Genomic DNA, 144,179 nt, shown 5'->3' with positions numbered 1-144,179 from the left:
TTGTGAAAGAAAAGCAATAAATTTTGCTTACAACCCAATAGAAATTATCATCATTGTAGAATATAGTTGAAATACTGTGCATCATTTTAATTTGTATAAATAAGGGGTGTTTTCTTTACAGCAAGGAATAAAAAAGGTGGTTTTAAGCAGAATCGACATATTTCTGACTTAATAAAGTATGCATTTGCAGACGATCATTTCAAGAAGAACTTCCCTCTATCGCATACTTTTAAAGTTAAATAAATTGTACAAGTTCCAGTTGGTTTAATGATTTGATGCTTAGGCTACTCTATATTAAATACACGTCATGTATGTCATAAAATAAAGTGCATTTGTGACAAACAGGAATCATTAGAATGATATTAGGCAACTTGCATTGCCGAAACTGTTTTAGAGTATGATTAAATATAGCATATATGCCTGTAAGTAGCCTACTTAACATATATTATAAGCATTAATGTTATGCAACTAATACACATATCATTTTCAAACGGTAAATCAATCATCGAAGACATACAAGGCTCTAAAAATAGCCAGACGTTGATTATTATCTTTGACTATTAAAGATGTGTTTTCAGTGCGTAAGTTAGGATAATTAGTCAAGATAATTCAGGGAATTAACACTTCTTGTGGACAAACATTTTGTGATTATGTTAGAAAAGTAACAAGCACTTGGCTGGTGATTTGTATTGCTTGGCTGTTGTCCAACATAATTTTCAGAGTGGTGAAATCAAAACTTCTTCCAACTAAACACTCAAAATTCATGCCATTTGATTTCAAATTAAAATTTCCAAATTTTTTCCAAACAAAAGACGTTGCGTAGCTTTCTGTGGGCTGATGTATGAAAATCTGTTTGTAAAACGAATGTTGAAGTCTGTTTTTTGAGTAATTATGAGTAATTTTTAAAATAGTTTTTTTTTTTGCAAAATGGCTGTTTGTAGGCCTATTTACCGCAAGCTAGGCCTCCGCTTTGTTGTCTTGCTGCTCAGCCGTCCCGGTGGAAGTTTCATATTGGAAAATATTTGCTTTTGTATTTTTTATCTTGTACCATTGCGGGTGCTACCCATGACATCACACACGGATCGCTTGGGCACGAGTCCTCCGCTAGCTTTCAATCCCCGTGGAAAGTTGAAAAGTAAAAGCCAAACTTATTGCCAGAAATTAAAACTGATTGCGTAACCTGTCTATTTTCAACTTAATAACGCTGTCGAATCTCATGCTGTTTTTCATATTTTTTATTGGTCAGCTTTATCTTTCAACACGACCTTTGGCTGTTCCACTGTATACTGTAGTATATTATCTACATATCAAAAACACACAATATATGTGTGGTCAGGCTTTGAGTTTTTGACAACATTAGGAGCAGAACAGGGCTCATCAAGAAGGAAAAACCCAACATGGCGATCTGTAGCATTCTTTTCAGCATCGCTTAGTACAGGATACAACGTTCATTGAATGTTGAGGGCCCCGTCGTGCCATTGTACACCTTTTGTGCACCACACCAGGAAGACGACTGGGGCATTGCTATGTGTTCCGTAGGTAAACATTTCATAATAAATAAACACGTGAAAGTGTCATATTAAGAGTGTTTTGTAGATTTAGAGTCTACTTGTTTGTATAACTGCTTCCCCTCCTTTGTTGTAAGGCTATATGATGTCATCCCTAGAAAGGCACGCTCAGTCTACGAATCTGGTTATATAGATAGAAGTATGTGCATGAAATATAAACTGTTTCTTTAAAAGTCTAAACGAAGACTTGCTTAAAAAATTGCACTTAATTTTTTTGAATTTTCTTATCTTTCGAGTTTACGCTAAAACTGCATAGATAGATAAACAAAACATGTCCCATTAATACTGTGAAAGCTTATTTAATAAACAAATTGATTTTACTTCACCGCTCCCAGTATGATTGTTTTATATTTGTCATTTGGTTTGATTTATTTTTTGTACAAGCGATAACCTAATTTTTTAAAGCCTTGTCCTAATTCCTGTTGCTGCCATATCACAAAACACTTGATCATCATAAATGATACAAACAATTTCCTGCCAAAGAAAACTTTTCAACATGCACCAAGTTGTAAACTGTCTTCATTGCATTTCATGCGGTTACAATTCTTTAGGAAATAAAAACAAGAAGAAAATTAGTTTATTCTGTAGCTTAACTGTATTTCGTTATTAACTCTTCAAATAATTATGCAAACAGTAGAAAAAGGAACCTTTCCATTTTGAAATGTTATTGCTTGATTGTTTTAGTTACCAGTTGTTGAGTTAGCATTGAGAAAAAAATAATTAGTTCTATCTTGGATTCATAGCCGCCCATTGACCTCTGCCGCTCACTGTTGATAGTTCAGAAGTTAAACTGAAAAGTGATTGCCATTATGACGCATTTGGAAACGTTTCAAAGCGGCAAAACTGACACAAGGGAAGTAATCACCGGGACATGGGTCAAAGGTCAAGCATTTCATTGTTTCTTTTTGTGACAACCTTTAATCCATCCAGCCACATATTTATGAAATGCTCATTCGGTACAATTTAGATAAAAAAATATCTCCAATTTAGGATAATAATCCTTCAAATAGGCCTAGCCCTAGATTGAATATAATATTCTAGCTTAAAATCTAAATTCTAAACATTTATACTGTTTCAAACAAACACTACTGCTGCTTTAAATTGGGAAAACATTTCAGTTTTCAATATTTTAGAAGTGTAACTCATTAAATAACTCAACAACAGAGACTTTGTTGTCGCATCCTAGAAAATGCCTCTGGTCGATGATTGATTGATTGTAGGAAGCTTTATCCTAGGACTGAAAAAACTTTTTATTCAGAGTTTCATCCTGGTAGTTTCGCATACTTGTATAAGCTTTTGACGCATACTCAGTCACTGAGTTTGACAGAGTAAACTTTCTGATTGTTGTAGAAGTGTTGTTTGTGCTTAAATATAATATGTTTTTGAGCGTAAATTAAACATTTGCTGAAATAATAACCTGTGCTTGTTGTAGAAGTGTTGTTTGTGCCTAAATTATTTCATCCACTAGGTGCCGTTAAACGAAGGACTGTCATCAAAGTGTTCTATTGCACACCCTAAGAGTCGAACCAGCGCCGCTTGATCTTCAGCTTTCTTCAATCATAAAGCAGAGCGCTTACCAATTCCTGTAGAAAACCAATTTAAGTGCTTAGTCCTACCACCAAAGTATCTCATTAAGTGTCCTGTCCATCCATCCGTGCGCTCTTGATAAGTGTGGAACAGACGTTTTTTTGTGTATGTGATACCAGCGTCTTTCTCTCCGCCTACACAGTCAAGATCAACAAAAAACAGAATACGTATTAATAACATTAGAAAATGATATACTGTAACTTATGTCACTAGTTTTAAATGCTGTGTGAGATGATTACTGCTGTAGTATGCTTTAGTTCTGCTTAAGCTGGATGAAAAGAAAAAGAAAAGAATTTCTTATCCAACGAATAGACTAAGGGTCTCAAACACGCAGCCCACTAGGACGTTTTGGTGCGACCCGAGGTGCCTAACAATAAATAATTAAATAATTAACAATTAAAATTCACTCTTATTCACTATTCACTTTATGCATGATACGCTTCATTCTGAAATTATTCAAAAAAACTTGAAACGCTCATCAATCTTCATACAACTTCTAAGGACAAGCCAATTGTCTCGCCATTTTATTGCATACGAGAAACCCATACTGTTGCATCACAATCACATTGCCTAGCCACTTCTTGTGCCTTTATCGCATAATAGCAACCTTGGTAGCCTATTTAGGGCAGTCAGTTCTTGAAGGATTTGTTTTTTCCTCGCTTTTTGAGAGTCGGTTGTAAGATTTTTGCTTACAGGTCCAAGTCGTTCCGTTTTTTTATTGCAATGTTTTTTTTTTTATTTCTATATTCTTTTTATATATATTTTTTTTGGGATCTTACGTACTTTTTTATTGTATCTTTGCTGTGTTATTTTGTTTTGGTGATAAACTGTTGTATCAGCATCAACAACGCACGAGTACAAAAGAATTGACACTGCGCGAAGAACACACTAAGATAACAAGGTCAGAGACTTCAATGAACCGGCATGCTACACCCGCGGAGGCGGAAGTGGCGTGATTTTGGAGTGGCAATGCACCCCGAAAAAGGTCCATCAGCTTATGTCGCGGGGGCCAGGCTGTGGAGTCAAGATGCTTGTAAAAGAAGAGTGTAGAGTGAAAATTCGTGGAATCTAGGACCCATCTGAAAAATTTAGAATGGCGAAACGGGCCAGAAAGTCAGTCTTAACTTTCCCCAATGCAAAAGGTAGTGCAGACCTCGAGTTAATTCACAAGTAATCATTTGGCCCTCAAAGCAATTTTAGTTTGAGACCCTTGAAATAGACGATAGCTGGAATATAGTAGATGACATCAACCTCAGAAAACTACTAGGCTATATTTCGTACACATTGCAAAAAGCAACTCATTAGAAATGTAATGTTGACTGATGGGATGTTTCACGGCAAACAAACCAGAGGATGACGAAAAATGTAATACTTTGACAGTGTGAAGTAAATTACGAGAATGAAAAGAATGCCGGAACTACTAATGAAAACAAAAAACAGAACAAAACTGAAAGAGTTCTTAAGGGAGGTCACAGCTGATCAAACATGATTAATCTGTTGAAGAAAAAGAAGTCATTCTAGATCAGTGTTTCCCAAACTAGACAACAAACAGAGTATCAACAGCCTCTTCTATAAAACAAGCAAAACCAAACTTATTTTCCATTCATCACAACTTAAACTCCAACTTTGATAAGACGGATGAGGCTGGTGCAATGTCATCAGCCTCTTGATATCAGACATCAGTTTGGATAGGAACAATTTTAAGTTTCTCCATCTAACTATGTCATGACGGTATTTTTTATCCAGAAGCGTGGTCATACAGCACTGAAAGCACGGTCTACCAAGTATGAGCTGAAAAGGGCCATGAAGAAGTTTTTGACCCGATTCCACGCGTTAGGGGCTTTCTCTTCGATTTGGTTCTGCAGCCAGAACAATTTATGCAAGATACTGAACCAGTTTGAGTTCACAATCGTTTTGCAATGTGATCAGTTCCTCTTTAAAGGTTTCGTGTTTGGAAATCTTGACAGTGCGTTGCCAGTGCTCGTTGACGACGACGTTGCCAGTGCTACCAGATTTCGAAAATCTGGTGAAATTTAAAATGGTTTGGTATCGAAGTGTAAAAGCTTGGAACTATATAAAAATTTGATGAAATCTGATGTATTTTTAAATGGTTTGATACCAAGACAAAAAACTTTGGAAGCAGATATAAATTTTGTTTAATTCTACTGTTCATGACAGAGGATTTTGTTGGTATGTGTGTAATTGCCCGAATTTACTCTCGGTGCCACCTAATTCCCCAGTTTATAGTCAGCGCCCCCTCATGGTCTCAAACGTCTCCAGGGAGACGCTGGCATCCACTTTGGGAGCCAGTGTTCTAGAATCTAGATCATTCTTTCTTATTTGCAACTTATGGTTGAAAGAGCATCTGCATTGCTCTGCATCTGCATACTCTGAAAATTTAGACGATTTAAAAACACAAAACATTGTTCTTAATTGTATCACAATTTTACTATTAAAAAGGTGTTATTTATTCCACAGATACGAACCGCGCTTTCTGGATTTTTAATTTTTCTCTTATTTTTATATCTAAAACCTTAGAAACCCATAAAAACATGTGAACAGGGGCCTCTTGATATGCTACGTCAGAGACCTTAACGCTACATACATCAACTTAGGTGAATAGAATACACTTTTGAAGTTTGCTTTGTGAAAAAAAAAAAATGCCGTATGTCAGGAGTAGGGCTGTTCAAAACAAACTTTTTCAAGTGGAAACAAACTTTTTCAATTCGACACAAACTTTTTCAAGTCGAAACGAAGTGAAACGAAATCTTTCTTGATGATTTTCACTCCGAAACGAAACAATATCAAGATGAATAATTTTAGGTCGAAAGGAAACGAAACAAAATATTTTACAGCTCGCAGGCCTTGCTTTAGAAGTCGATAAAAAATCTTAAACATCTCTTTTTGTAAACTAAAGTGTGGCACTAAGACATAAAGGTCGACGGGCAACATTCTTTCTCCGCCAAGCAAAACAAAACACTGGATCGCATAAACGTAAACAACCAAATTTGGCAAAAGACCTGGATGTTTGAAACGACTCTGGTAATGATGACCGGGTAAGTCGGTGTCAGGTTTTGAGAAGTTTTCTAAATTAAACAAAACGTTTACGCAATACAAAAACGATGTAGTAGCCAACAAACAAGAAAAAAAATGGCAGAGTCAACGGAGGTTATAAAATGGTGGGAAGAAGACACGTGTCCAATAGAGTTCCTGATCTTTGCTCTGAAAAAGAGCTTGTCACAAGTCCTTGATGTGTTAAAGGGTGCTCGATTTGGTACCACAATGTTACCAGCAGCAGACCACAAACGCTCGCTTGTAGTGGAAGTGATTAGCAGAGGTGGGCAGTAACTAGTTAAAAAAGTAACTAGTTACATAACTAGTTACTTTTTGAGTAACTGTAACTGTAACTTTGTTACTTTTTTGAAAAAGTAACGATAAGCGGTAACTAGCTACTATTTTATCGTTTTTCAACAGTTACTAGTTACAGTTACTTGATTTCCCAAACAAAAATTGGTCGTTTGTTTTTCAGTTTATGGCAGTTTTTTTGTAGTGGTCAAATTATTTGTTTGGAAGAGATTATAGGCATTTGGCGACAAGAAGCGAGGTTGTGTACAGAAAGGAGCTGTGTAAACTGCGAGATAGGATTTTGCGGTGTACCAGCGACAGAAAGGAGGCCGCGTAAACTGCGAGGTAGGATTTTGCAGTGTTCTATACGGATTGATGTCTGTGACGCCACAATCCGTTGTTTGTTCCCCCACTAAGCTGTCTGTTTTTAGAAATTTCAGCTTCTCCTTTTTTGTAAAGCGATTCTTTTTTTGTAGATTTTGGTTATATAGCTTTGAACACAGGTAGACGCCGGTAGTCAGTAGTGGAAAGTCAATATGGATTAGTTTTTGTCTAAAGTATCAGAGACTGAAACAAACCCCACTGGTAATGCCACCAATATGCCAATATCTGGACATTCTGCAATCAGAAGAGAAGGCATATATGGGCATGACGAGGAAAAGACTACAAGAACTTCGAAACAGCGACAAGGTGGCTGTCTGCCTGCCAATACAACCCGATTGTTGAAATCTTTGGAAAACAGATTTGGCCATGTTTTTGATGATAGTGACTGCCAGTTAGCTGCTGCTTTTCACCCACAATTCCGACTTTCTTGGCTTTACAAGGGTGAAGAAATTAAGACGCCTCTACATCCCTAAATTGTTAACCTATTACAGAACCACAGCAATTTCAACATCGACGATGCAGCAAGCAACAGCGACACTGATGTTGACAGGCATGCAACAGATGACTTTTTTGCTCTGTTATTTGAAAACACAAAATAAAAGGAAGTTAGTGCCGCAAAAATTTTAAATGAATTTTTTGAACGCAACCCAACAAAGGCAGTTGCGTCTGATGCATTCCCCAATGAAGCCATGAGGCGTTTGTTCTTGCGTCCGCCCCGTTAGCTCAGTGGTTACGCGTCGGGCTCAAGATCACGCGGCGCTGGTTCGACTCTCGGGGTGTGCGCTTGAGCAACGCATTTCAGGACTGCTCTCCATTCAGCGGCACCTAGTGAATAGAATAATTTCTCCGCAACAACACTTCAACAATCGGAAAACTTCACTCTGCCAATCTCGGTAACCGGCCCTGCGTCAAGAGCCTCTACAAGTATGCGAACAAGTACCAGGAATAACCTATCAAGGCTTTGTCAGTCCGAGGATAAAGATTCAAAAACCAAACCATACAATACCCCTATCCCCTCCAGTGCTGCTGTTGCAAGACTGCTCTCCCTTGGAAAGGATATTTTGGAGCCAAAGCAAGCTGGACTTAGCGATCAACATTAATTTTGAAAAAGATCTTTCTGAAAAGAAATTGATGTTGTGACTCTTCGTTCATTTTAGATACCCGTATAAAAATATTGACACGCTCTATTGCTTATCACGGAGTGTCCTGTGCATGTCGTTTTTTTCAATTTTTTATTGTTTTCAATTCGGTTGACGGACGTTTTGGTTTTGGGGTTAGATTATGGATTCTTAGAAGCATTATAGTATGTGGACAGCTAGCAGAGTGGTCGCTGTTTTGCAGTTAGGCAACAGCTACGAACAAAGTATCATCTTGCCCTTTATCATGTATTTTTTATCTTGTACTTCATAGAAAGAAGAATAGTTCTAGATCAGTACTCATATACATCCATTTTCTTTGAAAAGTAACTGTAACTAGTAACTGTAACTAGTTACTTTTTAAAAAACGGTAACTGTAACTGAAACTAGTTACTTTTTGAGCGAAGTAACTGTAACTGTAACTCAGTTACTTTCAAAGTAACTAGTGCCCACCACTGGTGATTAGTATAACAAACAAAATCTGTGCCAATTTGGCAACCATTGGAAAATGAGTTTGATACACTTTCCACCATTGTAATGGACACTCGTTTGTTGGTATCCACTAGCGTTTTCCAAAGCGTTGCAATCTGCTTCAAAATAAATCACATGCTGGCACTTTTTTTTAACAAGATTTTTCTTTCTTTTTCTTTTCTAAATCCACCTTGCCCTGCAGCAATTTTTTTATTCGTCTCCATTTTATGAACTTTGCTATATTCGTCCAATAGATGTCTTTCCACTTTGTGATGAAGTTCTAAACGTGTTTTTTGGACACGTCGGTAAATCTCTTTATTTAACAAAATCAGCTTATGATTGGGTTGACAGCGGTGGCAGCTTAAGACCATTTTTCTGTGCTTATATTTTGATTGGCATATCGGTAAAAGTGTAAGTTTCACTGCAATGTAACTTCAAATTCAGTAGCAATTTCATGAAACGACCCACTTCTAAGAACGTTATTAATCGCTCGCTTTGCTTTCTGTATTGGTGACGTACAACACTACAGTACTAGGATTTTCGAGCTTTTTAATTGATTTATTTAAATATTTATTGAATAAATTTTTTCAGATTTGGAAATTTTTTCAATTCAATATTTTTTCCAATGACCTCAAAGTTTTTCGAATTTTGCTATATTGGGAATAACATTCCTTATTTGGAAAGAAAATGGTACCCTCGCTGAGGCGAATATAATAAAGAGAAAAAGTGAGCACCTCGGAAGCTTAGCTTAGTATTAAATATAAGAAATAAATTCAAACTCACCAATTATTTTTGTAGTAAGTTATTTGTGCATACGACATAGAGATGTTACAAAAAGAATAATATGCTTTGCATGCATCGATCAAAAATGGGAGAGTCACTCAAAACACTGTCAGAAAATTTTTATTTAACTTTTCTTTACTGATTTTTTTATGAGCATGTAAGTGACGAAACCAAAAATGTGCTGCTAACCAGCACAACCGTACAGCCTAAACAAAAACAAGCAAAGAAAAGTAAAAAGCTGGCTCACAAATTAAACTAAAAATTATAGCATAAATGTCTTCTTCCTTACTCGACCTGTGTACGAAAATATTTAGCAAAATTCAGCCAGGCAGAGAAAAGTTTAATAAAACGATCTACAGAAAGTTTGTATCAAAGAAAAATATATCAAACCTGCAAAAGGTGAAGAGGTATCCAACAAACTTTAAGCTTCGCACACAGGACTGTGTTTACCACCCTCCCCCTTGCCGGGGAGCCCACAGCTGTTTAGGAGCACACTCATTTTATTTATTTTTTAATGTTTTTTGACAATTTGAAAAATAAAAAAATGCCACAGAAGCTTTATAATCAATGCTAAATAATAATAATCAATATTATGTTAATGTGAAGGGGCGTATAGCCAGAACCAGACCAGTGTGAAACTGACCAGGGACGTAGCCAGCACAAAAGTTTGGGCAAAAAAGTATTTTGCACATGTGAGTGAGCCTGATGGTAACGAGTCACCGATGGCGGAGCACACACTGGGGAAGAATAACTTAAATTGCGCATTCTGAGAGTAATCCTACTTTCAGCTTAAGTCATTAGTACAATATTGTCAAATGATGCTGTAACAGAGTGTGAAATTTTATTTAAAATACTTCCGGAGATCAATTGCCTCCTTTCTCCCCCTGACTACGCCCCTGAAACTGAAGTCTTGATTTCTGTACCCAGGTCAAGTCTGGTTCGAGGTTAGTGGTAGACAAAAGTGAAATATCACGTAGAATGGGAGTCGCTTAGCTTTGACTTCAAATGATTCTTGTTCAAGTTCATAACCGAGAACATCTGCGCACACATTCATCACTACACTTTCGGGCAATAATAGTTGCCTTCGCAATTATGACACAATAATGATTTAACTTTTCTTGCCGCTTTTCTCTTGTCTGTGAGAAAATATTGTCTTTACTGTAAAATATTGCAATTTTTTAGTTGAATTTGTATGATTTATGTTTGTCTGCGTGCCACAAATAACACATTGTGCAACAGACGCGGGCCATATAAAATGTCTCGCGGGCCAGTCTTTGAACATCCCTTTCTTAAATGATGCATGGCCCTATTAACTGCTTCACAAATCCCCGGCTGGGGGCTCATCTTAGTTCAGGGGCTCACACATATTTAGTTCGTGCAGCGTTTCTAGGGTTATTTTTTCCATTTTTACAACATTTTGTATCGCTTTGCTCGCTCAACCACAATTTTTTTCACCTAACCGGCAATATTGGACATGCATAGTTTCAGCGGTGGATTAAGGCAGAGCTATAAAAACTTTTTGTGTCAAACAAAAAAACAAACAAAATAATGTAATATTCAAATAATCTAGGTAATTAGCAATTTAAATTGATAAATTTCAGTGTTAACGGGATGGGCTTTAAAGTGTGTTGTGAAAATACAATAGGTGAAGCAAAGGTGAGGAAATCTCTGATAAATTTTCTAAGTTCTAGCCCACTGAAAAGCTACACCATACCAGGCTTATGCAAATGTTCAAGAAATAAATTATTGAAATCCTTCTGTTGTCACAAATCAAGTTTTTTTTTTTTTGGAACAATAGAGCTTCGGTAGAGAGTTTGTATTGTTGAACCATAGGCATACGAAGCCGAGCAACGTGATCAAGTTTAACATATTAAAATTTATTACATTTCCAGAAATTATTTGAATTGATAGACTAACTTAAATTTTAAACGAAACCTTCTACCCAAATGTAATTTTATTTTGATAAATTTGGTTGCTGTACATAGACAGCGACTTCTAGTTACAGCTACGGCTACACACAAAGTGTGCATCTTGGTGAAAGAAAAAAAGATTATTGCGCCAAAAAATCCTAAAAAGTGACCAAAAACAAAATTATATCTGTCAAAAATTTCCAGAGGCAAGCCTTCCATACATCTTATTCAACTTTATTTTTTCAGACATTAAGTTTTGAATTGTCCAGTTATCTTGCAACTTTTGATGGAGCTTCGGTAGAGAGTTTGTCTTGTTGTTACAACTTTTGCTTTGTTAAAATTCTGGTTCTTTCCAACTCTTTTCTAAATCCGCTATTGCATTGTCGGCGTATTTAGCCTACTATTTTGCGTCTAAAAAATCCTGCAATTGTTTACTCTTTGTTGTTATAAGAAATGTGAATTTTATCCTACATGTGAATTTTTTACTACGTGAATTTTTTCCTACGTTTTTTCCTACGCTCTAAATTTTGCTAACATTTTACATTAATCGAAACTGCCTGACTTTGTGTATTGCATACATGGACAGAGTTGGAATTTCAACACCTCCACATCCGATGATACTTGTTGTAAAACTAAAGTCTAAGTACGCATATCAACAGAAATCTTCAAATATTATGAAATTCGACTTAGTAACCAGGATAGCCTAAGTTTGAAGCGCCCAATCAAAACAATTATGTCCAAACTTTCCAATATTTTTCTTTTTAAATAGTCCATTTTGTCATCCTTGTGCAATTACGCAATTTTTAAAACAACACATTTTATCAATTACTTCCAGTTTCACAATCCAAATTACTGCCAATAATGAGGTAGCAATGATGTCTCATACTTTCATATAATCGACGAAAGCAAAGTCTTTAGTACAAATGCAATAATGCTCCTTGGCGTGCGAGCCAATCAAAAATTAATCAAGAAATATGCGGAAAAGAAATGCTTGACTTTAGTTTGAACTGAAGCTGCGTCCTCGAAAAGCAATTTGTATGCGCTCGGAAGAGTTTCAAAAGCAATTAGTTGGCCATGTTTTTTGCAAATTAAAAAAACATCATAATCCAGCTTATTCTGCATTTGCTTTGCAACTCTGTTTCATTCAAATAACTTGTCCTATAACTTGTTCTGTCCTACATTTTATCTCAAATAACAACTGCAATCCAGTACAGTATTAACTTCACAATAAAACAATTGACGATTCGGCCAACACGTCTTCTATGACTTCAATGAAAGTTTTTTTTTTTACTTTACATGTAGATAAAGTAAAACATTGCTAGTGTGTAGTAAGAAATATTGTGAGTCTTTCGCATGAAGAAACAATAATAGTTCTTGTGGCTTCTAGTGCCATCAAGATTTTATCTTTGTACATTTAAAAATATTGCAACAATAGTTTTTACTAACAACTTGCATCAGCTGACTTAAAATTCGACACATAACTTCATACATTCCTTTAAATACCATCAGAATAAAATTCCTCAGCAACCTTTTTACTGCCTACTATGCAGCACAATGTATACAAAATATATTGTTTTTCGCAATTAAAGTGCTATTTATTCTGGACTGGACTTCAAAAAAGCTTGCTAACATACAAACTTCTTCAAATGAAACCTATCGATCGACACTTGCACAAAGCGGATTACATTGGCTACAACTTCCAAATATAATAGGACTTTTATCTTACACATATAGAATATAAACCGAGAAATACTATTTATTGAATTAGTTGGAGCTACAAAACAATCAGGCTGGAAGTCAACTTTTTGTCAGAATAAATGTAGTCTTTGTTGTTGTTTGTAGGTTGTGAATTTAACGCTTTTAAGAATCAATGCTAAAAATTTTAATTTACAATTTTCATCATAATTTGTCTAGAGAAAAAAAGTTGTTGTTAAAGAAACGTCATTTACAGTAGGCCTTTAACTTGCAGCTCATCTGACGCAGTTGACTGATATCAGGCAGCCTAAATAATCTTTCCCATACAAAACATTTTCAGAATATTATCTGTGTAATGGAGTAAACTCAAAAAGCTACACACCGGAAAATAATTTGTAAATCGATACACACAAAAACTTCCACATTAAGATGTCAGTCAAAATTTTCAATATCAAAACATCACCTATGTTTTCAATTTAAATTTTTTGATAGCCTACTTAAAAACGTAGCGATAAAAGGCTATCTTCATTTCCTTCTGGTTGCATGTGTAAATCTAATAAAAGTAAAAAATATAGGCCTAGTAACGTCGATAACCAGCCACATATTAAAAAAATGATTTATTTTAGTTCGAATATTCATTGTTGCAACAGCGCTAAAATCTAGTCATGTCCTTAGAACTTCAAAATATTGTGCGTTGCTAGCTTATTAGTTATTCCAATGCAAGTATACTGTGAGTTTTGCTACGTGTCTGCTTCCGGATGCAAACATCCGTCATTGATACGTCATAATGTTGCAGATTAAATTGTGTTTCAAATGTCTACAGCTGGATAACCAGGGCCGCCACGTGTTGTGATATGGAAAGCTAAGTTTAAAAACGGCAACACTGGATGACTGAATCAAGCTTTTTTTCGATATGGAAGTATGTAAGGTAACATTAAGCAGCAAAAAAATGGATTGCTCTTTCCATTTAATTTGCTGTTGCAGTGATATGTATAGTTTTTAGGTTTAATTCTATTTTGATTTACCGAAACGAAGCAAAAATGAAGTGAAAATGTCAAAACAACATGCTAGGCCTACTACAAAAATTCTTATCAGTTTGCCAAATGTCAAACGTGTTAGCCACAATTGCCAGATCTGACACCGCAATTGTTTACTCTTACCTGTTTGTCAGAGAAAAAAGCTCAACAAAAAGTAGAACAAAGATAAAAGAAAGTTTTTGTTTAAAAAAGTAAAAGTTGATCTCAACTGTTTTCATGCAGATTGTAAAATATCTCTTTATAAAACAGGATTAAATTTTGGGGAAATCTGGTGGTTTTAAATCTCGCCTGCAAATCGTCATGAAAAGAAAGCATGTCCTTTACGACACTTGAGCAAACCCTAAAACAAACAAATCAATTTGTAGAAAACGAGAAGGAATTATTCGTTGAAAGTGCAACGCCTGAGATCCCAGTCAGCTTGAAAATGATATTTGCCGTGCAATCGAGAGAATATTCGTACAGTGAATTGCACAATCAATGGAATCGATGTGGATTCGGCACGAACTTTGGTTTTGAATTAGCATAGCAAAAGTAGAAAAAAAGGAGAAAAAAACTACTAAGTTAAAAACGCATAATGTGAAGTTGCTTTTGTAGTTGAATGCAAAGCCATATTCTATGAAAGTTAAGAAAGATTTTAGATTTAGAGCATAATAGAGGCATTTTTGACCTTGTGAACTGAGACAGACATTGTGCAATGAATTAATTGTACTGCTGAACACATTTCGATTTTCTAAGAATTACGAAAGTGATTACCCTATGTATTTAATGAGGTTGGTATCAGTCTAAGATAAGTGAAATGTTGTAATGTTGTTGTAATAATTTTACGGAATTTTCTGATGTATCTTTTGAATATCGTAGCATTTTTCAGAGTAGGTTAGATCACATAATTGTTATAGATATTAACTTTTACAAAGCAAAAACTTTTATTTAGCTGCTACCTTGCAATAACGAGGTGCAATGAAACGAACAGTAACTTGCAAGGCAAACGTTACTTCTCGTAGGCAGAGTAGCCCATAGTCATTTCACGTTTTTTAAATGTCTGATTTCCGACGGGGTCTTTCAGACTGGATGATGATATATAGTTTTGTTTTTGCAAGAATTGCCCTGCTTGCATGGCATTGCCTGTTAGTGTTAAGTACGGCTTTGCTTTTCGATAAGTCAATGTTACCTGTTTATTTTTGGACTGTAAAAAGAAGGCATACACCAGGCTACTTTTGTACTTTTTGATATCTGTTTTCAATAATATCTTGTATTGGTAAAATCATCACACAAAGAATATGAAAGTATTTTACTGCGGCTTACTGCAATCCATTAACTTTAAATCCAAAAAAAGATTAGTAGAACTAAACAATGCCAAGGGTATCCTTGACATTATTATTTATATAGCTGATGCAAATTAAATATATATCTCATATCTTCTAATACAAGTGGTCTTTCGGCTGAAGGCCAAAAAAAAAACATTTCGAATCTGCAACAACATGAATGACAAATGAAAGTTGAAAATTGTGTTTTGGTATTTCCCCTGCAGTCAGTTGCAAACATTATTCATTCCTGCAATTCTTATATTTTGTATTCAAGAACTAACCACAAAATAGACAACCTTTCTTCGCTTATTGCACTTGATCCATTGTTTCTAATGTATCAAGTTCACTATACAGTAGAAAGGGCCAATTGTTTTGCCCTATTAACAGGCCATCATAGGAATAATTTATGGAAAGGGTCCGCTTTTCTAATTAATACTACTTAGTATGATGACATGAATTGCAGGTTCTTCCTGGAAGACGCCATTAATTGGAATAGCCTACTTCCACTCCAGAAGATGATTTTTATTTAGATGAGAGCTTGGAACACAATGATGTGAGGATGTGATTTGTTTTTGCCAAAAAACTACAAACGACTTGAAAGCATTCAAGTTATGTAAGCTTGTGAAGTATCAAAACGTTCCTCATCTTAAAAACTATAGGCCTATTACTTGCACTTCAAACACTAAGTGTTGCTTCATCAAAGTAAAGCAAAGACAATAATTTCACAGCTGCGAGTAAAGTTGTTATTTTATTCTCTTTCAAATCTCTATTAGAGAAATGTTCTTTCAACACTGATTTCAATGTGACTTGTAGCACTGGTGATAAAAGTAGTACAATTTTCAAAGATTTTGCATCAGTTCAGTTTCTGAACTTTGTAATATATATTTCATGTTCTGATCGATCAACCATTTCAGACATTTTACTACAAACATATATGCTGTGAAATAATCGATTAAATTTTAGTAAAAACACGAATGTAGAGTCGTCCCAGAAATACCCCGAAAAAAATGTCCAAGCCCTGTTCATTTGAAAATGAAACAAATGAAGGGTCTAACTTCAAATTTTTATGATTTACTTCAATATCACATTCTGACTCTACTGATAAAATCATTATTGTTCAAGTTAGCTATCTTTTTTTTTTTTTTAGGTGTTACCTTTACATTACAGAACACTAAGAATGTAACGAGTCAGAACACGTTGTTGTGTTTAAAGTTGAAGGCTGGGTTTCTGAGAAAGTATAAAGATTATTGAAAGTCAGGTTTGCATAATCTATTCTTCATTTGAACATGGCACACTTTTTTTCTGCTGATAGATGTCTAAAAGCTGCCATTAGTTTAAAAAGTTAATTTGCAGATAGAAATGCTATATTTGGGCAACTTTGACAGGAAGATACTTTTAAATCCAGACCCAGAATGATTTCAAGACCTATAATTATTTAGACCTAGAGGTGACAGGAACTCTGAGAAAAATGCCACAATGCCGCATTTTTAAGGGAATATCTTATGATAAAAGAGATCTATATTGCGCTTGTACCAACTCTAACGTTTCGTTTGTTTATATATTTTTTGCTTATATAAACAACTTCTTCATCATAATACAGCCGCATTTCTTCTGTGATTTCACTCACTCCACTCACTCTTTTCTGAGAGGTGTCTTGTTCTGTGTTTGGTGGTGTCTTGCAATTGTGAGTTTGTGAGCCTGGTTTCTTATTGGTACAGGATCCCAACTACTGTCTCAATGGCTCTTTCTGCATTGACAGATAACAATTCGTCTCTGCCACATTATTTTTTTTTGTTTATCAAAGTTTAAAACTATGACAAAGTTTCCCTATTTCCTTTTAAGATTGCTGAGAGCAATTCCTGGAGTTGCCCTAAGAACTTTATAAAAATTTACCACCGCTTCTGAAACTTGCTATTGAGTTCTCCCACCAATGCAGTACTGTAGTTATAAAAATATTGAACTTGCAGTTGTGGAAATGGCGCTTTTCGTTTTAATTTATGAGTTAAATAACCGAAACAAAACATTCATATACATAAAACAAGCAAAGCATAAAATTGCAATGAAGACTTAGATTATCATGAAAAGAGCTATTTTTAATCTAATCCACGTTCCAAAAACGTACTTAAATTGCACTTTGGAATGTCGTGAGAAGCATGTTTCCGATCTTATTGCGTGACTGCTTTGTTTACGAATCCAAATAAATACGAAGACAATACACGTAATCTGCTGCCGGATTTCTGAATTTCAAATCGCATCAATTGTTTATCACACGAAGTTAAATCACATTGAAATATCAATCATATTTAAACGTCATATCATTTAAAAAGTTATTTTTCTAAATATCTACATGTGATTGTTTATGAACTTTTCACACTCGAAGTAAGACTGGAGGCTGCAATAGTGATTCTGAGTCGGTTATCGTCTCGAAGAATAACCTCACATTTTAAAAATGGCAAGAGCGACGGTTTTGGTAACACAAAAGTCTTGCCCTCATTTTGACATATTAGTCGCCATATTCTAAGTCATATGTATATTGGGCAACAGAATTTTTTTTTTTAAATTGAATTGTTTTTTTGGAAGCAATGCAATAATAATATGTTTTAACAAAGAAAATGGTGTTAATTTTTTGGCTGAGCAATGATCAAGATGGATGGGTTTGTTTCACTATTAAAAAACGACTTTAGAGGACTCGTGTTTTCATTACTCACCCAAGCATGTTGTATCGTGCAAGTTAAAAAAACTCGATGTAAAAATTTCTCTTTCAGGAAAGATATCGAGGTTTCAACAAAGCAATAATGTGATTTAAAAAGAATGGTTAGAACAATACTATTCGAAGGTTTTCAAATCTAGACAGCTCATCCTTAGATTTGAAGCAATAACACGTCACATAGTTGTAACTGTTGTAATTTTTTTTACAAAAAAAATTATTCATAAAAAAAGAATTTCTTCAAAGGTTTAAAGCAAATTTTAATGTGAAAGATTTTCATTTTTTCAAATTCGACCAACATTTAATTTGCATGCTAAATAGCCATATGCAATTCATGGGCCTAATTTGAATATGAGACTTATGGAAGATAACTTAAATAGTTGTATTTATTACAAAAAAAAAAAAAAATTAAATTACAATTATCACCTCTAGCCACTATTGTAAATGAAATAAGAGTCAGAAAAACTGACCCTTTATATTATGACGTCAACATGACGTGTTGTTTGTGCAGAGCCTTGTCCGCCATGTTGTGATAAACTTCCCAATATGGCAACCACTTGTCTGTGCTGATTGTTAATTGCGATCTTCGACGCATATTGCATTCAAAGAAAGGTCACAGCTATCATGGAAGGATTTAGTGAGTGAGCACTGAGGATTGCACTCATCTAAAATGAAGCCATGATTTATTGTATGTGATACGTTTTGTCACAGTTCCAGACGTGTATGTTTTGCTTTTTTGAAACAAGAACAATGTTTGTGGATGTTTTGCGTCATCTAACATAAAGCCTACAAGTTGTCTTTGTTTGCTTATAAATTTTTTGAACATAATTTTAGGCCAAGGTTAGTCAAACTTTTGAATATAGCAAAAATTTGCAAAAACATGTGTCATCAAAATCTTCTTTTAAAAGCGCTAATTTGTTGTTTATTTGTGCAATTTTTAAATAGATGAATCTTTGGTAAATATTTTTATGCATTTTATAAAAGTGATGCATCAGTGCAACAAAAAAGGAGAAATGATTAGTTGATTGAAGGAATCTTTATAGGCTACTTGTAGAAGCTTTGATCCACGGACGCAGGCCCCGGTCACCGAGTTTGACAGAGTGAAGTTTCCTATTGTTTAAGAGTTGTTGTTAGTAAATAATTTCATCCACTAGTAGCTGCTGAATAGAGAGCTGTCCTTGAAATGCGTTGCTCAAACGCATCCTTCGAGATTTGAACCAGCGTCACTTGATCTTGCAGCTTGCAATGAATGAGCTGGCGTGTTTGTTACAAACGTTACGTTGCAATCTTCTTTATGATGCACACACTTTTTGCTGCATCACAATTGATATTCTTGATCAAGGTGACTGAACAAAAACTTTGTCAATGATTGTGCAAATTTCCGAAAATTCTGTACCTTTTTTTTGCAACACATGAACTAAAAAATCTGCACAATACAGTACATCAAAATCTTAAATCATTCGGTCAAAATAAGGTTAAATTTAATAAAAATAAAGCAATTTCTGCATACAAAAAATTTACAATGTTTTATTGAGTTAATGAACACAGGCTGTTGGAATGATAGCACACCATCAAATGGCTTAACAAGATAACAAACGTTTGTGCCAGCACACAAATCGATATTCTGGTTTGCAGGTCTAGACGAGCTGTCAATCACTTAAAACATTTCTTTAGCTCACGTGGCCAAGCCAAAAAGTTTGTCTCAAACTTTGGGCTGTATGTTAGCCACGCGTGGAAAAAATCTTTGTACAAATTCAGCCTTTCAAGTTAAACGTAATTACAAAAGGAAAAGATCTTATCAAAATAGATATCAAATGTGGCTTATTTGTAATTAGTTGTTGTGGCTTAACAGTGCAACTTATGTTTTTTGTGCCAGAGTCAGCGGCATGGAATAAAAAAGAAAATTTCTTTGCTCAGCTCTCGCTGTTTTTAGATTTTTCTTGCACGATTTTCTATCTGCCCTGTTACCTCAACAATCAAACCGATGTGGAGCGGCTGATGCTTGAGTTTCGAAGGGTTTCACTGGCGTGCCAAGTGGTAGCGTCGACTTTGCAATAATGATTTGGCATCAATTATTGTTTAGCACTGACAGCTTAAGAAATGTATTTTAGATAATGAAAAGAAGAAGCGCGCAAGAATTTCTAGTTTTCAGTTTAAACCAGCAGAAGAAATGACAAGGTGGTCACCAAATCGTCCACATCAAGTATTAGGCCTAGTACACTAGATTCAGGTCCCTGGTCAGTATCGGTTAACCAAATAATCATAGTACTATCGGTTAATCGGTTAACCATATAGCCTGCCTTGTCAAAAAGTTAGTTTAACCAAAATGTAATGTACATTTTGGGATCTTTATTTTTAGAATAAATTTTATTTACTTGCTAAAACAAACTTGAACAAGTCATGTACGGATTGTTTCGACCGAGCTTAGTCTTTTCAGCATAGCTTGGTTAATCCAGAAAAAAACAAAGCATAAAAGGCTCTCCAAAAGCAAGTCGATTCTTATACAGCTGTGCGTTTTCCACAAAGTCGTTCGTCGAAAGCTCCAATCAAAACAATACAAGTCACAAGAAACAATCGAGTGTGAAGCTTTATAGGATAAATCAATTTAAAACAGCCGGAAAGCAGTGGAGAGGTGGCCAAGTTGCCACATTAAATATAAGTACAAAACCACAAGTGTACAGCAGAGGAACGTGTGTGATGGAGCGATATGCTGTGGACATGGTGCTTGTGCAGATCATACAGAATTTATTTGTTATGCGTTTATCAACGTTTTGTAATTTCTGCAGCAACGTGAAAAGCGGCAGCCATCTAATATCAAAGATTATAGCAATTCTGACAAAGTGCTGGTGAGGTACGATGTCTGAAGTAACAATGAATATTGTGAAACATAATAAACAAATGATGCTGTGAGTCTACTTAAAATACATTTTAGTTTGCACTGCTTGCAAAGTTTTAATTTAAATCAAATTGACTTCATATTAGGAAAATTCTATAATTTTAAAAATTAAGTTCAATTAGTTCTTGTTTCTGTCCGTCCCAGCAAATAAATTTCGCAATAAATCAGCCGATTCTTTCAAAACATTGACTTACTGGATGGGTTATCGCTCTTAGCACACACAAAATAACTAACTTAAAAAAGTCATTGCAAGCAATGTGAAATTAAATGTCTTAAAATAAGTTTTTATTAAAATTTATGTTTGGTGTCATTTATTTGTTTCAAAAAGATATCAATAAGTCAACTAATTTTTAATTTCAATAATTCAAAGACGTCACTTCTACAAGTCACCCCATCTAACAAATCAGTTGCTTTTCTTTATTTAAAATCTTCTTACTTTTTATTATGTTGTATTTATTGCTAGCATTTTTTGCAAACGTTTTTGATTATTTTTTTGGTTTTCGACAAATGGTACAGTGCAGCGTCTTGAGCATGTTCTTCTTTGTTTTTGTTTCGTTGTAGTTTTAATAATGTTGTTTATCAACATTATTAAAACCTTGTTACTCTGTTGTCGGACCAGCCTAGTAGCCGTGGGTTTTCGCCCTTCGGCTCTTAGTGCTGGTAGGTCTGAGATTGATCACAGGTCGGATCATACCAAAGCCTTTAAAAAAGCCACCGATTGTATTTTTTCTTGAGGTAAAGTCGGGTAAAAATGCGGTGGCGTCGTAAATGTGGTGGCATCGTAAATGTGGTGGCATCGTAAATGTGGTGGCATCGTAAATGTGGTGGCATCGTAAATGTAGTGGCATCGTAAATGTGATACAAAATTAAACCTGAAGCCTGTCTCTAAAAGAACTTTGCAGTTGCAATGCAACAGTAAATAAACCATAAAATTATTATTATTGCAATAGATTGAGTTTCGCTTTTAGAAACATGATCGTTGCTTACTTTACAATGTAGATATTAACGACCTGTTTTAGCCTGATGCTGCGATTTCGCTGTGGTAAAGCGATTTGCACTAGCTTTCGGAACACGGTTCCCTAGTCATGCGCTATGACGAACATTTGTTTGTGAAATTTGTGAAATTATTACCATTGCACTGCTTTGTTGTGGATCAACTCTTTTCCAACCATTTTGATGCGGATCCTCTCTTTGCTCACTGTAAAGCCTCTCAAATTCAGATTGCACATACTGTGTTGAATTACCATCCTGGTCGCGTTATTACGTCTAGATTTTAGCCACTGTGTTTCAAATGCACCCAATTAAGCCTCGCATAAACAAAAATTTTGTCAAAAAAAATGCATAACTCGAAAAAAATCTCTGTAGCCTACTGTATGCTTTTTAAAAATATGCTTCAATAGCTGCAAGTCGATCGATCATTGTGCAAGCAGAAAAATAGCAGAGTCAACTACATTTACAGCCACCCAATGAAGTTGGACTTCAAGATTGCTTTCCCATATTAGCAGAGGTGAGCATCCGCTACTTTAAAAGTAGCCCACTCCCGCTTCGACTGAAACAAATGTCTCGCCTCTCCGCCACCTTAGGAAAAAAGTAACATCACTACTGCATCTGCAACTGTAACAAAACTTTGGCGGCGTTATTTCTACCAAAAAAGTAGCGCACAAGCAGTGGCGCTACAAAAATAGCCGGTTACTGCCCACTGCCCACCTCTGCATATCATTACTCTAATATCTTCAATCCCCCAATATAATCCTGCATGAGACAAAACACAGTTGAAGATTTTCCAAGATGCCTTTGAATTTTCATTTACAAGACAGTCTGTCAGATGTGTAAGCATGCCAAATACCAATATAAAACGATTGAATTAGTTGAAATATCCAATGCTAACTAAAAATGAATTGTTGCACTGATTCAATTAATGAACAACTCCATTAAAACTTACAGTGAAAATTTCTCTCTTAAAATGTTGGTAAAAATACTCCTCTATTCACTTTTCCGATTGCTTTTTTATATTGCCTGATATCATTCCCGATAAGGCGTGGTTTTCCAATTATGCAAACTTGGTTCGACACACGGCTTGAGCTGGTTATTGAAAAAACACCGCTCACCTCTTCCAAGTGTGTAATAAATTGGGTGGCCGAACCTGCTGAGAGAAAGGAACTGGCCACCCCACTCTCATTAATGCCTAAGTTTTGGTACAATGAAAACCTTATCGAGCAAGTTTTTGAAAAGCTTTTGTTTTATATCGAAAATGCGATATGTTACATGCAAGTTAGCAATAGCCAGATGCAAGTTTGCTCTAGATTATGCCCACATGTGTTTTGTTGTCGAAACGAAGTTTTTGGCAAGCTAGTTGACCGATGCAGTGATCTTAAAATAGCTTATATGTGATTATGTTTTCATGCAGGTTGTCTTAGCTGCATTTTGCAGACTGAAACTTTACCACATCATCAGAATGCTATACGAGCATAAATCAAATTCCACCAGCATATGTCAGCCGTGATAAACTATTTGTTTCAGTCATTTCTTACATCAAAACAAGACTGAAAATAATGCAGGCAAATAAATTCTTTGAGATAAAAAAAAAGGGTTAAAACTACTTGGGTTGGCCGAGAATGCCGAAAAGTGAAAGAGCCTGAGACCGTCTGCTCAACACTTGAATGGACATTGATTCAATAGTTGCTGCAAACACCCAGCTTAACTTAACACGATATTTCACTTCCAATATGCACAAGTGGGACTTGGCTTCCTCATCGGCCTGCAAATGCGGCACGGGGGCACAAACTGCTGACCATGTCATCCTTAACGTCCCACTTACAAGGAACCAAATGGAATGTATGATATAGCAGCACTGGACGAAGCTTCACTCACCTGGCTTTCCATGACCTGCCAGGAAATCTGAACAATTCTGTCTCATGCGAAAGAGGAAGAAGTAAGATACTAAATCACAAGTATGAACGTGGACACGACTCTTTGTCTTATTCGACAGAACTATTATTCAACTCCTTAACTACAGGGCATAAGTCAGAATATCACAACAATTACGCAATTAGAAATTGCTGTGCTTGGGGGCCGCATGCTATGGTTGGCATTCTTGGATGAGACAAGCAGTTTTAAATTTTTTATTTTTAAAACAAGTAAGATCACAAATAAAAGACTTAGTGTAATTGTTTTAACGTGTTTTAACGTACTTTCTACTAATCCATATATACTTTTTGCTTGTACAACTTTATATTAGTATTGTGAATACTTGTCCTCGAAGTGACATGTCACGACTAAACTATTAAATGAAACCAAGCGTCAAGACAGAGGATTTAAAAAGTTTAATGTTATCAAAAGTGCTGCTGTTGAAAGCTATATTCATACGTAATTGGTAAAACTGGCTACAAGTTTTATTGCTGCAAACTCGTTTCAAAGACTGTTTCCATGTAATGGTCTTTATCTTGAAACTCTGCATTTCAGGTACGAAAGTTAAAGATCGGTACGAAGTGGACATAAACACAAACATGGTTTCTTTGGTTTTCTGTTACCTATCCTTGCGAGAAGAAAGTGGTTATAAGGTTAAATATCAGAAAAAAGCCGTTTTGTTTTGCATTTCTATGTTGCTATTCCAAAAAGAACACCTGCACGACACTTCTAAAGACTTTCGTTCAACAACTATAGAGAGCACGGGTCTGCTGTGTCTTTGGCGAATAAAACACAATGACATACCTGAGGATTGAATCGAAGATTGACTTCCTACACTCAACCATCGGACATAAGCCTGGATAGCCTACAATAAAGTGCTAACGGTAGGTTTACATTTTTACTTTCTGTACATCTTGAACGTTTCTTTCTCAATGTCTGACCGACGTACCGAAGAATGCTCACACAAAAAACGCTGTAGTTTAGCAAACCATTTGCAGACAACTTTGAGTTATGGATATAAAGATCGGTTCCATTAGATACGACCAAAGCATCTTGGCTGAGTTGGCAAAATTCGTTCCTACTCTTACGATGTAAACCTTTCGTTCTCTTTTGTGATTCATCGTTTTAGATTTTTATTTTAGTTGTTTTATTTCCAATGTCATAGTTTTTTGAGGAAGAAGACTTGTAATCAGGCGCTATCTACGAGTGTAAGTTAATATACCACCCAGGTATCTATAAGGAACTGTTTTCCAATCAGTGATGCTTTGGCATAAACTGCCTGTTACAGCCTGCAGAATGTAGATGCTATTTTAGTTTTCGTCCCGGATAAAGTGAAACCACAATGTTACATGGGTCTGCATACTGCACTGAACTTTAATGTATAAATCTATAGCATAGATTTGTTGACAAGTAGGTTACTGTGATTAAAGAATGTAAGTCAAAGTCAAAAAGTGTAAGTCAATGAATGTAGTTTTTTTTTTTAAATAAGGTCTTCTTACTTCAGATCGTTTATTAAATGCGCATGTCTTTGGTGGATTTAGGCAATTTTTTCGAACTGAAAACTTTCATTTACGATTACTTTGCTATAAAAGCCTTTTTTCCACTGTTGATTCAAAGTATGACTTCTGCAACTTTGAAAATACACTTTGCAATTGTCAGCCATACAGCATCAAATAAATACTCGTAGATATTTTTGAAAGCCAAAAGCTATAAAAAATGTTTTTGTTTCAAATGACACTTCTCATTATGATTTAGATAAACATCCGTTGTAGCCTATCCGTGACCGGAAAGTTCATCGAAATACTTTGTGTTTCAAAAATTCACCGAAACAAGTTTCATCCACAACGAATCTACTGCTAAACGAAGAAGAAAATTTTATGTAGTTTCAAATGTACAAGTTCCATGAAATGCAACATTGATTGACGTCCTTGTTCTTATGATAAACTGTAGTGTTCGATGAAGCGCAATTTGATAAACTATCATTTGCTAAATTGTCGTAGCACCAGTTTACCTTCATTCTTATTTTTGTCAAGTGTTATCAATAGGGTCAAGCACCACACGTATGCTCGTACTGTAGGTCTGCCTTAGTGCCGCCTTCTAATAGAAATTAGAATGCTAAAGAAAAATGACACGTAGGCTATTGTACATAAACTGGAACTTCAGTTGAATTAGTTGGTCATTCTTTCAATTTTGAAAACATGTCTTATTTCTCTCGACATTTTGTTGACAAAGCTTCAATTGTCTCATTTAATTACTTCAGGTAATCGCTGCGTTACTTGCAACGTAATGACTGTATATTCAAGCAATTTACTTCTGGTGTATGAGAATGCTTTTGCATGCAATAGAAATCGATGGGGGCACAATGTATGATAAAAACTGAGGGTTGCTGTCAAAAATATTAAATTTTTTGAGCCTAGTGTTCTTTTTGTTTATATATAATTATAATACAATAGACGCAACAGTAAAGAAAGACAACCCTTCCCTCGTCCTCCTCGCTTACCCTACATGTTAAGTTTAAGAGAAGAGTCTTATTTAAGATCGACATACAGTATTAAAACTAAACACAACATTGAAAAAAATTAAGTTTCTACTGGCAGAAGCTGCAGTAAAGGCTAGTTTGGCAGTCTGCTGTTGCATGGGTCAAGTAATGAGAGCCCTGGTCGATGTTCAAAAGGATCCCGGTTCGACACCGCTCAAGAATATGTGGTTGTGTCTTTTGCAAGACACAAAAAGACGCGTTTAGTAATTGCTAAGCAGAAGAATGTCATTTTAAAATGAGAGTGTCTTGATTCTATGCGACACAAGTACATTTCCAGACAGCAAACTAACTGGTTTTTACATTGATTCAACGTCTGCAGATGTTAAACCACGCAACTGACTGGAGATTTCTACGCGATATCGAGTATTCAAGCCAGATTGAGCCTGATTCACAGAGCAACCAACGCAAACAAGACCACAGTTGCATGATTTGCGTTTTTTGGTGACTGACAGTTTGGCAATAACCCAAATCTAGTGTGAGAACGCGCAATTCGGAAATATTGTTAGAAAACTAACTGACAATTATGAAACAGTTTTTACGAGTTCTTTGTATCACTTCAGACCGCTGAATTTCGTTTTCTGTTCGTTTGTTACGAGCAAAACGTAACTTTCAACAAAAGATAAACTGAATCAATTACTGTGAAGTTTCTGCCAAATGATCTCAACGGAAATACAGCAGCAGCGTGGGGATCCGTTAACAGTGATAACTGTGAATATTTACGAGCTACAGAGCTTTTTCTCATATAACTGCAGCAGTTTTTTTTTTAAAACTTATTTGAAATTATTGTTTGCAGGCTTCTAATATTGCATAACCACGTCTGTAAACTTTGATTATCGCTAACAGCCCGTACATTATGTGAAATATCGTTTGTTATCGTTATGCTAATAGTCATTTTTACACCTCAAGGACTTTCTTCAGGCAAGAAAACATTTTCTAATCTGTCTAATATGCTGAGACATTCATTGCAATATTCATTCAATAATTTGTGTTAGCTTATTATTGAACACTGGCTATGAAATAGATCAAAACAACGAGGCAGTGAAACATGTAACAACAATAGTTGCAGTGAAACATGTAAGCACAGTGGCGATAAGAAAAATTAAAAAAGCAACACTTTCTTGTGTCAATATTGCCAATCCATTTACTGCAACTTAAGGACAAAACGACTGTTTTGTACCTAAAGAATAACAAGTTTTCATGTGATAGTTTTGTTATTGCGAAATCTAAAACAGACCGAATTCGATCACGTTATTATCAAGAATTGGAAAGATTCAATTAATTTATTGAAGGTCTAATTAAATCGTAAATTAAATTAATTTCTGTAGCAAAGTCTTAATGGGGTCTTCAACTGTCCGCTCCAAACAAGTTGGCATAAAAACTGCGATGTCCATTAAAAAAATAAAAAAACAACAAAAAGGCCATAAAAGTTACAAAAAACACACGAATAAATAACATAATAAATAATTATAAAATATCGATTAAAAGATTAATACACTAACTCTCATTAGAGTTGAGGTAAAGTATATTGCAAACTCAGTTGTACCGTACAAATTGCATTACAACAACAGTAATTTCAATAGACGAATCTTTTCAATTAAGTCTTAACCTACTATTTTTAAATCCCAAGATGTGGCCAGGTCAGGGCGATCGGTTAAAACAAGTTCTCGAAATTCTAAATCAGAAGGTTCTGATCTAACATAAAGTCCTGATTTGACATGCTTGAGCACCGAGTGGTTATTGTGTGGTAAAATTTGCAACTCAAAGTATCTCGTATCATTCAAAGTTGCATCTATCTCGTGTTCTTCTAGTTCTCTCGACAATCTAATGTGGTCAGTTCTAAACTTTGCTGCGTAGTGGTATGTGTTTGGTCTTTCCCCTTCAACCGCAAACATAAATCTCTTGTGTTTCCTGAACAGAATCCAAGGTCGCTGTTCGGTTTCGTGTATGGCGTACACTTTAGATCCGTGATATTTTCCTGCCGGTCCCCACTTCATTCCGTTGAATTCATCTCTAATTTCAATTTGGACGTCATCGCCAGATCGAACAGAGCGTTTGAAGAGTCTTTGCAGCGCCAGTAAGCCTGGAGATAAACTGCTTTGAGAACTTTGAGATTCTGCGAAAGCTTTTTTGTTCGAACTCATAGATTCTTTCCTTTTTAATGAAAATGACTCTGTTGTTCTGCTGTTGATCATGATAAGGAAAAGCGCAGTATAAAATACACTTCTTATGCAAAAGTGCGACGATATCGTATTCTGACAATTTGATAAGATCATTCTTCGTTGTCGGGTATTAGATATTCCCAAATTCTTTGCTTACAAGCTGTATCGATTTCGACTGAAGCTTACTACTGTTGTAAATCAACTTGCAAGCTCTTAAATAGTCCTAAAGTTGGCATTTAGTCAAAAAGAAAAAAATCGTTTCCTGTCAGTAAGTGTCGCTCATGCGTAAAATTCTAGAGTTTAGAATCATACCAAATGAAAATGCCGTTTCTTTGCAACGACCATTTTTACATGAGCTCATTAACTTTATAAAATGAATAAAAAAAGCACGTTACAAACGGCTCCTCCGCCTTTAGACAGAACAAGCAGCCGTGAAAGATCATAAAGATGTCAGATGCGTTACAAAAACACTTAGACAACCTAGTAAAACAATATAATCTCAAAAGTTAGTTTACAGCTAAATTGCGATGTGTGTGTCACCAAATTGTACCTCATTGCCTATATAAGATTAGCGTAAATTTAACACGACACTAAAAATAAACAATACAATCTGCCATAAAATTCTCTACAAAAATAATTCCATTGCATTGCATCATCTTTTGAGTTACCCACAAGTATTCGAACTTGCAATGCAGTTAATCAATTTAAAACTGTTTAGTAGCATGAACAATAACGTATGTTATACAATTTAGATTTACAATAGTTGCAAAGTTTTTGAAAAATTGCTACACTATCTTGATAGAAGCAAAACATTAGCAGACAAACGGTCATGTTGCAGGCTCGTCCAATTTCGAAACACTTAAACACAATAATTTATTTCAATGCTGAGTTTTGCAACACTCACAACCCAGCTGGTTCACTTGATCACGCATCAATAAACATTCACATAAAACTTTGTTTCAGAACAACTATAAAACAGACGAGTGCACATCGAGGTATGAAACAGGGTTTCTGGTTTGTTACTGTTTGTTAGTTTTTACTAAATATATTTTTAAAAGTTAAACCTTGCTCTCAATACTCAGTCCAACTTTTTTTTAATAATTACGTTACGCAACATCAATTATTCGTCTTCATCTGACTTCAGATAACCCTGAATGGAGATGGATGTAAAAAACAAAAGCGATCTTAAATTAAAATAACAATAACATTGGTATGGGAGCATATATTTTTATCTGGTGACACAGCAATTGAAAGTCTTTTGCACTCATCACTGCAGGGTTGCTACAGAAATTTAACAATGCCTATTTGGAATAAAATTAGGCTAAATAAAGAAACGGATGTATTTCGTTTTTGCTCATTACGTCATTTCCAAACAGAATACCACAAGACTTCCTTCTTCTTCATGGAAATCTAAACCTATCTTAACTTATCGTTACAGTATCACTAATGCGATAAAATGACTAACTTCCACAATAGTGCCGATACTGCTTGCAGGCGGAAGAAGTCGAACAAGATAAAATTGTCTCACTTCAACATGTAATTTGCTTTGTTACAATATTTTTGTTCAGTTTACAGAAACTTTACTAAAGCAGCAGACTTTTGAAGTGTGTGCTGACGTTCGAAAGGACGTGGGTTCGACACCGCTCCAGAAACGCGGCTGTGTTTTGGTAAAGGCACTACGCATGCAAAACAAGGGGACCAAAGTAGCTGACCCGAAAGCTATATGTCCCTTCGCTGCTTCCTGTTGTCTATTGTATCGCATCTGCGATCGCAGTGTACTGTATGTTATCGCAATGGACGCAAAGTAAAACAAAATTATTATTATTACAGCATATTATCCAAGCAAGGGAAATCAAGAAATGTTTCAATTTGAGTTCATATTTTGGAATTTTAAAATTGATATATAACGGTTTAAGAGACATTTTATTGAAAAATTAATTAAAAAAATAGCGTTAGCCTATGTATTTTTTGTATCCATTGGCGAATTGTTCTGATTAGGAGGAAAATGTTCATCACCAGTCTATACTCTTGTGAACATGATGAAAACAAACTTGCAATACGCCAGTAATGTGCCACAGGACAATTTACGTTTTGGTTACTTTAAAAAACGTAGTTGTCATTGTTATTGACAAAAGGAACAATGACTTCGTTTTGGGGAGAGACTTCATTCAATGTGTCTCTTTTGTTCACTTTGTGTGAAAAACTTGAAATCTGAAATGGCAGGTTTGAAATGCTTTTTTGTAAAACCGTATTTTTACCTAAGGAAGGAATAGTTTTCTTGGAGTAAAATAGTGCTGATCAAAGCACAAAATTGAATTTGAAGGCTGCTCCATAAGGTCACGATGCTTGTTTCCTTATTGTTCAGTGTATTCTCATTCATCACAATAAAATTAAAAATAAACCCTGCAATAACATTAATAATCCATTTTTGTAGGGGAAAAATAAAACTTGGGTAGTGCGGGCTTGGGTGCGATTTTTCCCCAATCCCCCTTCACCAGTGGCTACACCCCTGGATTACACATATCGCATTTACATGTTGCAGGAGAATTAGTGGTCTGGAATCTTCTAACTAATAGACCTAGTTATCTTTCTAAGAGAGTGAAAAGGTAGGCTATAACAACATTGGCATTTGGTGTACCGTACCTTCGTTGACGTGAACTTCTATGCATTATTAAAGATGGATTCAAGATAATGTTTACATGTCTAAATCATTGATTTATCGACCCAATATATGTAAGCTATGAATCGTTGATTGCTAGGTTGATATTTATGTTTGTACACTGCTGATAAAAATCGCCTTGAGGGAAAAATAATGGCAATATTCATAGACGGTTTCATTCTAACTTTCAAAGGTTAAATAAAATAAAATGCAATGCATAAAGTGCGAGATAGCTAAGCGAACCACCATACAAATTACTTATTCAATCTGTTTGTTTTTTTGCGATTGCATACGAAATAGGAACTTAATGTGTTATAGAATCCAACGTCGCTATGTGTTGTTTTCAATTTGATTTGTCATTTTCTAGGCTTTGACTTTGGAACCGTGAGAATGCATTTGGGTGTTGCCATAGCTATTTCAAAAATTTGATTGAAAACTGTGATTCATCTTGGTGCAATTTTAATTGCGATAAAGTTACTTTTATTTATGGAACAAATTCAGTAGATTTGTGTTCTGTAGTTTAAATTTAGTTTTGAGATTCCATTTTAGATAAATTAAAACGTTTAAGTGGACTATGGACCAAACACATTGGTTGCACCGAAGCAGAGTAACAAAAGAACAAAACATTCAGACCTAGTTTTCGATTCGAAGCTAGTTTCGATCTCGTGTCAGAAAGCCAAGCAAGCAGAATTGCTGTTTTTACATCATTTTAACATATAGAGACGTTAAAAGACAAAAAATCGCAACGTAACATTAGGTGTACTTCAGTGACCAAACAGAAACCAAAAAATTCAAAATGGTTGTTTTCTCATTGAGCCTATTGAAACGCGTTGCCGCATAATATTATGCAAATAATTAAAACGCCATTTTCAGAAGGCTTGGCAACCAAAGGAAAATTTGGGCAGCAATAATCCACACGGCAAAATCCGTAATTTTTTCGCTAAAGATTTGTTAAGGCTACTAAGTAGTAGAATCAATGTTATTCATCTCGTTATAGTTTTGGTAGTCAACAAGACCGTGACAAATAAAAATTGCAACACTATGGTAACACACCGATGTATAGGGAGGGCGTCACAACCTTGTAGAGATTAATTGCGTGTATTAAAGGTGCGTGTACGGCCGTAACAAAAAAAATCAAAATTGTAAAAGAGAGGCACACTAGCGCTCAAGGCGTGCCCGAACACAATTCACGTAGTTCTTCTAAACATTCCTGACCCTCATCAAATTCGACGGTTTGTGTTGTTTGTGTTTCTGCGCTCATGTCTTGCTTTAATTGGTAGAGCAATGTCTTTTTTTCTGCCCACCAATTTTCTAGATTGGTTCCCAAAGAAGAATATTCCTAATTTCTTGTTGATTTTCAAGGCAGTGCAGCCAAACTTTGTTTCTTGAAAACAATAAAAACAACCTATATATTATAGTGTACCGTACTTTACAGAGCGCAAGTTAAGTAGCGACGTATGTAGCAAGTGTTGTATTTATATTTAATGCTTTAAATGTCTTCCGCAACCACAATTGTTTTGATCTTTCATAACGTGACATTGGATGAGAACTGAAAGATTACGAAAAATTCTATTTTCAGGGTTTTTATGGGATCTCACAGGATCAACTTTGGCAGCTATCTTACCACTGCTCAAGTCTTGTTTTGCCGCTTCAACTAAAAAAAAACATCTTTTTTAGTATTGATTCAATGTTTGCTGACGTTTTCTAACGTTAAATCAGTGCGAAGCTTTGTAAGGGAAACAGCTATGCGTAAGGGGTGTCATATTTCAGACCATATACAAAGCCAATACGTGTCATGCGGCTCGTCTGATTGGCAAGAAACTGAAAAAAGTTTTTTTGTCGTTGTAGCAACTAAATAAGTTACACAAACTGACAAAAGCAAAGAAAAAAATATATTTATTGGATGCTGTTGAGTTGGTTTAGCATCGACATATAAACATTATTTCTTGTTGAAGAAGAAAAATTGGTTGATTATAATTTATATCCCTTTTCAGTAAAAGAAAAATAGGTAAGATTAGCATTGCTTATAGCATTCTAGATATAGCCTACATTAAGGACACCTTTGTAATGTCTTGGTACTATTCATTACAAATTTCCATAGAAACGTTATAGTTACGAATGTGACGCAATATTCCGAACCGACTGTTTTTAGGGAATTTTCCACGACCTCACAATAGCGACGCTACGCAACAAAATTACCTAACGTTGTGGGTTTCAAGAACAAGAAATATTAAGTTTCACGTTTTTTACGGTTGATGTGCTTTTTTTTCAGGACAAAAATAAGTGGCCTCATGGTATGGAAATGATTCTTTTACTCATCTCTTTACTTGCTTGGTTTATGAAGCTTATATTTAGTCTGGACAAGGAATTTTAAAGAACTTTTTCCCAGTTTTAAATAAAATGTTTTCATGCCACTGATGGAAGATTGCTTTGGACTTACCTCTTTTTCATCGTGTGACATCATTTTGAAATCTAAAAAAAATATTTGACGTTTTATAATTAGATTAACTCCTATTTCAAGTGCTTTTTTCTAATTCGTGATAGCTTGTAGAAGCAAGTTTTACTGTAAGCTATGAAAAGAATGCAGGGTGATTACGTGGGTTTAATGTAGCTACAAATGTGAATTACGGATACAATACAAAATATATAGGGTGCGGCTTCACCCTTTTGTATTCGTTTACCTAGGTATGTTTTGAGCATTAACATTCACACAAATGAAGCTCGTCGTCTTTAAGCCAGTTTTTAAATTAATTTCCGCATTGATAGACGCAAGATTGGCCCAACCCTGGCATCACGCAAAAGCTTGTATAAAATAACATCAATTAATACTGATGTAACAATTTCTGCTACGTTGCTAACAGAGTAAAGTTCAAATAAAGTTTGTTAGATTAAAGTATTAATTTGATCATGCAAACATCAACAAATCTGAAGTGGCAATGGGCGAGACATGTAGCACGAATGACAGACAGCAGATGGGCCAAAATAACCACAGAATGGATACCATAAAATACGCAAAACAAACTAAAGGGAGATCAAAAAGAAGATGGCGGGATGACATTGAAGAAAAAATTGGCATTACCTGGAGGAGAATAGCGAAAGACAGAATGGTGTGGAAACATATGTGGAGGCCATCTGCCAGCAGTGGCATGACTGGCTGATGATGATGATGACAATGATGATAAATAATTGCTAATAAATCTTGCTAAAATAGTTTTTATAACTTTAATGATTTTGGTTGACTGATGTTAAATCATAAAGAAAAGTTTTTACATGAAGAAATTATTTTCCTAATGCAAATTTTCCCTTCAAATGCTTTAACCAAGAATGAGACATGCTGTATACAGATAGAACAATTCGTACCATTTACACCAGGGGTCACCAACTGGCGGCCCGCGGGCTGCATGCGGCCCGCCACGCTTTTATGTGCGGCCCGCAGAAGGTATCAGCGGACAAGTATAACTAAAAATACTTTTCTTAGGCAGCATGAAGTTTCGCAAAGCAGAGGAGTTAAGCAGCATGAAGGCAAAAAATACATTCCGGGAAGCATAATTTTGCTTTGCATACGATTCCACCGACCGACCAATCAGATTGTAGTTTTAGGTAGGGGTCGTTTAGAATTATTCCAATGCGATGTCCAGTCACACTGTCCCAATGGTTGATTAAAACGTCTGTTTTCGAATTTCGAAAATGTCTGTGAGCATAGTGTTGCTTACTGTTTGTAAATGTCCTGTGAACACTGGTGTGCGTTCATCATTATTGGGTTTCACGAGCAGTGTTCCTTTATGCAAGTTTTTGTTGGCAAAATAGGTCGGTGTGCCAACTCAATTTATAATAAATTGGAAAAATATTATATGTAAATTTAAAGACTTTTTCTGGTATTATGAAAATGTTTAGCTTAGTACTGCAAAATGTTGATAATCAACAATTCTTGCCATGCTAATAAGCACCTCAAGTGACATTTGTCTAATTATCAAAGAATGACGGTTTTATAGACTCTCACAAAAAAAGATGAAAAACTAACTCATTGCTTTTTTAGAGGGAGCACAGTTTATGAGCTACCATAGAAACATTTTTTCGGTGATTTCCACAAGCGTTTGTTTCATGAAGCCTGGTTTGTTTCTCCCTGTTGTTGGAGCCTACACTGTTAAAAAATTTTACTGTCCTTTGGACAGGCAGCAAAATAACTTCCTAAGTAGTAATTTTATTTACTGTAATGGAAGTATTTTTACTTCCGTTGACAGTCATATTTTTAATGTTTCTGATCAGTAAAAATACTGCTCTAGATAGTCATTTTTTAAATGTTTCTGATCAGTAAAATTACTGCTCTGGATAGTCATTTTTTAAATGTTTCTGATCAGTAAAATTACTGGTCTGGATAGTCATTTTTTAAATGTTTCTGATCAGTAGAATTACTGCTCCGGATAGTCATTTTTTAAATGTTTCTGATCAGTAACATTACTGCTCTGGACAGGCAGCAAAATAACTTTCCGAATAGTTTTTGTGACAAACGGCATTATGAGAGTAAAATGACTTTCTCTACAAGTAAATATTACACACGTGCATTTGCAGATATAAATTTATTGTGTACAGCAGACCTCACTGGCGACAATGTTTTACAATATATTTCTCAAGATGTTACAAGTATAGCTATTTGTTTGATGTTTCACGAACACGTGAATTCGCTTTTTTAACTGCAGAGTTCAGCCGAGGCTATATTTCGGCGAAGCATGAAGCAGCAGCGACTGAACAGTGAATTTCTTGACTTGCTTCAATCTTCATAACAAACATCCCTGCCGAAGCATGACCTCGTTGCACAGTCGGAGTACTTTAGGGTGCACATCCCACTTTTTCTTGTCATGACGGATGACCCCAATGCGAGCAAAGTATCTGAGGAAACAACACAAGTTATATCAGTGGATCTTTTCAAATTTGACTGTGATATTTAGCAATGTTTGTAACTACACCACAATACCATCGTGTAGTGAAACCTTCAAATTGATCAGAATGCGTTGTCACTTCCACAAACCTTAGAATAATCGTCATCCTCTGGAGTTGTGGCTTGGAACTTGCGTACATAACTAGTATTAACAGTTTAACACCTCTAATAATCAGTCTGGATGGCCGAGTGGTCTAAGACGCAATCCCTCCGGTAATGGGTGCAGTTCTTACTAGCTGCAGTAGAGAGACACTGTCAAGAACTTCGTGGATTTGAATCCCACTCCAGACCAGCTTGTCACTGGTATGAATGACTTTGTGAAGGAGGGAGTTCCATTATTGTTATTCCTTAGCTCATACATAAACAATTAAACACATTACAGGTTTACATACCTCTGTATAAACTCCAGACTTGCAGCTGCACTATCTGGATATGACATTGCAAAGACGTAATATGAGCAGAAGAAGTAAGCCAGCGCTACAAAAAAACGACTTGGTTTCCATTGCAAGGTTGCCTTCGATGAATACGAGAAACTTCACTGCACTGGCAAGAGTGGGCCCTGCAGATGCAATGAGGCACAAATGAAACTACGAAGACTGAAATTAGTGCATATTTACATTTACCAACTTCATATTTAGGTGAGCAATTCAAAAGTTCACTTGTACATCAGTCAAAATTGTACAAACGCTCATTCACAACTTACCAAAACACACAATTATTGGATGCTGGTACACGAGTTTCTTCAAACTGGGAGATGGCTGAATCCTACAAATTGAATTCAACATTTTTAAGATATTGAAAATAATACAAACATTGTCAAACACTCATATAGCCGCACTCTTATCGCTAAGAAGGCAATGAAATACAATTTATTAGCAGTAGTAGCATGGTGTTCATATCACACAAGTTATATATAAGCTATATATAAATTTGCAAAGTATGTGTCGGATGTTCTTCCGGGAATGGGAAGGTTGGGTATTAAAAAATCTGTGTTTGCAAGTAAATAATAATAGATGTACGTTACCTCAAAGCATTGATAAATCGCTGAGCAATCTTCTTTAAAATATGTTGTAATCAGTTCCACTAATCCCACTGAGATGGGCAAGTTGTCTCCCAGCCGCCAGTTGTCTCCCGGCACATCATAAATGCACAAGGATAATATCCAAGTATCAAGTTATTCAATGAAATGAAATACAACACATGCTCAGGAAAGCATGAAAAAACCTAAATTGGTTTAAAACATGTATTATGAGACATTGTCACGAATAATACCAGTAATAAGTACTGGTCCTCTTCCTGTAGCCTAATGGGGATTTTTCCTTCTTGATCTTTGGCCAGGGCTGAGGGTCTATCGTTTACCACCCTGGACCTGCTGCTCAAATTATTCACGCTGGTCACACACGAAAGATCAGCCTACCACAAGTTTTATCACCACAGCTGGATAAACCACTCAATTATTTAGTTCTCACTTTTTAACAGTCCTGGGCATTGACTAGGCCTATAAACTGCAACTGACGGCAGAGGTTTCACTCTGAGGTAAAATGGAGTTGCATCTCAAATGTCGTTACTCCCTGGCTACTCATGGGCAAGGCGTAGCACCAGATATGGCAGATATACTCTCTAGTTAGGGTCACAGCTTGTTTTTTTAAAACTGTGTAGGCTACCTAATATTTTCTCATTTTGAAGACAGTTGCAGCAGCCATGCCTAGTAATCTTTTGGCAGTGGCTATTTGACCGGCGCCGGTCTTTGAATCTGAAACACTATTTGACCGGTCATGACATCACTATACAGGCACCTTTTTTTTTTCTCTTACAAAGCACGTATATAAGTTCTAAATTTGACAATTTTATTCAACTTGATCCGTGGCGCGTGCGATACTTCGCCGACTCCTATTCTAGAGGGAATGAGTTCGGTACTACCCGGAAGCATTCTTTTTTTTTTTTAACTAAATTTTGACCCAAAGTGCATTTTGTAGTCAATTTTTAATTTGAGTTGCATTACATTTACATACTATTACCATTTTTTTAAAAGAAGCATTGTATATATCTAACTTGTTGAGAGCAAAAGTGTAATGCTTCGTTCGGCACACACGGTCACATCAATCAATCATTTTATTTTTGTCATTAACGCGTCCGGGACAAAAAAGATACTAACTACAAAAATCGATATAGACCTACCAGCACGTTAATGAACGGGAAAAGGTGGCAAACCCTTGAAAGGTTTAAAACGTGCCTGAATGAAAAATTATGTAGTAGGCTATACGGTATATCAGTAGTTAGCACGGCCACAAACGGAAAATTACCCAGAGAAATTCTCAAATTCCCGCCAATTTAAAAAATTCTAACTTTATTACTCACATTTGAAAAGACATAAGAAATTGGGCTGTAGGCAACTGAAATTAAAAATTGACTACAAAAATGCACTTCGGGTCAAAATTTAGTTAAAGAAAAAAGAACGCTTCCGGGTAGTATCAAACTCATTCCCTCTAGAATAGAAGCCGGCGAAGTACCGTATCGCACGCACCACGTATCGAGTTGAATAAACTTGTCGAATTTAGAACTTATATACGCGCTTCTCGTCTTTTGCTTTGAAAGAGAAAAAGGTGCCTGTATACTATAGTGATGTTATGACCGGTCAAATAGTGTTTCAGATTCAAAGACCGGCGCCGGTCAAATAGCCACTGCCTAATCTTTTTATAGTACGATTCCAACACTGGATCTTCCAATCCAGAGTCCGAATGCTAGAAGCTACTACAACAGAGCTCGACTACTTCAACATTGTGTGTTCAGTAGGCTAAAATACTGGTATACCGGGAAGATGTGTTAGGTAGTTCTTCACATTGACTCAGGGGTGCAGTGGTTAGAAAATTGTAGGGAGGGGCAGAGCCTCACTGCATTGACTGACAGACCGACCTGCCTGATCTAAGTCATTGTTGTTCAGTGCATATTGCTTAAAGTGCCCCTGACAGGTTGGATCCAAGTATAGTAACTTTTTAAAGCATTTCCTAGCGCAGAATTATACTTAGCGAATTTTTTAATCTTAACCTCGTAGCTCGACTGGTTAGGGCGTAATTTATATCAAACGACTGTTCCGCAGCGCCACCACAGGCGAAACTCATATTTCACTGCTCTGGGACGACTTTGGTGGTATTACGTCATCCTAAGTGGGCGTCGTTAACGACGGATGAAACAAACGCTTCCTAGATGTAATTGGTGGATCACAGTTTGGTCGGAGTTGGTACAAACGGTTGCTTTTTTCAAAGATTTATTGTTTTTTGCAGTTTAATAAAACTGTACTGGATACGTTCCTACAAAACCTAAAATATACTTGAAGTGAAAAATGAAGAAATTTACGAATCATCATTCATATTTAATTCATCATCACTATTCAAAAATAAATAAAAGTTCTCTCTCTCTCATCATGTGCCTTCAGTTGGCCATTGAAATCCGGTGTAACGGCCATCTGGATCTAGAAAATTGTTTCGGATTCACCAAACAATGCATGACGGCAGCACAATCCGATTGTTGCTTCCGAGAGCATCAAACTGCAAGCAGTGAGCTTTGCGCAATGCAAGTTGTCAGTGCCAGTGTTAACAAAATCTTAATTATACAGTTACGTACATAGCAGAGTCTATACATGTAAAAGCCTACTTTACCTGTGCAAGGGTACGTTTTTGTAAACGTTGTTGTTTAGAAGTGCTGGAATCATCATCAGCAACTGGTTGCATCTTTACTTTTATAGATGGTATGGCAGATTTTTTCAAAATGTATAAAGTTCGCTCAAGCCCATTTTTACTTGAGTGGTATTAACAAAATCATCTTCATTGAAGTGAAGAGAACATAATGCGACTAGTTTTGTATGGCCCATCCCACTTTCGAACACTTGAAGAAAACTTTGACCATTTTCTTCTCAGCACCTTGTTTTGTGGGAAAGCGTGAAAAGAAAGCACAGCACGGTCTTTGTCACTGACACTGTCACATAAACAGCAATTTGTAGGCATTGCCTCAACCATAAATTAAAGGTAGGCTACTGTTTGGGAGATACTATTGTTACACTGCAATGGCTATAGCCAGATTAGGACAAATAAAAAAGTATCAAAATTGTAGCCCTATGAAACTGCAATTTCAATTGAACTGAGATGCTGTTTGATAAAAATAAACTCAACCTATTTGATCGAAACCTGATAGTAATAATAAGTTCACTTTTTCATTTCGGTAATTCTTAATTTGCACATGTTTTAGACCAACAGAGCCCCACACATTCACGTTTTGCAGTAGCCGTACTATACTTTACCAAGTCACCACAGAGAAAGAATGTATCCTTCCCGCTTACTGTGACGTCACAGCGGTGTTGCCGTTTTTATTTTCGTAATTGACTGATTGCCAGATTCGCCGAAAGTAAACGAAAGTTTGCAAGCGTGTAACTTAGTAACCTGTTGATATTTTTTACGATTTCCTGGTCAGTAAAGTTTGTTAGTGTCATTATTTTTGTATCTTAGGTAAATTTACCGAATTTATTTACCTGTCAGAGGCACTTTAACTATGTAATTTCGTAGCAGTTTAATGCAGTTAACTTACTAAAAGCATCGAAATAAATTAATTTCAATGGTACGCTAATATTGTTCTCATTTGTCCATGGTAAACATAAAAAAAATCAGCAAAGATACCATTTGTAGGATTAAACTTGTTACCTGTTCAGTGATACAGGTTTAACGATGCTACTTTTGCTATTGACACGCTTCCTCTGTCTATCTGAAACTTATGACTGCAACAAAACCAGCTGTAACTAAGTTACTGCACTATTCCTGCAACCATGCTTGATGCTTGCATCCTTGCACATGCTCAGTTGTCAGACTCAGTGTTGCCAGATGCTTAGCACCAAAAAGTAAATAAAATTTCACCAGATTGCATACAACTTCACCAAATATGTAAAACACCCTAAATAAAACAATTTCGCCTAAAAATACAAATAGTTTTTAAGACATAAAACACTGCCGTCACGCATGCGCAAACCTCTTGCAAAACGTTTTCTATACGAGCGGGGATTTTTCGCTTAAAAGTTTAAAAAAACTTTCTTGAAAAAAATAGATTGGGGGAAAATTTCATTAGATTTTACCAAAAAGTTTTCTGGTCCCAAAGTCAAAAAATTTGGCATCAAAGGCCTCACCAGAATTTTTTTAAATTTGTTATCCTATTTCCCCATCTGGCAACGCTAATCAGACTCTGCAAATTCTGAGCGGGAAGGCGGGAAATTGAGCGCGGACCAGGATAACATTCGCCAGCCCGTTGGCTGACGACTGATAAGTGATAATAATTCTCGGGTTTTAGTCAGAGAGTCGAACCGTTTGACTATAAAACTCGGGTTCGGTTCGACTCTCTAGTACTTTCAGTGCATTTTTAAGGAACCAATATTACAAACAATTAAAACATTTTTGTTGGAAGCCCGTGAGTTCGGATCTCTAGCAAACTTTCCTTCCAGTCATGATTGTTTCAATTAACCCACGAACTCTATATTGCTGGCCAAGGTAGCCTATATCAGATATCAAAACAGAAAGGCATGACATAACGTAGCATCCCACTGTTTCGAGAATGTGCTGGTGTGACCGTAAAAAGGTTGACGTTTCGTAGAAGTGCTAAATATATTGCTGCACAGGAGTATAGTAGCCTAATCGGACTAAAATAACGGTGTTAATAAAATGTTACTGCCCATGTAGCCTACCGTACCTATAGTACAATTACTGCCAATGCAAGTTAAAAAAAAACTATAAAAGTCAGTGAAATTTTTTACTATTTTTGTCAGTAAAATTGCAAAACACTTTTACAGACCAGTAAATTCACTTCCAAAAAAGAAGTGAAATCATCTACTACGAAAAGAAGTAAAATTTAAAACTGCTCAATCAGTGATTCTACTATATTTGGAGTAAAAAAACGTCTTTGTCTAGTAAATATACCACAAAATGGCCAGTAATTTCAAGTACTGTAACAAGATAGTAATATTCTACTGCTCTTTTGACAGTAAAATTACGAAAATTTTTAACAGTGTATTTTTCACTGATATGTTTGCAGGTCACTATTGCTGCCTGTATTGCTATGTGTCAAACATTTCCTTGTTTACTGATACTGTTAATGGCAAGATATCTTTTCTGAAGCGAAGTGACAACACCACTCTTGCTTGGCGATGAATATTCTGATGAAACCGCTCCCCTCGCTATAAGTGCGCAAAACAAGTGGCCTCGTTTATTAGGCATTGTTAAAAAAGTCAAAAGTGTTGTTAAAGGAGCTTGGCCTGGCAGTAGCGTTGTTCGACTAATTTTGTTGCTGCGGTATTCTAAGATAAATATTAACAACATGTAACGCTGGATACTGGGTACGAAATGCGTTCTTTTCTAGCATAAGAGTCAACTTACCTAAAATTTTATTAATGCGGCCCGCCACAGCTCTCCTAAGTGCCAAAGTGGCCCGCATGCAAAAAAGGCTGGTGACCCCTGATTTACACAATCTATTCTACTATTTTACTGTAAGCTATGAGAAAAATGCAGGGTGAGTATACGTAGGTTTAATGTAGCCACAAATGTGAATTACGGATACAGTACAAAATATATAGGGTGCGGCTTCACCCTTTCGTATTCGTTTACCTAGGTATGTTTTGAGCATTAACATTCACACACTTGAAGCTCGTTGTCTTTAAGCCAGTTTTTAAATTAATTTCCGCATTGATAGACGCAAGATTGGCCCAACCCTGGCATCACGCAAAAGCTTGTATAAAATAACATCAACTAATACTGATGTAACAATTTCTGCTACGTTGCTAACAGAGTAAAGTTTCAAATAAAGTTTGTTAGGTTATTGGTTGAATGATGTAAACAGCAACAAATCTGAAGTGGCAATGGGCGGGACATGTAGCACAAATGACAGACAGCAGATGGGCCAAAATAACCACTGAATGGATGCCAAGATAAGAAACAGAAGGAGACCAAAAAGAAGATGGCGGGAGGACATTGAAGAAAAAATTGACATCGCCTTGAGGAGAATAGCGAAAGACGGAATGGTGTGGAAGCATAGTGGAGGCCATTTGCCAGCAGTGGCATGACTGGCTGATGATGATGATGACAATGATGATGTGGCACATTTGCATTCAAATTCCATCGCATAAATTGTAACCATGTAACAACTGAATCTAACAACTTAAAGTTTTTAAACCGATTAGATGGCCTTAGTATTGAAGCTTAAAGACCAATAGAAATTAATTTGATTAAAATTCTGTGATGTTTCCATGTGAAATAATTTTTTACAACAATATTTTACAAATTTTTTGCTATCCGTAAAAGTTTCTGGAAAATCAATTTTTAAAGAAATATTGCTAAAATAGTCTTTATAACTTTAATGATTTTGGTTAACTTATGTTAAATCATAAAGAAAAGATTTTACTCAAATGATTTTCCTAATGCAAATTTTCCCTTCAAACAAGAATGAGACATGCTGTGTATTGTATACAGATAGAACAATTTGTACCATTTACACACTCTATTTCAATGATCTTCAAGGCTGGTTTGATTGGTCGTTACGTCTAGGTTACCTCAGCATAAGTGACATCGATCGCTTGAAAGCATTAAAAGTTTTCCTGTCAATTAAAGTATCGAGAGGAAGAAGTATTTGAAAACTATTTTGTACAAGCAACATATTAAAACCATAAAGAGTTCAGTAACGAAACCTATTAAATGTACGAAACAAGGTGGCGATACCCGATGTTTCATTACAGATTAACAAACGAATCCATCAACGTACGGTGCAGTTCCAAATACAAAATTATTGGACTGAAAGAAATTAGCAACAAATCAAATCAGTTTGGAAATGTCAGGCAAGTGAGCAAGACCTCAAAAGGTGTTAACGACTTTTGACTAATATTTCTTCGGGATGGCAATTGAATAACAACGCCTTGCTTGATTGCTTTTAATTAAGAAGAGTTGGTATTCAGTGATGGAACAAAGCATTAAGAGGTGATTTTTTTTTAAATATCTTTCAAATACCAACATTGTTATTACATCACGAATGAGCTTTTCTGTTTTGTAATGAATGATTCCACTGTCATCAATTTACTTGATGTACTTCGCTTCTCGGTGAATAAATGACTTTGTATTAATTCAAGTTTTTTTTGCCATGAGAACTGACCTTTGAAGGCCATTCCATGTAAAACTGAAATCAATCAATTCTTGTAAAAAACAACTTACATCATGCATTAAAGTTATTAAATAGCAACAGGTTTCGTTGTTCATTTCCAGCGTTATATTTTCACATCGCCATGCAACCATTGTTCCAAGAAGCTATATTTTAAAGCAATGGACCTTTAAGCCATTCAGTTTCAATACAAAAACTGATTTCCTTTTATCTGTGCTAAAAAAAAGTTTATTACTAATCAGTATTAGAAAATGCGATGATTTTTAACTGGTTTCATTCTTTTGGTCTTGAGTATGAACACTGAACAGGAACACCCCTAAAATCTAATTTTCATTTTTTGGGAGATCTAGTGGTAAACCTGCAAATACTCTCCTGTAAACTTAACAATACTGTACTACGCTATAGAAATTATTAATAACAAAGAATTGTTGAACATTGAAAACTGTTTCAAAATCTTGTCATTTTGTTGAAAACGAAATCGAACATTCAAAAAATAAAGAGCCCAAAATACAAATACTAAACTTATCTTCAGCAAACATTTCGAAACCTATGTTGTCATCATTTTCAGTGCCAAAAATGTTTATAGCATTTATAGCACTGAAGACAGTATAGTTTTGGAAATGTTTGTTGAACATAAGTTTAGTATCTCCATTTTAGACTCCTTAAACTTTTTTATTAGATTAACCAGGCGTCCCGACCATCTGGCTCCAAAATCAAAGTTCTTTTGAATTTTTGCTATAACTAATTTAAAAAAGAAAACACTTGGAAGCAAAACATTGCAAGAGATTAAACATAAAGTGTTTGTTGTGCCCTTGTAATAAACTAAATAAGTAGAGATGCTGAAAGCATGCCCAGGGAACCACCGACTTCAGTCCAGTGGGCCATAGCCCTAAAAAGGGCCCTAGACGTTTCTCCCTAGAGCAGCACATTGTTCAATGTTCATAATATTGAGAAGAATCAAGGTTTTTTTTTGTGAAAGGGGAAAGGGGCACCACTTCAGCTTTAAATTATACAGTTTTACTGTAAAACTGTTTATGCACAGAATTGTGAGTGAAAAAGACATTCATTCGAGAATGACACCATTACACACTATTATGTTTAATTTCAATTTTCAAATGCGTAACGACAGTTCAGCCTCTTCCATTATAAAATGTGTGTGTCATTTAATGAAAGTGATGTCAAAAAATAGCTTTTATAAACAAAACACTGTTGCTTTTTGTGGAGCAAGGAAATGTGACATCCACACTCCACGCTATCAATTTCCTAATATGAGTGATCAAAACTGGTTTCATACTAATTAGAAGAATAGGCACAAAAGTTTTGATTTAAAATAAACAATGAAAAAATAATGACGTGGATCAAGGAAATGAAAAAGTTTCCATCAATAAAATAAGCTAAATGTGACATCACTAGCTGGTTCCGTTCTTTTATTTCGGTCTAAAAATGTCATGTATCCTCAGTAGTTTTAAGAAATTGCAATATTGGTTCCCGTAACTTTTAATCATTATTTTTACAAAAATACTTTTGTTGCATTTGATAGGGATAGATTTACGTAGCACAAAGAAGTCGCATTACAATCAGCTGCTTGGCTTTATCGGGCGATGTTACATTTAAGAAAATTTGATCCGATTAAGCGGATGGTCTCATTAAACAAATTAAGTGAAATTAACCCTTTTTACAAGCACTTAAACTCAAGCTTTTGAATATGTGTGCACTTAATAATCTATTTATAGATGAATCGTTAATGAAAACTAGTGTTATGTGAAAGCTTTTCTTGTAAAATCATTGCCTAAAAATGGATATCAATAGGTAAAACATATCTTGCAAAGTATGTTAGGGAATCGAACTACAAACCTTTGGATTTTCAACTCAATATGCTATCACTGCGGCAGACTTGTCAAAACTGATCAACTGTGCAGAATCAAAAATTGAGTTTTCTAAATTTATGTGAGGGCACGTCTTGGAATTTGGTTTATCTACTGGCAATTCAGTCACTTTTACATTAAGCTAAAGTTCGTAAACGTTGAATCAACGCAAAAAATGATTTGAAGGCGACCTAACTTGTTACTTGAGTGCAAAGTGGTAACAAAGAATTTCTTTCTCTAAACTCAGCATGTCAACAATGTAATGATGCAATTAGTTCTGTGGAATCATAATACCTACTACTTCAAGGTTCTTTTGTTTATTGGTTTATTAGGATTGCATCAAGATAGTTTAGACTGCAGTGTTTCTCAAACTTTTTTAGTCCATCGCCCCCTTTTCGTTATTAAAATGATAACAGAGTGATAGACAAATTTAGTCTTGTGAATTTAATCAACGAAATTGACAGCAACATAATAATGTTCAATATTCAATGGGATTGATGAGCTTGGCGACTTTTACAAAGTTTTGAAATGTTTGGCGACATCTTCGTAAGATAGAGTCGAAGATCATCCCGTTTATGAACTAGCAAGCGATTTCTTTGCTTTGAAAGCATCAATGTCACAGCCGAAAACTCCTTTTCAACCATAGCCTATATGAAGTAGGAAACGACAAAATCCACATTCTAGCTTCTTTCCAGAGAAGCTCATATATGCCAGCAACCTGGCACCAAAACAAATCGTATCAATTATTTTTGAATTTCACTCTTCTCATCATAAGTTTGCAATCAATGAACTGCTTTTAAAGTTCCACTTTTACGTCTGTGGGTTCGATAGAAAATAGTTGTACCACCTAGTTTGGAACATGGAGGTCCACGAGATCTGCAAAGCGAAGTTTCATGTCTTTATGAAGCATGTCTGAATGTGAGCAGTATTTTTGCCGTTGTTCTTCTTTAATAACATTTTTGTTCAAATTGGAAAACTTAGTTAAGACATTTTGACCTAAATGTTGTTTGAATAAAGATAGCTTTGCAATGAATGAGGTAATCACGCTTTTGCACTTGATGAGAGTTATCATTTCTCCCCGAAGCTTTTTGTTTACTTTGTTTATGGCATTGAAAATGTCCGCCAAATATGCAATGTCATTTTTTAAGGGTATAACATCTTCAGTTAATGTCGCGTCAGTGCTTGATAGGAATTCGATATGAAAGAAAAAGGGCATAAAAGCGGCTCAAACAAGCACCTTTTGAAAGCCATCTTACCGCGGTATGCAATAAAAGGCATTCAAATTGTTCATCATTTTGGCAACAAACTGAACGAAATAATGTGTTGTTGAAAGCATACAAAAAGCCGCCCCTGGGGGGCAATTTTGCAGACTTTGAGAAACGCTGGTTTAGAGCTTTTATTGCTGTCGAACTATTTTTGTCTTCTCGTTTTTTTGTGACAAATTTTTTCGAAAGTCACGGAGGTCTATGACTGAAATTTGATTAAATTTGTTTTGCTGATATGACTGCAACTTGTTTTTGTTTTTTTTCATAAACCACAATATTTAGTTAACTTGAATTTTACACGGAATAATTATTTACTGTGTATTTTTTGAATTGTTTACGAAACCAGAAACAAATTCTAGCAAAATAGGCTGATTGTTTCTTCAAAACAGATTTGACACATAACCAAGTAGCCTAATTATACTGCACAGCATTTATCAAGTAAATTTATAATTTTTTGCTACGGGGTTCCACCAAGCCTAGAGTGAGGAAAGTTTCCAAAACTGTGATTAAAATTTGACGACATCAAGATTGTATGGAGATCTCTTGGATTAGCAGGACTCAACGAAAGTAGTGTCCAGAAGAAGTTGCATAGGTTTAAGGATGTTTTGAGGAAGAAGACATCCTGAAAAAGGAACATTCAGTTTGTATGCAGGAGGCAGGGGCGATCCAACAAGTAAGCTAGAGGGGGGCAATTTCAACAAAAAACAATAATGTGTAGGTCCAAATTAATCCGACCTTGCAAATACATCATGAATAAAGTAAGTTTTCTGTGTTATAGGGGGGTGATCGCCCTAGTCACCCTCCACCATGGATCTTTCATTAGCAGGAGGTGTGGATGGCCAAAAAAATGTGACGAGACATAATCGTCAACGACATGGCAATTTTCGATATCACCAGTGAATTAACCCAAGACTGGAATTTTGGCGGTCGAAAAATGCTTGCTGCGATCCTCAAAGGACTAGCTTGCAGACAAAAAAGGAAAAATGTCATGATGAGTGCCGTGTTGTTGCTTGATTTCGTTTGCATAACCTTTTCTTTCATTTCATTAACAAAATTCATTTTAATATTAAATTTTGTAACAAAACCTTTCATCCTGTGTCCGTGATGACGTTCGACGTAAAGGGCGGAAGCATTGAAGGTGTTGACGCAAAATTGGCGTAAACTTACAATTATGGAAGTGGCCGTGTTGCACAAAAGCTACAAAATCTTCAAGAAAGTGCAAGAAAAGCATAATTATTTGTCAAGTCATTTCACTTTTCCCTGCCAATTCAATAAATACTTAAGTTCTAAATTAAGCACAATGCTGGCGCAAGTGATGACCTTAAAGTCGGGCCTTGATCCAAAGTATTTAGCAAAAGCATTTGCAAAGTTGATGAATGCAGATTTTTTCACACCGTGACATATGGTTCCTTAGTGCTTTTAATTTAGCCTATCCTTTTTAAAAACTTTGTCAACCTTATAGTTTAAACTGTATTTGAATTTAAAAAAATTTCAACGTCACAGGTCAGGTAAAAAGATCTGAGGTTTGATGAAAACGTCTCCAACCAGTTCACATCGTGCGTGTGTTTCAGCAAAAAGAATTGCGTGGCGTAGACGCAAAAACGTTGCCACGTTTGTGCGTGATCGCTTTACGTTATCTTCAAGTGCTATGGTATGAAAGAGATTTGGTTATGCAGCATCAGACGTAAAACGTGCTTTAGATGAGCTGGGTTCTTGAAATCTTGCAGGAAGCACTGTGCACTGTACAGTATAATTGTGTGGAAGCGGAAACTAAAAGTTCCCCCAAATTCATCATGTTGAAGTTTATTGCATGAGCAGCATTATTTAATGCACGTTCATCAATGGAAATTTACACTAAATTTTGGAGAAAAAATAATAACCTTTAAGATTTTTGTCGCTTCCTGTCCATTTTAAGCCAGCGAGCCAAGCAACACCGGATTATTAAAATTAATTTTACTTTTTTCATGATATTTCGGTTGCGTAACTTATAGCGAATGGAAGGGAAGTGGATGAGTATAACGGTTATTGCAGGACGAATATGAAGCAATAACCGAGCCTATAATTTGTTTTTTTGAATCTTTATCTTCAAACTGAAAAAGCCTGCGATATGTTATTCCTGGTAGTTTCGCATTCTTGTAAAGGCTTTTGACGTAGGGCCGGTTATCGAGATTAACAGGGTTCAGTTTTTCAATTGTTGTTGCCGGGAAATTATTGCAACAACTAGGTGTCGCTGAATGGAGAGCCGTCTATAGAATCCGTTGCTCAAGCGCACGCCCCGAGAGTCGAATCAGCGCAGCTTGATCTTGAAGCTTCTTCGTTCACGATGTCATGCGCTAACCAACTGAGCTATCGGGCCGGACAAATTTCAGTTTCTTTTATTTGTTGCTTGCAAGCAATCTTTATAAAACAAAATTTCATCAGACTGTGTTGGGGGGGGGGGGCGGTGTATTAACAAAGGGTCGCAAACACATTATTTCACCAAGAAATTGGCTGGGCAACAAAGTTTTTCAACATCTCGGGTTTCTAAAAAAAACTTGATTTGCTAACAAAACGCATGTTGCAAAAAAAAAAAAATACATCGAGTTAAAACTGTTTGCGAGAGGCATAGAATGGCTAAGGGAGCCGGTAAACCACTCCACTGATATAGCTTAAAACAATTTCTAAACTAATACTGTAGAGGTCCTTAGGTTAATTCACAATCATGTATTCGTGTTGAGCCAAGACAAACGCTTCAATTTGAGAGTTCGCAACAAGCCCAAGCTGCCTCCAGTCGGATCTCAGCCGTGGATAAGGTCACAAACGCAAACCTGCTTTATGTAGAGATCATCCTTGTTCCGGGAAGCAGTTAACTCGATGACTAATATAGTCTTTCGCTGCTTCCTGTCTTTTGTTAAATATATTTGTATCGGTTTATATTTTGCACCGTAGGCTATACTATTTTCGCAACAGACGAAATAAAAAGTTTCTCTCTCTCTCTCTGTCAATCTGTTGGCCTAATGGTCTTAAATTTTGACGAAGAACGGAATGCAATTTACAGAAAGCCTTGTTTTGCATTGAAATTTAAGTGGGACCTTTCGTGTGCAACTCCATTGAGGACGATTGTATTAATCTGTGGACAATCAATTAAACTGAAAAATCTCTTTAATGCAAAGACTTTCCAATTTCTTTTTTATTCCAAGGAAGGACCAAAGATGTAGTTTACATTTTCAGGAACAAAGAAAGTAACAATCTTCAAAAAAACTTCCTTTTTATGTCGATTTCATTGAAATCAATAAACTCGTTCCTAATGAACTTGAACTATCCGCATTGCAACACACATCTTCGATGAATGCAGCAATGCATAAAAACACACACTATCATATCAATAAGGCAACTTGGTGGATGTTTTCTAAACTTATCAAAATCAGCTAATGGATTGTGTGGGTAAGAGTCTGAGGGATGCAGGAGGAGCTCACGAATAAAGGATCACTTTGAAGAAAGAAGAATTAAACTACTCAAACTTAATAAAGCAGCTGACGCCAAAAAGTCATGGAAAGATGTTTTTAGTCATTAGACTTTCTATCTTTAGATGTAAATTGTTTTACGAAAACGTAAGGATTCCATGCTCTAAAACATCCTTCTATTGAATTCTCGGATTGCGGTGAAGTCTAGATTTCCCCTTGGAGCAAAACTTTCCATTGAGATCACGAGATGCGTGTGGACGTGCACTAGTTATTTTATCAAGAACAAAAATAAGAATCCGACCTTGATTGAGCTAGACATTACCATCAGGCAGACGTGACGAAATCTCAAAGAACAGATTTTTCATAAAACCAAAATTGAAAGTTTTGTATTTTTTGGCCAAAAATTTCCCAATCTCAGCAGTTTTATAATGCGACGTGACTTTTAGACTGTAATCGAAAGTCTGGCTTACCCTTTCATGGGCAAAGTAAACATCTTTCTTTATACATCATATAACCAGCCTGCAACTGAAAAAGCGTCGGGGGTAATTTGGGCTGAAAATATTTCACTTTTTTTGGTCTTCGTCATCTACATTTGACCTAACAGTTTCGCAGAGAAGTGAGTCATTCTAAACATGTTTTATTACTACGTGAATTGGCTAGAGACTTAGTGCAAACACAACATGATGATCGATTGGTTGGAATTATAACAGTGAATAGCATTGACGCACTGCAGAACGTGATGCAATAGAGCTGCTAAAAATATTACAAACTTATGTCTGACGTGGCGGTGAGCGTGAAAATGAAGGCATGCGCACGTGAACACATCACGATCATCGTGAACATGATCGAAGTGAAAATAGAAAATTTATCACTAGTATTAGAAAAATAGAAAATGTTTTATACTTGACGATAGAAATAAAGCACAAGTGATGTACACAGTATATAAGAAGCTTCAATTGCACAAGACACAGATTTAATGCCATGAATACGATTTAAAGGTCATGGTGATAAAAACTGACTACACATCTGCGTTAGAAAATAGGTCTCTTAGCACTTCGTATCACAATGAAAAAGAATACTTGATGGAAGAAGATTTTGTCAAAAGCGATTCAAAATGATCACGCGATAGAGATATGAGAAGTACGTTCGATTAAAACTGCAGGGAATGGTAATTAGAAAGTGTATGTAAGCTACTGCAGAAGCCAATACTACATCTGTTTAAAAGTCATCAGCAAACAATGAAATTGCCTATCGCGGTGTCACAACAATCATGGCTCAGTGCTAAAGTTCCCTACAATGGCTAGCACAGTTACAATATACAGTGAAGAACCAGGTTTTGAAGTCAACGCTTGTTTACATAAAATTTACACCACCTTTACGTTGTTTTACTGAAATCGCGACACAAGCTGAATATGGTTGAAAAGTTTTCTTTTTTTATGTAACGAAGTTAAAAAAGATTTACTGCTGTAATATCGCTACGTTGAATGAACACCGAACAAATGTTAAGTATAAACTACAAGCTTAAAAGCTATTCACGAATTGTATAAAAACTGCACCATGACTTTTACAAATGTCTACGAAAGAAGATGGGTCTTTTTATTGATAGCCTGACTCGTGGTCTTCAACAGCGTCAAAAGATGGTCTTTTCGTTGGCTCAAAGTTTCAATCTGACTCCGGGATGTCTCAATACTCCCACCATCTGCAGATACACAACATTAGCACTGCTGGTTAATGGTTTGACACAATTGTCATCACGAAAAAGTCAAAGATGAAGAAAGCACCGGATACAGCAAGCAATACACAAGCCGATTAATAAGCGGGAAAAACAGACAAGATCTTGTAAAATCTAATATATGAATGTATTGTATAGCTTAGGTCTGTAGCTAGCGACGAAGTCCAATGTTTTACTTTTTCACGATTTGTTCCATTGTTTTGCTACATAAAAGCTTCATGCCAGAACGAAGTGTGTTAGTGGAAAAAAAATTGAAGAAAACATGAAAACAAACCGTGAAGTCTGGACAACTACATTAGGTAATTAAAGCCACACAAATACTTTTATAACACACAAGCAGATGCCAGATGCCAAAACCAATAACAAGAGCATTTGCAGATGATGATACAAAAAGTATCTCATCAATAGGTATCTTATAGTAGACGATGTGACTTTCTCCACTTTAGTAACAGGCGTAAATCTGATGCTGCAAATCCATGGTCGACAAGAAGAAATATCAATACATCCCAATGAGCAGAAGCAAATGTGTGCTGCTTCATTGTAGCACTAGTCGGCTTCAATGCACTGGCGTGATAGTGGACATGATTTCAATTAACAAGTCCCTGTAAAAATATTTTATTGAAAGGGTCTGTTGAATACACATCAACCCTCACCTCCAGCGCCACGGTGAAAAGCTTCAGAAAGGTCCGACTGTGCTTTGACACACGTCATTAATTCACGGTTGACTGCGTCCAAACGCTCTTGCAATCTGGAGACTTGGTTGAGAATGACTTGACGGGCGTTGTTGAGCGAGCGCGGAATAGAGGATGATGGTGTCACCCTGAAAATAGAATTGACAAAAGTTTAAATACAAAGTCCTAAAACATCAAACCACATGTTTTTATGAATCTAAATGGTCCCGATATTCGTTTATTTGATCCTAATTGATATTGACACCGACTGCTACCGTGCTATTGCAAGTTATGCACTGACGGAAACGAATATCGCAAAATAAGTTCAAAAACAAAAATTGAAATGCATCGCAAGCAGCCTGCATTGCTGGTTTAGAAAGTATCACTTACTGAGAAAGGGCGCCATCGGCGTTTCGGAGCGCTCGTAACTTAGCAACCATCACGTGGTCCTGGCTGGTCATGTTGGTGGGCACTTTGTTGGCCACTAAGTGTCGAAGCATATTCTGCTTGTCAAAATTCCCGTACGATGAAAACCGATCTTGCATGTGCTGCTCAAATTCATAAGAATTTAGTGTTCAGTAAATTATTAGCCTACTACTATGGTTCCAGACCGGACAAGTCCAAAGAGGAATCAGAGAAAAACAATCACCAAACATTAGGTTAATATGAAAGAAGAAATTTCATCACATGATCAATGATGTTAAGAAAGTCTAAAGAAACGATTCATGTGGTATTTATTTTTAAATGGTGAAACGATGCTAAACCAACTACGGTAAACTAGTTTTAGACGCCTGTAAAGTGTGACGTAACAAACAGAGAATACTTAAAGCTTCATATCAATCTTTAACATCTTCGCATAAATATTTATCACTTAAACGACATTACATTAATAGAAAAGCTTATCTTTGATAAAAAAAAAACTTACTCCGGAAGAGAATCGAACTGAAGACGGAGTGAACACGTTCACATCGATCAAGTCTTCGAGCACGCTTAGCTTGGCATCCAGCCCACGAGCGCTATCTAGCGGTGCGACGTCTAGCGGTGCACTTCCTGAAGGTCCGTTGCCACCTTCTTTTGCAACGCGGGCACGTGCAAAGAATAAATCTTCACAGGTGATCTTCAGTGCCTGAGTATGACATACCACGATAACGGAGTCGTTCTTAGAATGCAAGTATCCTGGTTGATATCAAGTATAGCTAACTCACTGTTCACATTTGGATCAGTGAGCTAATGCGACATTTGGGCCAGTGACGCAAATATTGTTCCGTTTGATGACGAATATAAGCAAAGAAGCTTTGTTTTTGCTTAGCGAGTGGGTTTATCCGTCTGTAGGGACCTGTCTCTTGTTTCACGAGTGACTATATGGGAATGTTGCAAAGGAATGAAAAGTTCCGAAACTAAACTTCATTGCATGATAAATATTATACTAAGCGTCATGCGTCAGTGGTACAAACCTTTAAGAGTGAGCTTCCAAAGATGCTTTATATTCTAAACATAAAGACTCCCACAATCAATTCAAAATAAATCTCGCTATAAAAATGCAATGACTGCTTAAAGATTGACGTCACAAACCAAAGACTCAAATCGTCCAAACCTTATAGAATGCTCGCAAGAAGTAAGGATCGGTGTCGTCTTCAAGTTGTCCTACGCAGATATGAGCCATGCAATGGATGACAACCATCACGAAATCTCCAACCGACGTCACTCGTTCCGCTCGAATGAACAGAAGCTGTCTCGCTCTCTGGTAGAAGAAGGAATTGCGGAAGGCGTTCCTATCGTAGTTGTTGGAGGGGAGGTTGTCAGCCAGAAGTAATGTAACTTCTTCAGTCTGTGAAAAGCACAAAGAAATTAATTCTGAATTGCTATTTGTTGTGGTGGGATGGCGCAGGGATAAGGCGCTGGCTGTCAAACAATACAAACCTGGTTCGACTCCCGGCTTAAACTGGTTGTTGATAATCACCGCTCACCTTATCCAGGGTGTAATAAATTGGGTAGGCCATGGGTAGGCATAATTGACAAAGGAAAAGCGAGCGAGAGAAAGGAACTGACCACCCTACTCTCGCTAGTACCGAAGATTTAGCACAATGAGAACCTTATCCACACTTAGAATCAAGTATGGAACGTTTTTATTGGATTATTGTTATTGACCAGACTTCTGCCTAGTTGCTAAATATTTGGATCGAGTCCCTTTTCAAAAACGTCATCGTTCCTTGCTAGATCACAGCTGCGTGATCTCAGCGGGAATCAACCTACTTCCTTATGAAAGTGGAGCAGACAATCTCGAAACGTAGTCGACTTATAAATGGTGGTAAAGTATAGCAAGCTACTTTAAATGACAAGAATATTAATCATAATAGTGAGAGTATATAGCTGAAAGAATCTTCAAAGACCACATGAAAAGACAGTTTTTCTCAAATTCTACTATCATACAAACTAGATTTTGGATACAAAAAGAGAAAAACTTTACCTCCAAAACCTGCTGCAGCATCCTGCTAACAAAGACACCGAACCTGTAGATGACGAATTGGCTCGGCGTAAGGGCGTGGAGGTCAGTTGGTACAAGATTGCCTTTCAGCAGCCATTGCGCGTCCTGGAAAACAAACGTAACAAAAAGAACATGAAAAGGCATATTATGACAGCTATAAAATGTAATTGATAATTATGCCAGCAAACCAATAACAAATCACCATGCTGCCAAGCTTATATGGAACTAAAAAGAATTCACGGTCTAGCGGCATTGAATAAAGTTTTACCGACCTGTCATGACATTTGAAACACTTTTTTCACGGAACCGTAGATTATGACATCATAAAGCTTACAAATGTTAACAATTTCACTCAGTAACGGAGGGTATCTCATACCTGTATGTCAATGAACGGAGTTCGTGTGGCCCCTTTCATGCCTTGATGTGAGCTGTCCAACTGCGAACGAAGACTTGCTTCGATGGAAAGCAGGTCCTATAGAAACGGTAAGAAGTAAAGTAGGTTTATAGCTTATCAACTTAACATTTTGTCAAGCTTTATGGGTACACTTGTGATGCAAACAATCGGATTGTGGCACATAATATACGTGTAAAAGTTAGTGTTATCGTTGTTTTATAATTTGTTTACATAATGCAAAAAAATTTATTTTCACACGAGTCAGTTCAATCATATACAGCTACCGCAAAATGACTTCGGACCTTTTTGCGTACAGCAAAATTTACGCCAGTTTGTAGCTGTGCCTTTTACATCAGATCATACGACTAACATGCATTATGTCAAACAATGCAAAGATTGTGAAAAATGTGAAGAATATTTTAATAATGACAAAATATTAAAAATGGTCGATTGTTTTTATTGAAAGGTTTCATTGTATACAAAATGTTAGTTTTTCTTGAAAATTTAGAAAGGTCCGAAGTCATTTTGCGGTAGCTGTATAGCTAAAAATCGATTTCGATCAGCTAGAATCTAGATCATCTTCAGTTAAGCTGAAAGCAAACAGCACAAAAATCAAATGATGAAAGTGCGAAGGAATGAAAAAACGTTTTACTCTAGCTACGTCAAAGAATTGATGGAAAAAACCAACAATCAAAGACGAAATAAGATTTGTTTACATAATTATCATTGTAAGATATAGAAAATCCAAAGCAAAATTAAACAGTTGAAGTATTTACTTGGAAGAAAGGCGATGTCTTCATCATTTCGCTCCATTGTGGAGGAAATGAGCCAGCCATCAGTGGAATGCCGGTTGCTATGTCAACTGGTAAGTACGGTTGAGCAGCTGGCAAGTCAGTAAACTGTGACGATCCGTCAGCACCAACAAGTCTGAGCAAATGGTATTATACAATCACCATGCAAAGAAATTAAATCAGAAACTATGTCAAACTTTTCTATTTGAATAAGAATGATATGTACTGCCAAAGCCACACTATTTTGGGGAAGCTTGACAATGTGAGTGTATCAATTCACAGTGATACTCTCTATTTCTTTATTGTTATTTATGAAACTGTGTATTCATTTGGATCATTGACAAATTCAAGAGAAGACGTAAAATTATTTTATCTTTAAATCAGAAACCTGCTGCCTTGGAGGTACTGAATTATTCATATAAAGTATAAATTACGATAGAACTTTGCGAAAAGTGGAGGTTTGTTCATAAATGGATTGAGTTGGTCCATGAGTTAAAATTTACAGTGTAAATTGATGTTGCTGAATTTTTTAACTCAAAGTAGCACTAGCACTGCTGCGTATCATTTTGATGTGATACTGGTACGTAGCCTCACTGCCTCACCTTTGTTTCAATACATGTTAAAACTTTGCATTCAGCAATGCACAAGCTCAAATGAAAAGCGTCTGCTAAGCAATTACCAATACGCTACTTATGAACGTTGAAATAGCTAAATGCCACATGTCGAAGGAAAGTATTTCATTCCAAAAGGCGAGACTTCCTTATCAATTGTCAATATATTTTCACCAATGCTAGTTAAAGGTTTCGTGGCTGCGAATAAGACCTACTTGACATTTTGTTGCGCAAGCAATGTTTCAGTTATCTTCATGTCTTTCACTCCTTCATCCGTGATCTTCTGCATCGCGTCTGCTTCTTCCTGGTCTATCTTGTTCTTGGCATCTTTCTTCAGCTCATGAGCGCGTTCCTCCTTCTTCTTTCTTCTCCTCTCCTCAAGACGTTTGTCCAACTTCTCACGAGTCTTCCTCTTGTCTTCTGCAAGATTCGCCTGAGAGGACGTGACACAAGATGAACAGTTGTTGCTTTATAACAAACATGGGAAACTTATCTTCACAATCTACGTAGCTTTCATGTCTACAAACTCACACAGCAATTATTTTTACGTTGAATCAATGTATACAGACGTTAAGTCAATGTAAAATACGACTAATTTTTTGACTAAAAAGGTACACCTGGTTGTGCAAAGTTTTTATAAGCATAATTAGTTTTTGTCAGCAATTTTTGAAAACTAAAAAAAAAAACACTTTGCATAAGTGAATGTAAATCAGAAAATAAAACTCAAGTTTTCCTTAGGCAAAGATAGACGATCAAAGTATAGTCTCTCAGAGACTTAATCAATGAATGCATTCCTGTCTGCAAATCAAGACCCAACAAGATCAAGCAATAATGATTCGAGCAAAGCACTTCTTGAACGGTTCTTTGTTTGATGGAACCAAGTTTGATGGAAAAATGGCTTAGACAAACAACACTTTAACTGAAAACGGACAGAACATATGAAGCCCCGGTAACCTGCGTCAGGGGCATCAAGCCTCTAATAGTATCCAAAACAGCCAGGATAAAACTCTCAAAGAAGCGCTTTCTCTGTCCGAATATAAACTTAGCTGACACGATGACTACATGTCTCTTTTGCTGCTTTCAGCTGTCTATTGTGTTCTGTGATCAGCAGGGTAGGCTACTGCATGTTGTCGCAATAGACGCAACATCAAATGGTTATTAGCCTACGGTATTATTGTTTTTATTTGGACATTAATTAACCTTCATTTGATCCATGTAAGCTTTGTGTTGCTTCAAAAGCTTTTCTTTTTCATCTTCGGTCAAATCTGAATTCAAAATTTCGTTTTCACGGCGCCTGGCCTCGTCAAGCTTCATTTCTTCGTCACGTTGTAGTCTCTGTTCAGACTCATTGCGTATCTTCAGTGACGTTTCCGTCAGCTCACGCTCCAAGGCTTGGACTTGTTCAGAAATGTGGCGGTTCGCTGTCAATCAAAAGTTGTTTTTTTTTACAAACTCAGTTTCTATTTTTTTTTGTCAGGATGCAACATGCTGTTAAGCATAATCTGGAAAGTCATATAAAATACCTAAAAAAAGACGTGCTTTGTAAGTCTAAAGTTTATGTGTAAATGAAAGAAGGCTAAAACAAACAGAAAAGTGAGTAAAATTGACACAAAAACATTGTGCACTCACTTTCAAAAGAGCAAATTGAAGGTAAAATCACATATTATTTCTAATTTAGTGATTATCTTGTGATCCAAAGCGATGTATATAAATCAACGGCATTGCTGACAAACTTGCAATTGAATAGTCCAGGTGCAAAACGATCAAACTACCAAAACCAACTTTTCGAGTAAACTGAAAATTAAGTTTCAGATTGATCGTTTTGTGGCTGAACCCTATTATTTTAAAGCCTTATTTTGAGGATATAGATCGTTTTGCCGCAAACAAAGGCTGTTACATAAAACTTTCGCTATTAACGCAACGGGAGATGGTAAAATCTAAAAATTACAAATAATGGAGTTTGATCGCTATGCACCTGGACTCTTCAATTGCAAACAAACAACGTAATGATTCAACTTATCTCACCTTTCTTCTCTTTCTTTCTTCTTTCCTCTTTCAGTTTTCTTATTTTTTCGTCCATCTCTCGTTTCTTTTCTTCCTTGAATAACTTCGCTTCTCTCGAAGCCAATGCAGCTTCTTCCTCAAACTTGTGAACCAACACCTGAAATTTGTTTCACAAGAATCAGTACTCAATCCTCTACGTTGATGTTAAAAAAAACAAAAACGTCAAAACTATTTTACAAGTTATGCCCAATCAAATCGACCTTAAGAAAAAAGTACAGGAATTATTTATAAAAATAAAATAAAAAAAACACAGCGTCAAAAGTGCAACTAATTGAAAAGTTTTTCAAAAAAGATCGTCATCAAACTCGGATTTATTATTTTGAAGATAATTTTGCGGTTGAAAAAATTGCAACCAAATAACTTTCGGGAGTACTTTCTGCAGCTGACAGAGCATTGCGTCATGCAGAATACTTTTGCATCAATCTTGTTTTTGAAAGCCGAGAAATCATTTTTTGTCGCAAACATAAACGCGTTGTTTTGCTTTTTGCATTTGCTGACATAGATAATAAAAACACCACGGAAAAAACTAATAATCTTTTCTCAGAAGAGAAAACTTAGAGAATTTCCGCCATTTTGGCGCAATGTTTGTGCTAAAAAATTGTGTATTCGCCAAGTCGTGCTAGAATGACACAAATGAAACAAATGCAAGCGCAAAATTAATAAAATTTCTGTACGATTAAAATGTTTAGACTTAGTGCGTAGTTGCGCAGGCAGCGTTCCAACTGTGGAGTTTAACAAAACTTAATTTGTTTTGGTGAAAACATTTCAACCGTAAACTTACAGCTTCGGGATCGAGACTCCTCATGGTGTCCGCCAGCTCCTTGAGATGAGTGTCTCTCAACTCCAACTTCTCCTCAGCTTGAGCGATTGAGAGAGCAGAGGAAGCAGATTTTTCAGCGGATTTAACCATTTTTTCGGTCTCTCTATCAAACTCTTGAAGCTCTGTCAAGAAATAACAATTTCTAGCATGACTGCTATTTATGTAATAGTAAGATATGGTATGTGATTCGTAGCTGCTATAGGCAGATTGCATAACAGACCAATTAGTGAAGTGCCTGACTTTTTGCACAAAGATCGCAAGGTCAAAGGTCAAGTACCGCTGGTTCGACTCTCGTGGTGAGCGCTTGAGCAACGCATATAAGGACTGCTCACCACTTAGCGTTACAACGCGAATGAAAGTATTCACAAGCAACAAAACTTCCAATCTGAAACTTTACTCTGTCAATCTCGGTAGCCAGGTCTGTGTCAGTTGATCAAAACCTCTAAAATATACAAGTATGCGAAACTACCAGGAATCACCCCTCAGAAGCTTTCTCAGTCTGAGGATAAAAATAAAATGATTAAACACACAATGATTAAAAATGATTAAACACACCACCCCAATTTTCAGTTTTTATAAACTCAAGCATTTAGCAATAAATGAAACCTTTCTCGTGCTTTGCTTGCAGCTTGTTTTTCATCTTCATGACTTTGCTGGCTGGCTCTCCAGCATGACTCAGCAGTAGTTCTTTTATCTTCTCTTCTTGCTGATTCACCAGTTGCTCACGCGACACATCTCGCTCCGTCAAAACCTACCACAGAAAAATATCGAAAAAACGTTAAGATAAACATAAACTGTGATATTTGAGAGTTTAAGGTTGGATGGACCAACAGGGGATCTTTTAAGCGGCCAATTAAGTTAATCGTCATAGTTAATAGAGGATAAGTTAGCCGAAGGTTCTTTTTTAAATCATTCATCGTCGATTCTAATCAGCAGGTTACAGTTGGTGCATAAAGAAAAAATAAGCTGCTTAATCGAGCGATTTGTCTAATTGGTAGATGATCGGCTGCAGGTGCGTCCAACTCAAAGTGTTTATTTAAAAAAAGTGAAAAGTGGAATTTGAGAATAGCGCTTGAACTACAAGAGAATTAAATGTCGACATACCTGGGCCTTGGCTTCCTGCTTAGCGGCGTTCATGGCTCTCTGCAAGTTCTCAGAAAGACTCGCCATTTCTTTCAAGTGGCGGGGAAGAAGAACATCACGTACGAACCGATCCAAAGATTCTATGCCGTCTTCCGATGCCATGGCAACAGCAGCATTTTTCTCAGCCACACGGGAGGCTTCAGAGGAGGCGGCATCACGTTCGTTCTTCAGCGCCACCAGTTGCTTCTCGGACTCGGCCTGACGAAGAAGAGTCATTTAAATCATCCTTAAATTGTCTTTAAATCCAAAAACTCTACAGGAAGATATTCCAATACATGAATAATAAATATTTGTTAATCTCAGGTTTTAACTTTTGAAATCTTTTCGTGTGCTATGCACTTTGTAAAGTATTTGAAGCACTATAGGTTCTTAACTTAGTATAAATAACCAGGTAATCAACTAATCATATTTAAGATACAAAATTATAGTATGGCACTTCATTTTCATACCTCCTGTTTCTCATTGAGGTTTTTCAGGCGCTGTTCTTTCCTCTTCATCATCTTCTCTCGCATCGTTTGGATCTGTCTCTTCTTCTCACTCGCCAATGAGCTGTTTAGTGATTCAGCCTAAAAAGACATCACATTATTGTTTAGCAACGATAGTGTTATATTATAAAGAAAACAACATGCATATTATTATCATTGAGAAAGAATCTTTACAATTTTCTGGCAAATGTTTGTATTGGTCCGTACAGTGGCAATTTCCCGCAAATTAAACAAAAATATAATGTAAAAAACGATTGATTTGCTGTCTGGGAAGTCTTAAATCAATCCTGTTTTCATCAATGCAATGTCTGCAGACAATAAATCAATGTAAAAATGACTGATTTAGATGGTGGGGTGCAATTTCAATGGTAACTTCTGACCTGTTTCTGATATTCCTTGATTAATTTCTTGGTTTGTTTTTCGCTCAAGTCTTTCTCTCTTGCCTCTTGCTGTGCTCGACTGGCTGCAGCTGCCAACTGCAATTGAGCTTGTTCATCCATGCGTGACGCGATGTCTCTCTCATCTGCAATGCAAACCAACCAGTTGTTAGCATCCGGGAACATGGGCTTTAGGTAAAATGGCGACAAGAACAAAAAACTTTCATGGTTTCACACTTTGAAAAGTAACCAAATAATTTAAAATTTTCTTTTAAGGTGAAAAGCAGCAATAAAGAGAGATGCAGTTTAAGCCAATATGTTGTGTTGGAAAGAATAGTTCAACTGCAAATAGAATTTTCAAACTGCCAATAGAGACTACTAGGTTTTATTGAGTAAATCAAAGATTTTAAAATTATGCAAGTAAAACTATGTTGATTAATTTTCTGAAAAAAGCTTTGTAGCCAGATGACGATTGTTCTCCATGTGAAATAACCGAATAATACAAAAAGGAACTACAACGGCTATTCGATCTTACAAAGGCACACTTTTGTCATACAAATCCCAAAATTGCTTCAATTGCATTCTTATCTTATCAAGAAAAGAAAAAGTAGAAATACTCACTTCTATCTGCTTCAGCTTCCAGTTCGTCGACAAGAAGCTTGTGTTCTTGGATGTGCTTGTCTTCCACTGTAGCAAGCACTTCCACCTGTGATTATAAAATTTCAGGTAAAGCCGATAACATCACCAAAATTGTAATAGTCACAGCTGCGAACAATTACAATCAATATACGTCACAACGCGCATCCATTTGGATCCTTGATGAACTCAAAATATATTCTTGTAAAGTTTTTATAACAAACTTTAATCTTGGAAATTTGTAACAACATCTATTAGTGTTTCTAGGCAGTCGAGTGTAGCAAGAACTCAGCGATAGACACGTGTTTCGCCCATGAGGCTGGGCTCATCAGTATTAGTATTATTATCTATTAGTATTATTCCACCAATGATAAACGATTGCACACCTGTCTTTCAATGAGCTGTGGAGAGGATTCTGACGTCATCATCTGTGTTTGTTCGACACGGTCAAGCGCCTTCTGGACAGCAGTTGACGTGGCGCGCCCAGCCGGAGCGGTACGGCGCATCTGCTTCGCCACCGCTTTCTCTTTTGACATCTCCTCTTGCAGCTTCTTTTTCGCCTGGAGCCTCGCAAGAAGTTTCTCTTTCTGTTCGTAAATTACAAAAGTTAATTTGCTCGCTTGGTAACCACAAATCGATATATAGACAATATATATAAGCTATCTGTCTTTCAGACTGAACTTCTTTATTTGAAAACACAGAAGACCTGATCACTGCCCGGTAGACTTCATCCTACATAAGTTTGTTTTGCACGTGCGCAGTCATAGAAGAGTTAAACGTGCTGGGTTAAACGTTAAACGTGGGTTAAACTGAGTAGAAGATTTTAAACGTGCAGGTTCATGAAGGCAATGAAATGCTTTGGTTATATTTGACTTTGTAAGCCCCCTATGAAGGTAAATCCTGGCAGTTTCGTATCAAGGCCACTGAGACAAGGTTAGCGGAACTACGCCTTTAACTGGTTGTTTATCGATTGAGTTATCGAGTCAAACAAAAAGTTGAAATGTGGTACCGATGTGCTTAAGTTCTGTACAAGATCTTGACACAGCTGTTTCCTTCATGCTGGTAATGTTTTTGAGAATGAAGAATGTATGAATAATTTAATATGGTGTACTCGAAATACAGTCTGATTCAGCCAAAAATAAATGAAAATTTGCAAAAAAAAACAAACCTGCTTGTCTTTCTGGGCGGCCATTTTTCCTTTCAGATTCTCAGATGTATTCAAAAACTCGGCCAAAATTTTGTCTCGCTCGGTTTCGTCGACATTGGAACCCATCATCAGTCTTTCCAACTCCTGCATCTGATGAGCCTCACAAAGTTCCAACTCGGTCTGAAAACATGTCGGACGATGATGTTAAAAACTGTGACTACAAGGTCAGCAGGATTGAAACCTCGGCTACAAGATAAACTATTGCAAAGGATGCAATCCAAAACAGAAATTGAAAAAGCAAAACATTTTATATTCCAGAAATGTTGATAAATATAGGTAGGCCTGTCTGTTGCTAAAACACAGCTTAGATTTGAGAAATGAGAGAGAGATTACAAGTGAGATTTGCAACTGTCATCATCATCTAGATTTTAGTTTAAAAGTCAATTATTATGCATCCAAAGTAAAAAGAAAAGCTATTTTTTGTAATACAAGATCGGTGCGCGGTTAGTGGAAAAGAACAACCTATTTAGAGAGTATTCGTTGATGAAAAAAAATTGATTCCTCCCACCTCTTCGAACGCGTTCAAGATAATGGCTTCAATCTGGCTCTCGGTGGCTTCTGCGCTCTCGATCAAAGTGGCTTCAACCAGTTCTGCGTCAGATGTATTCAGCAAACCGGCTTCACCGAGCGATGAAATAATAGAAAAAAAAACAAGACGATTATTATTTGTTGGAAAGTTTAGTGAAAAAACGTGAATTTTTAAGCATCTAAAATGAGAATGCTAGATGGTGCACAGACACAAACTGTGTGCTGGCTCAAACCCATAATTGAACATACCTTGAGCGATGAGAGAGTTCCTGCGGCTCTTTCTCTGAACTCTCCTCTGCTTCATACGATCTTTCATGTTTGCGCGAATTCCATCCATTCTATCTCCGTCCGCTTTTCCTAGTTTTATCAATCCGTCAACATCCGTCTCCGGGATCAAAGATGCCTAGAATAATGAGATGAAGAAGTGAATGATGGAGCAATGTCATCAGTGATGAGGCAATGTTGTTAAAGATAAGACAGCGTTTCAAAAAACAAAGTTGGCTTCATCGCTTAATGGAATGCGGTAATTTAGTGAAATTTCTGGTCAAAACGTATCGTGAAGTATTTTAAATTCTCCTCCATAATGAACAAAAATGATCAAAAATTGCTGAAAACAACGGTGACGGCATTCTGCATACATATGGAATACAACTGTCCACTAAGGAAACACAAACCGGTCTTCCAGCGTTGAGCGCCTTTATCCTTGCTTCCATGTCAGCATTGATCTTCGCTCTTCTCTCATCCGTATCTTCCTCCTCTTCTTCAGCATAAGCAAGTCGAAGCTCAGCAATCAATTTCTCCTGCTGCATGGCAAGAAGGAGGAGATCCTTGTTCACTTCCTCTTCACTCTCTTCAGCCACATCACCAACCACCTAGAATGCAACAGTAGATGTAAAAACTGCGTAGCTTTTAAATGTAGTCTACTGCACCTTAAATAGACACAAGTACAAACACAAAGGCCACACCACAAAGGTCAAACACAAAGGTCAAATACAAAAATAAAACGATAAAAAATTGAAAAAAAAAACAAGAAAACAAAACACAACACTTTGCTTTATTTTTTGAAATCGTAAATGCTCAAGTGCACATGCAGACCATTGAATCAAATTATGAAAAAACAAATAAAAGAGGAAGAAAAACAAACAGAAGATAATAACCTTGTCAGGATCGAGACCAGCCTCGTGAGCTTCTTTGCGATGCTTCTTGTAAAGTTCTTTCCTTCTGCGCTGCCTCTCTCCGGCCAGGTTTTTTCTTAGATCAGCGAGTCGGTCTTTCTTCTCCTTTTCAAGGTTATCTGTCACATCGCGTATCTTGGTGGCGTACTCGAGCATCACCTGATCAAAAAAGCACCAATGACGATCAAGTCTCGGGTTGTGTTTGAATGATAACAAAGTCAGAACCGGTGTAGTTGCTAAATTTTGTGATTTACAAAGAAAACTTTCTATCATTGTCCTAAACACTATGACACCAACAAAGACATCTATTATAAACATAAAACCAGTGGTGACTGGTTTGAACCAGTTTCTGTTAAAAAACCCTTACTAGAAAGCTACAAGAAGTGTGTGGCTATAAACCCAACAATTTACTTAATATAGCAACTACATAACAACTTGAACCAGCACTAAAGATGAAAACAGCTGAGTGTGAAGCATTTGAAAAACGTTTACTGAAGCTTGATTTTCATTGGTATATTTAGTACTTTATTTTCATTCAAATGGACCAAGCGTTCCAAACATTTCGCATTAAAGGTACACCAGATGATAAAAAAACAGTAAATTTAACAAGCGTTGGAGGAAGATTTACCTGCTGCTTTTCTTCATCAGTCGTGCAAGACTTAAGTTTTTCCTTCAATTCAACCTTCAGCTTGCTGATTTGTTTTTCTTTCTTCTTTTCGATGTCCGAAATGATCTTTTTTAAACAAAAAAGCAATCAGAAAACAAATACCAATAGATTTACCGTAAATTAAACGTGGCGTAAAAATAAGCTGCGAAGTTAGGCTACATATCGCCTTAAGGTAGGCTACCTAGTACCATGGCCTCCTAAAGATAAGGCCTGATTTGTCACATTTTGCAGAAATTTCCAGGTTTTTCTAACTTTGGGCGAACGTTTAAATAAATTTTTCTAAAAAGTAGATTTTACGCTTTCTTTATTCTTTTCCCCAGATGACACAATAGGTTTTAACATTCTCACATGTTGAAAAACAAAGAAAATTCGATTTTGAAGATTTTAGTCAGACTGTTAATTTTCAATAACAGTCTGATTTCGCGTTTTTCAACTTACTTTTTCTCATTTGCTACTGCTTCCCCAAGGCAACAAAAAAGTTTTATGTCATCAGGAAACCGCAAAAAGTAAAAATATCTCAAAAAATGTCTGTCAAGCACTATAGCAGTAGCTGTAATCAAAATCTGCAAAATGTGACAAATCAGGCCGCATCTCCAGGTGGCCATGCTAGTACCTATACAATTGGTAAATTTACCAAGTCATTGAAAATTCAAATAATTGTGGTAGGCTAACGTGGAGATAGCCACTTTGAAATTTAGCATAAATTTCAAAAAATAGAGCTTTTTGGAGTCAGGTTGATGAGCTCTATAAGCTGGCTAAATTTCAACACAAAGTTCTCTGGTGTGATACGCAGATCTGGATCATTTCACAAGATATATCCTTGCAGTTTCAGGCAACAAAGAATCTATGAATCCTTACCTCGTTTATCTTGGATATTTCCTCGCTTCTCAATTCGTTTTCCAGCTGCGCAATCTCCATGGCGTGACGTTCGATCATTTCACGCATGGCTGACGATGCCTCGCTTCCTACGTCAGCAGCGGCATCCAGAATCCGTTTGCTGCTCAAACGTCGCATCAACGTAGCCTTGGCGGCCGCTGACGCATTAGGATCTAAACAAGACAAAAATAATCAAAATAGTCTACGCCGTGATCTTGCCAACTTCGTTAACAGAGAAAGGAAAACTTGCAAGTGTGGTTCTCAGGTTTTAGCTTGGAGTTTTTATTATTTTTTCATGTAGCTTTCGTATCAAAAGTAGAATCGCTCATATTGAGTAAATCACTAGGGCTGTTCTAAGCAAAATTATTTAGCAACTTCCAAATATTTCGTTTCGATGTAAAATTCTCGTTTCGTTCCGATCAAATTTTATTGTAAACAATAAAATTGTTACTATAAAAAAAATCGTTTCAAACAAACTAATTATCAATATTACTCTGGTCTATACAGAGCTGATGGCTATTTCAGCTAAGTTCATCATAGCTCAAGACAGCTAAAACTCTAAACATAAAGAAACAAACAAGCACATCTTGCCAAAATGCAGACCTCCTTGCAAGAGACTTGCTGCGTCACCGTCCAGCACTCCTTGTTCAAACGTGACCATGCTGCCGGACTTCACACCAACCATGCTTTCCTGTACTCGTATCTTCTTAGGCTGGTTACCTGCAGCTTGCTGGAGTGATTGATGGGCGATGCCGCCACTTGTTGTCACATCATGCATGGAAGCTTGGGTGACCTGCAATACCAAAGTCAAAAATCTCGGAGATGTAAAAAAATGTTCGGTCGTGAAAAAATGTTCGGTCGTGAAGGGGTGAAGCTGACCCATCATGGACTCACAGTAAACGACACAATTACTTGCTACCCAGACAGTGATTGTTTTTTTTTTACATTGATTCAACGTCTGCAGATGTTGAATTAATGTAAAAAAACGATTGATTTGCTGTCTGGGTACAGAACACAACAAATCAGTTGAAATAATGTTAACTTAACAAATTAGTTGATTTAACGATATAAAACGTTGATTTTACCCCATCAAAAGGTCTTCCGCTCAACATTTCCGCTTGCCGAGTTTGTCCGGTAGCCATGGCAACCTGTGCTCCATCAGCCTCCTGTCTAGCTTGCAGCATCTTCTGCTGTTGTTGCATGACCGCCGCCTGCATCATCTGCAGTGCCTGGGCCTGCAATAAAGTAAATCAAATTGATGGCAAGGAAAACCGCGAATAGCGTACTATCAAAAATATCTGAAATGGCAGCAGATAAAATTATAAGAAAGTTTAAAACATCACAAATTACAAACTCAACCAAAGGGGATGGCCGATTTGAAACTTTCGCAAAATGTTAACAAACCTGCTGTTGCGCAGTACGTGGTTGGCGCAGGACTGACATCATCTCAGGAGTGAGTTGGAACTGCATGCCGCTCTCCAGCAGAGCAATCAGCTGCTTCATGAGAGGAATCAGTTCATTTTGACCAGACATCTGTTGTATTGTAATAGTGTTTAAAAGCCCAACTCAGGTAGAAAATCAGTCGACTTTTTAAGTAGACTCAACGTCCGCAGACGTTGATTTAATGTAAAAAAAGACTGATTTGCTGGCTGAAAAGGATTAGTAAATTACAAAAGTATAACACGGCTAGTGCAATTGAATGCGAGTTCAAGATCTCACTTCAGAAATACAATGAGTCATACTACGACGACATCTCACATTGCTATGCAAATTTTATGTATGTTGGTTTGACGGAACAATTGTCAGGATTTCAGCAGCACTTTTCCGTTGGTAACTATAGAAGTGGAATGTGTGTTTTTAACTTGCGCTGAATGTAACGTATTCTACAGAAAGATGCTGCAAATAATAAAAAATAAAACAACAAACGGTGCAGCCGCAAGTAAAAACTGTATCATAATCATAGTTAGAAAACGTAATTCGTACCTCGATATCGTCACCATATATGCCAGTGATGACGGTTTCAAAGTCGCCTGCAACGAGCGCTGAGCCCTTCAGCACATTCCTGGCCTCGTTGCAAAGCAACTCCGACAAATCTCTGCTGAACTCGAGTTCGGCTAAATCCTTGTCTATCGTTTCAACTCGGGCATCGATGTGACTCAGCAATTCGCCCTGATAACGAATTGAAAGTTGGTGACAAGGCATATTTTGAAACTGATTACCTTCTATAGTATCTTAGAAATAAAACAAAACAAAAGAAAAAAACGAAGCCACCACAGGTGTACGGTGAATAAATAAAAAAATTAAAAAAGCATTTCATGAGGAATCGAACCCGGTACCAGGCAGCAACCTAGCTCACTTGAATATAAAACTAATTTTCGGGGCCTCGCTTACAGAACAAACATATGATAAAATCTCTAAGTTAACTGAAGAAACTCAACCTGAATCTTCTTTCGAACTTGTTGGTATCGCAGCAGAACAGATTCGCGGGCGGTTGCCGTGGCAACGGAGTCCCTGCTGTCGACAACGTCGCGCAATCGGTCGTCGCGTCGAGTCTCTTCAAGTTGGAGCTTTTGAAGCAAATTGCGAACCTTGGCAGAGCAACACATCGGGTGATATTCTACTTTGCTTCAATGAGCAACTTCGTCAGTCGTTACAATAAACAAAGATACAAAACAGTGTTTATTTCAGTTAAACATCAATGATATAATGTAATAAATTGAGTTTCACTTTTAGCAGAGGGATTGTTGTTTACTTCACAATGTAGATACACACGAACTGTTTTCGCCTGATAATGCGGTAAGCAAACCCGCAGCATCACGCCAAAACAGGTCGTTTGTATCTACATTTGTGAAATCTATTACTGTATGTATATCGTATAATGTATATTAAGTAGATCAAAATATAACTCTTTACTAAAACTCATTTGCACGAATTTGAGTACGCTGTGTGATTTCATTCTTTTATACGTCATCAACTTGCTACGTCATCATAATAAATCACGTAAATATTAAAAAAAACACACACACACTTATAATGAAGTAGAGAGGTAAAATAATCGATTTTATTTAATTTACCGAATCAACAAGCTTGCTGTAGCTGCTGTGTGTCTTTTCCTCTTGCAGCATTTCTTCCGAGTCGTTGTCAGTGAGAATTGACAAAACATCGGGCGGCAACACTGGACTTAGTTCAGCATGAGCCACCTAAACAGGAAATCAACAACTTTCTTGCCATGGTATAATAGCAACTCAAAACTCAAAAAAAGAAATGATGGAACAAAACAAAAAGTTTTTTTCTATGTTAGAAAATAAACAAGCAAAACTCACATCTTTTCGTTCGTTTTCACGCTTGAGTACGTTTGATAATTGTGCTGTTACGTCACTGATTGCTTCAAGACTGTCTTCCACTTTCTCAACTGTGAGTGTCTCTATGTTTTTGCTGACGTCCTGCAGAATAAGACAGTAACTCATCGAAAAAGAGCCATGCAGTTGCTTGTAAGATTTGAAGTTTTCTTGAGAAGATCATCAAAAACTCATAAAAATTAGTTTCCAAACCGATAATCGGCCGATGGAATCTTCAGAGAGAAGGTAAAATAAAGCTAATCAAATAGAAATAATATCTTGATTGGCTCACTATTGCGCGTTACTCCAAAAAAAGCATACCAACAACATTTCGTTCATTTGGAAACAGTTCACTCTATAAACGTGACAGCCAGGGCCGGATTTAGCTGATGGGGGGCCCGGGGCACTTTTAGATCGGGGGGTCCCGTGCAAAAAATTTTTTCGCGCCGTCGGTGGCCCGGGGCACCTGCACCCTCTTCCCCCCCCAAAATCTGTGCCTGGTAACAGCATAAGTAAAAAAGACCAAAACGAACTTGTTGTAGTTCCAAGACCCTCGTTTCAACATCAGTTTCTCTTTGACGTTGCCTTCGCCACATTCCCTTTCTGGCTGCAATCTCATCTTCCAACATGGCGACGGAGCCCATCGGAGGCTTGCGTTGTTTCAGGTGGTGATGAGAGGACTGAATGATGGGAACCACCGTGTTGGTGTCCGTGCTAATCCTAGCCCCGACAGCTTTTCCAGCTTTCCCTGATAAAAAAAAAACTTGGGATATGACGTCATAATGGAAAAGAAGATCGTTTTTAATAACTCAGCAATTAAATAGATATCAAATGATTCAGAAATTTTTTTAATGGAAAGAATCGAAAATTTCTTAGAACGTTGTTGATTGATTGTGGGAATATCGGCGGAACTTGAAATAAATTCTAAACAAAAGGTTCTCAACTATGATAAATTTCCCCCATTAGGATACATTTAATTTATCAAGGGGATGAATGCACTTAGGAAAAAAATAAATTAGAATGCACGATAAATGCTTGGAATCTGACCTAAAAAGGCTACAGGGGTAAACTTGTCATTGTACACTCAGCAAAGAGTAAACAAAACCGAAATGATGAGCACCTCTTAACATTGATTACAGCCTACCTGTTGTAGTGTCGATGCCAACCACCCCAATATCAATCGGTATCAGGCCGTGGCCGCTTGAGTCTTCCATGGTACCACCTAGTGGCCGAATGGAAGCAGAAAATTTGTCCTTGTCGATTCCGAGAATAGGAACCTCATCATCGCAACCAGCAGGATCTCGCATCTTTGTTCCGACCAAGATGGGGAGGAGTTGACCTGAAAAGGAATATTACTGAGGATAATTTTCGATTTTACAATTAAATAGGAAACTAATTGATTATTTTCCTTTTTTTTTTTTGATACCACATTTAAAAGTGAAGAAACAGGCAGACATGGTCGGACTGAGCGAAGAAGATGCAAAGAACAAAACCAGATGGAGAAAAGAGGTGAAAGCAATCGCTGCGAGGAAAAAAATCGGCCATCCACACTAGTTACGTCAAAACCGAATTTAGAGGATGATGGTGATAATGACGATGATGATAGAGTTATGTTCATGAGTGAATGGCAGCACAACAATGTCAAACAAACAAAGCCATTCTTACCAAAAATCCTAATGATGGCGACTAAAAAAAGCTTCATAAACAAAATGAATTACCAGTCGCAGCAAACTCCATGGTACCCGATGCACCACCACTCGCCGCTAGCACAGAAGCTCGTTCTTCTCGTCGGAGCAGATTTTGTGATGACCTCAGCATGTGAGATCGGCAGCGCCGTCTAGCGGTTGACAAATCTTTCAGCGATGCATCAAGTCTTGAAAGTTCGTGGCGGGCGCTGAACGAAACTCCTTGCGACATCGCTTCGGGACCTAGGGTTAAAAATGTGTAAAGAACTTTTAATGTTATTAAAACAGTAGTTATCAATTTAATTTTAGACTAATAAAACCTAACAACCAGACGGCATTTAACATAATAATGTTCATGAAAATAAACTAAAAATAAATTACAAACGTTTTCGGCATATACCTGTCACTGCGTCCCTCAATTCTCTCAAAGATTCTATGACCTTCTCTTCAGCGACAAGAACGCTCGCCTCTTGGAAGGTCTGGTATCCTCCGGCGCATGGAAGGACCCTCTCTTCTTGTGCATGATCAGGAAGAATGCGACAAGAACTGACTCTCATAGCTCTTCCGCTCAGAGGTTCCACGAAGGAATCGCCGGGAACGATAGGAACCTGGACTCGAGAGTTTGGAGCACTAGGTGGCGCCATGGTGCCACCAATCTGAAAGAAGAGTTTCATCAACAAAGCTTAAAACTGTAGTCAGCAGAGTATTGGGTAAAAAAAATGTTTCACAACGTTGATTCGACGTAAAATGATATTGTATCTAAGTATACATGCATTTACTTACAGGTACCACTTTCCCTGACTCGTCAAGAGACACAGCGAGTATAGGAACTGGCTTTTCGGACTGTTGCTCCACCATGAAACTTCCTATCTCAATTGGCGTCGGCAGTCCAGTTACTGGGCTCTTGTATGCGCCACCTGTTTGTAGGAAAGGAACCGAAGCAAGATGTTAAAGCCAAGTTGAAATTTAAAGAAAACAACAGCTTTAAAACGCAAAAGTTACTGTTTTACAATTATGTGATTAAAACTGAAAGCATGTGGTAAGTTATAACAACTACAAAAAAGTAGGCTGCGTTTATCAAATATATTTTAAATTTAATTAAACATTTTTATAGGACACGGCTGAACTGCATCCTCCAAAATACATATAAAAAAAGAACATTTTACAGACAAACTTCAAAAAAAGTACATAAAAAATTGTGTTGAAAGCTTTGAACGCAAATTGATAGTTGAGATATATTTTTAAAAAGTGTGAGCTGACATACCTAGGGGATGGACGGCACCGGTAGTTGGATGAATTGTGACCGCACAGATTGGCACAGTGAGGCCAGTGGTGGGGTCAAAAATCGGTGCTCCATATCTCAAATCTCCCCTTCTTTCAACAGTGGGAAGCTCAGCGTTAAGCCATTCCCCAGTCCTGCTGTCCAATGGGAAAGGCAGGAAGGGAATCAGTTGCTCATCCGATTTGAGAAGATCAGACCCACTGCTGTCGCTGGTGTAGATGATCTTTGATGATACCGGGTCGTAGCACAAGTTGCCTTCTATTGGCAGAACTCGACCTGTTATGAAAGACGACCAGTTTGCTGATGATAAACTCAATTATTTGGATACACTACGAATAATACAGAAACTAAGTTTTTGTTATGCAGTCAGTGTAATGCTGATGAAGCCCAGAAGGTAGAAATGAGTACTAACCGCTTACCACAGTCGATTTACTGATCCTTATCAAAACTAGGGTATTTACAAGTATTTTGATGGGTACAACGCAAGAAAAAGTACATTTCATTATCAGATTAATCACGTTTCTTAAGCATACGCAAGACGCATCCAGGCATTGAACTCTTGACGGATCCAGGCGTTATTGTTATTAGAATCAGTACGGTCCTTAGTTAAATGAAAAAAAGCTATTTTATATTGACCTGTGACTGGATGCACAAAGTATTCATCCGCCGGTACCGACATCACGTGACCGTTGGCCAGCAACATTTCACTACCAGCGTTTGGAATGACCAATCCGGTTGGAGAATCAAACTTGCAAAGGTCAATGGCCTTTAATGAACCGTCGTTTGCAAAAATATCATCGCGGAGGAATGGATCTTTCGTTCCTGCGCAAAATCAAACTTAACGCAAAATATGCTCAACCCTAAGAATTTTCCGCGTTCCAACGTTATCAGATGTTAAAAAGATGAAAAAATGTCAAGGTTTGTCGCCTGGGGAGACGTAAAACAAATCAAAGTGTGGAACCAACCAACATGTGGAAACATGCTGAATCAAATATCCCAGACAGCAAATCAAACGTTTTTTACATTGATTGAACGTCCGCAGACGTTGTCTGGGCATACCACTGCAATGCAGTTTACCAACGCGGAAACACTTTTAAGAACTGGATTAAAGACCACGAGCTTCATGTGTGAAAGTGACATACGGAACTACTAGGCCTACTTTTCTAAAATTAGAAATTTAAGATTGGAATAACGTGTAATGAAGATTACTTACCAGGTAAAACTAGTTGTGCTCCTGCTCCTTGGTCTAATGCAGATCCACATCCCAGCCTCCCTGATTCTGATGCAACAGTGGCCGACATCTTGTTGATCAAGGCACCTACTCTTCCTCCCATTTCGCTCTGTATCTCTTCCACAGTCATGAGACCTACGGAGGTGAAGGAAAACAAGTTAAATCTTTTCAAGAAAAAGTTTTCACTGGTAAGTGGTCGTAGCTGCATTATTTAGGTAAATAAAAGGTTAAAAAATAACATAACAAAAAACGTAACACTTCAATCTTGCTTTTTATGATAAGTACAGCATCAACAGAATTAATTTGTATCTCGCCGATTCAAAATAGATGCCTGAAACAAACTGTTTTTACCTACGTGAAAGTGAAAACTTGTGTTGAATTGATTGACTTACCGTCCTTCAGGGAGTTAGTGGCTTTATCAAGTAGTCTCCGAGCAGCCTTGAAAGCAGCGGTAAATTCCACGTGGTGGCGTTGTCGAGCAACTTCGTCCTCGCCGACAATGGTTCGTTGATGTTCGAGAACAGACTGGTGAAAAGTTAAACAAAAAAATTAACTTTGGAATAACCATAAAAAATGCTTTGCACAAATTCACAATGCTAAAGTCTAGCAAAAACAAACGAAAAACAGTATTCAACTATTTATGTAATGTCAACAACTGGTAGAATTTATATAAAAATATATAAATAGCTTACAGTGAATTTTTCACCGAGATCTTTTCTCCTTTCCAGTTCAGCATCCAAATCCTTCTTCTTTCTCTCATATTCTTCAAGCTCTTCCTCTGTAGCCAACGAAGCGCGTCCTTTCAAGTTTAGCTTGGCCGCCCACAAGTCTGAGGAAATTGTATTCCCAAAATATAACACTCAAAGTATGGCACCGCCACTTACAATCCAGAAAGCAAAGCAGTCTTTTTTTTACATTGAATCAACTCTGCAGAAGCAGAATCAATGTAAAAAAATGATTTTTGTATGCAAAGAGGCAATCCAAGTAGGAATTTTGGACTTTGACAGTAAACAACGAATTCTTATTAAGTTTAAAGTTCCTACTTGTATTGTCTCTTCCCATACAAAAAATCAATCGTTTTTTACATTGATTCAACGTCTGCAAAGTTGATTCAATGTAAAAAATATACAGATTTCGATATTTAAATATTCGAATAATTTTCGAGTCAGTTACGGAAGTTGTCCATGGACTCAAAGCTATTCCTGCACGATGGGAAGGGCCTACTAGTGGGAAACCCACAACCTAAGCAGAAAAACGGAGATTTATTATGATTGTACCTTTGAGAGACTGAGTTTGTTGGGCGACCTTTTGATAGAGCGACTTGACTTCGTCCTTCTGCAATCCTATCGTTGAAGTGACGTTGTACGACTGTTTCTTGAGGATGCTATAGAATTCTTGACTGCTGAAGGCTTCCAGATCAACCTGATGAAACGAAGTTCAAATTTAAATCATTTTTGCCATGTCCAGGCTTACGCGCGGTTTGTAAAAAAAAAGAATAAGGAGACTGGAAGGCAAGAAATCCAATTGTCGAGAACCTCTAAACATGCCATTAAGTGTCTTGTAAAAGACACAGCCGAGTGCTCTTGGGTGGCGTCGAACCGGCGCCCTTTTGAGCGCCGTAAAAAAGCTCTCACCACCCGGCTATGCAGCCAACCAATCTTAACAAGAAACAAAACATTCAATAACCGTGTGAAAAAAATATGAATGTATTGCTCATGCACCTGTTTTTCATAATCCCAAAACTCATCTTTAGCTGTAACTAAATCGGTCTCTGCAGCAATAGCCGCTTGTACTTCCAATTGATCAGATGTCGCAAAGCTGGGATGGAATTTCTTCACTGCATGAACGGTGGATCCCTATAGAAACAATAACAAAAATACAATAGATTGAGTTTCGGTTTTAGCCTCATGAGTGTGTTTTCATGATTTAAGCTCAAATGTAAGAACAATAACATATTGTATCCTGCAGAGTATTTTTTGTCGAAACTTCTTTTTCAGAACGTTGCAAATATACCTTTGAAGAATAATCATCAAAAGAGAATTTTTGAGACAGTATTCTATAGAAAGGCGTGAGATAGAGTTCTTTTGCCCATCCGTATTCTCTGAAGAGCAACAGCGCCACCAAGAGGATGACTATTGTAACGAATGAAGCCGCTATGAGGACGCCGATCAATACCCAATCTGGTTCAAGAAGGATGTCTGTTCGAAGAGCGACACCACTTTGGATGAGGTAGAGAGGAGTTTGAGGGAAAAAGGGACCAACATCGGTGCAAGTTCCGCCTTGGGGCATCACTGAAAGAGAAAATAATACCAGTACCCGCCCAGCAATATCAGATTTTTAAACATTAATCTAAAGTTTGAAGACGTTAAATCAATGTAAAAATAACAATTTTTGCTAAAATTAAAATTTAGCTAAAAATGACAGATTTTGCCAGCTGGGTGGGGTAATCTGTAGCAAGACTATCAGACAAGTTTTAACTTGGAAACAATGTATGATGTTTTTATCAACAACAACAAAAAACACAACCAATGGGCAAAGAATAAGACTACAGGTCTTCGTCAAATCATTATATTAGGTTTTTACTTACACAAAAGGCAGCAAAACATTTTACTCTAAAAAACTGAACTTCACAGAACAAGATGCAAAGAAGTTCAAAGCAAAATCAATGGCCGGTTTGGTTCTGAAAATTCGCTTATTTAACCTTATTCAACATTACACTACGTTAATTTAACATAACCTACCTCGCACATAAAACTTTTTGTCGGCATTGTTGCTTAGTCTGAACGCGTAAACACCGGGAGAAGTGAACCGGTAGATGAACAACGTGCTGTTTGATCCGATCAGTGATTGGTCTTCTTCGAGCTTACGGAAGCCACCGTAGTCGAAGTTCTCATTGGTATTGTACAGATTGTTGGTGTCATACACTGGATAGCTGGTAGGTGTTATTCTACACACGCAATGATGCATTCTGTCAACTTCAAACGCAAACATTCACCACAAATTTGATGTAAAATACAAAATAAATAAAGCTATAACAAGCCTTGGTAGAGAGATAATTCTGGAATACCTTAGATAGCTTGAACAGAAAGGTAAATTTCGATCGGTAGACATAGTTATGAAACCAGCAACCGTTTGTAAAAAAAATCTGCACTGGCAAATAAAAAATGATGTTTTTTTTACACAACGCTTAATGATTCGACAACATGAAACTTGCAAAAATATCAAATTAAAAAAACTTTATAAGCCTACAATGTTTTCCCATAGAATTGGCCAATCATACCCACTTAACCACCTCTACCAATCTTAACTGATTCTTCCCTGATTCAGGCACTTACGTGAACATTATGAGAGAGTTGTACTCCACGCATGTCACTGGGTTAGTTATGCCGTTGTTTCCAGTCACAATGGACACAGCAAAAAGTTTGCGCCCCGCTGGGTTCGAACCGATGTCGTAGGCTCCTTGTACATTGTGGTAGCGGTTGTACGTGTCGTCGTAGTCATACAAACTTCTGCGACGACGGCTTGCAGCTGTGGCCTGGAGACAAACATATAACTTCGATGCTAATGAGTTAAAACAGGATGACACAGATAAGTTTTTAAACCTCGATTGGCTAATTGCTGTTCTATAGTCAAATTCAAGCACATAAAGTCAAGTTTACTTGATGAGAAACTGATACGATGATAAAAAGTTCTTAAACTGAAAGAAAAGTTTAAGTTTGGTGAACATCTACAGTATATTGTATATGAAATTATCCATTGAGTCTGGAGTACAATGAACAATGGACCGATACAAGTAATGGGTGTATCTCTTTAAAACTCTGAAGAACTCGTAAAAGTTAGTGGATTAAATAACGTAAATAAATCGTAATTGTAATCGGAATAAATCGTAATTGTAATCGGAATAAATCGTAATTGTAATCGGAATAAATCGTAATTGTAATCGGAATAAATCGTAATTGTACAAACCGGCATGTTATTGACCAGTTGTTCATTCAAATTGGTGGCATCTGGCTCATACACGCCCAGAAAACCTTCACTGGACGTTTCCATGAGCGATATTGGTTGTGTACTAGCAGTGCCAGACGTACACTGGTCAGGCAGGATCGACAGTCGAGCGTTGATGATGTTGAGAAGATCCGTGGATGGAATTTCTTCACTTCTCCCATCGAGATAGTTCACTCTGTAGAGAACGACAGTTGTTTTCCACAAAGGTAAGAATTTAGCAGGATACTTTTAGTGGTGCTATACTAGCAAAAAATCTAATGGGCAAAACAAGCGTCTATCGCTGTCAGCTCTTGATACATTTGACTGCCAAAAAACGATCGATTTAGTTTAGGTTATTATACTGTATCTCAAAACAAAGAAATCTTTCCTTGTGAAGACAGTTTTAGCTTACAACACACACGATGATCAAACGTTTGCTTGCTTGTGTAGCAACCGAGCTAATGGTCGCAGAATAGCTTTTTAATACGACACCCTTGCCTTTAGACTAAGAAGAGAATAACTAATAAGTTTGATCAGGATTTAAAGCTCCAGTTGCTCAAACAATTTTTATTTGATATTTCGTTAAGTTCAAATTATTTTTTTTTTATTGTATTTTGTTTCCTTGAATTCACTTTAATATTTTACGAAAAAAATTCGAAACCAGTTTTTATCCAGATACTTCGCTTTGTATTTGTCACGCAAGAAAAGGTGCCGATTGTCTGCTACTGGTCGAATTATGTAGTCGGTAGTCCTGGGGTTTTTTTCCGGTCATTTATCGGTCATTGACCGATTTTTTAGCAAAATGTCCGAAAAAAGTATGGTCAATTCGGTCAAAATGTCAGAAAAAATATGTAAGCGCAAATCGATTCCAGTGATTGCAAAGAAGTTTCAACGAAACTTAATTGTAGCTGGTCAGGAAGTGCAAATTTTGGTTTGTATCGGCTATATACTTGAAAGGAAATATTTTCATCCGAAAAAATGACCGAAATAAATAAAAAATGACCACATTTTTTCAAATCATTTTGGACAAATGGCCGAAAAGTCTCAGCGAAAAAAAAAACAGAATCGGTCGTAGTTGCTCATGAAACGCAAGAAACAGCAAGATACTCTAATAGACCTATTCGAATTTACTATTTTGGTACAGAGGTTACGTTGGTAAACTACTAGCAAAACAAAACCAAGCAACATGATCTACTTTAACATTTCATCCATAGTAAAGTAAGTCATGGTCTTAATTATGTGTGTCAGCAGTTGACTGGAAAACGCATGGCAATGGCATACAGTTGTCTTAATCTTTTGATTTTTTAATGGAAACTTAACCATAAATGATGTAAGATGACGTTGTTTTTGTCAGCTTAGCATGAAACAACATAATTCAATACCTTATGTAAGTGGTGTTACTGCTGGATAGAGGATCAGGACAGACCAGTTCAATTGTGCTTTGCTGTTTAGTCCGGCATTCGAGATCGCATATGTTTTCTAGGTCATCGACTTTACACTTGCATACACCTATAGTGGTGTCCACGCCTGTTGAGGTACCAGAATAATAATAGTGTTATGTTTTTATTTATTGTCGCTCTACAACAGCTAAGGGCTTTTAGCGATAGCATTTACTTTTTAATTACATATCACTTTTACATTCGATTTTATCACATTATTACCCGACTTATCCTCACTGCGTTATGCAAGAAAGAACACAATCGATGCGGTTTTTAAAGTCTTCGGTTTGACCCGACCCGGAATCGATCTACGATCTATCAGCACCAGAGCCAAAAGCGAAAACACTCGGTCACTGAATTTGTTTGAGATATCAGAATAATGCTATTGTTTAAAGAAGAACAAAATGAAAGATGAACAAATGCAAGAATAATAATTAGCATATACTCGACTTTGATTGATACCAGCACGCTTATTAAGATTTCATAAGTGTAGATACAAACGATCTGTTTTAGCTAAAACAGGTCGTTTGTATCTACTGTACACTCTTGTGAAACAAACAACGATCATGCTGCTAAAAGGGAAACTCAATCTTTTATTAAGATAATTAGAATGCAGCCTCGGGTGATGGGACTGCTTTTTTTTACCAATACAATGAAGCAACTTGAAAACGCTAAATATATGCGAAATGATACAGCTCTTTGTTCATTGCAAATAAACTTTCAACTGACCTTGCGACAGCCCTGACCCACATATGTTCTCACACTCAATGACCCATTCTTCCGGAGTCAGGCAATTGCCATTCTGAGAGCGAGAAGACCCGCCTGTGCATATCGGATAGACGTATCTGAAAAAAAAAATGAACCGAGGTTGTATGACGTATCAGGACGGCCATCACAAACCTTAAGCGTAAAAGACACAAGATCGAACGATTAAGAAACTGATGGAAGCTTATGAATAGAAAGAATTTCTGCTGCGTCAGTCAAAAGGAAAGTCACTTTCAAATTGCTGATAAAATTTTGTTTTCAGCTATTTACTCATCAGATTTAATAACCTCACACAGTATCAACTAAAAAATGAAAAAAAAACAACTTATGTTTTAACTTACTTGACACAATCTCCACCGCGAGATACGTCTGGCTGGTACCCTGATGCGCAAGGACATTGTCTGTCACTGGGTTGGAAGTCTCTGCCAGAGCCAGTGCACAAGCACGAGGTTTGACCCGTCGATGGCTGGGACGCGTCTCCCCCGCACGACAGGCAGGCTACTTGGGCCTTGAGAAAAATGCGAGCTATTAAATACCTGGTTAATGATTTTTTTTTGTCGTGTCCAGGGTTAAGCAGGGTGGTTGAAGATTTAGATTTAGGAAGTAGACAGGAAGCCAATCCTTGTGTCCACCTTCAGGCATGCCTTTAAGTGTCTTGCCAAAGACACAGTCGCATGCTCTTGAGCGGTGTCGAACAGGTGCCCTTTCGAGTACCGTACCAAAAGCTTTCAGTACTCGGCTTTGCAGCCGACAATAACTAGTTAGCGATGTAAAGCAACGTCCCACGAGAAGAAACGAACGCCAAAAGACAAATCAATTGTACATCAAAAGAAAAAAAGAATGTGTCAGTGATTCAAATCAAGGGTGCAAAATTGCATATTGTTTAACACATATATATTGTGCGTTGTGAGTATGCAAAATTGCCCAGATCAAGCCTTAGAAGAAAATTTATCAGTCAAGGGACACATGTTCTTAAATCAACCAATGCGTATGGACAGAAAACAATAAAGCTGAAACTGGTACCTCGAGATTGTTAAAGTAATCAACAGCGCAGGGTATGCAGTATGCACTTGATGAGTCTTTAGCAAATTCCAATGGATTGTATGTTCCAACTGGGCAAGGGGTCGGGGTTGTCGACCCTGCTGGGCAATAGTAGCCAGGTGGACAGGGAAAGGAATTAGTTTCATTGGAAGTGGCGTTTTCAGCTTGGGGTTGGTCGGTTGTGGCAGCCTCCAAGCAAACAACTCCAGATTGGCAAATAGTGCACGTCTGAAAATGTAATGCTTGTTAAATGCAAAAATTTAAGATCAAGAGTGCGAAACTATGTTCAGAAGGAGCGATATACCTAGCCTCATCACAAGGCTGAACTAATCACTATAGAACAGCGAGCATTGCGGTTCGCTAACCATGTCGGAGTAGCCTCCACGCTAACCATCAAGGCTTTTCCAAAAACACATGTTTCTCCGCAGTTTGGGAAAGCAAGAATTGGCAGCGATAGAATAGCGATAGCGATAAAATCGACAACTCTTGGCTCATCTACCACGCCAAAAAGGTCGTTTTTTCATTTCCAAAGTGTTGTACTTTTTATAGGTTATATACTGTTACAGTTCAATGAGAACCTTATCTTCTCATGCCTAAAACTTGAATCAAGTATGGGACCACCTTTCCTTTATGTTTTATTGTTAAAGTCGTGAAGTAAATTAAGGTTCCATTTTGAAAGCAAGCTTGTAGCAAGGTGTAAAAAATTGTCAAATAAAGATTTACCCTTCTAGTGTGGCCTGAAAAGCGGAGTTTCACATCCCGCAATGTAATGTCTAGTTAAATGATCAGCTCACTACTTTATACAGTTGGTATAGTTTCCGACTATGCATCAATAAACGTTGGTTCGATACTCGGTCTGGCCATTCAAAAAACTCGAAAAACGAGACCAATTTATGCCTGTGATTCAGGCATAAGACAACTTATGTTCGACTTCGGTGGTCACGTGAAGTGATTATTTCTCCCTTTACTTCGTGGTCTCGCACTCACCGAAGACGTAAAAACTTCATTTGAATAAACGAGTAACGTTGATCTGGATAAAAATTGAGTTGGTTGGTTGAAACAATCCTACCTGCCGGTCGGATGTGCCACCGAATGTGCCAGGGGGACATGGAGTGCAGGTGTCTTCAAATGAGGTCCGCAGAGAACCGTCTTTTTCGTAGTAACCGAGGGGACACTTCAACTCCATAGCAGAACTTGCAGGGCAGTAGTAACCGGGAGAACAAGGGACTGGAGCGCTCGAGTTTTGCGGACAGTAATTTCCTAAGAATTTTATCAAAATTCGTAAAAGCAAACAGTAAAAGTGAGAATAAAGCAAAACACCGAAACTCCATTTTTTTTTAAAATAAAATCTAAATTATCTGTAAAGCGCCCACTATGCCATGCATTAAACACTACACGATAAAATTATAATAAAATCCTATAGTTTGTTAATCCTCCGTAAAATGCAACAGCTTGTCACGAAACAAATACTGTGACGTCATTTTAATTTACCTGCAGGACATGGGTACTGAACAGCAGCTTGAGGACAGTAGTAACCCCCTTCACAGGGCAATACAGAAGCCGACCCTTCGGGGCAGTAAGTTCCCAAGTCACAGACAATCCCTATACGCATAGATTAAGAAGTTAGAAGATAGCTGTAGTGAAACAAATGTAAAAACACACTAGAAACGTAAACCAAGTTAATTACAAAGAAAAGTAGCATTGTCCAATGCCCATGCTCACAAGTAGCCTGTTTAAGTGTTTAACCTTTCGATAAGAAATAAGTAACGTGAGGTAATTAAAATAGCACCTTAAATGTAACACAAGTAACTTGAAATTTATAAAATTTAACGATTTCACACAAAATAAATACTTCACCTGTCACCGCGGCATCCGAGCAGTTGAAGCAAACTGTTGTCGCATTAGGACAGTAGAAGCCGGCCGGACAAGGAAGACAGTCAGACAATTGGACGGCTGCTACCCGGTCATTGTAAGTTCCCGATGGGCAAGGGACAGGTTCTAGGGTTGAGTTGGACGTGGGGGTTCCACCTGTGCCCAGTGGGCAGTAATGACCCACCGGACACGGATTTTGAGTTGGGTTGGTGGTGGCGGGGTTGGGGCACCAGTATCCAGGGGTGCACGGCTGACATGTGCTGCTGGATGGGGCGCCTTCCTGGTTTGAAAAGGTGCCAGGGGGACATGGGGTCATGTCAACTCCGAATGGACAATAAAACCCAGGATTGCATTCAACGGCAAAGCTGCTGTTGGGGCAAATGTAACCTGCCGGGCATAAAGTACAATCGTCCTTGGATGTTGCTCCTACATCAGTAATCACCAGCCCAGAGTCGCACAGTTGCGGCTGCGTGGTCCCCTCGACGCAGTAGTAGCCAGACTGACACACATTCCCAGAAGTAGAGTTAACAGGTGTAGGTGTGCCGCTTCCGCTGACGCAGAAGTATCCAGGAGCACAGGGTCCTATTGAAATAGTGCATGATCTAAATTCCAACTAAAACAGACTTAGTATTCACAACAATAAAAGCAATGGAAAAAATGGAAAAAATTTAAAACGTCAAAAATTTAAGTCACAATTGAAAGCGTTAACTCCAGCGGTCACACTGAATACGCAATGCTACCGGTTTTCTTTAAACGTTGAAAACTGGCAACAAAACCATTCCAGTTATTGACTTCTCGTACCGGTAATATTTCCATTAATGCAGTAAGATCCAGTCGGACATATCGAGCATTGAGATGGTGAGTACAACCCGATGCTGTCACCGAATGTGCCGTTGGGACAAAGCTGCCCGACAGCCGAACCTTCGGGACAGTAATAGCCAACTGGACACAGATCGGGATACGTAGAATTGGCCTGGCAGAAGTATCCCTCATCACAAAGACGGCAGGACGACGACTTCTTCGATGGTTGGTATGTAGCTTAAACGTATAAAAGCGTTAATTAGAATGGTTAACAAAAAATAATGAGATCCGAAGACAACGTTTTAAAACCGATGTGCTGAAATCAAGTTGAAGCATTGTCCGAGAAAAGACTCCAGGGATGGTAGAGTCAGAAATGTTAAACAATGCTGAATTACGAACCGACAATAGGAGTGCACACTGCACAACGATTTTATAAATGATGAGTTTGTTTTGTCTCATCAAAGCTTGTGACTGGTGGTTAAGACTAAATTAAATAGACGGAAAGACAGAGAAGGCAATCGTCGTTTCCAGATTTAAGTGTACCAATATGTACGAGCGCCTCGTCCAAACACAATAGTCCACAAGTGTATTGTTAAATCATAGACGAGGACACATGGCAACCAACATAGAAATTGAAATTTTCCCCAATTCTAAATTTTAGTGCATCAACCATGGCATTTCCCAGTTAGCGACAAACTCTTTAAAAGAGATTAATAAATTTACAGATATTCTGTTACAAAACAATGCTTCGTGTCACGTAATAACGAGCATCGGTTTAAAATAATGCAGGACACGGTAGAGTTAAGCTTTGTTAGAATGTGGGTTATCACTTACTAGCACTGCAGCCTGTTGGCCACGCCGATCCTTCTTCGCAGTAGAACCCAGGTGGGCATTCATAACTGGTGGGCTTTGGATCAGTGATGTTCGCATCTGCAGGGCAGTAGTATCCAGGGGCGCACAAACCAGTAGGTACGGTGGCATTCGGCTCAGAGCAATAGTAGCTTGCAGGACACGGGTCGCAATCGTTAATGGACTTACCCTCAAATTCCGTTCTAACAGTGCCGGGTGGGCATTGTACGGGGCTGGGAGTGCCTGAAATTAAATTGACGTTAGGAACGTTTGACAAAGTTTCAAGCTTATCGTATCCGAAGAAAGCGGTCAATTAGTACCTTTTATGCTATTAGATAAAAACAATAATAAATCACTAAAAATGCTGAGTGATACAAGTAATGCACAACCTAAACCAATATACAGTGTATCTTGTTTCTGACTCAGCAGTAATCAAAAGTGATGTGCATATTGCGTGCATGGGTCAGCGAGATGGTCAATTGAAACCTAAAAAGCTGTCACATACCAGTGGGGCAATAGAAGCCAGGAGGACAGCGCTCGTTCCCGTAAGCATCCAGAACAAAAGGGTTTGCGACGGACGAATGACCGCGGCATATGTAACCGGCTTCGCATAATTCTGCAGACGGATCCGTTTCAGGTGAAATGCAAAATCTACAAAAGTATTATTCCGTCAGTTTACCATCTATCATCAGAACTACCACACATCAGTCAGCAAATAAGACGTTTTTTACGTTCATTAAACGTCTGCAAACGTTGTTAATACAAAAGAGAACTAATTTGCTGACTGGGATTGTTCTTCTGCGGCAGTGCAATGATATTACGATTTAACAGCAAAGTTATATCAATGACGAACCCAGTCCAAATATACGTCACAATGCAAATAAACAAGAAGCAAATTACGTATTTAGTTGACTTTCAGCTTCTGAAACAAAATAAAACACACTTAAAATATTTACGGTACATAAGCATAAAAAAGTTGTAATGAGAAAAGACGTTTTACTCATTGCATATGGTTACCTTTGCCACATCAGGCCTTGATACTCAATGAAATAAGAGTTATTCCTAAGTTCAAACGAGTGAAACACTTACCGACCAGCTGGGCAAGGTGTGCATTGGGTGGAGTTTTCCAATCCCACGTTGTTTGAATACGTCCCTGAAGGACACGGAGTGGGATTCAATGTGCCCGCTTCGCAATAGAATCCTGCAGTGCATGGAATCCCTGCACTCATGTTGGCATTAGGGCAATAGAATCCAGGAAGACAGGTATCACATGTCGCTTTGCCTTGGCCTGGTTGGTACTCGCGAGGGTTGCAAGCCTGTGGGGCCTCATCTCCCGCCTCACACTTGGAGCCTTTTGGGCAGAGATATCCCTTGTTCCCATCGGTTGGGTTAGGAATATCAGATCCGCCACTGCATATGAACCCAGGGTCGCAATCTAAGCCAACGGAAGAACCCTTTGGACAGTATTTTCCTGCTGGGCAAGGTGTGCAATCGGACAAGCTTGTGCTTCGTGGACTTGCACCATACGTACCACTAGGACACGCGGTTGCGTTAGCGCTCCCTTCAGGACAGTAAAAACCTTCCGGGCACTCGTGCTGTGTGTTGACTAAAGAGCCACCAGAGCAATAGTAACCAGCTTGACAAGGCCCATCTCCTTGGCCTGTGCTGCTGCCTGGAGTGGCACAGTAATATCCAGGCCAGCATGGCTGACATGTTGAAGGAGAGTCGCGTTTGGTGAGGTTGTTGTATGAACCAGACTGACACGGATATTGAGTATTCCTCTCTGTGCCATCAGGACAATAGTATCCAGAGGGACAATCTATTGGTATAGACACAGGTCCTCCATCTGGACAATAGGATCCGTTTGGACAAATTACACACGAATCTTGCATCACCGACGGTTGGTAGAAGCCTCGGTTGCATTCGATGGGGGCCGCTGAGCCTTGGGGGCAGCGGTATCCTGCTTCACAAACGGTAGCAGGGTTTTCAGGCGATGTACTTCCAGGGGGACAGTAAAATCCTCCTGAACATTTGTCAGATGTTCCCGTTTGTCCAACACCGTTGCAGTAGTATCCACCGTCACACAACTTACACTGTGCTTCTGACGCAAGTGCAATATTAGGCGTGCCATAAGTGCCGTTTGGGCAGGGTATAGGTGCCGTGATCCCTTCAGGACAGTAAGAACCCGTGTCACATCTCCACTTCTCTTCTTGAGAAACTGTCGAGTTGGGGGGACAAAAGTAACCTTCGGTGCAGTTTGCGGTGGGTTCGGACAAAAGATCGGATCCACAATACTTCCCGGCCGGGCAGTCCAATGGCTTCGATGAACCTTCGGGGCAGTAGCTTCCCTTTGTACACGATCCCCCGCTTGTTACACCTTCTGGATCACTCGAACCTCCTGTGAACGCAAAAAAAATAAAAATAAAACAGTGACAATTTTCGAAGTTAAAAACAGAAATTTAAAAGAATATAGAAACACGTTGTCGAGCTACAGCAACAAAAATGTTCTCCCGAACGCTGTAAGGCAGTAAAATTATAAAGAAGGCATAACATTAAAGCGCTGCAATACAAAAATAATTTACGGGTAAGTGTAAATGTGTAATGCACTAATGCACAATTGCACATACAATAACATCCAGTCAGACAACTGAGGGCAACAATAAATCTAACAACATCTCGAACATGGACCTGAGCAGTAATATCCGGGACTGCATGGTCTCCCGTCATCAGTGTTTCCCTTGCCATCACAGTAATTTCCTGGTGGACAGTCGATGCAAAAAGATTCGCTCTTTCCGCCAGTTTCGTTGTTAAATGTACCTACCGGGCATGGGTACTGAACGTCGTACTCTGTACCGACCGGACAGAAATAACCTGAAAAAGAAGAGACTTAAGTCAGATGACGAGTCGAAACTCTTCAGTAAATTTTACGTAAGGAAATCAATTTTATTTGATCAGTTTTGCAGAGGGCAGGTCCCTGGCTAAAAGACCGACATGAACAATTAGCGGATCCCCGTTGCCTTTACATGTGAGATAGTCTACAGTACTTTCAATCGATTAATGTTTTAGTATTCCTTTCGAGCGCTGTGTCATTTCACTATGCTGTTCTCATTTTATTGCACAAGATAACGGACCAGCCGAACACTTTTACTGACAATTGTTATTCTAAGAAATATTTTGAAAATACACTGGAATAAGAAAACAGGATTTGGAATACTTTAAAATATACAAATCTTTTGAAACGAGCATTCTCAACCCATGTCACTAATAGCTAATCGTCTATGCGTCAATTGCATCATTATCACCACATAAAAGAAACAACAGAACGGGTACTGTGCTGATGGGAATGAGTAAAATCTGTGTCGATGATGACAACACAAAGACACGTTTTCACGTCACAATTGCCGGTAGACATCTGCAAAACCGTGCGTAAATAGAAAAAAAGACTTTTCCAAGTTACAAGTTTCAAAGCAGCACGCGTATAACATCACTTTGTAACTTTTGTCGTTCACCACCTACCAGCAGGGCAAGCGTTTGGTGCGTAAAACGTAGTGTTGGCCTCACAGTAGTATCCAGCCGGGCATGGTTGACAAGCTTCTTGGGTGGTTAGGTCGTTGAAATAACCAGCTGGGCAACCCTAATAGAAAAATAACAGCTAAGTGTATATTGGCCTGTCTTGCAAAAGCACTAACACACTTTCCCAGATCCGCCAGGTGAAAATGATAATATATAATATTATAAACAAATACACAACACTGGAGTGATCTACAGAGCGCTATTATCATAGTGTGAGTATTTCACAAAAACTAGAAGTTACATTGAATAGTAAAAATGAATGCATTGCTACAGACGTTTGAACTGGAGACAGTTTAAACAATAAATAATTTTTTGCCCAAGTGTGTTTTTTAAATGTTAACTTCCAAACAGATATGAGTTACTAGATACAGGTGGTCAATGAATTTGAGATATTGTAACAAAACATTGCTTTAGTTTAATTCACTTCACAGACCCTTGTAGCTTCTAATTAAATTTTTAATCAGCTGCATATTAAAAACCAAGAGTGTAAAAATCACTGAAATGTCATAGAGAAATATAAACTGCAAGAATGGAAACTAACATAGGACCACAGAAGGTCTACTCAACGTGACCATATAAACAGAAACAATTTAAAAACGCAACTGACGTGCATTATGACGTGTCTGTTTACAGCACTTACCACTGGACTTTCACTGCCTTGTATACAAAATGCTCCCGTGGGGCATATGCCTCCAATGCTTGAGTAGACTGACTCAGACGATGGTCCACAAGTGAAGTCACTGGGGTCTGGGTTGGGGACACCGACACCTGATTTGCAGTAATAACCAGAGGAGCAAAGGCCAGTCGGGGCTTGCAGGGCAGTGGAGTTGCAGTAGTATCGAGCAGAGCAAGGCGAGCACTCAGAGATGGACGCTAGTCCTGTTTTGTCCGAGAAAGTACCGATAGGACAAGGCTTCCAGTCTGAACCTAAAACAGACAGGAAACTTCTTTAAATATAACTGTAATGTTGTAATTAGAAATTAATGCGGACGCCATATTACAACGATAAAGACAATTTCATCGCACAGAAGAAAAAGAAATTGCAGAAAAAATAAATCTATGAAACGTTTTGCACAAATAACATGAAAATTTAAAAAAAATGAAGGAAATATTGTTACTCACCTGTCCCATTAGGGCAATAATAGCCTTCGGGACAAGGCTTGGACAGTGACGTAGGGTCACCTGACACTACGTCAGCAGCAACACAATACTGGCCGGCTGGGCATGGGATGCAAGTTGCAGCTGTCGGGGATGCGGAGTACAAGCCATCACCACACACTTTAGGAGCTGAAGACTGAGGAGGACAATAAAATCCGATCGGACATGCAATGTCGGTTGGTGTTGAACTGCCGTTGCCAGGGCAGTAGAAGCCTAGGAAATGCAAGAACGGGTGAAAAGATGAAACAGAAAGCGCTGTTTTTACCAGGCAGAAAATCAGTTCTTATAACATTGATTCACCGTCTGTAAACGTTAAACCAATGATCAAAAGGAGCTGATTTGTTGACTGGGATATAGTTAAATTTATAACTACGTGATATAAATTCTTTTCATGACTCATAAAGGATTGATGTCAATGCTTCGACTGTAAAAACAACAAATTGAGCTTGATCAAACACCTTTCAACGATCACTAAGATTTAGTTAGCGGAGAAAGCCAAAATAAATTGTAAGCTGTGTCAAAGCTACCTTCTTGGCAAGGTCCAGTCACGTTAGTTTTTCCTAAGTCATCACAATAAAATCCTGGTAAGCAATCCAAACATTCAGAGGATGAAGTTAATCCTTCGGCGTTAGAGTAAGTTGCGACCGGGCATGGAGTAGGATCGGGTGACTGCTCTTCACAATAGCTCCCAGCTGGGCACAGCACCTGAACCAGCCACACCAGTAAGTATCAGGGGAGATAAAGTATGAACCAAAAATTAGGGTTCTCAGCCAGAGATAAAAAATACCGCACGGGTATATTTACTAAATACAAATAATACCAAAATACACGATAGACTGGATTGGCAATAAAAGGGGAAGGCCTTCGCTTTGCAGTGGGCTACCACAAACTGAAAATGATGATGATATTGACTATGGAAAATAGAGAATGCACGATGCTCAAATCTAAACTGAAAAAAGGTGAATGAGAAAATTCATCTTTAGACATTTGTAAATAGGCAAACGAGAGTAATAGGTTTAGAAGCTCTGAACAATGGTAATAACTGGACAAGTGAGTTCTAAGCCTTGTAGGCTACTGATGCCCAAGTAGAAGTCCTTCTCTGCTTCGTTGCCTTAGTCATAGCTGTTAAATGTTCTCTTTCCTTAACAGAAATAAAACAATCAGTTGTCATGAGAAGTAAATGCGTTTGATAATTTCGTTCATAAGACGAATGAATAGAAAGTGGTAACGAAATACCTCATAGGGAACTGTGGATCGCGATGGGCAGTAATAGCCAGCAACACAAGGTCCAGCCACAGTTAGTTGGGCTGTCAAGTTGCAGAAGAAACCAGCAGTACAATTGGAACACTCGAATTCACTACTCAGAGTGTCTTGGTCACTAAACAATAGGCATTGTTGTATCTACTATTAGGTCATTGTGTAAGTTCGGCTGGTCATACTCATTTTTTTAACTTTCCAACACTTCAATAGTATAGTATGAAAGGATGCGTTAATTTGTGTTAGCTACAATACAGACAAGATTTTGGAAACATAATTGCAAACTGAAATCCTACAGATGTGAGGACATTCCTTTTTCTTAGTAAGCATTTTCTGGGTATAGTTTTATGCCAAAAAGTGTTGAAAGATTTTTATTACCGTACACAACTAATTATTTCCAGAAAAAAGTGTCGAAGAAAAATTGTCTTCAAATAAAAAAGACGAAACACAAAACAAATGAGCCATGCACTTTGCTGAAAAACGTAGTGACAGTGGTAAGGGTTTCATTTCATGTACGCAAAAAAACTTTCGATCATACCTGAAAGTCCCGGCTGGACAGGCCTGTGGTTCATCAGTTCCTTCAGGGCAGTAGTAGCCTTTCGGACAAACATCCGCTAAGTCCGATCCCAGAGTTGGTGTGGTTGAGTTTGCGGATGACCTGTGGGTTTGGAATCGATGAGATTTAAATGCTACGTACAGTAAGTGCAAAGAAACGACGGGGTTTGTTATAAACTGTGGTATATAAAAAATAGCTTAATACTAATAGCTCATTTTTATCGTGTCTAGGATTTTGCTTGACAGCGACAATTTTAGACTAAGTGAATAAAAAGACATGAAAAGCTAATATTTGCATCCATCCATTAAATATATCGACAACATCAAGCAAATTGCAGGATTGGAAAACATGTTGGAATTACTAATAAAAACAAACGACAAAACAAAATGAAAAAAGTTCATAAAAGGAGGTCACAGCTGATCAAGTATGATCAATCTGTTGAAAAAGAAGAAAATTAAATATATCTCTGAATGTCATGCCGAGATACCATTACTTGATCTCGTGGGGCGTCAAACAAACAACTATTGAGTGCGTCATGGTACCTCGCCTTTACTTCAATCAAAGCAAATTTATCTGAAACTTACTTGCAGAAGTAACCGGATGAGCATTTAGTCGTTGGATAATCCAGGCCAGGTTTGTCACAGGCGAAGGTGCCAATGCAAGCTGTACAGTTTTGTGAGGAAATGGCCCCAAGTCGGTCGTTAAAGGTTCCTGTAAGGTTGAAAAAATAACAATAGTTAATCAGTAATCAGGATAACAGGGGCGTGGTACAATGGGTTTAGGGTTCATGGACCCAAACGTGCCTAGGTTGTGGAGTACGATAAGGGTGATTCTTATCAGTTAGACAAAAAAAATCCTTTCACAAATTTCTCGTTTCGAAAACACAACTTCTATAATAACAGATCCGACAGAAAGTATTAAACAAATCGATCACCTACCGATAGGACAAGGGAATTCCTCTCCATAACTTGTACCGATTGGACAATAATAGCCGGGCGGACATGAAACAGAAGGAAACACGACAGGACCAAAGGTTGCATTGCATACAAATCCTTCAGGGCATTCTTTGCATGAAGATTTTGTTGACTGGTCTTGATAGGTCCCAGACGGGCAACTCTGTTGGTCAGGAGAGAGCGGCTCACAGAAATGACCGGGCGAGCACGGAACTGAGTCGCCTTGGACGTCCCTACCAGGACAGTAGTACCCTGCGGAACAGTTTCCATCTGGTTCCGTTAGACCTCGCTGTGAGCAAAATTTCCCTTCGGTACAATCAAGGCAGTTGGTCTCATTTTCGTTTCGGTAAGAGCTACTGTACGTTCCTTCGGGGCATTGGGTTGGGGTAAGCGTACCGCTTTCGCAGTAGTGCCCAGGTGGACACGGCCATCCCGTGAGATCAGAACCATCCGGCCTGACAGTGGTAGCATTGATCGAGCAATAATATCCAGCGGCGCATAGATCGTTGACTGAAGACTGGTTTGAATAAGGACAGGCGTACCCGGTGGGACAAGATATAGGAGCATGGGAACCTGAAGAAAAAGATAGCTACAGATGTTGCATACTGCGTTCATCTTCGAACAAAGCATTGTCAATTATATGCAATGCCGTATGCTCTCCATTGAAAACATAAACCTATCGACGGGTAATTAATTAATTATCTCTTTACGGTGATGAAACATTTTTCGTAAACGAAAACTACTGCCAAGACAATTATTAAATCTTCAAAGATATGCTTACCTATCTACAAATTGCATGATACATTCAAAATGCCAAAACAATAAGACGGTTACCTTCTGGACAATAAAATCCCTTTGGACAGTTGCTTCCTTCTGGTAAGTCCACGGGAGTGGCTGTTGCACTACCAGCAGAGCAATAGAAACCCGCTGAACAGTTTCCAGTCGTTTCATTTAGTCCATTCCTATCGCAATATTCACCAGCGGGACAACTCAAACAATCCGAATTTGATTTGCCGAGAGGCGATGGGTTGTATGTTCCAGGTGGACAAGGGTTTTTTGTGGCAAAGGTTGTGTTTTCGGGGCAGAAATGGCCTGATGGGCAAGGGCTTTCTTTAAATCCTGTGGCCCCAAGTAAGCAAAAATATCCTTCCTTGCAAGGCTCGCAAGCAACAGCACGCTGGTAGTCCGTGTAAGAGCCAGCGTCACAGAGAACGGGTGAAGGGCTACCTTTGGGGCAATGTGACCCGATGGGGCACACGCCCCCCACTCCAGTGTTGGCTCCTTCGCAGCAAGAGCAGTTATCACCGGGGTTTGTAGATGTCAGATAACTAGTAGTACCGTTCCCTGGTCGAGGCCGATCTACACCTCTTGAACAGTAATATCCTAAAATGAAAGAAACACACTTTTGTTCAATAATACCACGCGCGCAGTGTAGCAATCCCGGAAGTTTGCACAAAAAAGAAGCATAAGCTTTAAAAAAAAAGGAGTGTTGAAACTGTAAAATTACGTTTGATATCTTGTTTCTTTTTTTATATCGATTTTACTAAAAACTTTGACGCCGATAAAACTTTAAAATCGAAACATCTGATCACACCTGCTTCGCACTCAGCTGTAAACGTCTGCTTGCCCGTTCCCTCACAATAGTACCCAGGGTCGCATTGCTTGCACTGGTCTGCAGACTCTAGGTTGAGTTCATCACCGTATGTGCCTGCAGGGCATGGCTGCCACCAGCTTGAATTTGAACCTGAACACAAACGAGTTATCAACACTTCACCTGAAGGTGGACGCAAAAATTGACTTTTTGCCTTTTCCTTTACTTTTCTTAGGATCTTCAAACACCAGTTAATAACCAGGACTGGATTAAAAAACACGTTACAATAGAATTAAAAAACATATTCTGTATACAATATTCAATGTAACATATTATTTTAGGATATTTTGGCCTTAGATATCTTGAGAGTAGTGTAACCTCTAGTGATACTAGCACAGTAGCAGAATATCGACAAGTTACAAACACTACGCCTTGAAGGTGGACAAAAAGGTTTTGCTTTCCGTTCGTTCATAAACTATAGCAAAGATATATTTTCACCTGTTCCAATGGGGCAGTAGTAACCTTTCGGGCAATCCTGGACATTCAAGGTCGCATTGTTAACGTCCACTGGGACGCAGTAGAAGCCAGCAGGGCACAAATCACACTCGTATTGACCTAAGCATCAACACATGAAACGCATTATAATGGAACAATGGTTACAACAATGGAACAATGCAATCGGACAATGGTTTGATATGAAGTTAATGACACAAAACATTGGCTTTGAAGATGGATGGGAAGAGGAAACGTCCAAAACAAAAATGGAAAGAAAAGTTGAAAAATGAAGTAGACAAGGTCCGGCTAAAGGAGGAAGATGCGATGAATAGAACGAGATGGAGAATAAGAGGAGAGACAATCGCTGCAAGTAAAGAATCGACTACTTTCACAAGAGGAGACAAAACCGAATTTTAACGATGACAAACACAAGCAATGACAAAAACATGACGATCAACGATGACAAAACATGTTCTCAAAGCATTAAATGTAAAAGTAGAACTCGGTTAATCCGGATTCGGTTAATCCGGATCTTCACCTAAACCGGATGAAACTGGAAGTACAAATGAGTCAGGCTTGATAGAACAGTCATCGGTTAATCCGGATCTTCGCCTAATCCGGATGGAATCGCCGGTCAAATCGAATCCGGATTAACCGAGTTCTACTGTATTCACAACAACAAACGATACATTCTCAACTAAACGCAATGCTAAAAACTATTGGGATCACCTGTTGTATTGGTGTACGTTCCAGGCTTGCACTGTTGATAGATGGGGCTGCCAGTGGGACAGACCAGGCCAGCAGGGCAGATGTTGTCGAAAGGCTGACTCTGACCAGCGAGACAGTAGTAGCCTTCCACACATGGCGTGGTCACTTCAACTTGCGCTGATTCGTTGCAGTAGTATCCGGCTGCATGCAAAAGTTAATGTTCAGTAAAAATCTACATAACAATATGCTTTTCAGGGCTACGGTCTTTCGCACTCTTTCATTGGATGCACATTTTTGTTTTATGTACGTTTCGCATCCAAACAAAAATAAAATAACCATCCATCCATCCTTTATAATCGTCAAAAATTTTCATTCTATTATTAGGAAATCCTAATGATGATGACGATGACAATATTTATCGCTACTTAGTTTATAAATTTTACAAAAAAAAACATAATGGTAAAGTAGAACATACCACAAACAGAACAAATACTACGACAAAAAGCAAGAAGTTTTGTAAAAACAAATTGGCACCTGCAATAAAATAAGTCCGCTACTTACTGCACAACACATTTTATACCTAATAAATTTCCGATGCTTCATGTAAAGAAAATGTACTTGAAATGTAAATGTGATCACTCACCATAACATTCTTTGCAAGAAGCTGAACTGTTGAGGCCTTGTTCATCGCTCCATGTACCAGGGGGGCACGGCTGTGGGGTGTCAATTCCGCTTGGGCAATAGTAACCGGCAGGACACAAGCTTTGGGTCTGATTGGCTGAGCCAGGTGGGCAGTGATAACCTGCATAAACCGGTTTTAGTGACGTATCATCATTTAAATCGTTCGTGCGCTAGGCTGACGATCGATAGGATGCCGGTTCAAACCTCTCCAGTGCCACTTTTTTTTATGTAGCACGTATAGTCACTGTTGATAGGTCGAAGTTGCAATAAATATACATGGAATCAAGATAAAAGCCGTCTTACAGCCACAAGAAGCAAAACACTTTTTGGTTTACAAACTTTCAGTTTTAAAAACTTGTAAAGTATTTTCTGGACTCCAACGTCGGGGGTTTTCAATAAGATAAACAGACCAGAATTTGCATTCTGTATATACCTAAATATACCGAAGTACAACAATATATACTATTAATACAACAACAAAGTACTCAATGCCAAGCAAAGCAAATTACATCAAATGCAGTTACCATTCACTAAAAACCTTAGCATACTGTTTCACCCTTAATTGAGATCATCAGAAAGTTCTGAAAACATGCAAAAGATTAAATATTTTCAAGTTATTGCATGCTTTTCAGAGCCTACTGCCAATCCATTACCTTCGCGGCAAGGCGACCCATCCGTTGACATCCCGTAGCTAGGACAATATGTTCCAACAGAGCATTGTATGCAAGCTGACTTGTTGGTCATTCCGAAGTTAGGATTATAAGTCCCTGGCGAACAAGGTGTGGGGGTGCTCGTACCCTTTTCGCAGTAATAACCTGAGTAAAAAGTTGATTCAAGTTTCGTAGAACTCAAAGGGACAATCAAGTAATGTGGGATCTCGTGAGTGATCAGAAAATAAATACTGTCTTTCAAACCAGTTTAAACAAACCAGTTTAGACTTGTTTAAACTGGCAATAAAAAAGCTAGTTTCCGATGTCATAACTACAACAAAATAAACTATAAAAAAACAAGTCCAACATGACATTACCCACAGCTATAAAGCACTGACCTTTGTGTCTGTCAATCACAACATCGAGTTAATAAATATATCACAGCAGGGAAATGATGAACTTGGCAAATTCATATAAAAAGTGGTTTCAATGAATTCATATAAGTATAATTTTCTCATATAAGATGAATTTTCTCATATAAGTATAAAATAGAACTTTTATAAAATCTAATTACCTGGCCCGCACTCCCCGTACGAATCCCCGTTGTTGAATGGGGCTGAAGAGTTCGCCCCAACCCGACAGAAATACCCAGGGTCGCATTCACCGACGGGGGCGGCTAACCCCGTACCTTCGCAATACCTAGGCAGAAAAAGAACAGTAAACGTAAAGAAAGTTTGTGGAATGGGAAATAGTCGTGCAGCATTTTGGTTGTAAGCTTAAGCATAACAGAGAACCAATTTAAGGTAAAAGACATATACCTTGCAACCTTAAACTGACATCACAAAACCGTACAACAATGCAAAACAACAGACATCGTCACACGCTTACATTGTTGCATTGCAAGGTATGCACTGATCGACGCTATAAGCACCAAATCGGTCCAAGTAGGTGCCGGCGGGACAAGCGTGCTCAGTGTCGAAGCTGGTACCGGGCGGACAGTAGTGGCCCATCGGGCAGATAGATGAGTTCGACACGACGACAGGGGGCATTGAATTGTCGCAGAAGTAACTTTGAAGACACTGCACGAAAAATAATGTAAATTCAAAACGATTTAATGTCATGACTTCATTGCAAAGTAAAATTACATTTTCAAAATAGAATTAAATAAAAAAAAATAATTATCGCAAGATTTCCGGTACAATGCTTATTCATACTAATATTATCATTGTTTCAACGTTTACGACTCATACTCTCCAACATTAATCATCATAATCTATTTCGGTTCAAAGAAGATTGGTCTTCATCCCGAAATTCAACACTTCCCAACACCAAGTAATCATATAACAAGCGTAGGCAGCTTACTTAATTTTCCTCGTATAATATTAACCGTTGTGCTACGGTTTTAACGTATTAAACGGAATCAATAATTTGATATAATGCTTAAGTTGTTTTGATTACGTCACGTAGGTCAATGCTCAAACCACATGGTTACATGAGTCGGGATAATGAAAGCACGATTAACAGGTTACATTCTAGCAAGCTAAATTTGATCTTTGCTGCGGTCTAGCGTTGAAACGATGTAAAAAGGGCAACTTTTATCACCTTTCGTCATACAAATGCTTCCAGTGACAGAGAGTAAACGAAATATCTATAAAATCGCGACGGGTCATTTTAAAAATGGGCACAATGTTTCGATTTGCTTCTAACCGTTTTGCAATCTTTTTGTCCAGTTTGATCTTGGTAAAAGCCAGACGGGCATCTCTGTTGGTCAATCGATCCGTTTGGGCATTGGTGGCCGAGATCGCATTTGAACTGGGATGGGGTGGGAGTGTCGACACGGTCTCCTGCATTGCCAGGGCAGTAGAAGCCATCAGCACAGAGACCTGTCGTGGAGATAATGAAAATTAAGTCTTGACGTTTGAAGATGCGAAGAGGTTTTGATATTATAGAAGTGTTTGCATTTGATTGACAGAATGGTGAGATACCTGAGGCAACTTTTCAGAATGATTTTGACAACATGCGACAATAAAACAGTAAAAAAACTAGCAAACTTTCTAGTTCGGTAGTAAGCAAGGCGAAAAACAACAGAAACGTTATAGAAATAATTGCATTATTGTAGTGTCACAAGTAGCCCATAGATTTTTATTTACCGTTTTATCTAGCCAGAAAAACGCTTTTGTGTTTCTAAAAAAAGTTGATTTATTTTTGATAGCGCTCAAAAGTAAACAGTTTGTGACGTCATACAATTTAATACCCACCCGTAGCCTGTGCATTTCCGTAGCCTTGGCAGTATTTTCCTGGATCACATTCTAAGCAATCAGACACATTGGTGTTCTTTATGGAGTCAAGATAAGTTCCGGGGGGGCACAATAAAGGGGAACCAACAGCAGGGGGGCAATACGCTCCAGTGGGACAAAAATCACCTAAACAAATGAGCGATTTGAAAGCTTAATTAAACAATAAAAAAGCAAAGAAATGTGCTGTCCAACTTAATACGCTTTTTTGGCAAAAGTGTAGACTATGTTTTTGAACAGCTTAGTGGAAAACTTTGGTAAAATTTGTTCAGTTTGATTAGCAACAAAACGTCGGTTGTACCTGTGATATTTCCATCTTCAGGCCTAGAACTTATTGCAGCCAACCGGCAATACCAACCAGCATCACAATCGCCGCTTACAACAGCAAGCCCGGGTTGGTCACAAAACGATCTGAAAATGACACAAAATATATAAAAATGGACGTTAAATCTCCATTTTCCTTCCAAATGCTAGAAAGCCGAGAGAATTGGAAGAAAAGCACCAATTATGGGGTTGTTTCTACTCCTGCTACTTCAAAGCGAACTGGTGTGACTATGAATTAAAACTTTCGTTTATATTATTATTTATTATTGCTATCGCCATTTGATCACGTGCAAGACAAGGGAGCTGTATGTGAAGTCAATACATGCACTTTTCTGTTTGTTTTTTTGCTTAAGGTATACTTTAGTGAGACAAAGACGACGTGAACTAAGAGGTTAAAACATAAAAGTAGCCTAACTTCCCCAATAAACTATAAAAACATCACGTTTGTCGTGCCAAGTGTCAGAAAAAAACATTAACATTATGGGAATTTTATTAAATCGAAAACGTTATTGCAACGGTTTGCTTAGCAGCTGTAAGAACTACAATCACCAACGACGAACATGATGATAGAGATGTGGCAGAGAGTTGAATGCGACACAAACAAGTTTATTCTCGTATTACGGCCGTGAATCTCTTACTGAATAAGGTAAGCCGGTTTTGTTTGTGATAAAAAAATATACATATGTTCATCAAAAAACACCATGTAATTCTCTTGAGAAAATAAAAAAATAAGCTTTTTTGACAATACACACTAACGATAATCATTCCCTACCCAGGAGGGCACTTGGTGGGTTCCTCCGAGCCCGCCGGACAAATGTGACCAATGGGGCAAATATTTTCAGTCGAGTTTTTCGTTCCACTTGGGCAGTAAAACCTCTCTGGACACGGTCCACTGGGTTCAGGAAGGCCATTCCCATCACAGTAGAATCCACCTTGATGAAAAATGTACAACTGTATTGTTAAAAAAAATGCATATTAAATATATTTTATTCGAATAAGGACCTTCTGATGATCCCCCTTTTAGGGTGAAACAAGCTGCAGAGGTTTTAGCGAGTAGTAACTACTAACTATATTTGATGTATATATGTATGTGTTTTGAAGTACAAATGCTTGGTAGTGCTTTAAAATTTTAGTCATCGTTTTTACTTTGTGACGATTGCTAAACAATTCTACAACCACAGAGGGGTAAGAAGAGAAGTTTCACGAAATTTATCAGTTTCAAAGTGGGTTTTCTTTTTCATTTATATCCAACTGTAGCATACTCACACCCTGTATCTTAGTTGAAGCTTTGAGTGTCGGTCTAGTTTTAGGGTGCTAGATACAGACACTAAATAATATTTGAAGTAAAAAATAATTAGAGCTTAAAAATGTGTGACACGATTTCATCAATTTTCATTGAAATCTTTCTGTTTTGAACTGACACGAAAAAAATCTTGGGAAATAGTTTTCTTTCACAAAATGCTATAAATTTTTCTTCGGTCTCAACACATGGCAATCATTTCCTTCGTAAAAGCCACCTCTGCATGGAATGCAATCGTCGATAGATGTCTTCTTTGTCGCGTTATTAAAGGTTCCCACAGGACAAGCATTTTGTTGCGGTCTTTCTGTTCCACTTCCACAATAGTATCCTTTCGGGCAGACGTTGTCAGTGTAATTCGCAGTGGCACCATCGCAATAGAAGCCTGGGGAATCGAAGCGGTTAATGAAGTAAAACGTTAAACCATGACATGCAAAACCATGCGCAAACCTCATTCACTTTCATACATAGATCTAACAGAAGAAAACAGTCAGTTTTACAAACTAGAAGAGGACTAATTTTAGACTAAGGGCTGGGAACTTTGCCATCTAAAAGGAGCAAACGTTGAAAAAAGCACCCTTGAAATCAAGGATGTCCAACGTTTTCTAGGCGTGAACCTCAATTTGTTACAATTGTTTCTTGGCGAGTTGCGTTATGTTTTTATTATCGCTTTTGCTGGAACGTCAAGACGGTAATAAGAGGCCACATACAATTATCCGCGGAACCAACTGTACGTATTCTTGCTTTGAAACATCACAAGAAAATGCTAAGTGACGTCATCATACCTGATACACAACTAAAATTTTCGGTAAAGACAAAAGATGCTGAGAAAATGAGTTTTAAAGAACAGAACAGCATTTGCTGCAACTAAAAACAAATAAAACGGTGTAAAAGTGTAAAAAAAAGCTGAATAGATGTTACCTTCGACACATGTGTCGCAACTGCTCTGCCCCTCGTAGGCAGCATATTCCCCTGCTGGGCAGGGGGCAGGAAAGCTGCTACCCCTTTCACAAAAATGTCCAGGTGTACATCTGCCTCCATAGCCTCTCTGTCTCCCGTCATAACACCAATTGTTTGTTACGGTTGAGTTCTCTCCATCCGGTTCTGGCCGGTCCATACCGGATATGCAGAAAAAGCCAGCCTCGCAGAGATCTGAAACGCATTAAAAATGTAATATTAGACATAATACATATTAGACGCATATCAAATGTAAATTTAGACAAACAGAAAAACTGCTCAGAAAAAAAAATAATTCACTTAAAAGTGTTCTTTGTCTTTAGAGCAGAGTTCAGAACTCCCAACAGTTTATTTTATTTTTTTCATGGCAAGACCGTGTCTGGGTACAATGGACACAAAATGTATCAAAACTGTACACGATTTCAAAAGTGTGTGAAGACTTGGTTGGGTTGTAATGTAGGTGTTTGTATCTAAAAATAGCGACAAAATTCAAATAAAAATTCATTCTTGAATCTAACAAAGACGTCCACCACACTTTGTAATAATATATCTAAAACAATATAGACCTATCAGATAGTTTTTCCTTCACACAGTGCAACGCCAGCATAAATCCACTACTTACGTTCATCTCAAACGTAAAAGTTGACGCATAAGACGTCAACGCGTAAGACGTTGAGCTGGCGGCAAATAATGACATGCTGGTGTCTGTCCAGGGATATCTAAAGAAGGGCATGCGAAGGCTCACAGCGATTGCCTAAAGCCTGGTCTACACTACAAGCCCAAAAAGCCCAAACGCCTGCATTGTCCAGCCTTGGCTGACTAAAAACTGTCTACACTGGCAAATTTGATCTTGCGACCGTGTGCATTCAAGCGCTAACAACGTCACTTTCTGCTTGGTTACGTCATCTGGCTGGAAATTCGCCTCCAGTTGATTCAAACTTATCAATCAAACGCATCCATCATTGTACTGATACAGTGTAATAAGTCAAATGAAAATAATCCAGAATAGTATTGTAGACCTAGAGCTATCCTATAACTTGTAGAGTTGAACCCTGCAATCAATGCAAGGCTAGCAGGTAGGCCAACCCAAGTTTGACCAAAAGCCTGAAGTGCTACCTGAACCTGACCAACAGCTAAAGATAGTTTGAATCCGTCTAAGAGGTAGGACTACTATACTAACTGGAAGGCCAACTTTAATCATATCAAAAGCCTAGTGAAGTGCCACCTTAACCAAACTAACAGCTAAGTAGGCCTATGTAAGACATTTTTAAACCTAACCTTTTAATTTTTATCTACACACACCAACTAACCTATTAACTGAAACAGAGTGCCATCTTTCCAGAAAACTGAAACTGCCTTTCCACCAAAGTTGCACAAAATGCCAAGACCTGAGCTCAAACTAAATTTTGCGCCAGAACCTTGGTCAAGCAAATCTCTCCAGAGCGTAAAAAAAGCTCGCGATGACCAGACATTTTCAGGCCGACGGCGGCGCTGTTGCCGAGAGAAGCTTTGTGATAAATAAACAATGAGTCAAGCTCAGCTCAAAATATTTTGTAGTGTAGACCAGGCTTTATTCTTATGACACTACCAGGGCGGTAGCTTGTAGCGCGTGAAACATGCGGTTCTTTTCAAAATTGCAGAAAGTTTTGTAGTGCAGCTGGTACAGTCAGCTACCAAAGACAGTTTGTAAACGTTACATAGGGCATATTTAAAGAACACTTGTTTGGAAAGACAGTTTAAAAGTTACTAGTAAGCTGTTTTTCTTAACAAAGCCTTTGCAGTAGGCTAGATGTAAAGCAAGTATACGGGTAGCTGAATTAACAAGTCACTATGAGCATGCAGTGAGCATTCAGGCCTGATGCTAATCGCGCAATGCAGGTTATTATAACAAAATTTATTGAACTACCATCGGTACCAATTGTTATTTTACGGTAAACAGAGATTATTTACGATAAACAAAAGCCTTTCTACTGTCAGACGTATTAAAAGCCTTCGTATCCCCTTCTTTAGATATCCCTGTGTCTGTCATAGCAACAGTACCCGAAGCTGCCGTTTCAATACACACAAACTCAACCAAAACAACTGAGTTAATGTTTTTCGTTTTGACTTAAAGTAACGTAGAAACTGCATGATTCTATCTAAAAATACGTTACCGGTAGGACTCGGGCTTGCTTCTTCGGAACAGTAGTAGCGAGGCGGGCAAGGTTGACATTCGGTTATGTTTGTCAGTCCCGTTTCGTTACTGAATGTGCCTCTGGGACAGGCTTGCGGCGCTAGTCCGGTACCAGCCGGACAGTAGTAACCTTTGGGGCATTCATTGATCCCATTTGCACTGGTGCAAGTGAACCCCTCAGGACAAGAGGGGCAAAAGGTTGCAAAAGGTGTATTCACCTGATGTATACACAAAAGAAATTAGGAATTAAATGGACAAGATAGTTTTGAAAATCGTATTGTATCTGTCAATCCAGTAAAAACTAGCCAAACGTTGTTAATATATAAATAACTTAACTGAGGTCAAAAGTAACACAGAGAAAGAAAATATTAATTGTTTAAAAGTATATTATGCTATGCAGAAATCGAAGTCGATGGCGAAAAATCACATCCAGGGTTTTTTGTTGTACGATAGCATTAGAAAACTGTCAGTTTCGAAAAAGCGCACTGAGATGATTAATGACATAAAGTTACATAATACAAATTTTAAACTTACATAAGTGCCATCGGGACAAATCAGTGGCTCTTCAGAGCCACCAGGACAGTAGGTTCCGGGTACACAACCGGTTGTGTTAGTCTGCGGATAGATAGAACCAGGCGGACAATAATATCCGGCGGTACAGTTTCCTGTGGGTGATGACAGCCCAGGAGTCTCACAGTACATACCCCCGGTACAAGACGTGCAAGAAGAATTGGAAACCAACCCGGTCCTATTCGAAAACGTACCTGCAAGCACGGACACATGTAGCCTGGCAACAGAGGGAATGCATGGGCAAGATATCATCATGCATATTACGCAGACTATGTGACTTGCAAGAGTTTCTCATGATTGTAAACGTTTAAAAAAAAACACGAAAAAGATACACCAGACAATTCCAAACACCCAAATGCACTCCACTTCAAGAGAACACATCTAAAATATTTATTATAATCTATGGAAAAATAAAACAAAGTAACTTCAGCGGGTTTAACATGATGTATTACATACATAAATATAACATAATAAAAAATAAACTCTAATGTTTTCGAAACGTACGTGTGTCCTTATCAGGAATTACATATCTAGAATATAAATAAAATGAAAATTGTAAGGAAATTTGTAAGGTAATTTACATTTTATGTATATTGCAGACATGTAATTCCTGATGAGGACACACGTACGTGTCGAAAACGTTAGAGTTTATTTTAATTATGTTATATTTATGTGAGTAATACATCATGTTAAACCCGCTGAAGTTACTTTGTTTTATTTCTCTATGGTTCAACGAAGCAAACTCTCTACCAAAGCTTCATAATCTATGAAACAAAAATAAACTATCAGGACTTAAATTGTGCAAATTGATACATCTACGCTGGTTTTCAATATTTTGAAAGTATTAAAACTAACACAAAAAATTTATACCACAAAGTACGTTTAAAGATTTTGCAATTTTCCAGTGTGCATAACGAGCAATGCATACGACAGTTTTCAACTGCACATCCAAGCATCTCATAAACGTAGGCTAGATACGGATTGTGTATAGAAACAAATGTCAACAGTATACAATGTTGATATAACGTAATTATACAAGCAACCATGTGCAAATCTACTTACCCGCGGGACAAGGCTCAGGTGCAAACGAGCCTTCAACGCAGAAGCTTCCTGCATCACAAGGAATCTCATCCGGTCTGCTTGCGTTGTATGGGCAGTAAGAACCAGCAGCACATACGTCGGTCGGTTTTGATGCGTTGTATTGAGAACAGTAGAAACCTGAAAACAAAAAAGAAAAAGATTAAAATATGTGGTCCTATACTTGATTCCAAATGTCAGAGATGAGATAACGTTCTTATTGTACTAAACCTTCGGCACTAACGAGAGTAGGGTGGCCACTTCCTTTCTCTCGACCGCCTTTACTTCAGCAACTACGCCCACCCAATTTATTACACCCTGAGTAGAGGTGAGGGGTGTTTTCAACAACCAGCTTAAGCCAGTAGTCGAACCAGGATTTCACTATTGGAAAGCCAACGCCTCATCGGCTGCACCATCCCATCGTTATAACTGTCAAAATAGGCGAATATTTCGGCACTTATCGATGCGATGTTAGAGGTAGATTTCGTCAAACGTTTGTGACCGCTTGGGTTTTATGATTGTAAGTTTTATAAAAATGACTAATGGAATAAACTGTAGTGTGTAGTTGACTGTTTGTTTCGCTTACCTGGATCACAGCCCGTGCACTCATCGCTGCTTCCTAAAGATCCAATCGAACTGTATGTACCAGGTGGACAGGGTAAGGGAGAGATTGTTCCCTCTGGGCAGTAGAAACCAGGCGGGCAGGAGTTAGCATTATCTCCGTCGTTAGGTGTCGCTTCTATAGCGCCTTTTGTGCAGAAATATCTGAAACAATAAAAATATTTTTGAACCTGGGCTGGAGATCAACAGATCACAGGTTCGATTCCCGGCTCGACCACTCTTGTTGTAGGTGTGGATCTCGCAAGCTGAAAAACTGAATACCATTGTGTACATTGTAAATACGCACTTGGCGCTACATGGCAAGGTCGGTTGTTCCAGACCAGGACTCGGACAGTAGTAGCCACCAATGCATGGAGTGCAGTCATCGGAATTTGTCGCTAACGTTCGATTGTTAAAGGTTCCGGTCGGACAAGGGTATTGGTTGGACAGCGTTGTCTTGAGTGGGCAGTAGTAGCCTGCAAAAAATAGTACAAGAATTCGATGTAGAAAAATCATTATTTATCAGTACCTACTTCTAGTCAGTGTGTTATAAACTACATACATAGTGTTATAAACTGCATAGTGGTATAAATTACATAGTGGTAAACAAGCAAAACGCAATATGTCCATGAAAAAACCAATATCCTAAGGACCTTTAAAATATTATAATCAATCCCTGATTATAATATACATTAATTACAATATTGAACAATAAGCATATCTACAAAAAAGTTATGTATTTAAACAAGCGCGATACATTAAGAAATGTGATACAAAACAAACGTGATGCATACACTATGCATGAAACCTTACCCTTAGGGCATTGTGTATCGTTGTACGTGATCACTGGGCCAGAAGAGGCATCACAGTAATATCCAGGCGGGCAATCAACACAGCTGCCCTGTCCCTCTTCATTCTGGTACGTCCCGTTTCCGCACGGGTCAGGGAGGCTCGAACCAGTCGGACATGAGTATCCTGGCACAACAAAGAGATTGTTTGAAAATCGTCAGTCTGTTGCGGAAAGCAGAACCAGCGGCAAATAGCTGTCGTCGGTTTGACTTTCAGCAGCTAGGAAAAGCTATTCACAGCAATATTGATATTTCATAGTCATACTTAATGTTCGCACTCATTTTCAATACTCATATTCTTATCTACAGTAATACATATATTTCTTGTCCAATGCAGGCAACAAAATAGACTTGATTTACAGCAGTGGCTGACAAACCACTTGACGTCAATTCTTGTGGTTATGATGAAACTGACCTTGCCAACAAATGGTTGCTGATGGTGTCGGGCTAGTTTGGCCATCCTCGCAATAGAAACCTTCTTGACACGGACCACTGACGTCAGAGAGGCCAGTGTCATTGCAGTAGCTCCCTCCTCTACAATCAGTGCAATCGCTAACAGTCTCACCACCGGTAGTGGGCCTATATGTTCCTATGGGACACTTTAACCCAGATTTTGACCCCTGTGGACAATAGTGTCCGGTTGGGCACACACCTCCTAAACAATAAAAGAACTAATAGTAAAACTGCAAATAAAACAAAGTAAAAAAGAGAAATTAAAAAAAATTGTAAAAATTTTGCAAAAAAATGTGCTCGAGATTACCACAAGGAAAACCACACTAAACCACGCGTGTAACTACGTATCCTCATCTGCATTTAACAGACATGCCACAAATCTGAATGTAAAACTTCTTTCGAAGAGTTGAGAAAAGATAATTATTAAAACACAACCTGATCATCTCACTTGAATTGGTAAAAGTTAAAAATTATAAGAATCTTTTATTTTCATGTCGTAAAACAGAAAATACAACCAAATCCATTGAACCCATCCTCATTCTCAACAAAACCGATTGAACCTACCCTCATCCACAACAAAACCCACTGAACCCATCTTCATCCTCAACAAAAACCATTGGACCTATCCTCATCAAAACCAATTGAACCCATCTTCATCCTCAACAAAACCCATTGAACCCACCCTAATCCCAAACAAAATCCATTGAACCCGTCTTCATATACAACAAAATCCATTGCACCATTGTAGGTTATTAATAACAAGAATCATGTTCTTCCCGTGTCTCAAAAGACAAATAAAATAAACTTGCCTGTACTGTCGGTTGGTGCGTCACTTGAGCTGCCATTGGTGCAGAAGTATCCAGCTGAACAATTCCCAGTCGGTGTTTCCCTCTCTCGGAAACCACAATACATCCCTGGATCGCAGAGCACAGGTTGGTATGAGCCTTCAGGGCAATACTGACCAGCAAAACAGATGCCTCCGTAAGAGGGATTTGTCGGTTTCGCTTCGGATGAGGAGCCATTACAATACCATCCTCCTGCACACTTCCCTGTGGGCTGGTCTGCTCCGGGACCAGCGCAATATAATCCTGAAACAAAAAGGTTGTGCCAAAAAGACATCAGATCCATACATCTCTCAACATCCAATGCTAACAACAAGTTACACTGCTTGAAAAGTCAATCGACAACCAATGTTGATAAATAAGTAAAAGAAACGAAAGCAAAATAAGTCTTCAGCATTGTTACCCGAAAATAATATTGTACCACACAGAATTGCAATGTCTTTGACAATTCCTTCAATACTAAACAAGTATTTAATTGTTGCCTGACGTCCAGTGATGTTGAAAGGTGGTTAATTTCGGATAACCACTCAGACAGCAAAATCTATCGTTTTTACATTGATTCAATGTCTGCCATTGAATCAATGTAAAAATGACGGATTTTGCTGTTTAGATAAATTTTGTATCACGTAAAATGAGAATAAAACGCTATGATTCAAGCATGCAATGAATTGCTTACCGGCAGGACAAGGTCGGCAATCGCTGGAACTATCCGAGCCAGTTTTGTTGTTGTAACTTCCACTGGGGCAGGCGAAGACAGTATAGTCGCTGGTGCCCTGAGGACAATAATACCCGGACTTGCATTCCGTTGGTTTCGACGTCCTGGCCGTGCAGAAGAAACCCGCGGGGCATGGGTCACATATTTCCTTTCGATAAATTTCCGTGTAAGTCCCAGGGGCACATGGGGTTTGGTCTTTTGACCCTTCGGGGCAATAATACCCCGGAGAGCATTCTCCGCCCCATCCGGAGCTGTTGCTAGGTGTCGAGGACTGTGATCCACCAGTGCAATAATACCCAGCGGAACATTTTGCCGTTTCATTAGTTCTGCCAACTCCAACGCAATAAAAGCCTTCTGAACAGTTTGTGCATTGATCTTGGGCGAACAATGAAATTGTAGGGCTAAACGTGCCATCTGGACAGGGCTGCATTATTCCCAAACCACCTTCGCAGTAGTAACCTTTCTGACAAGCACCACAGTCAAACTCACGACCACTTCCTGTGCATTTTGGTCCAAGCGGCGTGCTTTCTGCAGCTGCACCGCCAGAGTAGTACGAAGGATCCACGTCACCTGCACGAAAACATATATCAAGCATTGAAGTTATTTTGAAACGTGGGTCGACAAAGGATAGAACTGAAAACTAAGGCTCGAATGTGTATATTAATTATTATTTAATTTTATGGCGGTGTTCATTTTAAAATATCATAAACCTTCATCGGTGCTTCACCGTGAAGCTTCATACATACGTTCTAGCCGCTGGAACCACCAAGCGCGTTACCAAAGAAACAAACCAAAGTTGAAGAATTACTTTTCCGATGTTTCAAAAGCCGATAATTTTCACTTTATGGAAAAATTTGCAGAGTCTTTTAATGCGAGCTAATAATAAGTAAAATAAAAACCAAAGTTTTATGTGAATAAAAGTAAATGAGAGTCACTTACCATCAGGCGCATCCCTTCCACCTGAACAATACTTTCCAGAGTCGCACGGCGTACAGTCGTCTTTTGACTTCAATCCAGTTGCGTTGGAATAAGTTCCCGGATCACAAGGATTCGGTATCAGCTCTAAATCGCGATTGGCAAAAGATCCATTTCCTTTGCTACCTTCACAGTAGTCACCGCTAGGGCACTGCACAGGTCCAGCCCCGGCGTAGCAGATAAAACCCGGCTCGCAGTTGATACACTGGAAAATTTTAAAACTAAACTTAAATTTGTTATTGCGAAAGACTGAAAGATGATATTTAGAGCAGAACTAATTCGTTTTCAGCAATTGACAACTGTTTGTAATCTGCTTCGTTCTGTCTGTTTACATTTATGCTACACTATAGTTAGAACTATCAAAAACTGACAATAGTTTGAAATGGTTTGGTTTTGAATCTTTATCCTCGGACTGACAAGCCTTGAATAGTGCAATGCATATGTAAAAGGTAAAAGTGGTCCCTTATTTGATTCCAAGTGCCGGGGATGAGAAGATAAGATTCTCATTGTAATAAGCCTTCGGAGGCCTCGGTACTAACGAGAGAAGGGCGGCCACTTCCTTCCTTTCTGCGGCCTTTCCTTCAGCAACTACGCCCACCCAATTTATTACACCCTGGGCAGAGATGAGCGGTGTTTTCAACAACCAGCTTAAGCCGGGAGTAGAACTACGAAGAGTGCATTATTATGTAGATTACTAATAATATAAAATTGAATAGGGCAAATAAATAAACAAATTGTATACAGTATAACTGCTAGAAATCGTGCAGATTACCTCACTTTGACCTTCATCATTCGTGAAAGTCCCCGCTTGACATTCCAAAGGTTTGGTAGCACCTGCGGGACAAAAATGCTGAGGTGGGCAAATATCTCCCCCGGCGTTGCTTATGGAAGAGTTCTGAAAAAGTTATTATTTTCTTAAACTTGATTTCGAAAGAAAAAAAAGTGATCAAAATTTCATAACAGCAGGTTTTTGTCAAAACTGACAATGAAAACTCGCAAGGTACGTCACCAAGACATGGATTGCACCAAGTTCAGATTAAACGAGGTGTATGCTTAAAAAACATTTCATTTGGAAGCTGCAAAAGCAAGTACGCTGGGCTTCAGAAATAAACAGAACAATCGGGTAAGATTTAATAAGAGCAAAAATGTCATTATTCTTTTAGTGGTCAATTCGAAAACAAAAATTGATCAAAAATAGCAGTAAGCAATATATTCCATCCAGTGACACCTTCCATTTATGAAACAGCATTTTTTATCCAAACAATCAAAACATGGAAGCGAGTACAGTACATTTTACATCGTACATTTACATTGTGCTTAATTTTTGTCCATAAATCTTTAGTTTTGCGTTTGTGGAACTGTAGAGTCAATAAACGCAAGGCAGGGTTATCATAAAAGCACAAACAGTTGAAAAAAACGCTGTAGAGGGGAAAGAGAAAAATTGCCTCCCCTACAAATGTCAAATTAACTTTACCCCAGGGTTTGGAACCGAGGCGCCCCCAGAACAAAAAAATCCTTCATCGCAAGGTCCAGTTTCCACGCTAAGTCCTTGAGTTTCGCAGTAGCTACCAGATCTACATGGTCTGTTAACGAAATACATGCGAATTACCATGTTTCAATACATATTGTAAATATATTATTAGAACACATGCGTTTTATAGACTGTGTCTCAGCTTCAATTTTAAATTCTTTTTTTTTCAACTTTCTTAGTTTTGGTGTTAATTTCTTACATTTAAAATTTTTTGATAGATTAAATTAAAAATTCACGTTTTGTTCGTATTTTTGCAACAAAATAGCAAAGGTTCGAAACTACTTTTACCATTAAAAAAAAATTAACCAAAGCAATTGAAGAGGCTTGTAGCACAGATGATGCAAACAGTTTAGTTTTTGAAACTAACATACATTTAGTTTCTGCGTTTTGATCTCTGTAATTTTAACTTAAATTGAACAAGCATTCCAACTACTTTGTTGTCAAATTAAAAAAAAATAGCTATGCAAAGCTGTGTAAGATCTTTACATCAACAACACAAATACGTACAAGCAATCGGCTACGCTAGATCCTCGTACATTGGGGTTGTACGTCCCCACAGGGCATGGGAGCATTGAGGTGGTCCCTTCGGGGCAGTAGCGTCCTGTGTCGCATATTTGCCCCATTGATATATCACGTGACTGTCCTGTTGTTAAAATTGAGACAAGTTTCAATAAATTGTGAAATTGTGAAATTCCTTTGAAATTCCTGTGAAATTCCTTCCTTCCTGATGAAGGAAATAAAGCTGAACAACTTTAAAAAAGTAGAGAAAAAGTGTTTAAAAGAAATTAAAAGAGCGGAATGGTTGAACAGTGAACCTAGTCAATCACGTGACCGCTTACTTCCAAAGTGATTGGTGAAAGGAACATGTCGCATAAGTAGCAGAGCTTTCAAAAACAAAACAATATATAACTTTTTTTTGTTTAAAGCAAAATTCTTATGCCTTGGTTCGTTTTTAGCGAGTTTTGAGTAAAAGATTTCTTTTCAAACATATCACAATAATCAGGATCCAGAATATCGCACTGTTAGCGTGGATGCATTTCAAGTTGCATTGCAATGAATAAAACGTCGTTTTAACTATACAAAAGTGCATCCTACAATACCTGTTGAATTGTCCTGAGACGGTTGCGCAACATCAGACCCGTTGTAGCATATATAACCAGCAGAGCAATTTCCCTCCGGCTGGATGAGGCCACGCGACGCACAATACTTCCCAACGGGGCATGGTTTACAACTTGCTATCGTCGCTGCACCTTTACTGCAAATGAGCACATGCAAACTTGTCAGACTTCGTCGTAGTCGACCAACAAAGTTACATTTACAAACTTTGGCAGAGAGTTCACTCTGCTGTACTAATAACATATTAAATTTGAGTCCTAAAAGTAAGCAGTCGTGAACTGAGCAAGTGACAACTGAGCTGGCAATATTTCAGCAAGTGGCTGTAGTTGGCAAATGATAAAACTGCGAAAGTAACAACTGAGCATTGAGCAAGCCATTACTTGGCATGTCACAAGTCCATAAATTCAGTTTAGCGAGCAATGACCAAACAAGTCCGACGTGAGCAAGTAAATCTCATTTGCTGACGTAACAGTAGCTGAAATGTACTTGCCGAGTCGAAGCACTTGCTGAGTTGTCGCATGCTGAGTGGCCCGACAACCACAAAACTCAGGAACATCAATGGGTTTAACATTGAAGTTACATTTTCCGTGACTAAACTTTTAGAAGGATTTAATCTAGCCACACCATGAAAGGCATGCTTCTCATCATCGTGTAAACTAATTTCTTCAGTGTAGGTCTATTTCTCAATCGCTTTTATAGAGTCGGCGGAAAACCTGAGAGCCGACAAACTAGACTCTTTTTTTGTTTATGCCATACTGCAACAATTCACCTAATTGTTGCAATAAATTGAGTTGGCTTTTAGCATCATGATCGTTGCTTACTTCACAATGTAGATATTAACGATCTGTTTTAGCCTGATGCTGCGAGTTCGCTGTGGTAGTAGCGGTTTGCACTAGCTTTCGGAACACAGTTCCCTGGTCATGTATCTATTAGTTGTTTGTAGTTGCATCAAACAGGCACTGGCACAGTATATACTAGATCCAAGGTTCTGGAAGTGATAGCATTTCAAACTTTTCAAAAATAGGAAGCCGAGGCACAAGTTTGCCTTACTCCGGGTTGTATGTTCCGTTGGGACATAGTGAACCATCCTCGCTGTAGGTTCCAAAAAAGTCAGCTGCGTCTGCCGGGACTGTGAGGTTAAAATCTGGATTCGGAGACTCGCAGTAGCTTCCTGAATAAAGCAACAAATCGTATGACAAATTAATTCCTCAGAAGGAAAAAAAATCCATCTTCCAGACATTATTGGTTTGCATGTAAGGTTTACTCACATAGTTAGTTGTAAAAAAATCACAGGAAAGAGGAATATTCACCTCTCGGGCAAGGCAAAGGCGTCACCATTCCAGTTTGCGGGCAGGTTGTACCTGGCAAACACCCGGAACAATTCGACTGGCCATCACCCCCATTAAATGTTCCTATAGGACAGTCGACAGGAAGGACACTCATCTCCTTGCAGTAGGTACCTAACGTATGAAATGAATCAAATGAAACAAACGCAATACGTAACGTAAATGTAAACACCGTAACGTAACAAACGTAACGTAATATAGAAACGAAACGCTCGGACAAGTCTGGTGATCAAATTTCTTTGCAACTTATTTAAGAACAATGTTTTATTACTAAATGCACAATTCTACAACAGGAACGGTATAAGACATACCATTCGGGCATATAAACTGTGTGCTGTTCATTGTCCCCAAAGGGCAATAATAACCGGGTGGGCACGGTCCAGTGACCGAGGGTAGAGCACTACCACTGCAGTATGAGCCAGCAGTGCATGGTCTGCAGTCACCATCATCGGTTTGCCTGGGTGTGGTGCTGAATGTCCCTAATGGACACGGTGTGGGAGCCGATGAACCTAAAAATGAGTGCAAGAAAATGATAAGAAACTAGCAAGTTCTAAAACAGGTTTAAATACGATACTGCGATGCAAAACCACAACTTCCACAGCAACAAAACACAGCGAATTTGTTAAGACAGTTATCAAAGATTACAGTTGAATGTAATTCGCACAACTTGACAGATTCTTCTGTTGGTGTGCCATGCATTTTCCAGGCTTAGGCGTTCATGAACAGTTCTTTCCATTATTACCAGTATTTGACTGCATTAAAACTTCTTTTGGCTGTAGCATGAAAGTGATATTAAAAAAAGCTCAGGTTAGCCATATTCGCGCAAACAATTACCAATCCATGCAGTCTGACCCACGCATGCACACCAATGCCTGGGCTAACGTTTTCGGGCAATACCTGAAGGGCAATATGTTCCAACTGGACACTCGATACCAGTGACTCCATCAGTCGGATTAGATTGATTTGCTCCTTCGTAACAAATGAAACCAGAGTCACAGTTTCCTGTTGCGGCCACCTGACCCAGAGAGTCGCAGTACGAGCCGGGGTCACAAAGCTTGCATTCACTCTCGGCTTTAAGACCTGGGTTTAAAGTGTTTTACAAATAAACCAGTAAAAGGAAATTTTTTTAAACAAATTTTCAAGAAACGTTTTTTTCGCTGTAGGCTACAACCAAACGAATGAGTGCAAGGTTGTATTATACCAACTAACCTTTTGGAAATCAGCCTAGTAAAGCCTAGCATTTTGCTTAGTCACACTTTAATAGTTAAATCTTTTATTGTCAAAACCATTAACTTTATATGTCTGAACATATCAAAATTATGCTTTTACATAGCGCAATATCCATTACAGATATGGATTGGATCGCTTTCGATGCTTTGCAATGCAGACAGATTCAGCGCAGTCGTATAAAGGCACAGTCATGCACATTACAGTAAATGTGAAACCAGGAGCTTTGCAGTGATATCAAGTCCAGTGACCCCACATTGGCAGTTGGTTTTCTCGTAAACGTCATTTTAAAAAATATGTATAAAGCATAGTTTACCCTATGGACTTTGTGACGGAAACTACCTCAACCAACAGTAGTTATTATACGATAGCACAGCAAGGTCTAGGTACACAGGTCGCTAGGTTTTTAACTCCCAAAATGTATTGGATAACTAAGTGCAGATTTAACCCATAAATTGAGTCTTAAATCAATTTTAAACAACAAAGTTTATGCAATCTTGTCTACCTGATCGTTCGCCGTATGTTCCTTTGGGACAAGGTGCCGGTAGACCAACATTATCCTCACAATAATATCCCTGCGTGCAGGCTAAAGGCGTAGTCGAAGCCAGAGGACAATAGGAACCGGCGGGGCATATCGTACAATCATTTTCCACTGCAGCGTTTACTTGGTCGCGATACGTTCCCTCCGGACATGGCACCTGAGAATGATTTGGACAAACTTATATTAAAATTTTGCCCGTAGATGTTTGAAAAAACAAAAGAAACATGGAGAACATTTCCGGGTGGTTATCACATTTTTAAGTTGTCAGTGTGTGGGCGGTGGGGGGGTTTACTTGAAGAATGCTAAGCTACATTTTTCACATTGAAGAGTGTCAGAAAATCATTCCAACTGATAAACTGCAGTTAACACAACACACACATACTCACGCATTATAAAAACAGTTTCCTTTACGTAAAATTGCATCTACCCTGCTCTCTCGCTTTTAGAACAAAAAAGTCAAGCTAGAACGAATGAAACACTTTCTACTGAAAACTGAAGCAATTAACTCACTTGTTTGGGTCCATAAGACCCGATAAGAGTGAGGGGGCTTGGGGTGTATGGGTTCGCTATGTCGGTGGGACAGTAATACCCAATCTCGCAACCGCCACTTACGTCATTCGAAGCTTCCAGACAAAAATATCTGCAACACAAGTATCAAAATAGTTTCATAAAGTTAAATGCATTATCGGAGCAATCTTGTTAAATTATACGGATTGAATATGATATATCAAATACATAAAATAATCACATCAAATATAGTTAATACTCTCTAAACCTCTACAGCCTGTTTCACCTTAAAAGGGGATCATTAGAAGGTCCTTATTCAAATAGAATCACATATTTTCCACCCTTTGCTATTCAAAAAGTGTCTTCTAAAACTTTTCGTTTATCAAACGTTAAATTAAAATCTTAGTAAATGGTCACAAAGTACAAAAATTTGGTAACAATGCGCCGTGTTATCTTCATTAGTCAATTACACCCGTAATGGTAGATTGCCACAAACTCATCCGATTCACTCGAGATTCTAATACTCTCATCCAAATGCTACCAGTCATGACGTCACCAACGAAAAAGAAGAAGATGGAGAACGTTTAGTTCATAATGTCGCTTTTGACAAAGAAAAGTCAATTTTTAAAATTTTCTACGTGTTTTAAATGAAATTATTATATGAGAAACACCTTAACTGCAAGAATAACCAAAAAAGTCATTTTTACTACATAAAAATGACGACGCTTGCTGTCTGGGTAGCGGCTTGACAATAACACGTCCCTTATCAGCTCATGACATCATCATGTTCCTTACTCTTATTCAGGGTTGAACATAATACAGCATTGTTCTCGATCATGAGCTTTTGGTGTTGCATTTTCACAATTTTATATTGTCTACTTAAAGATGTTTGTTGCCTAAATCATTACATAATAAGCATAATCATATCAGCTCATAACAGCATCTGATAAAAAATAAAATATCAAAATGCATAAACTGTAGGCCATACAATCAATGGCATGGCCATACCCGGCAGTGCAAGGCAAACAGTCATTAATCGATTCTTTGGCTGGATCCTTGTTGAGGGTTCCAGTCGGGCACTCCACTTCGACAGGGGTTGCTGTGGGGCAGTAGTGACCGGCACGACAGTCAACGCTCTCACTTTGAGACTTCAGGCCTTCGGGGCAATACTGACCAGCAAGGCATTTTTTGTTGGCAATCATATTCTCATACGAAGTCGCCTCCTCATCACAATAATAACTGAAAGTCGAACAAAAAGTTACAAACTTGTCAATTTTTTGCTTAAAAATCCAAACTTTGTTAGTGGTAATTAGGTAATTGGTATAAATAAAACTGAGCTCTATTATTACACATAGTCATTGTTCAAGCAAATAGACACCACTTTTTTGCGACACACCAGTCAGAAAAGCAGTTTTTTTCACAGCGATTACGTTGAATTGCTGTAAAAAAATGATTTATTTTCTGGCTGGTCAACCATGTAACAAAGTTAACAAACCCACGCCTTGGTCTGCACAGCGCGACTTGGTTTCACATACCCAGCTAAACAACGCGCGCAAATAGAGTTTCCTGGTTCTGTGTAGAACCCAATGCTGCATCCGGTATGGTCGATGGCACCATTGGAGCAAATCGAACCCCCCGGACATATCAGGCAATCACTTTGGCTGCCAGCTGGAGTGCCGATTGTAGTGTCCGTGGAGCTATCGACCCCATTTGGCATATACGTTCCGTCCGGGCATGGCACTGGGTTGACTGTGGCGCTCTCGCAAAAGTTGCCTGAAAGAAAAGTAACGTTTTCGCAAGCCTTAAAAGTTATCGCAGACTTTTTTAATTTCTATGTGATAAAACCATGTTTTAGTTAACTTACTGCATGTGATAGAATAACTGAAACTAAAATAAGTAAAACGTAAAACCATAAACATACCTAAAGTTGTAATGGGAGTAATATTTACTCACGTCGGTCATACCTAGCCTTACTTTACATAATTATCTATCTCTCTGTAATCAACAGACATGTGTATTGTTCATAATAAGGTATTTTTATAAAACAATATACAAAACAATATTTAAAAGAAAACTTGACGTCCCATAGCACCAGTAAGCGTAATTCAAAAGAGATTCTTTTCACAGGCGCAACCTCAAACAATCAACCGATTGTAAGTTGATAAAAAATAAACAAAATCCATTTAAACATCTCTAAATTGTTACATCATACCTTGGGTACAGTTTAGACAATCACTTTGGCTCGTCCTTTCGTAGAGGGGATTGTAAGTTCTGGCAGGACAAGGGTTTTCCTCCTTAGAAGACGTACCAAGGGGGCAGTAATAACCAGGGGGACACGACTGGGTAACCTTGCTCTCTCCCCCTGTAATGGCATTGGACAACACACTATTAAGGTAGCATATTTTTGTTTAAAATAGAAATATAATGCAAGTACAACCATTTTTAACATTTGACAAAGCCAGTTTTCAGCTTGTTATTGGTTCTCAATAATTGCTTTCAATTGTTATATTGCCGATGTTATTACCATTAAACTAACGTACAGAAAATATCAGCCCACAGTCTTTTTTTTTGGAACAAGCTTTATTAAAGCACAATCGCAGTCCACCAAAAATTGCATTCTAGTTAACAAAATCTATCGCTTTTGCGTTGATCCATCATCTACATCCACCCAGGAGCAAGCATATACTACCAAAAACCAAACAAATAGATTCGTTGGCTACTGGTATCTCATGAATAAAGCTTTTCAGTAGTTGATATATTGTACGTTTTTTAGAGTCGAATCAATTGTTTTTTTGTTTTTTTTTTAAGCTTTATCCTAGGACTGGCAAAGCCTCTGATAGGTTATTCCTGGCAGCTTCGCATACTCGTAGAGGCTCTAAACCACTGACACAGAGCCGGTTACCGAGATTGACAAAGTGAAGTTTCCGATTGTTGTTGAAGAGGTTGTTGGCGGAAAATTACTCTATTCAATAAGTGCCGCTGAATGAAGAGCAGTTCTGAAATGCGTTGCTCAAGCGCACACCCCAAGAGTCGAACCAGCGCCGTGTGATCTTGAGTCGGGCGCTCAACCACTGAGCTAAAGGGACTATATTAAATGCTGTAACGTTAATTCTACGTAAAATTTGTCTTACGTCAGCAACAACTCACCGACGCAGTAGAAGCCTGCATCACACGAAGTACAGTTCTCTGCACGAGAATTGAGAGGGTTCGGCGAATAAGTTCCGGGCAGACAAGGGTACCGGTCAGGCCTCGGAGTACCGGCCGGGCAGTAGTACCCGGGGTCACAAGGTTTAGGCTCGGAAGTTGACCCATCAAACCCAGCTGAAAAAATATTTAAAAATAAGCAAAATTTTCTACAACGCTATTTCTCTGGTAGCGAATATGTCAATAACGTAATGTTGGGTTAAGGTTAAGTAGACGATACCATGGAAATATAGATTTAGTTTTCAGATGTCAAAATGAAATTGCCAATATATGAATGAGACAGCAAGTGTTTTAAGTAAACTTGAAAGGTTATATTTCCATCCCCTTTGCAACACATAGTCATTAGTCAACCTTTGAAATTAAACGGTAGAACGCATCTTGTGGTGTGTCAGTAGTAACATAGATGATAATAATGTTTGTTTTTATATAGCGTTGTATGCATCGCGAAATGCGTTGTTCCTCAGACAGTGTCAATGCAGCCGTATGGAGACGCCACTGAGTACATATTACCGGTATCCATTTCATTACTGAGTGCCAATCAGGAATTAGATTTAGTACCATTTTTAAAAAAAGTCTTGGTATGAGGGTATCGAACTCATGCCTACCGATTCAGAAGCAGACGCACTAACCGGTAAGTCATTTAGCCCTGATGCTGCATAACGTATTTTTTATAATGGAATTGCAAAAAAACAGATACACACCTTTTGACAAGTGTTGGACGTACAACAACAACAACACGATATGAAATTACAATTTAAACTCATTGGATTCATGAAACATAGAAATATGCAACAGTACTCACTCGTAGCATATGAGCAATAGTATCCTTCTGGGCAGATGGTGCACTGATCAGCCGAAAACAGGTCGGTTGCGTCGGTGTATGTACCGGGTGGACAGTCGTACTGTGTGGGTGATGATGTCCCTGGAGGACAGTAGTGACCCTAAAAGAACAAACAAAACTGTCCAGTAATATACTCAGACGTTGAATCAATGTAAACAATGCCGTTTTTACCGGTTGGGTTGGCGGTTATTTTATGAAAGGCGGTTCGAAACGAAACCAAAATATATTTTGGGTCAAAACAAAATTTTATTTTTTTCCCAAACTGCTTTTTTTAAAAACACTTGAAGCGTGATGACGCTGAATGTGAATTGATTAAGTGCGCACAAAATCTTCTCATTTTTTTTGCTTTCACTGGAAAATCGGGAACTAATACGGATTAAAAAAACTTATCGGGCAATATTTTTTCTCTTCTAAAAAAGTAAACTTTGGCGTGTAGCCTACTGGCCGTTGCCATGTCATTTTTACTTTCGGCACAATGTCTCCAACACGAAAAAGGTAGGCTACCTACAGAAAGCGGTACATCAAAATTGCCAGTGAGCCGAGAACGGTGCTCAAATCGGTGAAAGTTTAAAACGTAAATGTACATTGTAGCCTACAGGTTTTTGGTTGCAAGAAATGTTTTTGTCTACGGTAGCTCACTTTAAATCACAAAATGAAACTTTTAATCGTCCTGTTAGCTGCCCCACAACGAACCAATGCAATGAAGCAAAACAGTCTTAAGAAGCAATACTTACAGGGCTACAGTCTTTTGATGGGCTATCCAAGCCACTAGTGGTGCAAGCCTTCCCTGATTCACATGGAATACAGCTAAGCATGTCCGCAGCATTTGTGTTTGGGTTGTAAGTCCCTTCAGGACATGGAGTGGGAGCAGTGGTGGCTTGGTTTTCGCTGCCCCATGGACAATAGCTACCCTCTGGACATGGAGTACAATCCGTTGAAACTGATGAAATATGAGATTGGTATAAAATATGTGTATTGTGTAATTTCAGAGGTTGGCAGCATTTGAAAATGTCCAAACATTGACACAACGTCGTTTGATCGTGTATCAATATAATCACAGATTGAAAACTCACTTGTCAGACCGGATCTATCTCCATACGTTCCTGCTGGGCAGGGATTTTGAAATTGCGAGATTTGGTTTTCCAAGCAGAAAAACCCTTGAGGGCAAGAATCAAAGGGAGACCCAGTAGAACCCTCCGGGCAGTAGCTGCCAGCAGGGCATCGATTGTTGGTACAATCAGTTAACTGGGAACTCTGTTCGTTGGGATTGTACGTTCCAGCTGATAAAACATCGATAATATTGAATACATCATTGGTGCCAACACACAAAACATTCATAAAACATACTCTGTAAAAAATAACATAACGCTTAAGTAAATTACATAGGAGTAACTTTTCTCCCCAAAAAAAGAAAGGTAAGGTAATCGTTCTTACCACAACAAGAATAGCGTACCGTATCTTCAAAATTTCAAACTCGCTACTATAAGCAAATAGGAACTCTGACAGTTCCATCCAATGCTCGGTTGACAAACAAACAAAAAGTAGAACAATATGTGGCAAAACGTCAAAAATTCTAAAGTCGACAAGTGACTTTCTCATTTCAAACAGTTTGTTCAAAATTTGAAAAGTGAAACTGTTCAAAGACATTAAGCAAGAAAACGTTTTAAACCGGTATTGTAAAAGATATAACGCACTTCCTTTGGCATTCAAGATACACTTCGCGGGCATTTATACTGCATGGCAAAGCAATGTTTTTATTACTGTTATCTTTTTACAAACATAGAAGTATGAAAGTTCTAGATTTATATGCAGTGTAGCTAGTGCAGTTAGTAGGTGAGAAAAATAAAAAAACACATTCAAAAATCAAAAATGTTTTGAAATACAGTATAGTTCACCTAAACCTATTACGAGATTAATTGATAACCACCGCTTATAATAATAATAATAATGCGTTGATAATCACCGGGACAAGGTAAGCTTTCACAATCTCCAGTTCCAAGAGGGCAGTAATGTCCTGCTGGGCAGTTGGTAAGTGTAGTGGTTGCAAGTGTAGGGCAGCAAGATCCACTGTCGCAAGGGGTGCAGTCAACAAGGCTTTTGCCTCCTGTATTGGGGTTGTAAGTGCCAATAGGACAAGCAATGGAGTCTTTTCCGTCACAGTAATAACCTTCATCGCATATATTTGCCGCTGGGTCGGGCAAAGTGGATCCAGCCTAAAGAAATATCAGCTGCTTTTTGAAAAATGAAACAAATAATGAAAAACATTTGTTGCGTATCCGCAATTTGCTACGTGCTGTACCAGCTGGCAAATCGTTTTTTTTATCTGTTTTTTTTACTGACTCATTATCTACAAATTAATTAGTTAAACCAATGTTTAAAAAAAATGAGTTGCTGGCTGTGTAGATCATTATTGCTTGCCATCATTCTAGATGAATTTTATATGAACGATAAACAAATTAAGTTCCAAAGCTTCAAGTGGTTTAAACTGCCGTGTTTTGAGAACCGTGGTATGAAGAAAATCAAACGAAAAAGTCAAAAGTTTGATGACTTTTAATTAAACTGAAAATTTTTAATTTGTTTCATGAGAAAAAATCCAAACCCAAAACTAAACCAGCATTCCAATTTGAAATAAGCACAAAACAACTAAACATTATACAATATAGCATTCCAAGCTAACAAAATCCAACTTTTTTTAAATTGTTCAACGTCTGCAGACGTTGAACCAACGTAAAACGGAGGATGGTTCCAGTTGGGTGAAAAATTTAGTCAACATCTTAAAACTCAATGAAACTGGAAACATCTTTTGAGATATCGCCAAGTCGTGTTCGCGACAGATACATTCACTGAGCAACAACTTACAGCGCAAGTGTAACCGACTTGACAGGGATAACAAGATATTGATCCATTTGGTGACCAGGTACCAGCTTCGCAAGGCACAGGGCTGGTAGCGGGGTTATAGCATTGTGAGCCAGCTTCGCAGATTGTGCAATTCGCTAATCCATTCTGCAAGTAAATATTGTTGTCACGTCAAAAAAGTAACAATGCTTAATGTTCTACGTTATCTAATGTAGAAGGTAACCGCTCATACATCTTTTGGTACATCATCTTTTGGTCAACCTTTAAAATAATGTATGTTTCACTCTTTTTTTCTTGCTTTTAACTGCACTGCAGTATATAACTTTGTAAATTGTACTTTATATGTTATTCCATCTGAGGATGCGAATTGTCATGGTGCGCGAATCGTCCGTGAAGCAATAAAACAACTTGTATGTCTTTGCTTTTGATTAGTGAACGTTGCAACTAGTGCTAGAAAAAAAATTACTGGATACAGACTAAAGGACCTTGTGTTGTTAAACCCAAGACCACTTGTGAGTGTAGGAAAGCGTTTTTTTTTTCTTTTGTAATCTTTCAGCTTTTATTTTTAAACTGCGTCTTTATAGCCCAAGCCGATTGATTTCAATTTTTGTTAGAAAAATATTGCATCAAATTGCCAATTCTTGCTACACTCGGTTGACGAAAAATGAATTTCAGTCACCCATTGAAGATACGTACAGAACCAATCACTATTTTATCCCCTTCGTGATAAAATTAAGAAAAATATCATATAAAAACTATCAATTGATTGCAAAACAATGAAAGAAAACCTATGTGAATACACCTCAATAAACACCAACAAAGCCCAATATGGCAAATTTGAAAGTATCAGCGACATTGCTTCACAAAAGTGCTGGCTTATAACTGTTAATATTTGAACTTACGGAAGCAGAATAGGAGCCTTGCGGGCAGGGTATTGGTCCTGCTGTCTTCTGAGGGCAGTAAAATCCTGCCTTGCATTGTGTGCACTCCACAGCGCCACCCAGCGAATAGGATCCATCAGCACAGGGGATTCTACACAACCAGATCGTTACTTGGCAAAACAAAAACGTGACAGCACAAAGTCCAATAAACCAATGTAAGGATTTTGCCACAACCAAAATCGAGCTTATAAATAGAAGAAAAAAAACGGAGATTAAACAATCACAGAAGAGCAGTTAAGGCAGTAGTCCGCTTGCAAAGTGGCATGGTGTATTAATTTCAATTAACGATTTGCCATTCCAAAGGCAAAGATGTTTTCTGTAAAGTTGTTCAAAAAAACAGTAACCAGGAATTCAAACGTTTGGTTGCTTCATCAAAAAAGAAAAACAAAGTTAGAATAACGTCAATTGCAATGACAAAGGTCGGTTGATTGCACGAAACTGCCACTTACTCCGTTTCATCGTCTTTGTTTGGGCAATACTTTCCTGGGCTACATCTGAGGCAAGCAGAGCGGCTACCAGCGGAGGTGTAGCCATCAGGGCACGGCGTTGCAGATGACTGGTATGTGAGCGGGCAGTACCTGAAAGGCAAGGCTAGTGTTGAAACGCAATGTTTGTAAAAATGTGCAGCAGAGTGTCTATTAAAAAGCAGTATTATTGTTTTATCATATGATTTTCATATTTCACCATTTGTTGGATGATCGAATACTAACGTGATTGACATTTACTGTAAAAAATTTGTTTTTAAGAACAATGAAACCAACTCACAGGAAACACAAAACATGAACAAAAGAGGCCAATTCATGGCTACGTAGAGATACGGCTTGATTTGTCACATCATGCAGAATTTTCCACATGTTGCCAACTGTTGGTAGCCTAACTGTCTGAATGAAATTTTCTAAAAATGATATTTTAACGCCTTCTTCATTGTCTTTCCCAGGTGACAAACTGGGTTTTAACATCATCAAGCGTTGAAAAACAAAAACAATTTGATTCATAAAATCTCAGTCAGATTGTTAACCATTCATTAACAATCTGATTGGGCGTTTTTCAACTTACTTTTTCCGTTTTCCACTAGTTCCCAAGGAAACTAAAAAGCTTTTATATCATTACGAGTCAGCAAAAGCAAAAATATCTTAAAAAATTTCAGTCAGCCAGTACTGCAAAATGTGACAAATCAAGCCGCATCTCCAGGTAGCCATAGGTTACCCATTTTCAATCACACAGCGCAGTAAAGATAAATTTCTATCATGTGATTTTACTTTCAGTTAAGCACGTATCTGAGACGAAAGAATAGCAGCAACTACAATAAGCGATATACCACCACGTCAATGAACATACTACAGTAAGAGATATATTGCCAGCAAACACATTGGAAGATTTGATTAGTGCATGAAAAGATGTTTCTGCAATAATGTACATGTTTGTAGCAGCTAGCATGGCTACAAATCACACAAAAATTACAACTCTCCCGATGTCTTCGTTTACATGATCGAGATACTCACGAGCCGGCTGGGCAGGGAGTGCACACGGAATCCCCACCATCAGCATAAGTACCATCAGCACACTGTGTTATGTCATTATTAGTATCCCTAGATGGACAGGCGTATCCGGCAGGGCATGAGGTGCACGATGCAGCCCCTCCCAAGCTGTAGGTGCCGAGCGGACATTCAGTGCCTGCAGGACAATGTATAAGAATTGATTTGAACCACAGAAAATACGTGCTTGTAGTGTCATGTCATTATGACTATTTATACTTAGGCCGTTGAAAAGTTTTCTGGGGAGGAAAGTCGAAATAAAACGAAGAAAAATTATAATTTATGAAAAACAAATCAAAATGAAACGAAAGTCTTCATTTAGAAACTTTGAAATTTTGATTAACAAATCAAAAACAACACACCAAAACGACATTTTCAATATTATCATTGAATAAAGCACATCACCCGAGTACCGATCAAACAAATCTAGCAATTTAATATTTTATCATCAATGCACCTGCAGAGGTTGGAGATGAACATGCTCGACCTGCTTGACATTCTGTACAAGCGGCTTGACTTCCTGTTGAGTAAGTGCCAGGCGGGCAGGGGATCTGAGTAGCTTGGCTAAAAGTAAAATACAAATTAAACTTGGCCTGATCAACACTATCCCAAGAATTGTATGTTTTAGACGTTGGGTTGCACGAACTTGTTGCAGGCATTGAAAAATATTTTATGATACTTTTGATCTGATGAGATTTTTTCTTAATCAATACGAATAAAATTCAAAAGTTATCAAAAACTTTCAAAGTTAATACTCTTAAAAAAACGAAGAAGAAAAACGAAGATAACAAGTTAGTCTTTAAGCACAAATTTAATTTCACATTTGAAGATGACTGTGTTTTATTTTTTGCAACAAGAAATGTTTTTATAAACAAAAACAAAAAGAAAAATGATAAAAAGGCATAAAATACATACCGCAACAAGTACAATGTAAACTTTTTTAATAGCCCGACATTTGGTTTTCAAAAACACTATGCTTTAAAAAATTAAATGAATAATGAAATCAGCACAGCAAACTGATCGCAATAAACCATATAAAATCGCTGCATTAAATTTCAATACTCATAGCACATGTATTTTACTTTATATAGGGACAGTAGGATCCAGCTGGGCAATCTGTGCACGCCTCTCGGCCACCTTCTGAATAAGTCCCCGCAGAACACTCTACCATTTGTGACTGAGCTTTGTTCGGGCACGCTTTCCCAGGAGGACACGTCTGGCACACAGAGGCATTATCAGGACTGAATTCACCTGTGTGAAATAGTCAAAAACACGATTAAAACACTTTAAAATACGGCATAAGTCCAAAGTGTTGAACTTTCGAAAATCACGTAAATTTACGCCTTTTTGCAAAGCATGGCTGACATTTATTAAAATTTTGAATACCAAAACGGCATCTCTTTCGCTGAAGATAATCGCGAGTGTTTTGAACATGACACATGTAATAAGTGCTTTTGGAATTGAAATTAGAAATTTTGAATTTGGCAACACAGAAAAAGTTTCGAATAAGTTATAATAAGTTATAGGCAAATATTCGCATAAAGTGCACTCTTTATTCTTGTTCCTATCATACAAAAATGCTAATTTATGTTCCTAAACTGAAATGCGTTTCAAACAACGCAATGTTGAAAAATAATTGAAGCAAATTACAACAAAAACGTTAATAACATTCTCATCACCTGACAGGCATGAGTTCATATTTTGGCCATCACAATAATTTCCTTCTGTGCACGTCTGACAAGATGAGCCATCGTAATATTCTCCCAAATTACAGTTGTTGCCAGCAGCCAATGTGATGGCATACGTTGTACAGGTTGCTCCTAAAATGAAAGTAAACATCTACATTTAGCAACAAAATGTGGTTTCTGGTAGTTAAAGATTTCGCCACTGCAAGGGTGGCGTCTTTGATGAATCTACATTCTACAACAACAAAAAATATTGAAAAAATTAACTAGAAAATATAAAACACTGCGACAAACAATACAATCACCCATGGCCACCTAAAGATACGGCCTGATTTGTCACATTTTGCAGAAATTTCCAGGTTTTTCTAACTTTGCGCGAACCTTTACATAAATTTTTCTAAAAATTAGATTTTTACGCTTTCTTTATTCTTTTCCCCAGATGACACAATAGGTTTTAATATCCTCACATGTTGAAAAACAAACAAAATTTGATTGTGTAGATTTTAGTCAGACTGTTAATTTTCAATAACAGTCTGATTTTGCGTTTTTCAACTTACTTTTTCTCATTTGCTACTGCTTCCCTAAGGCAACAAAAAAGTTTTTTGTCATTAGGAAACCGCAAAAAGTAAAAACATCTCAAAAAATGTTAGTCAAGCACTAGCAGTAGCTGTAATCAAAATCTGCAAAATGTGACAAATCAGGCCGCATCTCCAGATGGCCATGAATCACCTTGCTAAAACTATTAGAAAAAAGGTATAGGGTATGCCACTGCTCTACAACTTCTCTAAAGTTTAACAGCTGATTAAAGTTCTGAACTGCTTTCCTCTACAAAAGACAACGATGCCATGAACACAGTGCTGGAAAAGAAATATAGTGCTTTATAGAAAATATGCTTTATAAAAATATAGAAACTATAGTCATCTACAGTGCTTAAGCTGCTATTGCTCTATCACATCAGTTTCTACTAATGGTAAATACGCCTTCTGGGTGTAAGTTTCGTTATCAAGGGAGTACATTTACTAAAAGAAAATTAAATTGCCTGATGCATGACCAAAATTGTGTCCAAAAATAGCTAATGACGTTTTCTGCGAAACGTATGCAAAGAGTAACGAGAATAAAACGATCAAAATCCTTGTCCTGTAGCAACCGCATATCTTGCAATCGTGGGTTATCACTGGCCACATCGGGTTAAAACAAATTTATACAATGCTAAGACCATCTAAAGAGTGTAAGGAAGTGTTTTTCAACATTTTTGAGCCACAAAACACTTTATGCATTAAAATAATCTGGCGGAAAACCAAATGCAGTTTTATAATAATGCAACAAAATAAACTACACAACAACAATTTATTCACTTTCAGTTTTTGGCCGTGCGATATCTTAGCCCTTTTGGATGAGCACAAAGTTGACAATCGGACAGGAATTGCAGAAAGACAAACGCAAAGCTCTTTTGATTTTCGACGGAAGTTTCATGAAACACTAGTCACACTAATCAATTTCTTGTAGAACACTTGACAGTCTTTAACGGAACACCAGTTGAAAACCATTGGCTCAGATCACAGCGTAATGCAGCTGTGAAGTGCTACAATGCAATGTAGCAGTTTTTACACATGTACTAACAACAGTCATCCCAGTTGATCAGATATTAAAATTGTTTCATTTCTGGAACACACGTATTGCTGAAGCTTGGTCGAACGCAAAACATAAATCAGTAATTTCATTTGAAACAAAAATCAATATACGGACAAACCCACGACCAGTCATTCTCCTTCCAGAACATTCAAAAAAATAATCAAAGTCTGGAAAATTAAAGCCAATGGAATGTTTCACGTAGCTTCAACGTTATCCGAAATTAAATTAGATGCAACTAAGAACCTACCAACAGGGCAGGTGAGACACGAAACTCTTCCACCAGGGCTGTAGGTACCGTCCAGACATGGGGTTCTGCTGCCGGACCGACAGGAGTAACCCTGGCTACATGGTTCACAAAAAGCGGCTCTCTCAAAACTGTACGTTCCTGCACGAATAAAAAGAAACAGTGATGTATAATTGTATATGTATGTAACAGTGCATTCACCACAGATATGAACTGCTCCCAGCGCAAGCAGGTCTTGATATGACGTAATTCTTTACTGGGAAGAGGAACATATTTAACAACGCAAATAAAAACAGAAAAAAGTCAAAGTTAATAAACTATGTCAATGTACAGCAATGTGTTACTTATGACAAAAGCACAGTGGAAGGACATAATTGGCTTTCTCAAGTAGACCATTACACTTTCACAAGAAGAGATCGGTTTAACATACCGTCGGGACATTGTGTGAATGTGGAGGCTTGTCCCAGGCAGTAGCTCCCTCTTGGACAATCATTACAAGTCGTATCTGCAATACAGAACGGTCGTAATCTTATTAAAGATTTATCGACATGGTCTGTTAATGTGGTCATAAAAATTGAAACTTGAAGGGTTCATTTACATCAAGTTATGTTTTTTCAGTGTAAGTCGATGTAAACTAAACAACAAAAGAATACCCCATACAATAGCGTAATGATTTAAAGGGATAGTAAAGGAAAAACCTGACTTGGCGATTTTCCACGTTTTTTGTGTTTAACATGCTACCATAAAACGATTTTCAATAAAATTTTGCCCCATTGCGGTCTGACCACCATTGTGCGCGTGCTTTTGTCAGAGCTTTCAAAGCGAGATTGGGCCTGAGCAACGAAGCGTGCGACTGTACAGTCTACGTAACAAAAGACTAGCAATCAACCGATCACGCAATAATTGTTACTGCGGGCGATTTGACTGTAGGCTATGTATGTATGTACATCAAAACAGCACATTTCAATATCAAAACAGCAGACAGTTTGCTCAAAACATCAGATGTGGTAACGTGGCTTTTGTTATTGCTGTCTTTTATTACGTATTCTCGAGCAGTGTTTGCACGTTTTGGTCATTTTGAAAAAAATGAAAATAAATGAAACACTGGACTTTGGGCCTTGCCAGCGCCATTGAAAACAATTTTTTTTCGGTAATTGTTTTTGAAATGTATTCTTGAATGTTCAGTTTATTCATTTTAATGCTTAATTCCGGTTTGAAATTTTCATTTAGTATGCCTTTAAGTACACTGTTAGTGTGGACAGCCATATTCAATCAAAGTAGTTTTCAAATCAAGCAAACCAAACTGTTGTATGTGAACACTAGACTGACTGATACATTGTGATTTTGAGAAATCTAAAACACGCAAAATATTTATTCGACAATAAATCTCGTACGATAATGTAAGTTCATATGGATCGACATGTTCTTTGAAGTTCAGGGCTTAAATTTTGAAATAATCTTTCTCATAAAATATATTCGTGTTTGTTTAAACCAGGGGCGTGCAACTGTTTATTGCAATGGGCCACAACGTACAATTATAATGAGGCTGAGGGCCAGTCTATCTAATAACACATGAATTTATATGAACAATTTATTTAATGGAAAAGTACACACAATCAAGTTACACATTGAGTGAGTGATTAATGAGATGTCTGATATCTTTTCTGTCCAGAAATCTTGTCAATGTCAGCTTTGACGGAAGAAGTGGCAACTCGAAGTTGACTTGGCAAGTGCTCATCTGTAAGTTGATGCCTGCATTTTGTCTTGAACAGCTTCATTTTTGAAAAGAACTGCTCACAGCAGTATGTGCTTCCGAAAAGAGAGATCATTTTTCTCGCATGATTTTCTAGACTTGTGTAATTTCCATACATGTAGCTTCCGTAAAAAGTAAGCAAATCATTTTCATTGTAGGCTCGTTTGAGATCGACGTTTGCTTGCAATTCTAATTGAAAGCTAGATGGAATATTCTCCACAACCAGGTCAAATGGATGAGCAAAAAGTTGAAAGTCGGCATTGTGTTTTCGAAAATCTTCAAAGCGAGTTTCAAACGCCGAAGTTAACTTTTCAACCATTCCAACATATTTTTCACAGTCTTGAATTTGAACGCTTCTACTTTCCAGACAAGGAAAGTGAGTCAGGGATGCTTTGCTCAACTGAGATCGAAAGAGTTGTAGTTTTGCTTGAAGTGAGGAAATATGTTAACAAATAACAACATCCTCCGATCTAACAGTGAAAAGTATTTAAAAATAATGGGCTACTTGATGAAGAATGTGCGGGCCACGTAAATGGGTATCGCGGGCCGTGCTCTGGCCCGCGGGCCGTATGTTGCACGCCTCTGGTTTAAACAAAAACAAAAAACAGTAAACACTAAACAGCTATAGCTAACTACAGCAAATAAACTTACTAATCAAAATACATTCAAGACGGATTGTGTTTGCAAAAGACGTAGGCTCCCACGTCTTTGCCAAAGACTCTTAGCTGTATCAACCAAACAAATATATGTACAACCGTACATATAGTACATATACAACAAATAGGTGGTCAAAAATATAAATAAAAAACCGTACTTTGACAAGCAAACTATCTAGTTTTGCTCGTGACGCGACAGTTTATCTAACGACAATTCATCGAAACGACAGTTCATCGACCGACTGTTTATCTAAACGACAGTTGATCAAACGGCGAATCTCCAGAAACAAATTTTAACTAAAATTTTAATGCACATATGCAATGGAATACTCAAGGGTTAGGTTTTAGGTTAGGTTTTCGATTAAATGTCGTTCGATTAATTGTCGTTCGGTGAACAATCGTTTCGATAAACTGTCGTTTCGATTAATTGTCGTTCGATTAATTGTCGTTTCGATTAACTGTTGTTCGATCAATAGGCGTTCGATAAACTGTCATAGTACCAGTTTTGCTCAAAGAAAACAAACATTTAGCTTTACTTGTTCGTTACCTCCCAGACCGCTGTACGTTCCTGCGGGACAAGCATCAACGGACGAGCCATTGCAAGCAAAGCCTGCTGGGCATTGACTACAGGCGACAGATCCAGGCTCTGAATATTCACCTGCAAACGCAAATATACCTTTCAGTTGAGAGCAGAGCGCGCTATGAATACATTTAAGCACAAAAAAAACGTTTCTGTGCTAATCCAGGTGGAAGTCACTGGCGTAAAAGGAATTTGGCTTTCGAGAAACACTTCAAAAAACTTCTATGTTTCAAGCGCCACTTTGACATTAGTAACATAACAAAAAGCAAAAGTTATAAAAAGTCTGTTTGAAAAAGCTGAAGTATTATTACAGGAAAATCGTTTCTTGATAAATTATGCTGAAATTAGATTGTTGTGCAAATGCCAGCATTCGATGAATGCAGATCAGCAGCACTTCACCCAGGCAGCAAATTAGTCGTTTTTTTTACGATTGATTTGCTGACTGGGCAGTTTCAACAGAAGATTATAAATTACAGTCAGACAAACGCAAGAAAGAATCCAAAATAAAAAAATTGGTTTGGTTTCGAATCTTTATCCTCGGACTGACAAAGATCGGTTAATCCTGGTAGTTTCCCATACTTTGTTTCGCTTTTGACGCAGGGCCGGTTATCGGAAGTAACAGAGTGCAGTTTCCGATTGTTGAAGTGTTGTTGCCGGGGAATTATTTCCTCCATTAGATACCACTGAATGGAGAGCGGTCCATGAAGATACGCTGCTCAAGCGAATATTCCGAGAGTCGAACCAGCGCCGCGTGATCTTGAGTTTGAGTCGGGCACGTAACCACTGAGCTAACAAGACGGACATAAGTAAATAGTATTTCTTCTAAACAATAAATAGTAACAATTTTCTGTCTGGATACTGAAAGGTGTCAACCCATTTTCGGTTGCGTTTCAATAGGGGCGAATTAAACCTAAACAGCGCTGACCTGAGCTGCAAGAAACGGGTGCGAAAGATGATGACGAGCACTCAAAGTTCCTCGGACATGTCTGGCACACGGCATCTCCCACGAGAGAATAGGTTCCGCCGACGCAAGGTTGTGGGCCGGAGCTGATAATGAAATTGAAGAGCTTAATTAAAACACAAATGCAATATGTAAAGTTTTCAGAATGTAACAAATCAGACTGAATAGTGTATCTCTAGGTAGCCATGATACAAGCTTAAGTTTTGCCCATTTTCCGTTAGTTGACGTGCTAGAATATCACTTATTGTGACTTATTGTATTTTCGTTTCGGACATGGTAATGACAAGACGAAATGATACAAGAAAGACGACTAGGGAGCCGTGTTCAGAAAGCTAGTGAGCAGCGACAAACCGCTACCACCACAGTGAACCTGTAGCATGAGGCTAAAACAAGTCGTTTGTATCTACACTTGTGAAATAAACAACGACCATGCTGCTAAAAGCGAAACTCAATATTTCATATGACACAAGCAACTTACGCAGGGTCGGTGCACTGGAACCCTGCAGGACAAGGATTGCATGCTGTCTGATCAGATGAAACTTCTTGGTTGTTAGCACAAGCAGAGCATATCATAGCGCCAGCAGCAGATATGAAGCCAGCCGGACACCGTTGAGGCGAATCAGAACGATCGGGACAATAGAACCCTAGAAATGACGTCAGATAGGTAATAATCCTAAATCGCTTGAATCAAATACCAACAATAGGTTTGGCTACAGAATGGACGGTTTATTATCTTGCGTTTTAAGTGAGGCTTTAAAAAACTATTGTAAATTGTTAAAAAAATTAAAAGGGGTATTGTTTGGTATCCACGTTACACCTTCAAGTTGAGGGTCTGAATTAAGTTGGTAAAACAGTAAAAAAGCCAATCTTTGTGTCACCACAAAGCATGTCAATATCTAGCCAAAACATAAGCCTGTGCCCTCGGTGAGTTTTGAAATGCCGTCCTTTCGAACGTTGGGCTGATGCTCTCACCATTCGGCCACAAGACAAATATCATGTTCAAAAATAAATGAAAAGAAAGGTTTTCCCACATTTGTTTTCAATTTAAAATCTAATCCACTCCAAAGAACATTGGTTCAAGATGACAGAATCTGGGAGTGATAGGTAGGCTTACATTTACTATCTACGTTTTAACAGTGCGTAAACCCGACTTCAATATGATAAAAGCAGCAGACAAAATGACTTGCCTCGTCTATACAAAAAATTACACAAGTAAAGAAAAAAAAATTAGATGCAACATCAAAACTTGTTGGATGTACAAACGCTAAATGACGTCATACCTGGTGAGCACATGTCACATGACGATTTCCCAGATGAGGCGGCGTAAAAGCCGTCTTCGCAGGTTGTACATGAAGCTACCCCTTCAGCGCTTGCTTCACCTTTCGGACATAGCTCAGTGCGACTCTTTCCCGGGCAAGAACTCCCTGCAGGGCAGCTAGAGCAACTGACTTGGCCTGTGTGAAACATGATTGCATGAAACAAACTTGCTACCGATGATAAGAAGAAACTACCTTGAACATCACTACAATTCTCGATGGTCTGATGCTTCAGTATTAGTTAAATAAACTAATAGAGGAAATCTTTGCAGGATACGTACGTACAAAGCCACAATATAACTGCAGATAGTACCAGAAAAAAGAGGCACACAAATTTTCCAATAACAAAACTTTTTTTTTCTACAAGCACACTAAATTATAATAAGTACAACTGCGTAGCTACGCAACCGCAAGTATAAGAATAGCAGCAAGGCTTTGCAGATAAAGACCCCAAACTGCTACATATAAAACAAACGCTTCACCTTCAATGCTGTATTCCCCGTCAGCGCATAGCGCAGGGTCTTGGTCAGCAGAAGGGCACTCGTATCCAGCAGAACACACCGTGCATGACGAGCTGCTCTCGTACGAATACTGACCAGTGCCACAAGGGAATTCTCTGTCGCTACCTTGAGGACAGAATTTCCCTCTAGAGCAAGGAGAGCATGATATAGCGCCGGATGAATTGCTGTACGTTCCGCCGCTACACGACTGCAAATGAACAATATAAACATTGGCATCATTTACGTGTTTGCTGCATTATATCGAATTGACATTCGCATAAACATTCCTATCGTACTTTTGTGTACACATCATCAATGTAATCGGTTGCGCCTCTATGCGGCTGCACTGACACCCTGTGTTTGAAAAGCAGAGAGAATAACGCACAGCCGATGGATACAGCGCTTGTATAATAACACACATTATCCATATTATTATGTAAAACTTAAAAGACGCGAACCACGTCAAACAACAGTAGTCATCGGAGCAACGGTACAACAATGCAATGCTCATACAAAAATAATATCAAAACATCGACAAAAACTTGTTGAAAACTCAACACTTACCTGACAGGATGAAAGATTCGTTTGTCTGACGTCAGTGTTGTATTGTCCAGGTGGGCATGGCTGCCTTGCTGCACCGTCGCCTCCAGCGCAACTACAACAAGAAGTAAATAATGTTTAGTGACAAATTATTACTAGTCCTACACTTTTTGTTGCTTCACATTCTTATTTCAACTATTTTAATGCGTTTTATCTCAGAATGTTGCCAGAAATGTAAATCGCCTTCCTATTACTAAGCGGCATTATTTTTCCAATACTTGAAGTATAGAAGTCACATTGGACGGTTTCTAAAGTAAGTACTCTTTTCAACACAATAGACAAACTAGTGAGCTACTCCCTATGTTATCTCTGAAGCTGTCGCCACTTCGTATCACAAGTTTTTAGTTTATCTTCATTGACATGCCGGGAACCAAGAAGATAGTTTTAGCTACAATAAACGACTGTCAGCACTTCAATGAGTGAAAAAGATGACAAAACCTTGTAATCTGGTAAACTTTAAAACCAGCACCGTTGGGCTACATGTAGTAGCATGATCGAAAGCTACGGCTACTGTTCCCATACATAGAACAGCTAGAAAATTCAAAAATAAAGAAACAAAAGCAAGGAAAACCAACACACACAATGAAAGATGTTGTGATTTGAATGTCAATGCCAGAAATGATTGCTGCCAGTTCTAACTTTTGCAATCTAAACTAATAGGCTATTCAAAAAGTACAAGCATCATCACTTACCAAAAACCCAATTAGTGTGAAACCGCATGTAATGATGAGAGCGCAAATCGGATAAGATCCGAACATTACAAATCTAGTCAAGGATGGTCAAATTTTCTAATGAAAATCAGGTCACATGATTTGACTAGATAGCAAATAAACCAGGGAAAATAAAGTCAATATCTAACAGTCGTTGCCATCACATTGTAGACAAGTTACAACTTGCTGGAAGTGTTTGGAACGACGTTGAATGTTCATTCGTTTAGTTTCCAAAGCATCGTCACAGCAATGAGATCTTACATACGTCACGGTTTGAATTCACTGTCATTGCAATATTTGATTTGTCTTGCTTAAATATTTTTAAGCAAATATTTGAAAAGTTCCACTTGCGTTAGTGGTGGTTTTCTTGAAAAACTATGGAAATTCTTTTAACAAGTGTATCAAGAAAATTCGATTAATTTCATATGCAAAATCCTAAAGAAAATTATTTTCGTTTAAAACCTTTTAGTTTTTTAATTGATAACAAACTGCAAAACAAATATACATAGAGTATCAGTATCCATATGGAAATTACATCTTCAAAGGCAAAGCCTAATTTATCGGGACAATCCACGGTTTCACAAGTTTTCTCCTGCCGACTGATGTAACACTGTTCGAGGAAATATTGCACCAATAATATAAAACAATATCATTAAGTGTATTTGTATTATCAAAAAATCATTCTTGATTTCAGGTTTTATGATGAAAACTCACTTTAAACACGCAACACAAAAGATAACACCTATAATAATCCCAATTTAAGTACACAAAAGGAAAGAGAGCAAACGAGAATGTTTGTGTGTGTTTTGGTGGTAGTCTTAGTAATGTGCGTTTATGGCTTATACAACAAAGGACGCCAGTCTGCAAAGTACACAGTTCCAAGAGCTGTAAAAAATCGTCATACGCTGTGGCTCCAATACAAAGAATATTCACGAAAAGGACATTTTCACACATTACAACGGCGGTTTAAAGTACGCACATTGTCAGCATGGTTGAAACGTGCACTGAATAGAAATAACTTGGGGTTTATCCCGAAACACGACCAAATATCTTAGACAAAAGCTTTTCCAAAAATACTAATTTGATTTCGCTTAATAATAACAGGGGCTTGTCAACTCCAGACAAGTACATGGCTACTCGAACACGAACAGCTAGAAATTCATCCGTATTTTAAACCTTTGAAAGTTTTATTTTCCGTTGATTTCCGTCGTGGTAGCCTATATCGCATAATGTAGCTGGTGCCGGAGACATTACGTTCAAAATAACATTAAATAGAGTGACATAATATAAATCTCTAATTAAAAATTAATTATGAGCAGCACAATATTCATTTTTACAGTTTCAGATTATCAGAAACTGCGAAGTTTAAGCATATCAAAAAAAGGAAAACCTTTTCAACATACACTCAACATTGCTGCTTGGTAGTGAAATTATCTACATATTAATAACAAAACAACTTGAACTACAACACCAAAAACTCCAAATCCATACCTATAATATGAAGAAGTGAAATTATATGAGTAATAGTAGTCAACAAACCACCCACTTGAAATACTAGATCACAAATGGTACAAGCGACATATAAGCAAGAGTCGCAACTCAATCACAAATAATAATCTCACTTACAAGTATCCTGCTGGGCATTCTATACAGGTAGCGTTGTCATAAAAATACGTTCCAGGATCACAGATTATTCCTGAAAGATATGACAGCTGTTATATTTCAATAGTAGTTTTGACGAAAACACTTTGCTTCATTAAATTTAAACATGTGTTCTTGCAATATACCGGCACTGCCATTGAAAGGAATATTTGTGACTTGATGTGAAATGATCTGTGTGAAACCAGACTTGCTAAGACAAAAGAAAAAAACATATTTTGAATCTTAGTCAATAGTATCGTTTGTGATTATAAGAAGATAAATTTAATGCAAAATTTAAAATGCTCTAAACTTTTAATGATTTTTAATCAGGGTTGTCGGTATTTTACCCGACCCAAAAAAACCCGGGTGGGTTTTAAAAAAAAAACACTTAAAAAAACCAAAAAAAAACCCATAAAAAACCCAGAGCATCATATTTGTTCAATTTTTATCAGAAAATTGAAAAAATGAACCTAAGCACTACAAGGTACTTAAAACAAACTTCAAATTAGGACTTAAAGATGTGATTGTGAAGGAAATTTCCAAGGATAAATTGAAAACACAGTGGATATTTCTGTACACAAAAATCAAGTAATGCCACTTTGTACTACACTAAAACTCATTTATGCAAGAAGGCCTCATAGTTAAACAGCCCTAGTGCATTATTTTATTGAGTTATGCCAGCATGTACTGTGAGTGAGAGGCACTTCATTAGTAAAAAGTAGTATTTGAGGTGAAATAAGCATGAATCTACCTTTTTTGCAGCTTTTTTAAATAAAACCCAATAAAACCCAAAAAAAAACAGGTTTTTTTAAAAAAAAACATGCGGGTTGGGCTTTTTTAAAAAACCCGGGTTTTTCTCAACCCTGTTTTTAATCCAAACTGATCCAAAACACACATCTTTAACAATAATTTGTTTTAAAAATATTTTCACTAATCATAAACATACCTGACGCAATTTGTAAATGTAAACAAAGAAATATTCCAAACAAAAGCAAACTTTGTGTCTTCCTCATATTTGTGCTTGTTACATATTTTTCTTTCAGCAAGTATACAATAATAAAAGTTTCACAATAATAGAAAAAAAATTTCTGCATAAATATTTAAAAATAAAACTCGTAGTCTGAATCAGTGTTGATTGTGAACAATATCTTGATCTGTCAATTTTCAGACACAAAAACCTATTTTTCTTGAAAACAAAAAGTCAATCTTGAACATGAAGAAAGCCTTCTTTCCAAAATAAATTAGACCCGAATCTCAGTTACTTTTGGCAGTTGTGTTTTACTGGTTACTCAATACTCATACCATACTTAAACTGCAAAAGAGGTTGAAAAACCTCAAATTTCAAGCTACCATTACCAATAGCATAATTCTAATACTACCAACATAGTAGCAAATGGGCCAATACTACAAACATAGCCTATACATCAAGCACAGGGGCCTACTATGTAATTATTACTATGTACATTTTTAAGCTCCACAAAATAAAAAAGGCTTCTTGAAAGCGGCCTGCATACTTACATGCACTAAGACTTTTTGTCATTTCTTTGTTTAAAGATTAGAATGCTAACGTATATATAAAACAGTTCAACTCATAAAAGTGCATCCATGGGAAAGAGTATAACAAAAACGATGTCAAATTTTCAGACAAAATGGATCTAACACCCTCCATTATTTTATTCACAAGCATACCACGGCATGCTGAATGGAACAGACTGATTTTAAACAACTTCACTAAAAATAAAACATGCTTTTCTTCATTATTATTTTATCAAGAAAAGATTAAAACAGTCATTGTTTCACACATAATTACTATGATATTTTATCAGTGCAAATTTAAAGCTACTTTTAGTGTACAGTAAAGAAGATAAATAAGTGGATCGTATTGAATGTGGTAAGTACCATGTTTGTTATACCATAAGCCATCAGCAAACATAAACAGCCAGTATAAGTCTAGAAAACTGTAGCAATGCTGTAGCTCATAATGAATACCGTATTAATTAGAATATTCACCTTTATAGCACTTGTAAGAAACATGGTTTATGTAATATATATAATTAATGTCAAAAAATAAAAAAACCTTGTGCCAAGCACAAATATGACAAGCAATTTATTTCTGCAAAAACTCCAGATTTCTCACTTTTTTGCAGGTGGGACAACCAATTATTAGATTGTGCTTAGTATTAGCGGGAAATATTGTGTGACTACCTTCAGGTTAATATCAAGAATTTGATAAAAATGAAATAAACAAACAAATTATGCAGAAATTTGATTTAGGATATCTGACAAGCCAAGCCAAAAGTGTCAACTTTAAGTTATACACCATGTTAACAGAAAACAGCTCGTAAACACTGCCACTGTTAAAGAAGTGCATAAAAAAAAACTACAAACTTTGAAGAAAGTAAACCACACTCAAAAATGTCAACATACAAAAACATAGTAATAGGCTACTTGTGCACAACATAATTAGACCAATAAATTGTTGAGACAGTTTTTAAAACAAACTCATAATAACAATTTCATATAAATCATGTTGGGGCCTGTGACAGTGTACTACTGGATCCTCTAATAAAATTACAAAAATATGTTAATAAAATAATTACAAACAAAAATTACTAAACACAAACTGTCTATTTAAAAATAAAACACCATGAAACTAAAGGACATACACATATATAACATAGAATACTAATGATACTAATTTATTACTTCACAATCAACAAACAAAAAATATTAAAAATTGAATGAGGCTGTGCACCAGGCCTTTACTGTTAGTTAAATGACATGATATGTGTTCTTCTGGTGCAAACTAAGTTAAGCTATATCACAAGATGTATAAGGTCATAAACTCATAATCTGCTTTGCTTTGACGTTTCGTTAATCAGACAATATTCAGACATGACTGACTTCTTCAGGGGGCTAAATAAATCTAAAAGAATCAAATTGAATATGCATCACTGCACAGTTTTCAATTAGCATCAAACCAATTTAAGTACATCAGACATTCAGACAAGCACTTACAATAGTTTATTATAAATAGTAGGAAAAGAGATGCCATCCTGACAATTCATTGCATAGGGCTTTTGCTTGATAAACCAAGTTTTACAAAACATTCATTTTTGATAATCACTTTCAACTCTTAGAATTGGTCCATGTTGTTTTATGATCTAAAATTATGGCATGCATGCACAAAAATAGATGTCACAGGCTTTGTCCCATACAGCAGTTGTAACATGAAAAAATGAAAACTAGATCCAACTTAAAACAAATTGCATCTGTCACGTTGGTTTGCTTTAAATTATATGTACCAATGCCCAATCAAAATAAAATTTTATTTTATAAAACATGTAAACCTAAAGCCTTTTTGCTTCACAAACTAATTTGTATGTAACACAGGCTGCATCAATTCAGTTTGCTTTTTCATTTCTGCAATTTAACTGCAATTTAAACGCAATAAATTCTACATTGACCATCATAGAAAAAAAGTACATTTTATCATAGCAGAGGTATAGCAAAAAAGACAGAAGCAATAAAAAGCCACCATTAAGATGTGCTTGAAATAAAAAAAAAGGTTAAAAAACAGTTTAGCACTATCACACCTCAAAAAATTAAATTGGAAAACACAAAAGGAAATAATCATCTAAGACAGCGTTTCTTAACCGGGGGTGCTAGCACCCCTTGGGGGTGCTGGAATAGACTGTAAGGGGTGCTAAATGCATGCAGTATAATATCAAAAAATGCCATTTTAATTTTCTGCATTTTTTTGTTATTCTGCCAGTATCAGCAGTTGTCATATCAATGATTGCTGTTTCGAAGTAGCCTACATGATTTGCTGTCATTGTAGTCATCTCCCAGTCAAATACTCAAATTGATCCTGAGTAGATTGTGCGAACTTATCTGGTGGGTGTTTTGTTGTAATATTGTTGCTCACCTCTCGCTTCTAGAAACCACCATGGCAAAGTATCCAGAGTGGATACAGCAGCCATCTTGGCAGACATGAGTGATCATAGGCTAATAGACTAAAGGAGGAGCTATGATTGACATGCAGGTGAATCAGAGTTGTGGGACAAACTTTCGTCCTTCCGCTTGCTGATTTCTGGTGTGACCAGTTGACAGCACATCCTGCATTGGCACGAGCAGCAATGGAATTGATCGTCCCATTTCCGACTAACTACCTGTGTGAAAAGGCGTTCTGCACCATGCTCCAAATGAAAACAATTGGCCGGAGCCGCCTTCAACAGGGGTTGCTCCACGATATGAGAGTGGCTTTGACAAACACGAAGCCTCGAATAGAGAAATTGGTCACACATAAGCAACAACAGAAATCACATTGATACATGTGTAACTAGATACCCAGCTGGGTAACTTAAATATGCTTAAGTTTGTCCATGTTCTTTTACTATTCTCGGGTTTTCCTATTTCTTTTATCACCAATGACGACAGTAGTTTTGAAGAATAAACAAAATGATCAATTTGTACTTCGCTTTCCTTTCAATAGTGCAGGCCAAAGTTTAATGGCGGCGTCGAAATTTTGACATGCTATTTGATCACTGGCGGTATATTTTGTATATTTTTGTCGCCTAACAAACGGTGCTGTTGTTTTAAGAGAGTTGATTCACCTACATATGGTTATAATTGAATTTCTGTTGGTGAATGAAAGCCAAACACCAAATCCTGAATCAACTTCGTTAAAACAACTGCTCAGTTTGTTAAACAACAAGAGACTTCATTACAAAATATATCTCCAGCGATCTGAAGGCATGTTAAAATTTCGGCCTGTACTAAACTTTTGGTCGGTACTGTAGTAGTCTAATGTCAATAATAGTTAGGGGGTGCTAGACTGGTCGGGCCTGTTTACAGGGGTGCTAAAATCAGAAAAGGTTAAGAAACGCTGATCTAAGACATTACGATAACTCAAAAACAAAATTATTCTTTCAAGACGTGTATGAATACAAAGTTCCAATACTGTGAAAATAGACTGTGATTCATTACCAAGAGTGTTGATGGTCGTAAAAAGACGCATGATGTAGCTGAAATGAGATAAAAGGCTAAATCAAGCTTTTTAAGAGTCAGCTAGAAAAAAAAACTGCTAGAAAAACAAAATATATTCTAGAAGCCTAAGATAAATTTAGCTAATCAATGCATCAGTAAGTAGTCTTATTCAACAAATATTGGCCTAGGATGCATACTACAGACCGTATGATAGTTAAATCAATCAAAAAAATTGATAAATGACATATCTTTTCTACAACTTTGTATAAAACTGTAGTTATCTTAGAAACGTCACAACAAATCCATATTCTATAGCCTACCTTGTTCTTGTTTCTGATCTATCTAGAGTAGTTGACAATGGTGGCCACTTTAGATTTCAGTGGTCCAGTGTAACCTCAATTCAATTCAATTTATTTTTCATTGCTGGCGCAAACATGTAGAGAACGGCAAAGAACAACCTACCCTAGTTCTACAAAGCTCCAGTAAACACAACGTTTGAAACACGAATAAATTTCATTACTCTACGATTATTTCCCAAACCTCGAAAGACTAATCCAAAGAAAAATGAGAAAATAAAGGGTTTGAAGCTAAACTAAATTGAATAAAATTTCCGCAAAGTGAAAAGCGGGCGCAATACAAGGGAAACACTCTGATTTCTATTTTCTAAGGAAATTTTCTTCGGGCTTTGGTTGTAGTTGTAGAAACAGATGGTGGCGCTAGAGATTTAACTTTACTTTTAAAAAAAGGTTCCTTGCTAATCACTTGTTGATGGAAATCTTTATCCTTGGAGTGAAAAACGT

General features: G+C 37.7%; 1 protein-coding gene across 1 annotated transcript; it reads right to left on the bottom strand.

Annotated features, from left to right (window-relative positions):
• Positions 1 to 51,388: 51,388 nt before the first annotated feature.
• On the bottom strand, positions 51,389 to 139,287 carry LOC145767073 (uncharacterized). Its single transcript, XM_082578821.1, is given in 128 exon segments — positions 51,389 to 52,470; positions 53,157 to 53,323; positions 53,565 to 53,722; positions 54,100 to 54,300; positions 54,769 to 55,002; positions 55,642 to 55,764; positions 56,036 to 56,131; positions 56,830 to 56,915; positions 57,564 to 57,888; positions 58,656 to 58,876; positions 59,481 to 59,616; positions 60,301 to 60,461; positions 60,946 to 61,090; positions 61,444 to 61,680; positions 61,932 to 62,048; positions 62,348 to 62,490; positions 62,966 to 63,050; positions 63,367 to 63,567; positions 64,149 to 64,307; positions 64,696 to 64,805; positions 64,965 to 65,118; positions 65,390 to 65,587; positions 65,873 to 66,049; positions 66,519 to 66,623; positions 67,416 to 67,606; positions 68,037 to 68,226; positions 68,519 to 68,668; positions 68,838 to 68,966; positions 69,417 to 69,602; positions 69,872 to 70,021; positions 70,508 to 70,633; positions 70,757 to 70,876; positions 71,305 to 71,519; positions 71,916 to 72,110; positions 72,490 to 72,699; positions 72,857 to 73,112; positions 73,240 to 73,373; positions 73,721 to 74,014; positions 74,375 to 74,560; positions 74,952 to 75,104; positions 75,362 to 75,494; positions 75,662 to 75,798; positions 76,247 to 76,391; positions 76,691 to 76,825; positions 76,983 to 77,260; positions 77,711 to 77,916; positions 78,305 to 78,504; positions 78,936 to 79,149; positions 80,336 to 80,480; positions 81,122 to 81,237; positions 81,499 to 81,665; positions 82,181 to 82,426; positions 83,268 to 83,458; positions 83,690 to 83,800; positions 84,056 to 84,652; positions 84,872 to 85,108; positions 85,706 to 85,963; positions 86,226 to 86,371; positions 86,810 to 88,118; positions 88,409 to 88,591; positions 89,237 to 89,354; positions 89,934 to 90,220; positions 90,416 to 90,664; positions 90,979 to 91,156; positions 91,688 to 91,829; positions 92,247 to 92,366; positions 92,849 to 92,975; positions 93,203 to 93,790; positions 94,052 to 94,600; positions 94,812 to 94,961; positions 95,307 to 95,423; positions 96,033 to 96,212; positions 96,655 to 96,813; positions 97,346 to 97,507; positions 97,917 to 98,041; positions 98,231 to 98,421; positions 99,050 to 99,225; positions 99,601 to 99,765; positions 99,938 to 100,047; positions 100,733 to 100,892; positions 101,478 to 101,642; positions 102,179 to 102,409; positions 104,368 to 104,605; positions 104,922 to 105,151; positions 106,020 to 106,175; positions 106,621 to 106,799; positions 106,942 to 107,110; positions 107,448 to 107,609; positions 107,898 to 108,137; positions 108,745 to 109,023; positions 109,454 to 110,062; positions 110,432 to 110,672; positions 111,240 to 111,362; positions 111,942 to 112,050; positions 112,506 to 112,641; positions 113,099 to 113,253; positions 114,165 to 114,285; positions 114,425 to 114,574; positions 114,772 to 114,969; positions 115,358 to 115,540; positions 116,193 to 116,385; positions 116,739 to 116,868; positions 117,744 to 117,974; positions 118,271 to 118,508; positions 118,948 to 119,097; positions 119,883 to 120,056; positions 120,742 to 120,880; positions 121,515 to 121,720; positions 121,854 to 122,060; positions 122,744 to 122,993; positions 123,640 to 123,783; positions 124,539 to 124,668; positions 125,027 to 125,155; positions 126,080 to 126,251; positions 126,570 to 126,676; positions 127,195 to 127,363; positions 127,792 to 127,932; positions 129,677 to 129,814; positions 130,104 to 130,178; positions 131,472 to 131,852; positions 132,630 to 132,740; positions 133,588 to 133,709; positions 134,102 to 134,267; positions 134,904 to 135,077; positions 135,422 to 135,647; positions 136,004 to 136,094; positions 138,376 to 138,461; positions 139,237 to 139,287. Coding segments are annotated over 128 exon segments (24,561 nt in total). The 3' UTR covers positions 51,389 to 52,345.
• Between the last annotated feature and the right edge of the window lie 4,892 nt (positions 139,288 to 144,179).

Source organism: Aplidium turbinatum, chromosome 1 (genome assembly GCF_918807975.1).
Source record: "Aplidium turbinatum chromosome 1, kaAplTurb1.1, whole genome shotgun sequence".
In the NCBI taxonomy this organism is placed as follows: domain Eukaryota; kingdom Metazoa; phylum Chordata; class Ascidiacea; order Aplousobranchia; family Polyclinidae; genus Aplidium; species Aplidium turbinatum.
This window is presented reverse-complemented; position numbering and strand designations above follow the sequence as displayed.